The sequence below is a fragment of the Vicugna pacos genome, chromosome 16, assembly GCF_048564905.1.
Source record: "Vicugna pacos chromosome 16, VicPac4, whole genome shotgun sequence".
Classification (NCBI taxonomy): Eukaryota; Metazoa; Chordata; class Mammalia; order Artiodactyla; family Camelidae; genus Vicugna; species Vicugna pacos.
The window spans coordinates 27,568,268-27,712,446 of NC_133002.1; the positions used below are offsets into that span (position 1 = coordinate 27,568,268).

Here is a 144,179-nt window from a genome sequence, read left to right on the forward strand (position 1 = left end):
TTTCTTTTATCTGAAAAAGAAATACAAGGAAATGGTTTAAAAAAAACTCAAACAGAGCACAAAAATACACAAGTGAAAGAAGTTTTCCCTCATCCTCTGTTCTTTCAGCCCTCTCTGGAGATGCATCTGTTTACTATCCTTTGGGTGCTTTTCCAGATATGCTTTGCACATTCCCACCTATGTATGTAAATTCCTTTAAAATTTTAGTTATTTTTAACTTAAAGGGATTTAAATCCTCAAGTGGCTTCTGGCCGGGTAATATAACAGAACAAATCTGACTCCATATTAGATTTGTTCCTTTGAATTTAACCCTGTGCTCTGTCATCTAGGCTTCATCTTGCTTGTAAAACAATGTTGCCTAGAGCCTGAAATAAACAGGAGACCCTATTCTGAAGGCTCTGACCTTTAAGGATATTTAACACTTTTTCATTCATTAAAAGATAGCAAATTGCAGAATAGAAAATAACGTTTCTTTTGTTGGAGGTTTACAGGGATCTGACCCACGCAGATAGCTGCAAGAACAAAGGATTCTAACAAGAAGGAATTCCTACACTAAGAAGTTTGCACTAACCAAGCACATAGGAAAGGAGCCTGAATTGTGACTTGGGGAGATGGTTTTCCAGGACATTAGTTTGCCATCTAGGTCTACAGAAACTTGCTATTCCATGCCCCAACATCTGGTCTCCCAACTTATTGGCCTGTCCTGCACTGAGGAGAATGAATTTGGACTTGGTAACACTCCTATCTACCTAGAAAGCTGGGCACTGGAGCTGAGTGTTATGGAAACAGGCCAGCCAAGAAAAAAGCACCAATCGGAGTGCTGGAGTACTCAGAATTATTATGCCGGTGGGCTCAGAGGGGCTTCGGCTCCGAAGTTTTGAGTACCTCCAAGACGTGCACATGAGGTTTTAAAGGCTTAATTACAAGTAAGGGGGGATTAGCCAATAAGGCTCAAAGAACAAAAAGCAAGGAATAAGTACACTGGAGCTTATCAATTTGTAACAGATCACATTACTGACACTTGTTGAGCTTGGAATTACGAGTTAGGTTGTTAGGCCAATAAACTGACACTAAACTTCAGATTTACGAGATAGCCCAGCAGAATTTAGATCAGTAAACTGACACTTATCACACTTAGATTTGTGACTTAGCTTGTTAGCCCAGCTGGACTTTTCCTTCACATGACGACAGCTCTCCCACACCCAGGGAACTACTGTGAGCCCTTGATGTTTCCACTAGGGTGGGTATGGTTTACCCAGGAGGGATGGGGACTATGCACCAACACTCAGGCAGTCTGCTCTGTCTGGGGCTCTGATCTTGTACCATCCCGCTCCCCGCCAGCCCAACACCTGGGACAGTGGAGCTAAGGCAGAGATCCTGCCTGCCTGTTTCCCAGCGTGTAAAAGGGGAATATGTGCTCTTCCCAAGGTAGTTCTGAGCTACAACACCTGCGGGTGCTTGGTTCTCAGAGCAATAGAAAACCCAGCTCCGCGTGGGGGCAACGGGTGTGATCTCCCTAGGGTTTCTGCAGAAGCATCGGACGGAGGGTTGAATCACGGTGGTAAAATTGAGCTGCGGGGCTTGAAGGGTAACAGAAGGGTACAGAGGCAGGTCTGCCGCCTAGGGGTGCCCCAGAGGTAAAGCTTTTTTTCTCCAACTCCGCTAAGACCCTCCCTTCTCCAGAGCCCTTCCTTCTCTCTGCTCATCCTGTCCATCTGTATCCCTCCAATTTTCCCGTCCTCTCCACCCGCTCCCATCTTCTCCCTCCCTCGCTGTCCCACCTTCTCTCACAGAACCCAGAGAGGATCGCTGGCCCTCCTGCGCATGCGCAGTCAGTGCCAAGTGGTCCGCTGGTTGGGAGCTCCATATCCGAGCCGGGGATCGGGCCCAAAGGCTTCTCAACTACGTCTCCCGGTAGGCCTTTGGTTCCTGCCTGGGGCCGGGGCCTCTGACTGTGGAAGTGCAAGGTGGGGGGCTCCCAGGAAAGGGGTCAGGCGGCTGCGGGAGGGCGGTCCGCCTGTCACAGACCCCAAGGGCGCTAGTCAGCCCGTGTTCAGATGAATTGCTCAGGCCAGACCCCTCTGCCAGCGCCACCTGCCCCGGCGCCCCGGCCACAGTGTCCAGGGCCTGGTGTGCACCTGCCACCTCTCACCCAGCCGGGATCCCCTCAGTCCGCGGCTGGCGTCCCATTCCCCTCTCCCTCCCGCTAGTCCTCTCCTCCCGGGCTTCCTCTCCTCTTCCGCCGGCCCGTCCCCGCCCCTGGGCGGGCTGTGTCCCGGGCGGGCGGGGTCTGCGGACCCGGACGGGGGCGGGCGCCTGGGACTGGGGCTGGGGCTGTTCTCCGAGCGAGGCTGCAGCCCGCGTCCCCCTCCCCGCTTTCCCTGCCCCGCGACCCCGGGGCTGCCCTGCTCTCCCTTTCCCGCTCCCTGAGGACCATCTCTGTGGCGTGGGCGCTGCTACCTGGGCTGAAAGCCTCCGGCTCTAACGCCCAGCTTCTCCTGGTGGAGTTGGGAAAAGGGAGCGTCACTGCTAAGCGAGGTTCTGTCTCCACCCTCCATGTTTCTGCCGCAGGTAAGTACCTTGAACACTTTCAGGTGTTATGATGGAGGTGCTTGTTGATGTCACGTGTTTTTATAGTGAGAGGGATTGCAGTGGTGAAAGCAGGGCTTGGTTCTGTTCAAAATGTGCTGAAGGCATGAAGCTGTGACATCCTCCTTCCTTCCCTCTCCCAGGGTGAAAGGAGTGATCCTCGATTTTCAAAAGATAGTTACAGTCCCTAACTAGCCCAGCCCAGCTAGTGTGTGTTAAGAGGAACAGCACCACCAGAGGCCTTGGAGACCCAGGGATATTGCAGTCCTAAAGTGCTCCTGGCATAGTTTGGCTTGTTTAGGTTTTTTGTTTTTCTTAAATTGTGGGACAGACTAGTGTATAAACTGAAAAATAATTGTCAAGAAATAATTTTCATAGGACAGTTTTATTGTGATATAGTTCACACACCATGAATTCCATCCATTTAAATGGTACAATTCAGCAGCTTTTTGCATATTCACAGTGGTGCATCCATTATTATTCCAGAACGTTTTCATCACTTCAGAAAGAGCAGTGGAAATGAATGACCTATCCACCCCTCCCAAGTGGTGGTTCTAAAGAAATTTCTTGGCTATTCCTGACCATAAATTAACTTGTTATATTCCAAGAAAAATCTGGTAGGAATTCTAACCAGAATTGAAATGAATCTGTCTATCAAAACAGGAAGAATTTATACCTTTATGGCATAAACTTCTTCTACCCATGAATATATCTGGGACCCTATCTTTTCATCTGACCAGAGCCTGGCCCATGTGAAGTCCTCACTACTTTTTGGGCTTGTGAATGATGAGATTCTATACATCGTTAGTTGCAACTGTAGCCTTTCACAGAAGAGAAAAGTAACCTCAGTGAAGCAAGTGACTCTCTGATGGTCAGAAAGAGTGACAGCCAGTGCTGGAGTGATCCAGTGGACTTGGTGTTTGCAGCTAGATTTCTCGACCACCTACAGTTAAGGGGATTAGAGAGTTCATTTATTTTTTCTTAATGGCATTGCATTTATTTTTACTTATTTTTTAAAATTATTTTTTATTTAAGTGTAGTCAATTTACAATGTTAGTTTCAAGTGTACAGCAGAGATTCAGTTATAAACATATGCATATGTATATATATATGTTTTAGATTGTTTTTAGTATAAATCACTACAAGAAATTGAATATAGTTCCCTGTGTTATGTAGCAGGTCCTTGTCATTTATTTTATATTTACTAATTTGTATCTGTTAATCCCCCCTTTCCTGCCTGCTAAACACAGTTTGCTTTCTATGTCCATGAGTCCATTACTAGGAGCACCGTTTTTCCTAGTAATATATGCTCTTTTGCTGCTTTCAGTTTCAGTAATTCCATCTTATCTGTGGGCGCTTTTCTTCTGGTGGCCTTAATGTGGTTTGCACACGTGGTAATAGAGATCTGTATTTGGGAGAACCCCAGGCCTCGTGTAGTCCCTGGTAGAGAGTGCCCACTGAATTGATGCTTGAACTGGGAAAAAAGCACAGTAAATGTTGGAATTTCCACTATGGTTGAGAATTCTATAACCTCTTTTGACAAACTTAATATTGGCTGCACCCATTCTGGGTAATTTGGTGGAAATTCATGTTATGGTGGTGAAGAGACAGGGCCTTGTATGCTTCTTCTCTTTCTGTTTTCTAACACTCATTCTCCTGGGCCTTCCAGATCCTCCCCTAGAAGTGCCAGGTCTGGCTTGGTGCTGCGCTGAGGCAATATTTGTTAATAAGGCCCTTTCCTCATCTCTTCTGAGCCTCAGGTTCTTTCTCTGCACAATGAGGGCTTAGACTAGATAACTACTTTTCAGTTTCTTTTAAAGCCATGTTTCCTTTGAGAAACAGAAAATGCAAATCTCTCCTCTCAAACCAACCCTTTAGATTTTGAAAAATCCTCCAAGGAGTGACATAGCTCTTTGTGGAAAATGAATGTGATTGTGATTCCAGGTGACACAGAAAAGACTATTCAGAGATTGATTGCAGGGAGAGGGCAGGAAAGGGGCAGTATGTCACACTTTCTAGTGTGAGCACTGGAGCAGGGGCTTGGATTTAAATACGGTGTCTGACGTGGCCTCTCTCTAATCTTGTAGAATGTGATAAACTACTCTACCTCAGTTTCTTGATGTGTCAAGTTGGGGTGATAATATTTTAAGGCTTTTGTGAAACATTATGCACATAAGCCATTTGTGTATGGGTAGAAATAAGACCTGCTAGGGATTCAGGGATTTGTTTAAAAAAAAAAATCTTGTCCATAGCACTCTGTCTGTGTGTATTTAGTAGTTCCTGAAGGGTGAGGGTGAGTCTAAAGTCCATCGTGGGACAGGTGGCCCATGATTCTCTGTGCCCCTGAATGCCCCCTCCTCCCCAGTCCTCTTCCTCAGTCCAGGATGAAGTTCCCTAGTAGATTTACTCAGAGGTCTTGTGAAAATGGCTATTCATTTTATTGTTTCACCAAGAAGGGCTGCCATCATGATCTCTGTGGTCAGGTTTTGAAGGGCTGCCATCATGATATCTGGTAAGAATTCTATGGAATTGGGTGTTTCTATTTAATGAAAAGAAAAAAATTACAAATAGAAAATTAGAACAAGGATGGTCACATGGGCTCTTGGAAGTGGACACCATTAGAAGTTGGAGGGACTAGTGGGCTCAGTGGGAATGTTAACTGAGTGTATCTCATGGGCTGGGCATTGTCCTATTTGTACTGTGTGTTCCTTATTTGAGACAGTGAGCTCACCTAACCTCGAAAACCTCTTTAAAAAGTTAGACTTTTTATTTTGAGATGTAATGTAGATTCCCATGTGGTAGTAAGAGATAATATGGAGAGAGCCTATGGACTCTTTGCCCAGTTTTCCTTAATGGTTCCATCTTGCAATATTGGGGTACAATTCATTACTGACTCACTAACAATTTGAGGTTTGTGTTATTGCCCTCATTTATATCCACGATTAAATTGGGGCTTAGAGAAGCACACAGGCCTGCCCAGTTCACCCACATTGTTAGTGCAGAGTCTGGTGAACGTGGGCTTGGGATTTCCAGGAAGTACCATTATGATGGTCTTTGGCAGGGAGCAGCATTCACTTTGCTTGTTTATTCATTCATTCAAAAAACATTTATTGAGTAAATTCTGTGGGTCAGATGCTTTCTTAGGGTTATCTGATTCTTCAGCAGTACTGAGAACCAGGTAATGTTTATATTTTTTAAACTGAGAAAATTAGCTCTGAGAGGTTATAACTCCCCCAAAGGAAGAATAGCTCATAAAGGGGGGATAGTACATTTGTACAGTCACCACTTTTTATGCAGGTGGTACCCTAGGCATTTTACATTTGCAAACATCCGTAATCCAGATATATTCTTGCAAGGCAAGGATTTTTTTTTAATTGATGTATAGTCAAGTTTACAATGTTGTGTCAATTGCAAGGTGTTTTTTGACTTTTGAATTAAAAAATACTTTTTCAGGAGGGAAATTAGGTGTATTTATTTGTTTGATTTTTTAAAATGAGGTACTGGGGTTTGAACCCAGGACCTCGTACATGTTAAGCATGTGCTCCACCAATGAACAGTACCCTCTACCCCAAGGCAAGTTTTCTTATCCATTACTATGAAGCTAAGGGGTTCAAATCAATTGAATAGAATTCCAGATCTTTTGATCCTACTGTGGTCCTTTTCTTTATATTCTGCTGAAGGGGTTTGGGGAAAGCATATCCTTTGTTCATTTCTTTATTCAGCATTTTTGAGTAGTGACTTTATATCAGAGCCTTGCTAGGTGCTTGGAAATATAAAATAAGAAATGACACTTCTCTGCAGGGGCAGGAAGCCTAGACCAAAAACTGGGTAATGTGATCCGAGCTACAGTAGCCAGGTGCAGACTATGAGGACAAACTGTACCCCCGGATTTGCTTTGGCTTCCCTTGCCTTCTGTCTGGTACACACCAGGTCACCGCAACCCAGATGGGCCCATAGCACACAGCAGAGTATGTACCTCGATCTCCTCTCCTGTCTCGGCAGGGTCTGCAACATGAGCATCCCTGACTACGTGCAGTGTGCTGAGGACCACCAGACTCTTCCCGTTGTAGTCCAAACCATGGAGATCATCTCAGAGGAGAATTTCTTTTGCATCTATCAGCTACTCACCTCGGTGAGCCATATCAGCCCATGTGGCTCCCAGTGGAAACTCTGTATCCACTACAGGCACCGCTACATGCCCGAGAATGGGTGGAGCGTCTTCCAGAAACACTGCAAGGTCGTGGGCCTTGTCACCATTACCGACTGTCTCTCTGCCAAGGCCTTGGAGAAGCTCCACGTGCAGAGGAGCTGTATGGCACCTCGATAATGACTCTCAGCTCTTTGTCTTTGTACTGCATGTGGAGGAAGTCGAGCAGCCGCGCACCGACGTTGCCTTCAAATTTAGAGGACTGCAGGGTGGTGGAGAAGCGGATCGAGGACTTCACTGAGTCACTCTTCATCTTGCTGAAGTCCAAGTGGCTGGATGGTGGCCCCAAGAATTCTGGGGACAAGATTCCCCTCCTCTGCATCCTGTTTGAGAAGGAGGACTTCATGGGACTGGACACAGACAGCAGGTAAGTTTACCTGGAGGCCAGTCCACCCTGGCTTTGTGCCGGATTGCTTCCCTACATCCAGAAAGGGATCAGCAAGGAAGAAGCCTGTCTTGTAGCCAAGGGGGGATGGAGATGCAGCCCGCCGGTTTACAGACATTTCAAAGTGAATCCACCTTTGTTTCAGAGAGATCCTTTTAGGGTTAATGTGGACACTTACTCCCGCTTTACAGCCATGACCATGGTGGGACCCCTGGGGTTGCTGTCCAATAAAGTAGCCAAAGCCACTGATGCTAGGAGCACTGGGGAGGAGGCTGGACTGAGCTGAGATGTGCTGTAGGTCAAATGCACATCAGACACTGAGGCTTGTCTAGTAAAAGTATATAAACTATCTCTTTACTTCCTATATTGCTTACATGTCAAAATGATAGTATTTTACATACAGTAGATTAAGTAAGATCTGTTCTTAAAATCAGTTTCTAGTATTTGTTTTTTGTTTGTTGGTTTGTTTCTTTGTTTACCATTTTAAACGTGGCAAATGGGAAACGTTATTTACATGGCTCTCATTTCATTTCTGTTGGGCAGCCTGTCCTGGGACAGTCTCATCCCTTTGCTTATAGATGAGATGCTGAACCCCGAGAGGCGGAACGAGGAGCTGGTTGAGCTGGGGCTGGAGCCGGTGTCTCCTGCATCCCAGGCCCAGCACCTATTCTGCTCAGGCCCTCTCTTCTTGCCCGACAGCCTCCATGCCAAGTTAGGACAGCAGAAACACCGCCGGGGACTTCCGAATGAACTCCTTATGCAGGGAAAGGCGTATCACGTTGTATGGGACAGAGCAGGGAAATGTTCATTCTCACTTTTTCCCTGTGATTAAGTCAACGGCCCCACATTGCCTCGGAAGTACAGACGAGCTCTTCTGGGCTGCCTACCCCCCCAACTTCAGCTCTGTTTCCCGGTGTATCTGTTGTGCTGTCCCTCGGGCAGAAGAGGGTGAGATGCCTTTTCCGAGACGTGGAAACCTTTGCTGGGGAGAGTGAGGGAAGCTGTGTTCCCCCGGCCTACGGCCTCTGTCCTTGAGTCTGGAGAGGGCTCATGGTGGTCCCACAGGTGACGGTCGGAGAACCTGGCACATGTTTCTGGGCCCGCTGTGAAGGAAGTGCTCTGTGACTCTTGAACTTAGGTAAGATCAGATCCTACTCTCTGGTTGTTGGTAAGTTGGAGGAGAAGATGCTAGAGAATTGATAAAAAGAATGTCTAGACCAGCCCTGTGAGTGAGAAGCACAGGGGACACGAGTCCCACCTGCGAGAGACAATGTAGCGGGCTCTGGATGAATTTTCTGTTCCTCCCAGACATACCTCTATGACTTAAGGAAGGGGAGAGGCATGCTGTAGCCATGATCTGTACTTGTCCTCTCAGGGCCCTGTGATCTACATGCCCGCACTCCCCATCTGCTTCTTAAGATGAGCTGGCATGTATAGGAGCCTGGGCACTGCTGAGGGCATAGCTGCCAGAACCGTGCTACACCAAGGCTGGCTCCATTCACCTCTCCTGTCAACACCTGCTGAGGCCCCAGGCATTAGTCAAGGTAGGTGCATCGGTGCAACATAAGCAGGGACCACTTCTCCCCCTGGACAGACTGGTGAGTGAGCAGTGGAAGCCTGGAGCCCTGCCCCAGCCCCCACGCCAGTGCCTCCTCTTTTGTCATAGGAGGCACTGGTGATATTTTGCTCAACAAATGCTTGTCTCTGAGTCTGCAGCCCCACCAGAGAATGCCAGATTGTTTTTGTCTTTTGAAGTCTGCCCTTGGGACTTGGCGGAGTATCCGGATGTGTAATTAGCCCACAGTGGTTGACACTGTCCCCATTGTTTACCCAGAACCTCGTGTACCAGGCATGGCTCCCAGTATCAAAATACAGCAGCGCATTAAACCTCCCTCCTTTTGGGTCTGTCTGTTCTGGTACCATAAGGGTCAGCCAGCTTCTGAACGTCAGTGAGATAACGCGGCCAGTGAGCTCAGGTCAAGCACATTCTCCTCCAGTCACTTTTACCCCATTGTTGCTTTTAGTATTCCACAGTCATTAATTATTTAAACAATTCTTTGGTACAGGAGCAGAGACTAATTCTCTCCTGCTACTCTTGGTGGAAGTGAGTAAAACGGTCCAGACTGAAATGCGACCACAATTTGTAGCTCAAAAGCTGCCTTGAAGCTTGTAGGTGGAATTTTGGTTAGGGGCGCTGACCACGTAGGGGTCCCCCGGCAGTGCCGCTCCCCTCAGGTCCCTGCTTTCCCTGGAGCAGGGGGTGAGGGTGGGTCTCACCATCCCCTCGTCCCTGGCCTCACACACTCACGTAAATTCTTGTACATGCTGTCAAAATCATTTTTGTTCTTGTGTGTTTCTAATATTCTCTTGTTCCTCTTTTCCTTTTTCTTTACTCCTTTTTCACTTGTACTGCACAGTGAGCATGTTGTTGCATCTGAAAATGTGGGCTGTGCACATCCTGCATTGGAAATAGCCAGATTGCCCTCCATACTGTCTCCATCGCTTTAAAAAGCAAAATCTTAATATCTGTCTTGATCCATGTATTATCCTAGTCATTTTGTATTTTCTAATGTTTTGGAATATTTGCTTTGTTAGCACATTACCCACTGGTGTTAGATACCTGTTAAAATCCTTGCTTTGAGGGACCTGTTTGGTCCTCCTTTTATTTGGTGACAAATGCGCCCTTATTAAATTTGTTTGATTGTTTTGAAGAAGTAAGATGCGAATTGATTTAGTCGGCTGCTCAGGGATTCTTTTCATGGAGTATTTAAACTTGTAAGGTCAAACTCTGCAGCATTTTGCTCGATTCCTGCTTTTACACAAACGTGCTCGGCACGCGGTTCCTGGCTGTCGCTGTGTGACGTGCGTGACGGCGCTTCATGGCCGGCGGTCACTGGTGAGGAAGTGGCCGCCACGGAGGTGACAGCTGCAGGGGACGCTGTTGGAGGAAGCGGTCACCGTTTGGTTCTTTAAATTTTTTTTTTGCATTCAACTTCCCCGTGCCATTTACTTTACTTTGCCTTCATAAAGGGGCAGAATTGGGTCTAAAATCCATGACACTATTTGTTCCCTTTACGAGGCTGGTTTTTCTGGGTATCAGGACAACATGACCTTCTCCTAAGTAGCTGGCTCACCTGGATCTGTTGGACACAGGGACAGCTAAAAGGGCCGTAGCTTCCTCTCTGCTCCAGCCAGTGGGCATTCAGAGCTGGGTCTGTGGTTTGCCTCAGCAGCCGTGCAGACCTCCCTGCCCCGGCCTTTACTTTTAACCCATGTTGGCAGTAAAGAGTTGAATCCGTTTCTGTTGCAGCTGACATCCACCACTGACAGCCGTGTCGTTAGTTTGTGGTAGTCAGTCTCCAACACCCCAGACAACCGTGAAGGAAGATGATTTGGCCGACCTAGGACCCTGGATTCTCACCCTCACCATGGTTCATCTCACCCGGTGGAAGGGTTTGGCCACCACCATCATGCTGACCATGAGGCCTTGTTTCTCCTTTCATGCTCTGGTCCAAATGTGGACACTTCATTTTTCACTGAATTTGTCTCGCTTGAGACAGGCCAGAATATCTGAATGAGTCCATCACATTCTGGGTGGGGAACAGAACAGAAGTAATTGTCGCAAGTAGATGGAGTCTAGGCTGTCCGGGTTGGCAAATGCAGGCTGGGATCTGTGATGGCTGGGCTGTACACTGGACACAGGTCTTTCCCGTGGCTCCCGAGAGCCCAGGAGTTGGAGTGATAACAGCCTTGCGTGGGTTCCCCCATCCTCATCTGCTCACTGGCAAGTGTGTCTGCTAATTAGGAGCTCCCCCAGACCTCGGGCCCTTCAAAGCTCAGACCACGGGAAAATCTTGAGTCCCTTCTCCTGGGCCTCCTGTGTGAGAATCCACTGCCTTCTGAGGTGACCAGCGGCAGGAGATGCCTCCCCCTCCAGGGAGCACCCTACGGCGGACTGTTAGTGAACCATGCTGTGAGCTTGTGTGTTTCCGGCCATGGTCCCTGCAAAACCACACTTGAGATCAGCTTATTGGCGAAAATAACAGGACTGATTTCAGGGCAGGGCCTGGGGGAGGGAACAGTGGAAATTGAATGTGACCTGAGACAACTAGGTGGGTGCTGAGGCTGTTACTAAAATGGGGAGTCTGGGAGGTACCTGCCAGGAATCGAATTCCAGAGTAAATGGTGGACATGAGGCATTTTTAAGATGCCATTTTTCATCCAAGTTAGGACTTCAAAGAGGCACTCGGCTCTATGAGACTGGGGCTCAGGTGAAGGAGCTGGACTAGAGATACAAGTTGGGAGTCGTCATTCTTAGCTGGTGTTCACAGCCTTGCATGTGAATTAGATCATCTCGAGAGCTGCAGACTGAGGCTGAGGGAGGGGAGGGCTGTGCCTCGGTTGGAGGAAAGCCCAGACCATGCAGCTTTGGTGTGTCAGCAAACGGCGTTTGTCATTTTCAGAGCAATCCCATTTATCCTTAAGGGGCCTGGGGGTCAGCAGGGCCAGCCAGAAAGAAATCCAAAGGGAGAGTCTTGGCCACGTGTGCGTCTTAGGAAGGTGCAGAGGCTGCAGGATACGGAAGGTTAGAATCCTCAGAAGCTGGAGTTGGAGTGGGGAGAAGGTATTCACAGTCACCTGTGAGGGAGGGAGGGAGGCCTAGGGAGTCCCCACCCTACCGGACTCGCTTTCCCATGAACAGGAGGCAGTCAGACAGAGGATCTGAGGTAAGAAGGATGGGCACTGGGAGGGGAGCCAACCTGGAGAATGGTGCTTGGAAAGTTCTGGAGTAGTCTCCCTGAAAAATAGAGTTAAAAATACCCAGACTCTTAAGAATATTGTTAGTGACTTGGGAGGAGGCAGTTGTTTTTCTGGCCTCCTAAGTGTAAGTCATGTATCCAGGGATACACAGAAGATACGGGCAGTCTGTTCCGGGGACTTGATCCTTACCAGGGGGATCACTGCAAGTTTAAAGGGGCAGAAGGGCAGCGGAGGGAAACTAGCCAGGCCCCGTGTCAGGTAGCAGTCGGCCGCCCTACTTGCGAGTTTCATTCACATCCATGACTCCCAGGTGGGCGCTGACAGCCCCCTTTGGGGGATTGGGAAGCCTTCTCAGAGGGGTTAAGGAATTGGTTTGTTTAGCGGTTGATAAATGCTGTAGCAGGATTCAAGCAGAGCCTTGTCAGACTTCAAGGGCATGTTCTCTCTACTGTTTCCAGTACTTCCCTGTTATACCTGGAATGGTGAAGTGGGTCAGATTTGGAGCCTTTCAGAAAAAGTATGATTTAAGTGCCTCAGGACTGTTTCACAAAGCTCAGCGTTCTTTGATGGTTCTGAAGCATGCAGTGCTTTTCGCCCCACAGAGGTAACGTCTAACTCCATTGTGGATGATGTGGTTGCAAATGATATACAGGTGTAAAACCACACTTCGCAGCTTCTAAAGGGAAACTCTCCAATTCTCCCTTGGTCGGCTTTCTTCCACGGGGTGTAACTGTGCTGCAGCATAGGCCTGAGCTTCCGTATGGAGTGAGGATTTAATATCCGATGTTAGCATAAAATGGTCAGATGAAGAAAACCGACATTGACAATTTAATTTTGGGTTTCATTAGTCAAGATATACTATCAGTTAATGGCCCATATAGCAAATGAAATTCAGTATAGGACATTGCATTTCTTCCTTTCTATTTAGAGTTCTCTTACCGAATAAGGTTGCCTGCTTTGGAACATCAGTTTCACCACCACGGCACCTATCAGTGTGTTGGTGTGATTGCATTTACAGAGTGAATCTAATCTGGTCTTCCTCAGCCCCAAACACTCCAGTGCAGAATCACGGGCTGTAGCCATCTGTTAGTCACGCAAATACTTCTAAAATTATATGATGCCAGAAAAGAAAGAAGAGAGAGAGAGAGAGATTGCCTTTATCAAAGTTCCTTTCAGTTCTAACTGCAAACTGTTGTTGAGCAGCTCTGGTTTCCTTTGGATATGAATATATACATTTCTTTGCATGTAACCTAGGTTTTGGACTAGAACACCAAGTTCTTGCTGTCCCCAAGCCACAAAAATAGTAGCCAAATTGGACCCGTGTGAAATAGTTTATACTTTTTTCTGAGAAAGTATCCTTGAATTTGGGACTTGGACTGTGATTTCTGCTTTTTGCTTCCCTCAACCGTCTTGTAATCTCTCACTCCTTCCCACGTGGTTCCCAAGTGTTCGTGGTCTCAAAGGAGCGGGCAAACACCCAGTTGGTCACCATGTACTGCTGCTATAGATAGAGACCAGACAAGACCTAAAGGACATTATCGGAGAGGAATTCCTGGAAGAAATGGGCTCTACATTCAGTTGTGAGGACAGAGTAAGAGTCAGCCAGGAGAAGGAGTCAAGAATGTGTCTCAGATCGCAGGTGCAGCCCGGGCAGAGGCCTGGAGGCTTTTGGCGTGGGCACCCGTGGAGAGTGCCCTGTGCGGTCCAGGGTGGAGGGAGCCCCTGCTGGGGAGGACACTGTAGAGAGTCCGGGATGTAGGGCTTTGGAAGAAGTTGAGCTTTACTAGAACTGACACAGTAGGCAGTGAAGGGTGTCAACAGAAGTGACCCTCAGGAAAGGTACTTCTGGTTTTGCTTCTGATATTCTACAGACCGAAGGATCGGGACGGGCGAGAGCAGTTATGTCTGTCCCTTTGAGACCCAACCGGTCATTCATTTATACATTACACGTGCACTTCTGTGAGTCTAGGGGAGAGAGCGTGTAGCCACATTAGTAAGCAAAATGTATTTGCTTCTTGAGAGCTTAGCATTGTCAGAAGTTGACTTAGCCTAGAATGTTCTAGGAAGAGAGGAACAAATTGTGGAGGTTGGAGGGAGGGAAGGCTTCCTTGGGAAAGAGTCAAAATGAGACTGGAGCAAGTGGGAAGTAGGAGCAGGTCAGGGGCCCCTGTGGTCACTGGGGACCTGTGTACTTAGGTGAGGATTGGCGAGCAGGGTCTGGGGTGGGGCTAGAACTCTAACAGGGAGCCTCTAAAGGGTTTGAAGTGGGGGTTGATGTAATCAAATTTGTGATTTGGGAAGGCTGCCGTGGCTCTCTGTGTTTGTATAGCGGGGAAGAGGGGGTGGGTGCCACCAACTGGGGGATCATTAGAAGACTATTCACAGGCTGGGATATGGGCATCGGGGCTACTTGGGGATGGCAGGGGCAGTGTGGATGCCGGCTTTCCTTATTGGGGGACTTGTTAGCGGGCCGACCTAGAGGCATTTTGTGGCTGGAAGAAAACTGATGGAGGCCGCCAGGTGGATTTTCCTCTTCTCTCCTTCCCTGCCTAGTGTGATGATCTTAGCTCAGCCAACATTTGGAACAAAAGAGCTAATTTCCAGGGTTGCCCAGGACTTTGTAGAGCTCCTTCGAGTGAGATCTGATAGGATTTAGGTTTGTGTTCAGATCTGGATGTTCACTTAGCTAGAAACGTCCTGTCATTTCGATTTCCATAGGGGTTTTTTACTTCATAAAGATTGCTTTCTTGGTGAGAGGAAATTTAATACAGCTGTTGTCTTTTTCAAAAAAATCATATCATTTAAGAACTTTAATATTCAAAAGAATAGAAATATATAAAATATTTAAGGAAATTTTTGGTGTAGTTTCTTTGCTTTCTGAGCTAATGTGGAGTTAGAGCCTTTGCATTACTTAATAGCACATCCTTGTCAGTATTTAAAGAGCTGATAGTGGGCGCCCCAGGCCCCACCTCTCAAAGAATCGTTAAAGTTTTCTCTGAAATAGTGAGGTCATAAAGGTCTTGTTTTCAGAAATCAAACGGTTTATAATACGCAGCATAGCCACATTTATAAAATAATAATTAGTTCATAATTAAGAAAGTGGAGGATAATTGATTTTTTTAAAGCCTATACATAAACTTTCTTGTGCTAATGTTGCAACTGGAAATTTTGAAAAGAAAAATCCTACTGCAATATCATCTACATGGAATACATATATGAGTTTTACGCTTGAAAAGTAACTGCGCAGTGGTTTTCAAAGTCAGGAGCATTCCAGCTCAGATACTGGCAGTGATGGTTGCTGGTTTTCAATGAAAGAGCCTAAATTTGCCTTCTTAGCTTTTTTATTTTTGTATTGAGAGGGTTGATTAGTGCTTTGCGAGCATGATTTTGGGGCAAATTTAGGGCAGATGTCGTGTAAAAACAGTGAGATATTTCCATGCATTTTATTTTCTGGACATCACCAGGGCACATGTGGGGTTTGTGCCTGCAGGCTGGAATGCTGCAGGACTCCCTAATCCATCACCATTATGTCCTGGAGCTGCTCAGGTCATTGAATGCTTTTCTGTTGCTTGGAGGAAAGGTGGTCTGATGGAGATGATCAGATGTGCAGTTAAAGTGCTATTACTTGAAATAAGAGTAACCTAGAAACATTGCTCTAACAATACAGGATGAGGGAGGAGAATTGTCTGAGCTACTTGCAGTGGGGAGTCTTCTCATGTTTCTCCCACACCGTGACTCCTGCCAATATCCGCCACAGTCCTGCACGGTAGTCCTGCCGAAGCAAGCAAGCACTTTGCTCAGAAACGCACTGAATTTCCTTGTGCCTCTGTTTGTTGGCTTTTTTTTGAAAGCACATTTTGCCCTTTGCTTAAATGCCATCCATGCTAGTCAACTCTTACACTCATTTTTCTGGACCTCGTCCATACATAGCTGCTGAATGGATGAACAGAATGTAGTATCTCCATGTAGTGGAAGATTATTCACACGTAAGAGTGAATAAAAAAGAAAAAAAAAAGAGGAAAATGAAAAAGGCCACCTGTTCTTGGAAGTCCACCCTGACTGTTCAACCCACACTTTTCCCTTTGAAACCCAATCACTTATGCTCCACTCTACTCTTTTTGATAGTGCTTACCACCTTCTAATAATCTTTAACGTTTTCAAAAAAAAAAAAAAGAAAGAGATGCTGATACCACTTCAAAATATACAAGCCTTGATAACAGCTTGTTAATTGAAAGGAAGCAGACACAAACGGTCAAATATTGTTGATTTCAGTGATCTGAAATGCCCAGAAAAGGCACATGCAGAGGCAGAGAGCAGGTGATGGCTGGAAGGGGCTGGTTGGAGAGGGATTAGGGAGTGACTGCTAGTGATAGGCGGATTCTTTAGGGGTGATGAAGTGTTCTGGAAATAGAAGGTGATGGGTGCTACACAACCGTGATTGTGCAGAAGACTGCTGAGCGCTGTGTCTGGGAGTGCCTGTTGTTGGGGCATCTTTATTTTGTTCTCATCCTGCAATGTGAAGAGCCATCTTCTTCTGTGGCTGTTCTACTCCTGTGAGTGGTGAGGGTCAGAGACTTTGCAGAGTCATGTTTCTTTTTTCCCCCTGGGTGAGTGTAGCCAAAAAAAGATTTAAGCCTAAGAAAGTGCTCCATCTGCAGAAATGTCTTTTTGTTTTGCATGATGTAAAAACCTTGAGAGCTTTTAATCGTTGAGGCCAGTCTGTGGGAGGAAATAGCCCGTGAAGCCTGTTTGAGCCCGGGAAGCACCGTGCATCTCTCCCAGACACGGGTGGGGATTTCACCCCCGTTCAGGCAGTGAAGGGCCCAGACCCGTGAGCAGACTTGACAATCGTGAATATTTACGTGTATCCGCTGCTTCATCTTGGATATTAATTTCAAGCTGAGTCAGTTTGTGGCGGCAGCCTCATCCTACATCAGGAATTTATAGTATCTGCTCTTTGAGGTGAAGACCTGACAGACTTGATTATTTAACAGTCTGCCTTGAATTGATATCTCAGATTCCTTTGTCAAAAGCAAAACAGCAGAAATACAGACGTCCTTTAATTCCAATGTGACCTGGAACGGGATTAGTCTCTGTGCCTCAGTTGCCTTATCTGTGAGTGGGTAAGATGATAACAGTGCTTCCCTCAGAGGAGCTGGTGAGGGGAGAGTCAGAAGCACAAATGGAGGACTTACACGAGGTGCTCATGAATGACCTAGTTTAGTGCTGTCAGTCTGGTGAGGCCTCAGGGGCAGAGATGTCAGAACAGAGCAGTCCTAGCCGGAGCTCGATCCGTGATGGCAGCTGTTATGATCAGTATCACCACTGTTGATTATCAGGTAGTTTATGACTTGGTAATATGAATTCATGAATAATGTTAAAGAACTAGATATCTCAGATCCAGTTTACATAGTCCTCAAAATTTCCTCTGAGAAATAGATGGTATCTTCCCCATCTTAAATCTGAGATGAGTCTCTAAAAAAGTCTGTATTCCTCCATCTTTTTGCTTTAATTCCCCATTTCTTAAAAAACAAAGTTTTTAAATGGAGTTACTGGGGACTGAACTGAGTGCCTCATGCATGCTAAGCACATACTCTCCCACATGAGGTATAACCTCCTCCCTGATTTTTTTTTTAATTTACTTTCTTAATTTACGGAGTTTAGAGGCCTCTAATTCTTTTTCTGGAGACTTGTCCATGAACCTGTAAATCTATAATTAATGGACAAAATTTGGTTTATTAAAAAAATCAATAGAATATTGTGCAATCCATCCAAAAAGAAATGCTCATTGACTTAAAATGTTTCTCCTTTAAGGTGATTTCTCCTTTGTGGTCTAGCTTAATTTATTAACAGGCATCCTCATCATCATAATGACCAAACTCGCTGTCAGTGGACACCTACCTAAGGTTAAAATGCTTTCCTCATGTTTTAGTTCATAGCAGGTGTTTGATTGTAGGTATCAGTGTCTCCTTTTTTGCAGCTGAGGGATTGAGAGATGGAGCAGCTTGTCCCAAATTACACGCAGCAGGCTGTGGCTAGCTCGGTGCTGGAACCCAGGCTGCACAGGATGCTTTCTTAATTGCTCCTCTAATCAGCCTCCCGTTAAGTGGTTACCCAAACACCTGTGACTCCATAAATGGCCGAGTTTAGTGATCTCAGCTTGATGATGCCTTCAAAGGAGAGACACCATTGAGAAGGTGAGACAGAGTGGCAGAAATTACAATTGTTTATTTTCACAAATTTATAATTCTCAGGTAATTACTTAAAAAGTTAATTTTATATTTTAGTGCTCTGAAAGCACTAAAAACATAACATTAAAAATAATTATAGTGCAAAAGAGAAGTGGGCTCTGAAAGTCCAACCACTGCTATTGATGTTACTTGTTTTTCTCTAGTGGCCCTTATTGACAGAAATACTTACAAAGACTGAATTGGTTTTATGTAGTCTTAATATGGAAGAAAAGATTGTCAGTGAATATTGTAAGTAAAGTCTTTACTCTTTTCTTTCCTGTTGATGAATATGTACTTTATTTTCATGGCTTAAGTACATTTCCTCATTTGTGAAATTTTAGTAATATTGTTTAATTTGTCTGACTGTGAGAGTTAGACGCCTTGTATACAAAGAACACAAGAGGTGCTTAATAAAAGTGCTGTCACAATGAAAGATATTTTAGATTGATCAACTCTGAATACTAAAGAGTGTCGCTTATTTCTGATGCATATTTAATATGTATATGTATGATATATTTGAATATGGTTTAAAGTAACAAGGATTCATTTTTTTTTGGTGTAGTATGAAGTTTTAATGAAATCTGTATCATTCTAGTGAGACAGGGACTAGTTAAATTGCCTTAATCAGATGACCTTGAAGATTATTTACACAGAATATGTATTGTTACAAATCAGAATTTATGTTGCCGTGTAACCATCCACTCAGATATTTAAATTCGTGGGATTCTGACCAGATTAATTAAGTTTAGTAAAATCCACATTGATCATTTTCAGGGAATAAGCTCCTCTCTTTTGTGATTAAAGAAAATTTTGATTTTTTTCTACACTCTTAACAGGTTTAAAATATCAAAACATTGATTTGACACATTACTTTTTTAATAGAGAGAATAAAGCTCATGCTGTTTTATTATGTAAATAAATATTTTTGTATGTCGACAAACTTGTATGATATCCTGGATCTTTGAGAAGTATTTTGCAAGATATTAGATAACCTACTGTTGGAAAAATACAAACGTGACTTTTATGAACATAGGCGTAGTACAGATCTGTTGGTTTTTGCTACAGTGCAAGACATGAGGCCTAGGATGCCTTTGCTGCCGATTGCCAGGAGGACACATTCCATGTCTCAGTTTCCCCTCCTGTAAAATGAAGTGGCTGAACTGGATTCTTTCCTCTTCTAAGATGAGTTTCCATGAGCCTATGTCTTCTGTTTATATTCAGGAGTATTAGCAGTATCAAATTAAATACTGAATATCCCTCCCTTCCCCCGAATCAAAGTGCAGTATATGCTACATAAGCTTTTAGTTATCTGATTCTCCTTTCTGATCCTACAGGCAATTTTTGTGTTGCATCTTTCCCGGCAACCTGGAAGGTCATTTTAGCCATAGGTGGCACTGTTGCACCTTCTTACAGTCTTAACATTCCTGTTTGTAAAAGAAGGCTTAAATAACTTTATTTTATTTTGATTTCTTTACTTAATGCTTCAGAAGAGCCCAATGTCTTTTATGTGTGTCTACCTGGAAAAGTTATTCTGCTTATATCTTAGATTTATTCTGTCATCTCACTGTGAACATTTCAGACTTGCTGTGCAAGCAATGGGAAAATCGGGCTTTTCTTCTAGTGTTAGAAACCAGTGAGCCGGGATTTTATAAAACAGCTAGAAGCGGCATCTGGACGACCTTAAAGGTGAAAAGTGTATTGAGTTCCCTGAGTTTTGACCCCGCCGCTGTGTGTTAATTGATGGTAGGAGATTTGGTACATATACGAAGGGGTGTAGTTTTTTGACTTGGGTTTGGTTGCACGTGCTGCCACTGAGCCACGTGAGCCTGAGACAGTTCGTTTTGAGTTTTTCCCTCATCTGTGAGATGGGGACATTCATATATGAATTGTAGAATTGTGAGAATTAGAAATTATGTGCAGTGTTTACCACAGTGAGTATGTCAAGAGGGCTCTTAAACTTTAGCTGATGTTTTGTGTGAAGCCATCATTTGGGAGTCTTTGGCAATTACTAAGAAACAGGAAAATAAGAAGAGCTGTTTTTATGATGAAAGATATTTGAGGAGGTTCCATAGTTCCTATACCCATAATTTAGCATCAGCAGAGTCAGGACAGTTACACAGTCGCCCTGAACCAACGTTAAGCCACAGAATTATTTGTTGCTTCATATATTTTGGGGCTTAAGGAGATCCAATACTTATACACATGTTGTCTCCAGCAGCCAACTGAGGGATGACACAAAAGAGTAGACAGGCGATAAATGTCTTCTTTGTTACTGATGAAGCCACGTTCTTCATGAACTTCAAGGCTGTGGGAAAATGCGTGTCATGATACTGTGTCCCAGAAATACAGACTCACCCTGTCCCATGTAGCTCTGGGCCACAGCGAGCCTTCCCTTGAGAGGACCTGCCCCTTCATGCACAGGGCTTTCCTGCCATGGAGCTGAGCATCCCAGGTGCTTCCCAATGGTGACCAACACTGGAGTGAAAGGAAGGGTTTCACATGCCCCGCTTGTCTCCCCGGACTCACACCTCACTCTGTTAGTGTGATGAGTGCTAGCTGTGGGCCAGGGGCCAGGGGTGTGAAGGGAGAAGCACTCTCCATGGCCCAAAAGAGTGGTTAGGAGGCATCCCCTCCCTCAGTTTAAACAGGTGGTGGGGTGGAACATAAGGGTACTCCCCAATTGTTTATAAAAGGAGAAATAAGGATGTTCTTTGGGACTTAGGCTAGCCAGGAAACACATAAGATGATTAGAGGGGAGACTTGTAAATCACTTTGATATTAAGTTGACATTTGTTGAACACCCAAAATGTGCTACATTCTTTTCTGAGCATTTTACAGAAATGAATCCTTCAATCTTCTCAACAAGCGAGTAAGGAAGGTTTGATTGTTATCCCAGTTTTACAGTGTGGAAATTGAGGCACACAGAGGGTAATTAAGTTGGCAAAATCACAGAACTAGTAATTGGCAGAGCTGGTATTTAAACCCTGGCTGTCTGGTTTTGAGGTTCCCAGAGATGGGCTTTTTGTGTTTAGCGTTATCAGCATCCCTGAATCTTTGTACCTCTGTGCATCAGTTAGCCTATAAAGGACAGGGAAAGGAGAGTTACATGGGTGCTCATAGTCATGTCTTGCCGCTGTCCACGGAGAGTGCACCGTGATTGGCGTTAATTGTCTTCTGGGCAGTAGATGTGTTCGTATAATAGAAATTTAGTTCATTGAGTTAATCTAGAAACCCTTCCTGCTCCGTTTCTGTCCATGCTTGCCATGTGACTGCCTGCCCGTTATTGGGCAGTGGAGGAGAAAATGTACTCATGGTTGAACTCTGATATTTCAGTCTGGTTCATAGATTCACGTCTTCTGTTACATTAATAAGCTAAGTTTCTGGTTTTCTTGCATCAGTGTCTCATGACTTTGGTTAATGTGAAACCAGTCCATGGGAGCCCAGGGGTGATGACGGTATAATTTCTGAGCACGCTGTGGCACTTCTACCCATGCAGACGTGGCTGAAGGATGTCCACCTTCCTCACTGATTTCCCCCAACAGCAGGGTCCTCTCCCACCCCTGGATTTGAGGTTGGGAGCTCTCTGAGTAGGCCAGTCAGAGGCCCAGTTAACCAATCAGAAAATGATGAAGTACCTGGAAGTGGGTTTAATAGAAGAAAAGGGCTTCCAGGTAGTCAGATGGGCTGTTCGAGTCCATTTGGTGAAAAGCTGTCCACTGTCTGTGGTTTAGCTGCTTCTTTGCTATTGAAAAGTCTGGAGTAGATGAAGGGATTTTAAAAAGCAGAAAGGAATGATTTCAGGTGGTACGTCCACACTGGTGAGAAGTGATGGATGACCACCAGTGTGAGGCATAGACAGAGTCTTACAAACTTCATAAAACAGCATTAAAAGCTCTGCCATCTGAGTGCACTTCATATGGGGTCCAGATCATCACTGGTGACGCAGTGAGGGCAAGTAACTGATGATGGCAGAAAGAACATGGACGCATCAAAAAGGTCTCGTTCACGTTCCCTGTTTAAGGGATGCGGCACAGTGTAATATATTTGAGCTGGTTTTTCACTGAAAAATTTTTAGTGTTTTCTGGGACTCCCTAGTACCCCAAGGGTCCATGCAGCTGGGTGTCCCCTCAGTGCAGCACTGTCAGCGCTTGCCCTGGGCTGACGCGGTGTCACACGGAGTAGGACGGTCAGCGTCCCCGGCTCCTCTGAGCTCCGTCTCCTCATCCGCAGAGCCGAGTTTCTCATCCGTGTCTACTTAGTAGGGTTGTTGAGAATCACACGTGAAGCTTCAGGGGTGACTTGTGGTTGTCTCTGTGATTGGCATATAGTGAATATTTGATAGAAACACTTGTTTTTTAGTATAATTGTAGTACCTAGGTTGCAGTGGTTTTTAGTCTGCGTTTTTTTATAACTTTATTCTTATTTTTTTGTTTTGCAACTTTGTTTATTTATTTTTATTTTTATTTTTTAACATTTTTTATTGATTTATAATCATTTTACAGTGTTGTGTCAAATTCCAGTGTTCAGCACAATTTTTCAGTCATTCATGGAAATATACACACTCATTGTCACATTTTTTTCTCTGTGATTTATCATAACATTTTGTGTATATTTCCCTGTGTTTATTTTTTTTTTTACATTTTTTATTGATTCATAATCATTTTACAGTGCTGTGTCAAATTCCAGTGTTCAGCACAATTTTTCAGTCATTCATGGACATATACACACTCATTGTCACATTTTTTCTCTGTGATTTATCATAACATTTTGTGTATATTTCCCAGTGCTATACAGTGTAATCTTGTTTATTTATTCTACAATTTTGAAATCCCAGTCTATCCCTTCCCACCCTCTACCCCCCCCCCGGTAACCACAAGTCTGTATTCTCGGTCCATGAGTCTATTTCTGTCCTGTATTTATGCTTTGTTTTTGTTTGTTTTTGTTTTTTAGATTCCGCATATGAGCGATCTCATATGGTATTTTTATTTCTCTTTCTGGCTTACTTCACTTAGAATGACATTCTCTAGGAGCATCCATGTTGCTGCAAATGGCATTATGTTGTCGGTTTTTATGGCTGAGAAGTATTCCATTGTATAAATATACCACATCTTCTTTATCCAGTCACCTGTTGATGGACATTTAGGTAGTTTCCATGTTTTGGCTATTGTAAATAGTGCTGCTATGAACATTGGGGTGCAGGTGTCATCCTGAAGTAGTTTTCCTTCTGGGTACAAGCCCAGGAGTGGGATTCCTGGGTCATATGGTAAGTCTATTCCTAGTCTTTTGAGGAATCTCCACACTGTCTTCCATAGTGGCTGCACTATTCTTATTTTTAAATATGCACTTAGTTTATTTATTTTTTTGGAGGTACTGGGGACTGAAGCCAGGACATTGTGCATGCTATGCAGGTGCTCTACAACTGAGTAAAACACACCCTCCTTTTCTGCACTTGAATATAAATATTGCTATACACAAAATAGCTCTTAAACACCATCATGGGACCTAGTCACTGTATAGACAATTGAACACGTATGCTATTTCAATAGGAATAAATGTTGATGAGACATACATTTCTGAATCTGTTAATGTGCTTAAAAACAATCATAGGTAGTGATAAACACGAATCTTTGATCCAGTACTTCTTAGGGTCTGTTTTGCCATCAAGGGAAATTACATTCTACAGAGAAGGCTAATTGGGTCTCTTTGATATTTGGATGGTTTAGCAGATGATGAAGACTTTCAAAAGCTGAAAGTTTTGTATTTTAAATTAACTACAAAGTTATCTTCTACAAGTTGTAAGTACTAAGCTTGTGAAGTGCTCAGTAATCCAGGGGGTATGTGTCTGTGTCTGTGTGAACGTTTGTGTGTGTGATATCAGGAAGATAGAAAGAAGTTCCATATAGACTTCTGATAACTTTCTCCTCCATTTCAAGGTGTAGGCATATATTTACATATATAAATTGATATTCTTTTGTCATTTGGCATGTTGGGAATAAGACTTTCTCATACTTGTTTCAGAAGGGTTAGGGAGGTTGAGCTTAGGAAATGGGAGGAGATAGAGACAGGGAGGTTCTTTAAACTGTGCAGAATGAGAAATAGTAACTTTTCTCTTTTCTTCTAGAGCAAACTGGCACTGAATTGTAACATAATATTACTCAGAATTGCTTTTCTGATCAGATACAAGTACCTCAGATTTTTTAAGGCAACATGAAAGATGAAATATGTTTTAGCATTTATCTTTAAAAGAAGTTTTATTTTTCAAGTAAAAGGTTATAGCCTGTTCTTTCTTCCAGCGGTACAAGAAATTCTCATTGATCTATCTAAATGACCTCTGTGCTTAGATTCTTTGTGTTTTTTTTTTCTTTATGTGCTTGTTTCATTGTGGTTTGAATGAATGTTTAAAATTTCTGGATTTTGATCTTTAGAACATGCTGATTTATCAAAACTGTTAAAAACCTGATTGTTCTCTGCTCCTGGTTTGGTGGGACAACCTACTGATTTCTGTTGTCTGTTCAAGAGGGAAATTCTTCCTCTAGCCTGCAGATCATTAAGTGAATGGTTTGCAGTGTGCCTTTAAAATTATTTGTATGCATTGAGCATGTTTGTCCAGTGAAATTTAAATTGACTCATTGTAATGACTTTGCTTTGATTCTGTGGTTTTGATCCTCTCCACAAGAATTTGAATTCTCTGTTGCATTTTGTATACGTGTTCTTAACAGGGGAAGAAATTTTACATTTTTTACAGAGGTGGGTTTTCCTATCCCCTCTGAATGCCTTCTAAAATTGATACATTAAAAATCTGTTATTGCAGTGCATAATTATTTCATAAACTATTTTTTGGCATAATCAGAAACAATGACCAAGAATGATAATAAAAAATACGAAAATCTTCCTTCCTTTGAAGAATAGAAATCAGGTAGTCAGGCTCCCTCATGCTTTGTGCCTGACACAATTACTCTCATGTCATTGTGTATCATGATTCGGAGATGGAGTTGCTTCAGGTTTATAGATTTTTGTTTTAAAATTTGTGTTGAATACTTTCTCCAGACTGATGTTTCCTGTTGTGTTTGTGGAAAGAGTAGAAGGGAAAAAAATACTTTGTTTTGTTTTCAGGAGGCCTGAGTTGATGAGAAAAGTGTTGAGCGTGGGCTGAGGAAAAGAGTGACACTCCCTCTCCTCCTGGCTGAAAGTGATGAACAAAGAAATCAATTAAGTATATCGATATTTGACCAATAGAATTTAGCGAGCCCAAACTGGCTAGAAATGCACAACGGAAATTACTGAATTCAGCTGCAGAATGAGGTGCTTTACCAAGTAGAAGCAGCAGAGAGCAATCAGAAAAATCAGTAATATGATGAGATATAAAAGGAATATTATATCTTTTATTTCTGAAACTTTTCTACGGAAAGTTGTGTAGAGCTAAAATTAAGTTTCAAGCATCAGGATTTAAGAGAGTGGGTGGTTCCGTAGGATCGTTATTCTCGGATGTGCGTAGACCCTGCTAGAGTGGCTGAAGATGGCAGGATGAGACCCACATCCAGGATTAGTCATCCTAGGGTGTCCTCCATAATGGTTCCATGTGGGAGCCCATGATTGCGTTAACAAATTATAACACAGCACAGTCGCCTCTGAACTTTAAGAAGAAAAAATATGCTTTGGTACTGCTTTGCAAGCAAGTTCCTGTGCATCTTCACTCCAGTCTCCTTTCCTTAAAAAGCAGAGACAATGCTTTGCTTGTGTAGTTGAGGTTTTAGGTGGCACTCTGCTGGTTGCAAAGCAAGGACCGAGACACTCAGCTATAAACGCTGGGCTTGTGTGTTGTTAGTCTATTATCCCCAAAACAAAGACCTGGCTGGTCTGGTGGTGTGCTTTGTAATGAACATATCTAAAAGTGTATCTTGTTCCCCTCACCCCATGACTTCCCTAAACATACACTAATCCTTTGTACTCATTGTATATTCTACAATCTCTGCCTCATCCTCTCTTTCCCGAATTTCCTCCTTACTATCTCACAACTGTTAACGAATTTTTCCTTTGATTATACACAATAAATATGGGAACATTTGAGAGGCTCATGGAGATGGCTCCCTACTCCCTCTCGATTTCTTGACTTTTTCCACAGAGTCTTGAATAATCATTCCGTGTCGGTAAGACTTCTGCCAGCCAGAACCCACAGTTCCAGGTGAGAAGGATGCAGGCTTTATCTCTCCTACCGGAGGGAGAGACAGAAGAGAATTGAGATATGCTCCCCTGTGATCCCTTCCTGCCCCAGGTCTACTGCAGTTCACCTGCAGCCTTCTGGCCTCTGCTCACACTGCCTCTGTCCCAGGACTAAACTCATCCTTTTCTTCCCTTGTCAACATTTCCGGTACCTTTCAGAACTTGGTCTCTTCCCTGCAATTCAACCCTGGCAGATGTGATGGTGGTCAGCGTGCTGGTGGGCACTCCTTTGGGGACCCCCAGGAGCCATGCTGATTCTCCTGAGTCTATCAATCTGGGTTACAGAACAGTCGAGCACCGAAGGAAGCCCATTCATGTGATGTCAACACAGCATTTCATCACTTTCATTTTATTTTTAAATTTTCGGTGGAGAAAATATTTGTAGCAAACTCTTCCAGATATTCGCCGCCTGCTTTCCTCACCACCATTTCCTTGTTGGCTCTGGTGCTAGTTTTATGAATCAGGATTCTTCTCTGCTCATTTCTGGCAGCAGGGCTTGCCGAATCCTTGATCTGCATTTGAAGCAGAATGCTTCTTCGTGATGTCAAGGTGATTCTCCTATTTCTGAATATTTCGTGTACACTCAGCAACTGTTTCAAGTGAAATGCTCTTGTCCAATTTCGGTTAACTCACATTTGCTGATCTCCTGCTTTCATACTGAGGGCAGTTTCTTTTTCCTCTAATAAAAGTTAGCAATTTGCATTTACTCTGGAAGGTACTGCCCCGAGATGCTTTTGTTCTTAACAGTTTTAATACAATTCACCCATTAAAATGTACATCGGTTTTTACTCTATGCCCAGAATTGTGCATCCCATTCAATCTTAGAACATTTTCATCCCCCCAACAGGATGCCCCGTATGCATAAGCAGACATTCCCATCTTCCCCATCCTCCCCCAGCCCCAAGGAGCCACTTTTCTCTCTGTGGATTTGCCTGTGCTGGACATTTCATGTAAATCGAGTCACTTCATGTAAGTGGAACCGTCTATTGTGACCGACTACTTTCACACTGAGTAACGTTTTCAATGTTTGTCCATGTTGTGGCCTGAGTCACTATTCTATGCTTTGCTATTGCTGAATAACATTCCACTGTATGGCTGGGCCCCTCTGTTTACCCATTCACCAGGTGATAGGCATTTGGGTTGTTTCTGCTTTTTGGCTGTGATGAGTAATGTCGCCGTGGACACTCATGTGGGATTTTTTATGTGGATATCTGTCTTCACTTCTCTTTCTTGTGTGCCCAGAGAGCAGAATTGCTGGGTAAGTCAGAAACGAAATGTTCAACTCTCTGAGGCCCTGCCAGGCTGTTTTCCAAAGTGGCCACGCTGTGTTACGTCCTCACCAGCAAGGGCTGTGCGCTCCACTTCCTCTGTGTCCTCATTAGTGCTTGTTACCATTATTTTTATTATAACCTATTGTTGTGAGTGTGAAGCGGCTTCTCCTAGTGGTTTTCACTTGATTTTCCTTACAGCTAATGCTATTGAACATCATTTCATTGTGCTTATTGGACATTTCTATGTTTTTCTTGAAAAATACCTTTTCAGAACATTTATTAATTTTTTAATTGAGTTGCCTTTTTATTGTTGAGTTGTAGGGTTTTTTTTCTTCATTTGGAGATACAAATTCCTTATGAGATAAATGATTTGAAAAAATTTTCTCCTCTGTGTTGTTGTTTCACTTTCTGGATGGTGCCCTTTGAAGCAAAGTTTTAAATTTTGATGAACTCCAACTTATCTCTGTTTTCTTTGTTCCATGTGTTTTGGGGTATTATTTTAAATCTGAAGTATTTTATTTAAGCTTTTATGTATAAAATATCTAAATTTGTAGAAACAGTCTAGGAGATGGGTGCGGTTGTTTTCCCCCGTCTTTGGATAGGAGACTGAGGTGCAGAAAATTTCACTGAAATATCAGTGTCACAGCTACCCAGTGCTGTGGGAGTTCAGACCCCTCATGTTTTTCCCCAGAATATGTGATCTTCACCACCATGCTCCACTACTGCCTGGAATCATTAATGAAAACATCTTTCCTTTTTTGATTTCTTGTTAGTTTGTTTTCTCATTAGGGACCTCATCTCCTTATTTTCCTTTCGGATGTCAGTGTAGATTTATTATAGGGCTCATGTAGGCAGAAGCATTGCTATCAGTTAACTTCTATATTACTCACTCTCCAGTGATGATTGTTGCTAGTTGATCTAATCAAGTCATGCTTAAGTCTTTCCTGCTCATGACACTAAAAACAGTCATGACTTACAGAACGCTCAAAGAAGAAAGTACTTGATTGATTTTATTTTGCTACCCAATCAAACCAATCAAGTAAAAACCCTAGTGTTGACACAGACTATAAGCCCTCCAGAATAGGGTCACTGTCTTCCTTGTGTTTCATTTATTTGGTCACAGTGTCTGGATAGTGCTTTGCTGTCCAGCAGTTTTGTGAGGATACTGTGCTCGTGAATATTTGTAAGCACAGAATTTTGACAACAGACTGTGTTGTTCATTTCACAAGGGAAAAGATAATATAGAAATACTGCTCAGATCTATTTTAAAATTAAGCTTGGAAATTTGAGAAGAATTCAAGAAGCCATACAAAGCTCTTTTTCACTAATTTTAGATCTATCTTAGACACTTTATGGTTACATAGCAGAGTAACTTATCAAGTAGATTTGACAAGAGGAGTGTTATATTGATTATTTGATTTAGTTGAAATATTCTACCAGGGATAAAGTAATCAGTGCCCATAAATGAACAAATATGTTTGTATTTCTATGCAACATGGGAGCAGACTACATATGTTTCTATATAATATATATGACTGTGTGTTTTAATCTGCCTGTCAGTGTTTTTTATAGTTTTTCAGCAATGTTATAACTTCAGAATTCTTCTAAGTTATTCACTCCCGATATTACTGCAGTTTGTACTGTGTATTCTGTCTTATGGATGGGATTCCAATGTCCCCTCAGTGAGGAATTTCCTCTCCTATTTCGTTAGTAGCAGAGTTAAAGGAACTGTGATTTCTAGGCCTTTGCTTTCCATGTGTTTGCAGTTGACTGTAAATCACGAATTTCCCTTTATTGAGTTTTCATTTTTCAATAAGAATTTTTAAAATAATTGTTAATATGTTTCACCAGTCTCCCTAGAAACTTGATGTGTTTGTGCTTTTCAGTTTTCAATTTATGAAAATTGTAAATGCACACTTGTTTTTAAGTAGTCCTTTTTCACTAGATATTTGTTTACTTCTTTAGAGTTAAAATAATTTTTTCCCAATGAATGAATCGGTGTTCATGTTTTAAAAGATAACTTACTTTTTATTTTTCTTATTCTAACAGGTATATTTGTTGTACAGAATTTAGAAAATAAGGATAAACAAAATAATAACTTAAAAATGGCCTCTAATTTCACTTGGAGATACAGATGTAAGGTTTGAAATTGAGAATTACAAGTCCTCTCACGTTGTACTTCTCTTTCAAGTACGTTTTGGTTACTGAGACCCTCGAATTCCCATATGAATTATAGCAGCAGCTAGTCAGTTACTGCAGAGGAGCCCGCTGGGATTGTGATCGAGACCACGTTGTATGTATGCATCGCTCTGGAGAGCACTGCCATCCCAAGAATGCTGTCATCTGATCCAGGAATCTGCATGGTGTGTCTTTCCAGGTATTTAGGTATTCTTTAATTTTTTTCAGCAATGTGTATGGTTTACATAGTATTATTTTATTTATTTTTTGCCTTTATACTGAGGACAAGTGTGCAAGGTACCAGGATTAGAATTGTATTATAGCCCCGCAACTTGCTGCCACCATGGATGCTGCGGTCTCTCTTTGCCCTTTGTAAAATCTCGCACAAAATAGGACCTAAGTAACTCTCTCTTGAAAGAATGATTATATGATTGCTGGATGACGCTTGAGAGTCCTTGTGATGATGTCTTTTTCCCAGACTTTCCTCTCTTCTTAACTATGCCCTTTCCCTTCCTTTCTTCCAGCCTGGGTTTCAGCGTGCCTGTGGCATTGATTTTTCTTGTCTGTGGACTCATCCTTTCACTAGTTCATGATAATGTTACATGTGGGCTGTGGAAACTTGCTAGATGTCAAGAAAGAGCAAATCCATTGCATGCTAGATTTTTTAGAGTGTGTTATTGTATTATCGATTGAAATGAAATCAGGCTGACCCATTGAGCCATCCCCTGAGCTCTTTTCGCCTTCCTACAGGTGATACTGCTCTCGTTGCTGCATGTGCCCTTCCCCCAGACTTAGTTTTGGAGTTGAGTAAGTCACCATCACTGGAGCTCTCTCATTAAAAATGAAGAAAACCTTTGCTCCTTCTTCCTGGTTGTGGACTTGGATGAGATGAGGTAACAGATAAAGAATGGAGCCCCACCTCATTCTGACCACCGCTCTTTCCGTTCATTTCTCCAGGGGAAGGGTACAATTCAAAAATATAAAGATTGTGAGCTAATGAGATAGACAAGACAACCGATCATTTATTAAATATCCTTTCATGCCAGAAACAAATGTATTATACACACAAAAAGCACATAAATTACGGTAGTACTGTGGTTACAAACGTGGGTCCGAGTTCGATTCCTGCTCTGGAGTGACAAGTCCTGTGAGATGGAGAAATGGTAGATCGGCTTAGCCTCTCTTGGACTTGTTTTCTGTCCTGCAGAGATGGGGTTCGCTAGGCATCCCTACCCCGTAGAGGTGCTGTGGGGTGTAAATGACGTGAGTGGGCAGCCCGAGCACACCTGCTCGTTCCTCGTAAGTGCAGGATAGCACAGCTTTTGCGGTGATGCCTTTATGACCACACCGTGTAGACTCTCAGTGCTCCGAAGGGATGCCTTGTGGATTGGAGATGGGATTCTCACTTCTGTAAATACCCAAGAATTGGGTTATTGGGCCTTGCTGATTTGAATCTATTCTTTAGAAAGTACATAATGTAGATATATTTTTCAAACATGCATGCTTTTTATCTTTTATTATTTATACTTCTACCCTCTCATCTCTTGGAGTGACATTTCATGGAATCCAGGAAACAGTCCTAAGCACCTGCCTCTTCACACTTCTTTGTGGTGGTTTTCTTCCCTGACTAGAAGAGGGTTTTGCATAGGAAATTTTGTTTGCTCCCCTTCTCTTGGAGTCTCCCTGTTTGTCTGCCCATCTCTCACCTGTCCATCTGTCCATTTCTCTACCCACTCATTCTTCTGACTTGTTCCAAGAAGCACTTCAGGCAGCTTACAGAAGAACAGATACCAAATAAACAGGTGAGAAAATGGGGCTAATTTCAGACAGTGAGGCTTGCAGTTGAGCCTGTGTGAGATTTGCAGGCGTGAGACACACGCCTCTGCCTTGTGCCTTATAAGATAGACAGCATCAATATGCCTGAGGCTCCCAGCAGACACAGGGAAACAGGGTTTGTGGGAGATGCTTACTGTCTGTGAAATAAATAAGTGCCTTAGGAGAAGCCCAGACTTTCCAACTACTAAGGCTTAGGAGAATATATTGAGTGTCTTCCAAAATCAGATTATTGCATCTTTTCTTTTTCAGAGTTTTATGTATAGTTGGTTTACATTCTATACCTGGAAATTTCTCCAAAACTGCTGCCCACGTGAGTCCCATGACTCGGGAATGGGGTGGTTCTGCTCATTGACGGGTGTTGGCCAGAAACGGAAAATGACAGCCTCAAAGGAGCCTGGGATTAAGCAGTTATGTTTTGTCAGTGCTGTAGATTTCAGAAAATGCTTTTACCGTTTCTCTCCATCTGAGGAAGCAGCGTGCTCTCTTCCCAGCATCAGGAGTTCAGGGTCTCGTGATGGTGGGGGCTGACTGCACTGCCGTAAAGACAGCTGAGCTAGTCACTGCATGTGTGGTGCTTTCACGTAGTGCATTTCATGTTTTTTAAAAGGTTTCAACATGTAGTTAATTAACTGAGTTAATTAACATTTAATAAATATGAGGCTTTTTTGAAAAGACAGTTATAGGCAGAATATAAGTTGTGAACACTTTAAAAATGGCTTCATTACTGAAATTTCAGTAAGGAAGATTCACTTTATCTTATTTACGCCTCTCTTTAAAAGTAACAAAGAAACAAGACAGAAAAAGCAGAGGATTACTTCTGTTCTTCCTCTCGGCTTGCAGGTGCCCTCACCTCCAGTGGCATCCATCCAGACACCAGCACTGACACTGACCGTGCTCAGAAATGCCTCAGCCCTGAAGACACAACTGACAAATGGAAGGGAGCCGCGTCCTGTTACAGCGGGTGCTCTCACTTTGTGGGTCCTTATGTAACTGCGTGGTGTTATTCAGGATCACCCATTCTGCACTGTGTGACGGTGCTTCGGTGTCTCCTAGTTATTTATTTCTGTAAGTACTCATGTATTTTTTCCAATGTGTGTTACTAGACATCTAAAAATGCATTTTTCAGATGAAAAATAATGTGTATTTAATATAAAATTCTGAAAAAAGGGTCAAAAGGGTCTATCCTGTTCCCAGTATTCAGAGATAATAATTAACACTTTAAAATCTATTTTCTGTTCTTTTCATCAGTGTGTATTACCTCTGTCATAAAAACCAGCAAGCACTGTGTGCCTGTTTGCTGTGTGGAGACCTCCATTTTCCATTCAGCTTATGACAATTTTTTTTACAGTATTCTATCTCCGCTGGCATGATTTTTAATGACCATTATAGCATTCTGTCTTGTGGAGTCCTCGTCCATTTTACTTTGGACTTAAGTAAACTTTTATATTCCAAGTAAACTTAACTGGAATACTGAAAAGAGAACTGTGGTGGTACCGAAAGTCCCCTACTTCCCTTCCCCTTTTTTCCTGAGAGTAAAAACTGCTGACAATGTGGAGTATATATTTCATGACCTTTATGCCTATGTCATATATATATACACATACATAAACGTATATGAGAAATCTATGTATATGTGTGTGTATATATGCTTTATTGAAAAATAAGGCCATACTATATGTTTTCTGCAGCTCGGTTTATTCACTCAGGTATATATCACAGACGTCCTCTCCTTCCAGACTCACCCGGTCCTTTCAGATAGAGTAGAGTGGTCTCCTGATATGCAGGTTTGGTCTCTTGTGTAAGGACACCTTTCGTGGGAGAGAACTGTGGACAAGGCCTTGGACCACGCCGAAACACTGGAACTTTAGTGGCCACAGCTCACCGTGATTTACCGCATCATTGTCTTGATGGTGGACACTTAAGTTTTCTCCATTTTCCACTGTCAGAAAGGGTGTCTGACTGGCATCCTTCTTGTACAAACATTCCTGTGATCTTGTATAAGTATTCCTTTAGTTAAGGTTTCTGGAAATTTAGTCCTTGGATGTGACAACTACATAAATCACAGGCTCCTTTCAAGTGAATCTAGAAATTCCTTCTCCTGTGGGGAATGAAAAGATGTAGAATAACTTATGTAACCAATTCTCTATCCGTGGGTATGATTCCACTTCAGCTTTTCTTCCCACCAATGTAAACAGTGCTGTGTAAATTCTCTGATGAGTACATCTATTTGAACTGATTCTTTTTGTAAATGAAACGATTCCTAAAAGTGAAGTTCAGCCTGTGTGTACACACGTTTTCCAGGGTTTACATATCCATTGACATGTCGTCCTCCAAAAGATCGCTCACAGTTTGTTGTCTCAAAGATGGACACTAGCTAGAATATCTTTTAAAAATATTTGCCAATATGATGAGCAAAATGATTTTCATTGTTTTAGTTTGCACTTTATGACCAGTGTGCTATTGAGCATTTTTCACTCATTAGCCATCTGACTTTTAAAAAGTGAATGATCCCTTTTGTCCTTTGCAAATATTTAAGTGAGGGAGCTTCTTGTTGCTTTGTGACAGCTCTATGTATATTATGAACATTAGCCCCTTGTCTTCATCAACATGTATCACAGAGCTTTCCCTTGTCATTTTTTGCCTTTCATTTTGTTCAGTAGGTTCATTTTTGTTATGGCCCAAAATAAACTTTAGATAGTAAATGTCTTCTTTTTCGGTTTTATTCTTGATATTATTCTTAGAAATGCTTTCTTATAATGGTATAAATTTCTTCTGTAGGTTTTCTTAATCTCTAAGATGGAGATGATAATAGTGCTTGTCATAGTGAGGAGAAGCTGAATTGATATGAGCAAAGAGTTGTATTTGCTCTTATTAGTACTTTCTAATATTTACATCACTTTCTGTAATTTTTCTTGCGGTCATTTTGACCGGAATAGAATTTGTCTTTTCAAGGGGATTCTGTGATTGTCCCAAGACAATTATTGAATTCCTACTTTGCTCTTTAACTTGAAATCCCACCTGTAAAAATACTTATGTACACTAGAGTCTCTTTTTGAGCTCATGATTTATTTCTGTCAATCTTACTTTCCTACACTAGCACTATATCTTACATATTGTAAAAATTTATTTAATATCTGACAGTGCAAATTTTTTGATTTGCTTTTCGATCCCTATTTTTCTTTGCTAGTATTATGACTTCATTTTCCCTGAAGAATTCTAATATAATTTTTTCAAGTTAAAAAAAAACAGATAAGTGTTGTCATGGGATTTTTTAGTAATTTTGAATTATCTTTAGGAGAACGTACATCTTTACAAAACTGTTTTCCTCCATACAAAGGTTGATGTCCCTACTTTCACACTTCTTACTTTACCCCTCAGTACAGTCCTGTACTTCCTCCATATACAACATGGGCATTGTTTTTGAGTTTATTCCAGATTATTGTTGATGTTTTTGTTAATTTTTTAAGTGAGAAATTTTTGCTATTATATTTTTTAACTGTTAAAACTGACACCTAGGAAGGCAGATTCGGTTTGTAAATACTCACTTTGTAACTTCTCATTTAAAATTGTAAGTATTAAGTACTCGATACACAATCCTTTCTTTTCTGTTTTTAAAAATTTGTTTCCAAGATTCTCAAAATGGTCATAGCTAAGTAGTATAGGTGGGGAGAGAGATGGAGAGAGGTAGTGTGGCTCATGTACAAACTGTGAGCACTTTCATGGCTGCCTTTATGCTGGAAAAGCTGCTGAAGAGTCCAGGTTAGACCAGGGGTGGCTTTGTATGCACTTGAAAGCCAGCTTTCCTGCCTGTATGGTGAAGCCTGGTGGGCGTGGCAGGTAGATGATCAAGGTCGAATGGAGGTTATTGGCTGCACAGAGCGCTGTGTCTGAGAACTGGAGACCATCGCCATGGGAAATGCTTGGTGCCAGGAACAATGCAGAGGAGCTGGGGACCCTGTGTGTTAAGGATTTTCCAGCCCTCCGAGTGGGAAGTTCAGACTCTGCATTCAGATCTGAGTTTGAATTCATCCTCTTTAGTTTACTTGTCCTCTGACTTTGGTCAAGCTATATACCCTCTTTCACTTCCTGTTTCCTTGTCTCTCAAAGTAGGAGAATTACAGCCTGCTGCTAGAGTGTTTGATCAGGTTAAATAATTTGTGTCTATAAGATGTCACGTACAGTCACAAGCTCAGTGAGAAAAGGGCTGTTGCCTGTTCTTCTGCAACTCAGTGCTTGACAAGACATGGGGGAAAACCAGTCCGTAATTTGTGTGTGATGCAAGTAGGAACAAAAATAATGTCTTGCCTTTCCCTAGCAGTACTCTTACAGCTTTGCTTCATTTACATCTTTCCTCCTTTCCTTTCCTCTTTCCCATCCTCCACCAAAAGAGCCTGAGACTCTCTCAGAATAATAGATTCAAATTAATTTAAAGGTAGGCTCATTCTCACGAAATAATAGTAACATAAAAAAAAATCTGTGCACATCCCAGAATACGTTGTATTTGATTTACACACACACACGTGTGCACACACACACACACACACACACAATCAGGCTACCTCCCACTTGCAGAGGGAGAAGGACCACTTTTTCTGAGTTTTCACTCACTGAGCGTGAGAACAATGTCTCTTACACAGACTTTCACCAGGCTTCGTGCATGGTGTTTTTAATTGAATTTCGGCTTTGTAGCCATAGATATAGTCTCCTAATAGAAGAGAGAAAGTGGAGACATAGACATTCTGCTGAGATATTGGTGTTATCATATTTTAGTTGGAACGGACTTAAGACAGCATAGAGTCATAACATTTCATGGGTGAGAATCCATTATGTTGTCACTTGGACAAGAACCTGGATCTTCTGCCATCTTGTCCACGTGGGTGAAGAGGCAACTGTGCAGGGGATGGCAGGCATCCTTCTTGCTTGAGTTCCATGTTCTTGCTAGTTTTCATTGCTCAGCTGCCTTTAGTTTATGTACATGAGGCCTCACATGGGAAGGTCACTCTGTCCTGATAGAATGAGTTTCTTAACAGCAAAAAGCTCTGGACCCATTCATATTTCCCAGAGTTTTCTGATGATCTGCTGACACTTTATATAATTGAGACTTAAGAAAATACTGAATATAAAATCCTTATTGTTATTGTTTGCCCTCGAGTTCCATAGGAATGAGGTGCTGTCTCAGGCTGTCTAAAGTTAGATCTGAACAATGATAGGGTGATAGGTTGTGCTGCTTTACCTCCAAAGTCAAAGGGGATTTCCACCTTAGCTTTTAGAATCAGGCAGATTAGTTCAAATCTTGCCTTTACCAATTATTATCTTTGTGTCTTGGGGGAGAAACTGTACTTTTTTGTGTCCAAATTTGTTTATCTGTAAATAAGTTCAGTATTTATTTTAAGGTTTCTGTTTCAGAATTGAATGAGCTAATACTCTCATTTATACCTAAAATAGTGATTGCATGGTTCTATGCTGGTGCCTTGGTAGTTGATTACTAAGGGACTCCGCAGTGAGAATGGGGGTGGGGGACTCCGGGGTAATAGAGCTTATATTCCAGAATATGCTTGTAAAAGACTGGATGTGCAGTGGATTTTTAGTAAATATCTACTCCTTTCCTAATCTGCATTGATTGTGTATATATCTTTATACTAATATATGAACAATTTTTATTGCAATTTAAATATCTTTGTAGTACTTACAATATGTAGCTTTAAAAAATACGTGAAATAAAATGATTTGACTTTTATTTTCTTTTCAATAAGCATAACAAAGCAAAATAAAAAGAAGAAAATGTTTGAAGGAGTAGAAATAATTTTATTTCTTGGAATCAGTTCCGTATAATAGGTTTTTTGTTCGTGTTGTTAAACAGCATATAAAACTGATAAGTTGTGACATTCTGGAAATGAGGAAACAGTGGAGACATACTACCTCTAATGCAGTCACTCTGTTACCAAGTCCAAACTCGTTCTGCTTGCTGCATGACAGGCCAATAAATCGGGAGATGAGATGTTGGAGAAAGGAATAGTGACTTTATTTGAAAAGACGGCAGACCCAGAAAATGGCATATTGATATCCAGTAGAACTCTCTTCCCCAAGGCAGAATTCAGTCTCCTTTTATACTAAAAAGCGGCGGGGATGTGGCTGGTTGTTGCAAACTTCTTGCTGTACGAAATGTTTCTATTTGAAACCCTTTGTTCCTGCAGCTGTTCATGTGGGTCAAATTATGGTGCCCCCGTATAACCTCCAAAAAAAAGAATTTTTTTGCAACTTGCCATCTGTACATAAGTGTAGAAGAGCTAATATCCTTAAAGATCAGAGCCCGGAGAATAGGCCCTCCTGGGTATTTCAGGCTAAAGGCAACATTCTTTTACAAAAGGTGCAGAAACAGCAAGTCTGAGCCTAGAAAACAAGGTACAGGTTTAAAGTCAGACGAACACATCTAATATGGAGTGAAATTTGTTCTTTTCTATTAGAATTACTTTTTCTACCTCATAAATAATTTTAGTAAGAAACATGAGCAATTTTTTTATTTTTGCTTCTTAATAAAGGACTACAACTACACTTTAGTGAGCAGGGATGCTGTGCGTGCTTTGGGGTCACAGCAAACTCTTGTTGGGGGTGCTCGACCCTGCAACATGTCTGATGCCCCGTGAGTGTTGGTGAGGGTCCCCCTAACCAGGGGCTCTCTTCAGGAACCACCATATGGGCATTGACCTCTGGAGACCTCTTTTTCAGCTGCAGGAAATTTTTTCAGAATCTGTGATGGGAAAATCACTCCAGCTGGGGATAATCAGGGAATAAAGGAAGAGGAAAAGGGCTTGAATTAGAGTAGAAGAGAAAGAGAGAAGATCAGGGAGCCTGGGGGCTTGGCAGCGGGGCCTCGGGAGAGAGAGTAGCAGAGAAATGGAAGTGACCGTCTACGGAACCAGCTCCTGCACCTTTTCCCGCACCCAAGCCACACAGCTCTTAATTGGACCCAGGAATCTCTCCTGTCTGGATGTCACCCTGGGCAGAACCTTGAGAATCGAAGGTAAGGGGTGGGCAGCACTCACCTAGCGAGTCACTGAGGACTTTGATCAAGTCCACATTGACATTCCCAGCCATATGCCTTCACCTGTTCTTTATCTCAGGATCTGAGAAGCAGGAGCAAGGAACACAGGGAGAGATCCAGGAAGACATCTGACTGTGTTAAGAGACGACAGTCACAGCGACACTGGGAGTGAAAACACTTGTAGCAAAATAAAATAACTTCACAACTATTGCATCAGAGCTGCATGTGTGAGAGAGCCTAAGCCTGTCTCAGAGTGCAGGGGACAAGAGGAAAGGAATGGTAAAATTAACACTGATAATTGAAATTTTGTTAAATAGCCTGCTACAGTTAATTTTATCACTTCAATGTATGCAGGTTTATTTCTATGAGCATTTATAGGTTCACACAACCCCACCAGCCCGTCTTGCCCCCATCGGGGATGGGATTTCTCAAGCACAGTGCCCCTCCTGCTTGCGTGGACCACGCTGCGGGTCCTCGCCTGGGGCCGCACTGCTACAGGACACTGAGTCCCCGAGGCACGATCTGGGATACATGACAGGAACATCTGTGCTCTTGGCTGAGGGCCTCCGTTTCACCCTGCTGTGTAAGAATGCCGGTGACTCAGTTAGAAGCATGCATCCAAGCCGTCCTTCCGTGTCATCACCATGTAGAAGCAGTGTCTGAATCTTCTGAATTTCTGCAGAATGCGGTTTACAGTCACCTTCAACAAGTGAGTGTGTGTCCTCTTTCAAGTGGAGGAATTACTGCCGTTTTCCTGGAACTTACTCACCACTAGTCCATCTGATTTTTCTGTGCTAGGATTCAGTATGGCCTGCTAATAACTCTGCAGTCAGATCTTGAAACCCTGATGAAGAGGATTATTTATTTTCTTTCTTTAGATGATAGAATTTTATTTTCAAAATTGTGAGTTTTCTGTTCTTGGAGGAATTTTTTCGGGGGTTGGATAAACAACTTTGCTCTTACCATCTTTGTGACCTGTTGCTATATGCGTCTCACCTGTCTTCTGTCACTTGTGAGGCGGTTCCATTTGTGACCCTGTCCTGGTTGTTCATGTAATAAAACATAAAATCTGTAAAAGTACAGTCCCTTTTACTCCGAAGACATTCCACAAATACTCCTTTAATCTGTGTGTGGTTTTAACAAGACACAATCATTAGAACATATACTTGCAGGTTGCCAGTGCAAAATCCCCAAATCAATTGTCTAGCTCAACATCTAAAATCTTTCTAATCTACGTTGGATTTGTATGGATAAGTGAAGTTGTTTGCTAAGAACTCAAGACCAGGTTTATAATACAGGCTGATTTAGCTCAGCAGGTCCTCCCAAGCTGAAGCTCTGCCAGAGGGCGGGGCCAAGGGGAGAGGGCGGGTCCTGCCCTCCCTGAGCTGACAGTTTCATGGCAAAGACCTTCACCAGGTGAAGAAATTGAAGTTTCTTCTAAGAAAATTGGGTCTGAAGAGTCCAAAAAGCGCGGGAGTGACACAATCCCATTTGTCTAAAGTAGGGAAGAGTGGCTGTGGGGCCACTTGGGAGACTCATGAGTCCAGGTGCGCAGTGTTGGTGGCTTCCACTTGAGTGGTAGGACAGTCAGTGGGTAAAAGCGAACAGATTGAAGGCATGTTTTGATGGTTAAAATGAAAGGATCAATGCTGTCTGTGAAGGTAGGATGGAGTAAGGCCCAGGTTTCTGGGTGGATTAATGAGTTAAATAATGGTCCTGCTGTGTTCTGAGGACGGAAAGCTGCAGAGGGAGTTCTGGGGGAAAACTGATGAGTTCAGCTGTGGGTAAAGTGAAAAGGTATTAGATGTGTGATCTGGGAGCTCTGGTGAGAGCCAGTAGTGAGTAGGGGGCGGGGAGAGAGACTTTCAAATCATTTTGTCTTCTGAACATACATATAAGAATGAGTAATGACATAACCCCTCTATATTCTGGATTTAAAACCCAGTAACATTTTGCTATATAGGCTGCAGGGGTTCTCAATTTTTTAATAGAAATAAAATAAATTGAAACAAAACAGTGGAGTTAATGAACATCTTAGAGTTGATGTGTGTCCTTGTATGTATTTTGATTTCTCATCTGTTTATAAACATAATCTACAAAAAGTTAACTTGCTTAGCATAACTGTTAAATAGAGGGACGTGACACACTCTGTTGGTGGCTCAAGGTGATTTCTTGGGCAAATTATGTAGCCTCTCTGTGCCTTAGTTGCATCTTCTGTGACTGCCCCAGGGCCCCTCATCACAGCTGATTCCCTAGAATAGATGTTGGGAGGGAGGCTGCTGAAGGGAGTAAGAGGTGGCAACTGCTAGGGACACTGAAGAGAGAGACAAAAACAGATTAAAGCCAAGAAACTGAGTGCTAATACACTCAAAGGAGAAAGAATCCCGCAGTGTTTTGAGCCCCTTAGCATAAGGGAAACAAAATCACGTGGATCCAAACTCTTGAGCATATGAGTATTGTGGGTGGGAGGGTGTTATCAGAAAAGGGTTGAAAGAGGCCTTTTGGTTTCCCTTAACGTTTCCAGTAAGGATGGGGCACAGAAGCGAAAACCACCCGCTTCACAGTAGAAGGTGCTGTTTTGTGCAAAACTGACGAAGGTTGGAGACCAGTGATCAGTTGTGCTGGCAAATGAAGAGACTTCTGGATTGGGGCACTTGCTGTGACTTCCAGGTGACCTGCTGGCTGGGGGCTGTGAGGCGGGCAGTAGGTTTGCAGTGTGACCTGGGCATAATCCCTGGCTCTGAGGCCCCTGCAAGTTTCTGCAGCAGCTGCTCTTGCCCTGCGATGGGAGGGCATAAAAGGGCATTGTAGCACACGAGGGCAGGAAGGGGCTGCTTTAAAAGCAGACATGTAGCCTCCTGCAGCTGCAGACCTGCAGGCAGTTTGGTTCATTGTCGTGGAGTGGACTTTGGAGGCCTTAGTGTCGTCTTAAGACTTGTTTTCCCTTGGGGACCGGGTTTGCCTTTGCATATTAATATTGAAGGTTTGGGCTTCTGGCAAAGCTGTTTTCACAGATGGGTATATACGTAACATATCGTATAAAATAAAACGTTTTTATTTAATATGTGGGACTTTGCAGTTTTTGGGAACAGCTCTTTTGACCTGGTCTCCACGGAGGACACTAGCGGTCGGCAGAGCGTGCGGGAGGGCAGGCGGCCTGCAGTGCTGCTGCGGGGGGTTCTCCCCAGCATGGTGCTCTGCTGAGTTCACTCTTCTATGAGTTTGGTTGCCAGAGGAGCAGACAGCATAGTAATGAGTTCTTGTGGGATTGTATAATGACAGGAAGAAAGAGGGAGCCGTAGTTCTTCGGGACTACTACACACTTTTGGTTCCTGATCCAGTGTGTCCCATTACAGAATTGATGAGTTGTGTCTATTTTGGGACTTGATTGAAATAAACGTGCAGCCTGAATGTTAAGAGTTATGTTTTATTTGTCAGGAGGACTCGAGCCAGGATGACCGCCTCTCGGAACACTCTGAGGGACTGCTCCCAAGAGTAGGGGAGAAGCTAGGATTATATAGGAGCTTTCCAACAAAGACCAGGTAGTTAGAACAATAAAACATTGCTTGTTATCTAAAGAAAGCCAGGTATCTCACGTTCAAGAATTTAGTGCTTTTCAATATATGGGAGGAAGCCAACATTTGGGCTCACTGAATATATTCTTTAGACAAGCACCTAGCTATCTAGGGCCAGTAATCTGTCCTTTCTTATTCTGAGTCTGCTCAGAGGGCACCGTTGTGAGTGGCTGCAGGCCTGTTTTCACTGGGGTGCGGCAGCAGTCGCTGATGACTTATTTTCAGCATTCTTTGTTTAGTGACATGGTTGCAGTATTTTCATTCACATTGTAGTATTTTCGTTCACAGAAAATTATGATATTACCCTGATTATGGATAATCTGGAACCTTGGAAAGGAACCGAGATGGAATTACTGCAGGTAACTTCTACTTTAATAAGCCGTGTGCAAACATAAAAACGGAGGAAGCATACAAAAGGATTCGGTGGTGAATGGGAAGGGTTTCTGCACGTTACAGGAGAAGGCAAGGCAGAATTCCTCTTCTTTGTGGGCAGGGACGTGAGTCCAACTTTCCTTTCTGAAGTGCTTTCTGAGAACAGTTTATGGTAATTAAGGAACGTAGACAAACGGTGGCACACATTGCATTTAAGATCTGGCCGGTTTCAAACTTGGGTATTGGACAGGTGGATTTCATAGGCAAGTGGTCAGGTGGATGGGACAGAGATGGAGCCCAGGCCTGGGGCCATATTCACGTTGAAATCGCCATTACCTCACCATAGCACATTGGACTAAAATGTAACCACTCTTAACCTGTTGGTGAATCTGTGAAATGGGCATGATAATATTCGTTACTTTCTGGGATTGTTGTAAGTTCTAAAGGGTATTATAGCACACATGAAACACTTAACACACTGGCACTTAGCAGTTTACACTTTGTGCGGCCACCAAGCTTGGCGTGTGTCAGAGCCGTAAAGGCAGTATTTATCTGTTGAGGATGCACTGGTAGCCCCTTGGCTAGGTTGTGAATTTGGTGATTTCCTTTAATACTTGTAACTCTGTGTTCCATGGGCAGTTATTTTCATAGACAGATGAGGAATCTCAGGGTAAAAAAGACTGTAATTTGCCCAAAGTCAGACCATAATTTTGGGTGCAGGGGCCTCGGTTCAGCATGGGCCCCTGGGACTTGTGCCTTCTCCGTTCAGCACCAGAGCCAGATGTGGGCTCGGCTGTTTCCCTGCCCAAAATATCCGGCAGGCCGCAAGACACAACTGGCCCCGTGCTGCTTGAGCAAAATCTCCGGAGGAGAGGCAGTTACAAAAGGGATAAACATAAAAACAGACGACAGCAAACTGTGATCAGCTCTGAGAAGGAAAGGAACACGTCTCGCCGTGCAGAGCTGGGAGCTTTCCCGTCGGGCTGCTCTGGGGGCGTTCATCTCAGCTTAACAAACTCTGCTGCTGCACCAAGGCAGGAAGGCAGGGCGCGTGTGGCCAGGTAGACAGGGCCTCATTGATCGTACTCATTCCCCATTAAGCGACAGCTCTCACGGGCACTTAACTAATAAACAGATGTTGGCCATAATCGTCACGCATTTTGACTGGTAGCTTTATTGGCGCCAACTTTGAGAGGAGGTCATTGAAGCTGGGGAGTTTGCTGCATGCCCGTGATTACCATGGAAATATTCCCACTGGTCTTTCAACCTAGACTGGTGTGGCTGTCATGTCCCGGCCCTGTGAATGGCATCGTGTAGCTTCTCCCAATTGCCCCAAATAACTTACATTGATATGCTTAATTCGTAGGAAATGGTATGTGGTAATAAGGGAAAAAAGGCAGTAAGAAATTGTTTGGAAAACTAGAAAAATACCTATTCTTTCCCAGCTGGTGGAGCGTACCCTGTATCACCCACCCTAATCACTGCCTGTCACCTCCTTCCTGCCGACTCCATGTTCAGAAGCCACTCTGAGCCTTGGGAGAACATTTTGCCTCATGAAACTTTTGACTAGGACCCGTGACTTCTCTGTCCCTGGTTAACTCTCTCTTCAAAGCCATGTAAATTTTTTGCAGGCTCCTCCACTCAGATGTAAGAATAGCCTCTTTAAACTTCTTGATGCAGCTCCTTAATGAAGATCTTGCGATGGAAACCTAGCCAAAACCTGGGAGGTATGCACATATTGACTGCAACCACAGCACTTTGTGAGTTCAGAATCAGTGGGGTGGGTGACCCAGGAAAGGCTTTTTTAAGGTAATAAAGGGAAAGAGAAAGGACGCAGGCTATGTTGAAAGAAACATCTCGGTCACAGCCAGCAAGACACCTGTATTCAGGATGGGGTGTGGCGAGTGCAGAGTTCTCACAAAAAAAGAACTGATGTGAAGGGAGGGAGGACAGTTGGGTACTTTATTGGGGAGGAAAAAAGTGGGCTGAACATTTCCTGGTTGAACAAGAGGATTGTGACATGATGTGCTTGTATTTTGGAGAGAAGGGTTTTGTGGGGACAGGCCTAGGAGTACGCTGTCTGGCTGGGGAGTCAGCACAACAGGGAAACACAGAGAACCGGGCAGACCCCAAGACCCATGCTGGGGGAGAGGCTGCCTGCAAGCTGGAGCCCTGGAGGCTGCTTCTGTCCCTTAGCTGGGGTCTCAGACCTCCCTTCACAGACCAGTCCTGTTGATACAAGAATAAAAAACGTTGGGCATGAGAAGGGCTGTGTCCCAGGCTTTTGTTGAGTCCCTGGGATGTGCCCCACCAGATTTTGTTCCTTGACTTCATGCAGTAAAGAATTCAAGAGCAAGCCAGTGTTGAGTAAAGGTATATTTATTCAGAGAGATACATTGATAGGCAAGAGAAACTTCACGAGGTGTGGGGGTTTGATGCTCAGATTAGAAGTAGGTACACACTTCACAGACAGAGTGTGGGCCTTCACCAAAGAGGGAAAGAGTGGTGACCGCGAGGTGGCGCTGTGTTGCTTGTTTTCTTGGGCTTGGTGGTTTCATATGCTAATAAGTAGAAGGACCAGCCTTAGGGCAAGGGGCTGGGATTTCCAAGGAGTTGGCCATTTCCCACCCTTTGACCTTTTGTGGCTATCATTGGGACTGCCATGGTGCCTGGGGCATGTTATTCACCACGTTACTATTACAATGGGTGTTTACTGAATCTCAAGATCTGCTAGAAGTTAAATCTCTTCATCCTGAGCCTCAAGACCTATTGGGGTTTGAATCCTTCACCATTTCTATGTTAATTGCGGTGGCCTTCCTTGAATGGCTGTGCTCTTCCCCCTTCCATCCTGTCTTACTGTGATGACACTGAGACAGCAAAGGCCAGGCCCTACCTGTGCTCCTGCATTTAAAGGCTGCAGGTTTGGGGTGGGCTTATGATGACTCTGAGTGTTGAGAAGGATGTTTCAGATTTTCCCACGTGAGACATGGGGACCTGCCAGCAGCCACTGCAGATTTATCCCACGGGCATTATCCCTTGTGTTGTTATGGAAACAACAGGCCAGCCAAGAAACAAGAATCACTCAGAGGGTTGGAGTATTGAGATTTATTACGTTGGTGGGCTCTGAGGGGCTTCTTTTCCAAAGCTCTGAGCCCCTCCAAGATGTGCACATGATGTTTTATACGGTTAATTACAAGTATGGGACTATTAGCCAATAAGGCTCAAACAACAAAAAGCAAGGAATCAGTACACTGAAGCTTATCAATTTGGAACAGATCCCGTTACTGACAATTGTTCACCTTGGATTTTCGGGTTAGCTTTTTAGCCCAGTAAACTGACACTAAACTTCAGATTTACCAGGTATCCCAGCAAAACTTAGATCAGTAAACCGACACTTATCACACTTAGATTTGTGACTTAGCTTGTTAGACCAGCTGTGGTTTTCCTTCACAGTATCACTTATCTTTTCTATTTTTCTTTTTTGCTTTTTTTAAGTATTTAATCCAAATTTAATATCAGGGTTTTTTGGGAAAGAAATTTCTCTTTTTCTTTTCTTTGGTGATCTTTTATGGGGGCAGGTAATTAGACGTATTTATCTGTTAGTGGAAGCCCTGGGGCTTGAACCCAGGACCCCGTGCACGCTAAGCACACGCTCTACCACCCGCCCCATCATCTTTTCTTTTTGGTTTAGCTGCCAAGAATCCTACAGCTGAATTTCTAGTCAGCCTTTAACACTTGCTCTGACTTCATGGAATCCATTTTTATGAGTTTATCTCCCCCTGTTTTCATTTAAGTATTGAATCTCCATTTTCTCTTCATTCTCAGGTTTGCCTTTTTGTTGTTAAGGTTGTTAAGCTGTTTTTAAAAGAATTGTTTAAATTCTCTTTAGCAAGAGGCTGAATGTGAATAAATATGTAAACAAACAGCACAATTAAATGCTTTTATACATTCTAAACTATTTAGTAGTTACTTAAAAACCGAATTGAATATTAAAGTGATAACATTTTAGAAATATTTTTTAATTTTTTAGAAAGATATAGCTGATTTAAAATATGATATTAGTTTCAGGTGTACAATAGTTGCTCCATTTATAGTTACTGTAAAACATTGTCTGTATTCCCTGTGTTGTAAGGTACATCCCTCTAGCGTGTTTACATTACATGTTGCAGTTTGTGTAAGAAAGTTGGGTAATGCAGAGTCTGGGACGTGGCTGTGTCTGACCCAGGTTCACGCTCACCCTGCCTGTCAGAGCTCAGGCCTTCACTCCTTTCTGCAGGGGAGCGAGTGGAGGCAGCTCTCATCAGTGCTGTCACCACCCTCTGAGTGGCAGTGACAGCAGTCACTGTGTGTGGACGTGCAAAGTGTTTTTCCAAGAGCTTTATATGCGTTTCTGAATTTAATAATAAAAGCCCTCCTGTGAGGAAGCGTTTTAAGCTTTTAATGTATAATACATCTTATTTTGATATTGATAGATTTCAAACCACCAGAAAATTTAAAGGAGTAGTAAAATAAAACCTTAAATACAGTTCACCTTAAAGGGCACTATTTGACTTTTTGTGTCTGGCTTTTTAGCATAAAGTTTCAAGGTTCATCCATATTGTAGCCTGAATTAGTACTTTATTCTTTTTGTTTGATAATATCATTTTCCTTTTTTTCGTTTTTGGTCTATTTAAAAATATTTTCATTGAAGTCTAGTCAGTTTATAATTTTGTGTCAGTTTCTTGTGTGCAGCACAACATTTCAGTTAATTAGGAACATACCTGTATTCATTTTCATACTCTTTTTAAACACAAGATACTATGAGATATTAAATATATTCTCCTGTGCTATACAGTATAAACTTGCTGTTTATTTGTTACATACTCAGTATCTGCAAATCTTGAACTCCCAATTTATTCCTTCCCACACCCTCTCCCCTCTGGTAACCATAGTTTGGTTTCTATGACTCTGTGTCTGTTTCTGTTCTGTAGATAAGTTTATCTTTTTGTTTCTTTCTTTTTTTTTTAGATTCCACCTGTGAGCAATCTCATATGGTATTTTCCTTTCTCTTTATAGCTTACTTCACTTAGAATGACATTCTCCACGTCCATTGATGTTGCTACAAATTGCATTATTTTATTATTATTTTATGGCTGAATAGTAGTCTATTGGACAAATATGCTACAACCTTTTTATCCAGTCATCTCTCAGTGGACATTTCGGTTGTTTCCATGTCTTGCTATTGTAAATAGTGCTGCTGTGAACATTGGGGTGTAGGTGTCTTTTTGAATTAGGGTTCCTTCTGGATATATGCCCAGGAGTGGCATTGCTAGTTCATATGGGAGGTCAATTTTTTGTCTTTAGAGGAACATCTATACACTTTTCCACAATGGCTCCACCAAACTGAATTCCCTCCACAGTGTAGGAGTGTTCCCAATTCTCCGCAGCCTCTCCAGTATTTATTGTCAGTGAACTTCTGAATGATGCCTATTCTGACTGGTGAGAGGTGATACTTGATTGCAGTTTTGATTTGCATTTCTCTGATAATGATATTGAACATTTTTTCATGTGGCTACTGGCCATTTGTACGTCTTCATTGGAGAAATGTTTCTTTAGGACTTCTGCCAATTTTTGAATTGATTGTTTGTTTTTTTTCATATTAACTGTAAAAGCTGCTTACATATTCTGGGAATTAAGCCCCTAGCAGTTTCATTTATTGCAAATATTTTCTCCCATTCCATAGGTTGGTTGTCTTTTTGTTTTGCTTACTGTTTCCATAGCTGTGCAAAAGCTTGTAAGTTTAATTAGATCCCTCTTGTATATTTTTGGTTGTTTTTCTATTGCTTGAGTAGACTGATCTAGGAGAACATTGCTGAGATGTATGTCAGATGTTTTGCCTATGGTTGCTTCTAAGAGGTTTATAGTGTCTTGTTTACATGTTTAAGTCTTTAACAGATTTTAATTCTTTTTTGTGTATGCTGTGTGGCAGTAGTCTAGCTTCAATGATTAACATGCAGCTGTTCAGTTTTCCCTACACCATTTGCTGAAGAGGCTGTCTTTACTCCATTGTATGTTGTCACCTCCTTTGTCAAAGTTTCAATGACCAAAAGTTTGTGGGCCTATTCTTGGTAATTTTGTTTATCCGTTCATTGATGGATGGATATTGTTAGTAACTTTTGGCTACTCTGAATGATACTGCTATGAATATTGATGTGAAATTTTTTATGAGAATATGTTTTCATTCTTTTGGCTGTACATTTGGCCCGCCATATCTGTAGTTTCCACTACATGGATCTAGATGGCTGATTGTAAAGGGACTCGAACATCCTTGGATTATGGTATCCAGGGTGTGGGGTTCCTGAAACCAACCACCCAAGGGTATTGAGGGATGACTCTACATATAGGAGTGGAATTGCTGAGCCATACAACTCTAAGCTTTTGAGGAAATACCAGACTTCTCCAAAGAAGCTGCAGCATTGTCCCTTTCCCCTGGATGCATATGAGGTTTCTCTGCCTCCTGAATGACATTCGTTATTGTCCATGTTTTGGTTATAACCATCCTAGTGGGTGTAAAATGAGATCTCATTTTGTTCTTGATTTCGCTAGTGATGCTGAGCATCGTTTCATATGCTTATTGGCCATTTGTATATCTATTTAAATTCATGGTAAATTTAAAAATTGTGTCTATTTTCTTGTATTGCTCAGTTGAAAGCATTCATTATATATCCTGGATACTACTCTCTTATTAGATACATGCTTTGCAAAATTTTTCTTCTATTCTGCAAACTGTCTTTTCACTATATTTTTTTAAACATTAAAACAATTTCTTTACAGGGGAGGTAGATAGATGAAATGATTTATTTTATTTTTCTTACTAAGCACGCCCTCTCTGACTTGAGATAACCATTTCCCCTGTCATTTCACTTTCTTGATGATGTCCTTTGTAATAAAAAGATTTTAATTTTGGTGAAGTCCAGTTTATCTGCTTTTTTCTTCTATCACTTGTGCTCTTGGTTTTGTATCTAGGAAACCAAAGCCTATCCTAGGCCCACAAAGATTTATACTGTGTCTTCTTTTAGAAATTTTATAAGTTTAATTTTTACATTTCTGTCTGTGATCTATTTTGAATTAATTTTATTTGTTATATAAAATATGGGTGTTCAGATTCCAGATTGATTCTTTTGCCTGCAGATACCCAGCTGTCCCTGCACCATTTGTTGAATAGGCTATTCTTTCAATGGAGTGTTTTTGGCCCCCAGGTGGAAAACTGTCTGTAAATGAAAGTTTTCCCCGTGGGTTTTTATTGTGTCTCTTAAATTTATTTATCCAAACTTATGCCAGTTTCATACTGACTTAGTACTATAGCATTTTAGTACACTTTAAAGTGAGTCCTCCAACTTTACTCTTCTTTTTCAAGGTTGTTTTTGCTGTCCTGGGCCCCTTGCACGTCCATATGAATTTTGGGTTCAGTTTTTCAATTTTTGCAATGAAGTTGGCTGGAATTTTGATAGGGATTCCACTGAATATATAGATCACTTTGAGGAGTCTTAACATTTTTAATAATAATGTCAATCATTCCATGAAAATGGAATGTCTTCCATATATGTAGATCTTTTAAAATTTATTTTGTTGATACTTCAAAAAGTTCAATGTACAAATCTTGTAAATTTTTGTTAAATGTATCTCTCACTTTATTCTTAATGCTGTTGTAAAAGGAAAGGCTGAGTTTCTTATGGGTGGTACTATATATCAATCTTCTTATTTCTAGAATTCCTTCACAGCAAATACCCTAGGTATATATTTGCTACATAAATCTATCCACAAGTATTCCCCGCCCCGTGTTATAAGAAACCAAGACCCAAGGTAAGCTACTTGAAAACACCTATGTGGAAGTGAGAAATGAGACCCATGGTTGGGGCTTTGTGCAGATGATACTGAGAGCTTATTCAGAATGGCTTCTTCTTAATTACTTTTAAACAACCCTTTCAGTGTATTTAGTCAGATACATTAAGATTATGCCCTTTTGATGTGCGGAGTAGCTAAGACTATAAGTTTCAAATAAATTCTAGTGAGAGTGTTGTACTTGAAACCTAATTTGCATCAATCTTTGAAGAATTATGTTTCAGGGGATTTGACTAAAGAACACCTATCTTTATTCTATAACGAGGACTAAATGCTCAAGCAACATGTAAGAGTTTGAGCAAACTGCCCCCGCCCCGTAGTGCTGGGTGGCTGCAGATGTAACTGGAGTCAGTGCTTACCTCTCCCAGTACGCTAGTGCTGATCTGCTCAAAGTGGTTCATCCAACAGTTTGTCAGTAGCCTGTTGGACAAAGTCATAAAACATTGATTGAAGATTGCTAGAATGCAATATATTCTTACTAATATTAAGTAAGCACACATTGAGTGCTTACTGTATGATGGAATTGTCCCTCAGCCTCACATGAATATTATTTCTCTTAAAACCTCATATATTTCCTTGTTATTCTCACTTTACAGATAAGGAGACTGAGAATTAGGTCTTCTCTCTTTTGGGGGGAGCTCATTATCAATGATGGGAAGTTGTAAGGAAAAAGATACTGATTCATCATGAGAAAACATTTTTGTGAGAGTCAGCAATGAAGATGAACACTGAAGAATGTGATCATTGTTCGAGTGAGACAAGCCCTGGGTTGTGTGGAGTCAGCATCCCTGTCCTGGACACGGCACGTGTAGAGCTGCGTGCTGGGTGAGGCAGCGCGGCCACGCAGGGAACGCGGATGCTGGGGTCTTAGGCTGTGCTCAAGCCCAGTGGGGCTTTCTCCTAAGGGCAGTGCACCATCATTGACAGATTTTAAGTAGGAGAATAGGCTGCTCTCGTAGTTCACATTTGTCTTGTAGAATGCTTGGAAAAGTTTAGAAGGCTTGGCAGGAGGCGATGTGCTGAGTCAGAGTAGGGTGGCTGCGAGGTGTAGCAGTGTTCAATTTTCAAGTGGTTTTCAGGCCCAGGCTTGTGGCTTAGTAGCCGTGTCAGTTTGAATGACACACACAAGGAATTGAAACAATTTATCTAATCAATTGAAGCAGTGATGTACCCAATTCCCAGGACTGTTGTGGAGATCCAGTGAGATACACTGTGCAGTGTGCAGCGTGGTCTCCAGCACAGAGTCAGTGCTGAGTGAGTGCCAGTGAGTATCTGGTAGGTCAGTTGAGGGTGGTGGTACTCTGTGACTGAGGATATCTGGTCCCTGAAGGAGGGGTCCATTCACATCTGTGAGTAATGGGCCTGAGTTGGGAGACTCAGGGAGACCTTACCCTCCGACCAGGAGCCCTGGGCAGGACGGCTATGGGAGGAGCACCGTGAAGTCAGCTCTTTGCAGGTTGAGTTGCGAGTGCCCTTGAGATATCTACGCAGAGTCACGAGCTTAAAGAGGAGGTCTGGGCCCAGGCTGTGCATTTTCCTAAAATCTCAACTCCTGAGGACACCGATGTATTGATCACTGAAAGTGCAGTCATACTTTAAAGGACAAATGAATAGTAGTATCATCACTGTCAACAAAGCTCACGTCTATTTATTCATCACTCACTTTGCTAATTGGGTACTTACAGAGCTCACTTCACCGTCCTCCCGTGGGCTCCGGCTCCACAGAGAAGAGCTTGTGTGTCTCCTTCTTTTCCAGAAGAAGACACATTTAGCTTGTAGCCTTCTGTACCTTGCCAGACTTAGGATATTAGTTTGTTGGTTTAATTGTATTTTCTGTTGGCCATGTCCTGACAGGAGAGAAATTTTACCTCATGGTCATGTTTCAATTAGCTGTTACTGAGAATTGCTGATCTGATACATAGTGTATGTATTATATTAACTTTGTAGAGTAGTTATCATTTTTCTGTCTTTGCCCTTTAATTTTGTTTGCCCCTTCAGTGTTCTATCCTTTTTGGGGCCTTATTTTTTTTTAATTAAATAATGTCTGTTAGCAGTTAAGAAAACAAAAGCAAAGAAAAAATGCACATGAGAGCTAAATTTAGAAAATGTCTAGTGTGTTTTCTGTCTCGGCAATGGAGGGTTGTATAACCTCTTGGAAACCTTCATTAGACAAGTTTCTTAAAATGCTCATTGAGAAATAAAATCTTCCTTCCTCATCTTTCAAGCTGCACAACTCATTGTCAAGAAAGGGGAAATCCTCAGAAGCCAAGACAAACGAGAAAACAGGGATTCTGGGAGATAAGTGAGCGTTAGAATCCGTGGTGTGCTGGTTGGCTCCTGAACTGATTTTCAGTTGCCTTGACAGGAGGGCAGGAGTTTAGCCCCAGGCCTCTCACACTAGGAGTTGGATGGGTGATCATATAATGGGCCTTGCCCATCCTGAGAATCTTGGTTTACTAAAGGGTGAAAGAGGAAAAAGAAAATTCCTCAAGACAAGAAAGTAAGGAAAGTCAATTTTTTGGAAGAGGGGGAAAATAACAAATCCAAAGTAAGGATATAGTTTAAAGCTGTTCTGGCATGAGAGTGACCACAAACTCCTGGCAGAAAAGCACAGCTACTCCTTGATTGATAAGTTGTGTTTTGAACGAATCAGTGAACAGCTATTCCGAAAAAGGCCTCCAGAGTCTTGTGGATCAAGATACTGGACAGCAAACACCTCTCTTCCAAGGTCTCATTCAAATAACCAGAAAGGTTTTAAAGGAAAGTAGCAATAATCTGAGTTCTATTTATTGACATTACTATATGCTAAGAATTCAGAGGTGACTATGGAGTTGTCTCCTCTTTTATGGACCTTACTTTCTCTTTGGGGAGACAAAATGACATAGTTGGGTATCTTGGTGGAGGGAGGTGTTAGTCTGTTGCAATTAGCCAGGAGAGGAGATTAAGAAAACAGTGAAGGGTGGGTGAACTTTTTAGCTGAGGACAGTCTTGTTCACTTGGCTTTTAATTGCAGGCTCAATGAGCTGTCACTGGAGGGAATAGATCTTACGGAGGATGGGCTTAGCTCAGGCCTCTTTGGAATGGACAAGTGAACCTGGAGAAAGACAGTCAAATCTGTGCAGACATTAAAGTTCACTTGAACGTGTTCCATCCCTGAGCCAAAGATAGGACAAATATGGAGCACTTCTTGAGGGCAGAGGAGTGGTTTTTAAGGTTCTTCAAGAATGAATCCCAGGGAACCGAGATGGCCAGTTGTCAAATTGAGACTTTGTTCTTTGGACGGTGTACCCAGCAAGGGTATTGGCCTTTTATATGTTTCCATTTGTCTTTAATACATGTCTTTTGATGAGGACGTGGGCACAAGTGTTTGACACCTTGTCGAGGCGATTTTGGATACCTGCCTAGAAGCACGGGCACAGTTGCGGCTGCGTCATACATCTTGCAGCCCATCCCTTTCTCCGGCTCTGTAATCACGGCAGAGTGGTTCCTTGTTGACCTGTCCATCTCCTCTGTCACATCATAACCCATGAAAAGACCGGAGCATATTAACTTGGCTTTGTTAAAGTCAAAGGTACAGATCAAATATGGAGTCAGATTTGTTCTTTCCTATTTCAGTAGTGCCATGGAGAAGGCAGTTTGGGCAGCTTTTTGTAGTGTCCTGGAGGCTTTCTCTCTCAGCTTCTGGGCGCCTCTGTTGAAAACCCTTCATAGCTGTCTGGCCTGCTGGAAAAGCACTCTGCCTGTTTTACCCTGAAGATGTGTTCTGTTTATAAACTCATCTCTACTCCTTGGAAAACAACTCAAGAAAAACTCAGTTGGTTTTTCACCAGCCATGGGCAGGGGTGAGATAAACCATGTTATTATTTCATAAAATAATAGTAATAATAGTAATATTAATAGTAGTAGCAGTAGTAGTAGTAGTAATAATAATAATAGTAATAATTATATTAAAAGAATTCTTAAAACACGACTGCACATTGGAGAGAGTCAATAAATGCTTTCTGGCTTAAATCAAAAGTGATGACTCAGTGATTCCATGGCTGCTGTATTTGCTATGCTAGTTACTCCTTTGTTCCATTACACAGTTTTTTTAACTGAAAAAGAAATACAAGCAAATGGTTAAAAAAAAAAAACTCAAACAGAGCACAAAAATACACAAGTGAAAGAAGTTTTCCCTCATCTTCTGTTCTTTCAGCCCTCTCTGGAGATGCCACTGTTTGCTATCCTTTGGGTGCTGTTCCAGATATGCTTTGCACATTCCCACCTATGTATGTAAATTCCTTTAAAATTTTAGTTATTTTTAACTTAAACGGATTTAAATCCTCAAGTGGCTTCTGACCGGGTAATAGAACAGAACAAATCTGACTCCATATTAGATCTGTTCCTTTGAATTGAACCCTATGCTCTGTCTCCTAGGCTTCATCTTGCTTGTAATCAATGTCGCCTGGAGCCTGAAATATACAGGAGAGCCTATTCTGAAGCCTCTGACCTTTAAGGATATTTAACACTTTTTCATTCATTTAAAGATAGCAAATTGCAGAATAGAAAATAACGTTTGTTTTGTTGGAGGTTTGCAGGGATCTGACCCACGCAGATAGCTGCAAGAAGAAAGGATTCTAACAAGAAGGAATTCCTACACTAAGAAGTTTGCAACAACCAAGCACATAGGAAAGGATCCTGAATTGTGACTTGGGGAGATGGTTTTCCAGGACATTAGTTTGCCATCTAGGTCTACAGAAACTTGCTATTCCATGCCCCAACATCTGGTCTCCCAACTTATTGTCCTGTCCTGCACTGAGGAGAAAGAATTTCGACTTGGTAACACTCCTATCTACCTAGAAAGCTGGGCACTGGAGCTGAGTGTTATGGAAACAGGCCAGCCTAGAAAAGCACCAATCGGGGTGTTGGTGTACTCAGAAGTATTATGCCGGTGGGCTCAGTGGGGCTCCTGCTCTGAAGTTCTGAGCACCTCCAAGACGTGCACATGAGGTTTTAAAGGCTTAATTACAAGTAAGGGGGAATTAGCCAATAAGGCTCAAAGAACAAAAAGCAAGGAATCAGTACACTGGAGCTTATCAATTTGTAGCAGATCACATTACTGACACTTGTTGAGCTTGGAATTACGAGTTAGGTTGTTAGCCCAATAAACTGACACTAAACTTCAGATATATGAGATAGCCCAGCAGAATTTAGATCATTAAACTGACACTTATCACACTTAGATTTGTGACTTAGCTTGTTAGCCCAGCTGGACTTTTCCTTCACATGAGGACAGCTCTCCCACACCCAGGGAACTACTGTGAGCCCTTGATGTTTCCACTAGGGTTGGGTATGGTTTACCCAGGAGGGATGGGGACTATGCACCAACACTCAGGCAGTCTGCTCTGTCTGGGGCTCTGATCTTGTACCATCCCGCTCCCCACCAGCCCAACACCTGGGACAGTGGAGCTAAGGCAGTGATCCTGCCTGCCTGTTTCCCAGCGTGTAAAAGGGGATTATGTACCTTTCCAAGTTAGTTCTGAGCGACAACACCTGCGGGTGCTTGGTTCTCAGAGCAAGAGAAAACCCAGGTCCGCGTGGGGGCAATGGGTGTGATCCCCATAGAGTTTCTGCAGAAGCATCCCATGGAGGGCTGGATCAGGGAGGTAAAATTTGAGCTGCGGAACTTGAAGGGTTACAGAAGGGTACAGAGGCAGGTCTGCCGCCTAGGGGTGCCCCAGAGGTAAAGCTTTTTCTCTCCAACTCCGCTAAGACCCTCCCCTCTCCAGATCCCTCCCTACTCTATGCTCATCGTGTCCATCTGTATCCCTCCAATTTTCCCGTCCTCTCCACCCGCTCCCATCTTCTCCCTCCCTCCCTCCCTGTCCCACCTTCTCTCACAGAACCCAGAGAGGATCGCTGGCCCTCCTGCGCATGCGCAGTCAGTGCCAAGTGGTCCGCTGGTTGGAAGCTCTATATCCTAACCGGGGATCGGGCCCAAAGGTTTCTCAACTCTGTCGCCCGGTAGGACTTTGGTTCCTGTCTGGGGCCGGGGCCTCTGGCTGTGGAAGTGCAAGGTGGGGGGCTCCCGGGAAAGTGGTCAGGCGGTTGCGGGAGGGCGGTCCGCCTGTCACAGTCCCCAAGGGCGCCAGGCAGCCCGTGTTCAGATGAATTGCTCAGGCCAGACCCCTCTACCCGCGCCACCTGCCCCGGCGCCCCGGCCACAGCTGCCAAGGGCCAGGTGTGCCCCTGCCACCTCTCACGCAGCCGGGATCCCCTCAGTCCGCGGCTGGCGTCCCCTTCCCCTCTCCCGCCCGCGAGTCCTCTCCTCCCTGGCTTCCTCTCCTTGGCCGCCGGCCCGTTCACGCCCCTGGGAGGGCTGTGTCCGGTCGGGCGGGGACTGCGGACCCGGACGGGGCCGGGGGCTGGGGCTGGGGCTGGGGCTGACCTCCGAGCAGGGCTGCAGCCCGCGTCCCTCCCCTTTCCCTCCCCCCCGGGGCAGCCCTCCTCTCCCTTTCCCGCTCCCGGAGGACCAGCTCAGTGGCCTGGGCACTGCTCCCTGGGCTGAGAACCTCCGGCTGTAACGCCCTGCTTCTCCAGTTGGAGTCGGAAAAAGGGAGCCTCAGTGCTGAGCGAGCTTCTGTCTCCTCCCTCAGTTTTTCTGCTGCAGGTAAGTACTTTTAACACTTTCAGGTGTTATCATGGCTGTGCTTGTTGATGTCACGTGTTTTTATAGTGAGAGTGATTACAGTGGTGAAAGCAGGGCTTGGTTCTGTTAAAAATGAGCTGAAGGCATGAGGCTGTGACATCCTCCTTCCTTCCCTCTCCCAGGGTGAAAGGAGTGATCCTCGATTTTCAAAAGATAGTTACAGTCCCTAACTAGCACAGCCCAGCTAGTGTGTGTTAAGAGGAACAGCACCACCAGAGGCCTTGGAGACCCAGGGATATTGCAGTCCCAAAGAGCTCCTGGCACAGTTTGGTTTGTTTTGGTTTTTTGTTTTTCTTAAATTGTGTGATAGACTAGTGGTATAAACAGAAAAATAATTGTCAAGAAATATTTCTTCATGTAACAGTGTTATTGTGATATAGTTCACACACCATGAATTCCATCCATTTAAATGGTACAATTCAGCAGCTTTTAGCATATTCACAGTTGTGCAACCATTATTATTCCAGAACGTTTTCATCACTTCAGAAAGAGCAGTGGAAATGAATGACCTATCCACCCCTCCGAAGTGGTGGTTCTAAAGAAATTTCTTGGCTATTCCTGATCATAAATTAACTTGTTACATTCCAAGAAAAATCTGGTAGGAATTCTAATCAGAATTGCAATGAATCTGTCTATCAAAACTGGAAGAATTAATGTCTTTATGGCATAAACTTCTTCTACCCATGAATATATCTGGGACCCTATCTTTTCATCTGTCCAGTGACTGGCCCATGGGAAGTCCTCACTACTTGTTGTACTTGTGAATGATGAGATTCTATACATTGTTAGTTGCAACTGTAGCCTTTCACAGAAGAGAAAAGTAACCTCAGTGAAGCAAGTGACTCTCTGATGGTCAGAAAGAGTGACAGCCAGTGCTGGAGTGATCCAGTGGACTTGGTGCTTGCAACCAGAATTCTCCACCACATACAGTTAAGGGGATTAGAGTGTTCTTCTTTTTTTCTTAATGGCGTTGCTTTTATTTTTACTTATTTTTTTAAATTCTTTTTTATTTAAGTTTAGTCAATTTACAATGTTAGTTTCAGGTGTACAGAAGAGATTCAGTTATAAACATATGCATATGTATATATATGTTTTAGATTGTTTTTAGTATAACTCATTACAAGAAATTGAATATAGTTCCCTGTGTTATACAGCAGGTCCTTGTCATTTATTTTATATTTACTAATTTGTATCTGTTAATCCCCCCTTCCCTGCCTGCTAAACACAGTTTACTTTCTATGTTCATGAGTCCATTTATAGGAGCACCGTTTTTCCTAGTAATATATGCTCTTTGGCTGCTTTCAGTTTCAGTAATTTCATCTTATCTGTGGGTGCTTTTATTCTGGTGGCCTTTATGTGGTTTGCACACGTGGTAATAGAGATCTGTATTTGGGACAAATTCAGGCCTCTGTAGTCCCTGGTACAGAGTGCCCACTGAATTGATGCTTGAACTGGGAAAAAGGCACAGTAAATTTTGGAATTTCAACTATGGTTGAGAATTCCAGGGTTCTATAACCTGTTTAGACAACCTTAATATTGGCTGCACCCATACTGGGTAATTTGGTGGAAATTCATGGTATGGTGGTGTAGAGACAGGGAATTGTATGCTTCTTCTCTTTCTGTTTTATTACACTCATTCTCCTGGGCCTCCCAGATCCTCCCCCAGAAGGGCCCAGGGCTGGCTTGGTGCTGCGCTGAGGCAATATTTGTTAATAAGGCCCTTTCCTCTACTCATCTGAGCCTCCGGTTCTTTCTCTGCACAATGAGGGCTTAGACTTGATAAGTACTTTTCAGTTTCTTTTAAAGCCATGTTTCCTTTGAGAAACAGAAAATGCAAATCTCTCCTCTCAGCCCAACCCTTTAGATTTTGATAAGTCCTCCAAGGAGTGACATAGCTCTTTGTGGAAAATGAATGTGATTGTGATCCCAGGTGAAACAGAAAAGACTCTTCAGAGATTGATTGCAGGGAGAGGGCAGGAAAGGGGCAGTATGTCACACTTTCTAGTGTGAGCACTGGAGCAGGGGCTTGGATTTAACTATGGTGACTGACGTGGCCTCTCTCTAATCTTGTAGAATGTGATAAACTTCTCTACCTCAGTTTCTTGATGTGTCAAGTTGGGGTGATAATATTTTAAGGCTTTTGTGAAACATTATACACATAAGCCATTTGTGTCTCGGTAGAAACAAGACCTGCTAGGGATTCAGGGATTTGTTTAAAAAAAATCTTGTCCATAGCAGACTGTCTGTGTGTATTTTAAGTTCCTGGAGGGTGAGGGTGAGTCTGAAGCCCATTGTGGGACAGGTGGGCCATAGTTCTCTGTGCCCCAGTTTACCCCCTCCTCCCCAGTCCTCTTCCTCAGTCCAGGATGAAGTTCCCTTGTAGATTTTCTCAGAGGTCTTGTGGAAATAGCTTTTCATTTTATTGTTTCACCAAGAAGTTCTGCCATCATGATCTCTTTGGTCAGGCTTTGAAGGGCTGCCATCATGATATCTGGTAAGAATTCTATGGAATTGGGAGTTTCTATTTAATGAAAAGGAATAAAAATTACAAATAGAAAATTAGAACAAGGGTGGTTTCAGGGGCTCTTTGAAATGGACACCATTAGCTTTGTTAGCTTCAGGTGCTGTGGCCTGTTGCCACGAGGACCCATTCTCTTGCTTTGAAGTTGGAGGTACCAGTGGGTCCAGTGGGAATGATAACTGAGTGTATCTCATGGGCTGGGCATTGACCTATTTGTACTGTGTGTTCCTAATTTGAGACAGTGAGCTCACCTAACCTCAATAACCTCTTTAAAAAATTAGACTTTTTATTTTCAGATGTAATGTTGATTCCCATGTGGTAGTAAGAGATTATATGGAGAGGGCTTATGGATCCTTTTGCCCAGTTTTCCTTCATGGTTCCATCTTGCAATGGTGAGGTACAATTCATTACTGACTCACTAACAATTTGAGGTTTGTGTTATTGCCCTCATTTCTATTCATGATTAAACTGGGGCTTAGAGAAGCACACAGGCCTACCCAGGTCACCCACTTTGTTAGTGCAGAGTCAGGTGAACGTGGGCTTGGGATTTCCAGGCAGTACCATTATAATGGTCTGTGGCAGGGAGCAGCATTCACTTGCTTGTTTATTCATTCATTCAACAAACATTTATTGAGTAAACTCTGTGGGTCAGATGCTTTCATAGAGATATCTGATTATTCATCACTACTGAGAATCAGGCAATGTTTATATTTTTTAATCTGAGAAAATTAGCTCTGAGAGGTTATAACCCTCCGAAAGGAAGTATAGCTCATTAAGGAGGGATAGTACATTTGTACAGTCACCTCTTTTTATGCAGGTGGTACCCTAGACATTTTACATTTGCAAACATCCGTAATTCAGATATATTCTTGTAAGGCAAGGATTTTTTTTTAATTGAAGTATAGTCAAGTTTACAATGTTGTGTCAATTGCAAGGTGTTTTTTGACTTTTGAATTAAAAAATACTTTTTCAGGAGGGTAATTACGTGTATTTATTTGTTTCATTTTTTAAAATGAGTTACTGGGTTTTGAACCCAGGACCTCGTACATGGTAAAAATGTGCTGTACCACTGAACTGTATCCTCTTCCCCTAGGCAAGTTTTCTTATCCATTATTATGAAGCTTAGGGGATCAAATAATTTGGATACAAATCCAGATCTTTTAATCCTACTGTGGTCCTTTTCTTTATATTCTGATGAAGGGGTTTGGGGAAAGCATTTTCTTTGTTCATTTTTTATTCAGCATTTTTGAGCAGTGACTTTGCATCAGGGCCTTGCTAGGTGCTTGGAAATAGAAAATAAGAAATGACCCTTCTCTGCAGAGGCAGGAAGCCTAGACCAAAAGCTGGGTAATATGATCCGAGATAAATTAGCCATGTGCAGACTCTGAGGACAAACTGTACCCCCGGATTTGCTTTGGCTTCCCTTGCCTTCTGGCTGGTACACACCAGGTCACAGCAACCCAGATGGGCCCGTAGCACACAGCAGAGTATGTACCTCGATCTCCTCCCCCCTCTCGGCAGGGCCAGCAACATGAGCATCCCTGACTACGTGCAGTGTGCTGAGGACCACCAGACTCGTCCCGTTGTGGTCCAACCAATGGAGATCATCTCAGAGGAGAATTTCTTTTGCATCTATCAGCTACTCACCTCGGTGTGCCATATCAGCCCATGCGGCTCCCAGTGGACATTCTGTATCCACTACAGGCACCACTATGTGCCCGAGAATGGGTGGAGCGTCTTCCAGACACACCGCAAAGTCGTGGGCCTTGTCACCAATACCAACTGTCTCTCTGCCAAGGCCTTGGAGAAGCTGCACGTGCAGAGGGGCTGTATGGCACCGCGCTTAATGGCTCTCAGCTCTTTGTCTTTGTGTTGCATGGGGAGGTAGCCGAGCAGCCGTTCACCGACGTGTCCTTCAATCTACGAGGACTGCAGGGTGGTGGAGAAGAGGATCGAGGACTTCACTGAGTCACTCTTCATCTTGCTCAAGTCCAAGTGGCTGGATGGTGGCCCCAAGAATTCTGGGGACAAGATCACCCTCCCCTGCATCCCGTTTGAGAAGGAGGACTTCATGGGACTGGACACAGACAGCAGGTAAGTTTACCTGGAGGCCAGCCCACCCTGGCTTTGTGCCGGATTGCTTCCCTACATCCAGAAAGGGATCAGCAAGGAAGAAGTCTGTCTTGTAGCCAAGGGGGGAGGGAGGAGCAGCCCGCTGGTTTACAGACATTTCAAAGTGAATCCGCCTTTGTTTCAGAGAGATCCTTTTAGGGTTAGTGTGGACACTTACTCCCGCTTTACAGCCAGGACCATGGTGGGAACCCTGGAGTTGCTGTCCAATAAATTAGCCAAAGCCACTGATGCTAGGAGCACTGGGGAGGAGGCTGGACTGAGCTGAGATATGCTGTAGGTCAAATGCACATCAGACGCTGAGGCTTGTCTAGCAAATGTATATAAACTATCTCTTTACTTCCTACATTGATTACATGTCAAAATGATAGTATTTTACATACAGTTGATTAAGTAAGATCTGTTGTTAAAATCAGTTTCTAGTATTTGTTTTTTGTTTGTTGGTTTGTTTTTTTGTTTACTATTTTATACGTGGCAACTGGGAAACTTTCTTTACATGGCTCTCATTTCATTTCTGTTGGGCAGCCTGTCCTGGGACAGTCTCATTCCTTTGCTTTTGGATGAGATGCTTAACCCCGAGAGGCGGAACGGGGCACTGGTTGAGCTGGGGCTGGAGCCGGTGTCTCCTGCCTCTCAGGCCCAGCACCTGTTCGGCTCAGGCCCTCTCTTCTTGCCCGACAGCCACCATGCCAAGTTAGGACATCAGAAACACCGCCAGGGACTCCCGAATGAACTCTTTATGCAGGGAAAGGCGTATCACGGTGTATGGGACAGAGCAGGGAAATGTTCATTCTCAGTTTGTCCCTGTGATTAAGTCAAAGTCCCCACTTTGCCTCGGAAGTACAGACGAGCTCTTTTGGGCTGCCTACACCCCCACCTTCTGCTCTGTTTCCCGGTGTATCTATCGTGCTGTCCCTCGGGCAGAAGAGGGTGAGATGTCTTTGCCGAGAAGTGGTCCCCCTTTGCTGGGGAGAGTAAGGGAAGCTGTGTCCCCCCGTCCTATGGCCTCTGTCCTTGTGTCTGGAGAGGGCTCATGGTGGTCCCACAGGTGACGGTCCGAGAACCTGGCACATGCTGCTGGGCCCGCCGTGAAGGCAGTGCTCTGTGATTCTTGAACTTACCTAAGATCAGATCCTACTTTCTGGTTGTTGGTAAGTTGGAGGAGAAGATGCTAGAGAATTGATAAAAAGAATATCTAGACCAGCCCTGTGAGTGAGAAGAGAAGTGGACCCGAGTCCCACCTGCGAGAGCCCACCTAGCGGTCTCTGGATGAATTTTCTGTTCCTCCCAGATATACCTGTATGGCTTAAGGAAGGGGAGAGGCTTGTCGTGGCCATGATCTGTGCTTGTCCTCACAGGGCCCTGTGATCTACATGCCCGCACTCCCCTTCTGCTTCTTGGGGATATGCTGGTATGTTTAGGAGCCTGGGCACTGCTGAGGGAATAGCTCCCAGCACCGTGCTACACCGAGTCTGGCTCTGTTCACCTCACCTGTCAACACCTGCTGAGGCCCCAGGCATTAGTCAAGGTAGGTGCATCGGTGCAACATAAGCAGGGACCACCTTCTCCCCCTGGACAGACTGGTGAGTGAGCAGTTGAAGCCTTGAGCCCTGCCCCAGCCCCCACGCCAGTGCCTCCTCTTTTGCCATAGGAGTCACTGGTGACATTTTTACTCAACAAATGCTTGTCTCTGAGTCTGCAGAGCCACCAAAGAATGCCAGCTTGTTTTTGTCTTTTGAAGTCTGCCCTTGGGACTTGGCGGAGTAGCCGAATGTGTACTTAGCCCACAGTGTTTGACACTGTCACCATTGATTACCCAGAACCTCATGTACCAGGCATGGCTCCCGGCATCAAAATACAGCAGCGCATTAAATCTCCCTCCTTGTGGGTCTGTCTGTCCTGGTACCATAAGAGCTCAGCCAGCTTCTGAACGTCAGTGAGATAACGCGGCCAGTGAGCTCAGGTCAAGCACATTCTCCTCCAGTCACTTTTACCACATTGTTGCTTTTAGTATTCCACAGTCATTAGTTTTTTAAACAATGCTTTGGTGAAGGAGCAGAGCCTAATTCTCTCCTGCTACTCTTGGTGGAAGTGAGTAAAACGGTCCAGAATGAAATGCGACCACAATTTGTAGCTCAAAATCTGCCTAGACGCTTGTAGGTGGAATTTGGGTTAGGGGCGCTGACCACGTTGGGGTCGTCCGGCAGCACCGCTCCCCTCAGGCCCCTGCTTTCCCTGGAGCAAGAGGTGAGGGTGGGTTTCACCATCCCCGCGTCCCTGGCCTCACACACTCACGTAAATTCTTGTACATGCTGTCAAAATCATTTTTGTTCTTGTGTGTTTCTAATTTTCTCGTCTTCATCTTTTCCTTTTTCTTTATTCCTTTTTCACTTGTACTGCCCAGTGAGCATGTTGTTGCATCTGAAAATGTGGGCTGTGCACATCCTGCATTGGAAATAGCCAGATTGCCATCCGTGCTGTCTCAATCATTTTAAAAAGCAAAAACTTAACAGCTGTCTTGATCCATGTATTATCCTCGTCATTTTGTATTTTCTTAATTTTTGGAATATTTACTTTGTTTGCACATTACCCACTGGTTTTTGATACCTGTTAAAATCCTTGCTTTGAGGAACCTGTTTGGTCCTCTTTTTATTTGGTGACAAATGCGCCCTTATTAAATTTGTTTCATTGTTTTGAAGAAGTGAGATGCGAATTGATTTAGGCGGCTGCTGAGGGATTCTTTTCATGGAGTATTTAAACTTGTAAAGTCAAATTCTGCGGCAACTTGCACGATTCCTGCTTTTATACAAACGTGCTCGGCACGAGGTTCCTGGCTGTCGCTGTGTGACGTGCGTGACGGCGCTTCCTGGCCGGTGGTCCCTGGTGAGGAAGTGGCCGGCTCGGGGGTGAGCATCTGCAGGGGACGCTGTTGGAGGAAGCAGTCACCGTTTGGTTCTTTAATGTTTTTTTTTTTTTGCATTCAACTTCCCCGTGCCATTTACTTTACTTTGCCTTCATAAAGGGGCCAAATTGGGTCTAAAATCCATGCCACTATTTTGTTCCCTTTACGAGGCTGGTTTTTCTGAGTATCAGGACAACATGGCCTTCTCCTAAGTAGCTGGCTCACCTGGTCTGTTGGACACAGGGACAGCTAAAAGGGCCATAGCTTCCTCTCTGCTTCAGCCAGTGGGCATTCAGAGCTGGGTCTGTGGTTTGCCTCAGCAGCCGTGCAGACCTTCCTACCCAGGGATTTACTTTTAACCCATGTTGGTAGTAAATAGCTGAATCCGTTTCTGTTGCAGCTGACGTTCACCACTGACGGCTGTGTCATTAGTTTGTGGTAGTCAGTCTCCAACACCCCAGACAACCATGAAGGAAGATGATTTGGCCGACCTAGGACCTTGGATTCTCACCCTCACCATGGTTCATCTCACCCGGTGGAAGGGTGTGGCCACCACCATCATGCTGACCATGAGGCCTTGTTTCTCCTTTCATGCTCTGGTCCAAATGTGGACACTTCATTTTTCACTGAATTTGTCTCACTTGAGACAGGCCAGAATATCTGAATGAGTCCATCACATTCTGGGTGGGGAACAGAACAGAAGTAAGTGTCGCAAGTAGATGGAGTCTAGGCTGTCCGGGTTGGCAATTGCAGGCTGGGATCTGTGATGGCCGGGCTGTACCCTGGACACAGGCCTTTCCCGTGGCTCCCATGAGCCCAGGAGTTGGAGTGAGAACAGCCTTGCCTGGGTTCCCACATCCTCATCTGCTCACTTTCAAGTGTGTCTGCTAATTAGGAGCTCCCCCAGACCTCGGGCCCTTCAAAGCTCAGACCACGGGAGAACCTTGAGTCCCTTCTCCTGGGCCTCCTGTGTGAGAATCCAGTGCCTTCTGAGGTGTCCAGTGGCAGGAGATGCCTCCCCCGCCGGGGAGCACCCTACGGAGGACTGTTATTCAGTGCACCATGCTGTGAGCTTGTGGGGTTCCGACCATGGTCCCTGCAGAACCACACTTGAGATGGACTTATTGTCATAAATAACAGGACTGATTCCAGGGCAGGGCCTGGGGGAGGGAAGAGTGGAAATTGAATGTGACCTCAGACAACTAGGTGGGTGCTGGGGCTGTTACTAAAATGGGGAGTCTGGGAGATACCTGCCAGGAATCGAATTCCAGAGTAAATGGTGGACATGAGGCATTTTTAAGATGCCATTTTTCATCCAAGTTAGGACTTCAAAGAGGCACTCGGTTCGATGAGCCTGGGGCTCAAGTGAAGGAGCCGGACTAGAGATACACGTTGGGAGTCGTCATTCTTAGCTGGTGTTCACAGCCTTGCATGTGAATTAGATCTTCTCGAGGGCTGCAGACTGAGGCTGAGGGGTGGCAGGGCTGTGCCTGGGTTGGAGGAAAGCCCAGACCATGCAGCTTTGGTGTGTCAGTTAGCTGCATTTGCCATTTTCAGAGCAATGCTATTTATCCTTAAGGGGCCAGGGGGTGGGCAGGGCCAACCAGGAAGAAATCTGCAGGGAGGGTCGTGGCCACATGTGCGTCTTGGGAAGGTGCAGAGGCTGCAGGGTCTGGGAGGGTAGAGTCCTCAGAAGCTGAAGTTGGAGTGGGGAGTGGGGAGAATGTAGTCACAGTCACCTGTGAGGGAGGGGGGGAGGCCTAGGGAGTCCCCACCTTACCGGACTCTATTTCCCATGAACAGAAGGCAGTAAGACAGAGGATCTGAGGTGAGAAGGGATGGGCAAAGGGAGGGGAGCCAACCTGGAGAATGGTGCTTGGAAAGTTCTGGAGTAGTCTCCCTGAAAAATAGAGTTAAATATACCCAGACTCTTAAGAACATTGTTAGTGACTTGGGAGGAGGCAGTTGTTTTTCTGGCCTCCTAAGGGTAAGGCATGTATCCAGGGATACACAGAAGATACGGGCAGTCTGTTCCGGGGGCTTGATCATTACCGGGGGAACAGTGCAAGTTTAAAGGGGCAGAAGGGCAGCGGAGGGAAACTAGCCAGGCCCCGTGTCAGGTACCAGTCGGCCGCCCTACTTGCGTGTTGCATTCACATCCATGCCTCCCAGGTGGGCAGTGGCAGCCCCCTTTTGCAGATTGGGAAGCCTTCTCAGAGGGGTTAAGGAATTGGTCTGTTTAGCGGCTAGTAAGTGCTGTAGCAGGATTCAAGCAGGGCCTTGTCAGACTTCAAGGGCATGTTCTCTCTACTGTTTCCAGTACTTCCCTGTTATACCTGGAATGGTGAAGTGGGTCAGTTTTGGAGCCTTTCAGAAAAAGTATGATTTAAGTGCCTCAGGACTGTTTCACAAAGCTCAGCGTTCTTTGATGGTTCTGAAGCATGCAGTGCTTTTCGCCCCACAGAGGTAACGTCTAACTCCTTTGAAGATGACATGGTTGCAAATGATGTACAGGTGCAAAACCAGACTCTGCAGCTTCTGAACGGAAACTCTCCAGTTCTCCCTTGGTCAGCTTTCTTCCGCGGGATGTAACTGTGCTGCAGTGTAAACCTGAGCTTTCCGTATGGAGTGAGTGTTTAATATCCAAAGTTAGCATCAAACGGTCAGATGAAGAAAACCGACGTTGACAATTTATTTTTGGGTTCCATTAGTCAAGATATACTATCAATTAATGACCCATATAGCAAATGAAATTCAGTATAGGACATTGCATTTCTTGCTTTCTATTTAGAGTTCTCTTACAGAATAAGGTTGCCTGCTTTGGAACATCAGCTTCACCACCACGGCACCTATCAGTGTGTTGGTGTGATTGCATTTACAGAGTGAATCTAATCTGGGCTTCCTAAGCCCCAAACACTCCTGTGCAAAATCACGGGCTGTAGCCATCTGTTAGTCATGCAAATACTTCTAAAATTATATGATTCCAGAAAAGAAAGAAGAGAGAGAGAGAGATTGCCTTTATCAAATTTCCTTTCAGTTCTAACTGCAAACTGTTGTTGAGCAGCTCTTGTTTCCTTTGGATATGAATATATACATTTCTTTGCATGTAACCTAGGTTTTGGACTAGAACACCAAGTTCTTGCTGTCCCCAAGCCACAAAAATAGTAGCCAAATTGGACCCGTGTGAAATAGTTTATACTTTTTTCTGAGAAAGTATCCTTGAATTTGGGACTTGGGCTGTGATTTTTGCTTTTTGATTCCCCCACCCGTCTTGTAATCTCTCACTCCTTCCCACGTGGCCCCCAAGGGTTCGTGGTCTTATTAGGAGCAGGCACCCAGTTGGTCTCCATATATTGCCGCTATAGATAGAGCCCAGACAAGACTTAAGGACATTATCAGAGAGGACTTCCTGGAAGAAATGGGCTCTAAATTCAGTTGTGAGGACAGAGTAAGAGTCAGCCAGGAGAAGGAGTCAAGAATGTGGCTCAGGTCGCAGGTGCAGCCCGGGCAGAGGCCTGGAGGCTTTTGGCGTGGGGACCCGGGGAGAGTGCCCTGTGCAGTCCAGGGTGGAGGGAGCCCCTGCTCGGGAGGACACTGGAGACAGTCCGTGGTGTAGGGCTTTGGAAGAAGTTGAGTTTTACTAGAACTGACACAGTAGGCAGTGAAGGGTGTCAACAGAAGTGACCCTCAGGAAAGGTACTTCTGGTTTTGCTTCTGATATTCTACAGACCGAAGGATCGGGACGGGCGAGAGCAGGTATGTCTGTCCCTTTGAGATCCAACCTGTCATTCATTTATTCATAACACGTGCACTTCTGTGAGTATAGGGGAGAGAGGGTGTAGCCACGATAATAAGCAAAATGTATTTGCTTCTTGAGAGCTTAGCATTGTCAGAAGTTGACTTAGCCTAGAAAGCTCTAGGAAGAGAGGAACAAATTGTGGAGGTTGGAGAGAGGGAAGGCTTCCTTGGGAAACAGTCAAAATGAGCCTGGAGGCAAGTGAGAGTTAGGAGCATGTCAGGGGACCCCTGAGGTCACTGGGAACCTGTGTACTGAGGTGAGGCTGGGCAAGCAGGGTCTGTGGTGGGGCTAGAACTCTAACAGGGAGCCTCTGAAGCATTCGAAGTGGGGTTGATGTAATCAAATTTGTGATTTGGGAAGGATGCCGTGGCTCTGTGTGTGTAGCGGGGATGAGGGGGTGGGTGCCACCAACTGGGGGATCATAAGAATACCATTCACAGGCTGGAATATGGGCATCGGGGCTACTTGGGGACGGCAGGGGCAGTGTGGATGCCGGCTTTCTTTATGGGGGGCTTGTTAGCGGGGCCGCCCTTGAGGCACCTTGTGGCTGTAAGAAAATTGATGGAGGCTGCCAGGTGGACTTTCGTCTTCTCTCTTTCCCTTCCTTGTTTGATGATCTTAGCTCAGCCAACATTTGGAACAAAAGAGCTAATTTCCAGGGTTGCCCAGGACTTTGTTGAGCTCGTTCGAGTGAGATCTGATTGGATTAAGGTTTGTGTTCAGATCTGGATGTTCACTTAGCTAGAAACGTCCTGTCATTTCGATTTCCATAGGGGTTTTTATTCTTGATAAAGATTGCTTTCTTGGTGAGAGGAAATTTAAAACAACTGTTGTCTTTTTCAAAAAATCCTCTTTTAAGAATTTTAATATTCAAAAGAATACGAATATATAAAATATTTAAGGAAGTCTTTGGTGTGGTTCTTTGCTTTCTGAGCTAATGTGAAGTTAGAGCCTTTGCATTACTTAATAGCACATCCTTGTCAGTATTTAAAGAGCTGTTAGTGAGCGCCCCAGGTCCCACCTCTCAAAGAATCGTTAAAGTTTGCTCTGAAATAGTGAGGTCATAAAGGTCTTGTTTTCAGAAATCAAACGGTTTATAATACACAGCATAATTCCATTTATAAAATAATAATAAGTTCAAAACTAAGAAAGTGGAGGATAAATGATTTTTTTAAAGCCTAAACATAAATTTTCTTGTGCTAATGTTGCAAGTGGAAATTTTGAAAAGAAAAATCCTACTGCAATATCATCTATTTGGAATACATATATGAGTTTCACGTTTGAAAAGTATCTGCGCAGTGGTTTTCGAAGTCAGGAGCATTCCTGCTCATATAGTGGCAGTGATGGTTGCTGGTTTTCAATGGAAGAGCCTAAATTTGCCTTCTTAGCTTTTTGGTTTTTTTATAGTGAGAGGGTTGAGTAGTGCTTTGCCAGCATGATTTTGGGGCAATTTGAGGGCAGATGTCGTGTGCCAGCAGTGAGAAATTTCCATGCATTTTATTTTCTGGACATCACCAGGGCACATGTGGGGTTTGTGCCTGCAGGCTGGAATGCTGCAGGACTCCCTGATCATTCACCTTTATGTCCTGGAGCTGCTCCGGTCAGTGAATGATTTTCTGTGGCTTGGAGATAATGTGGTCTGATGGAGATGATCAGATGTGCAGTTAAAATGCTATTACTTGAAATAAGAGTAACCTAGAAACATTTCTCTAACAATACAGGATGAGGGAGGAGGATTGGCTGAGCTGCTTGCAGTGGGGAGTATTAGTTGACTCCCTCACCGTGACCCCTGCCAATATCCACCCCAGCCCTGCACGGTAGTCCTGCCGAAGCAAGCAAGCACTTTGCTCAGAAACAGACTGAATTTCCTTGTGCCTCTCTTTGTTGGATTTTTTTGAAAGCACATTTTGCCCTTTGCTTCAATGCCATACATGCTAGTCACCTCTTACACTCATTTTTCTGGCCTCGTCCATAAATACCTGCTGAATGGATGAACAGAATGTAGTATCTCCATATAGTGGAACATTATTCACACGTAAGAGTGAATAAAAAAGACAAAAAAGAAGAGGAAAATGAAAAATGCCACCTGTTTTGGGAAGTCCACTTTGACTGTTCAACCCACACTTTTCCCTTTGAAACCCAATCACTTATGCTCCACTCTACTCTTTTTGATAGTACTTATCACCTTCTAATAATCTTTAACGTTTTCAAAAAAAAAAAAAGAAAGAGATGCTGATACCACTTCAAAATGTACAAGACTTGATAACAGCATGTTAATTGAAAGGAAGCAGACACAAATGCCCACATATTGTTGATTTCAGTGATATGAAAAGCCCAGAATAGGCACATGCAGAGGCAGAGAGCAGGTGATGGTTGGAAGGAGCTGGTTGGAGGGGGATTAGGGAGTGACTGCTAGTGACAGGGGGATTCTTTTGGGGTGATGAAGTGTTCTGGAAATAGAAGGTGATGAGGGCTGCACAACCGTGAGTGTGCAGAAGACTGCTGAGCACTGTCTCTGGGAGTGCCTGTTGTCGGGGAATCTTTATTTTTTTCTCATCCTGCAATGTGAAGAATCATCTTCTGCTCTGGCCATTCTACTCCTGTGAGTGGTGCGGGTCAGAGACTTTGTAGAGTCATGTTTCTTTTTTCCCCCTGGCTGAGTGTAGGCAAAAAAGATTTAAGCCTGAGAAAGTGCTCCATCTGCAGAAATGTCTTTTAGATTTGCATGGTGTAAAAATCTTGAGATCTTTTAATCATTGAGGCCAGTCTGTGGGGGGAAATACCCCGTGAAGCCTGGGTGAGCCGGGGAAGAGCCGCGCTTCTCTCCCAGACACGGGTGGGGATTGCACCCCCGTTCAGGCAGTGAAGGGCCCAGACCCGTGAGCAGACTTGACAATCGTGAATATTTACGTGTATCCGCTGCTTCATCTTGGATATTAATTTCAAGCTGAGTCAGTTTGTGGCGGCAGCCTCATCCTACATCAGGAATTTATAGTATCTGCTCTTTGAGGTGAAGACCTGACAGACTTGATTATTTAACAGTCTGCCTTGAATTGATATCTCAGATTCCTTTGTCAAAAGCAAACAGCAGAAATACAGAATTCCTTTAATGCCAATGTGACCTGGAACGAGTTTAGTCTCTGTGCCTCCGTGGCCTTATCTGTGAGTGGGAAAGATGATAACAGTGCTTCCCTCAGAGGAGCTGGTGAGGGGAGAGTCAGAAGCACAAATGGAGGACTTACAAAAGATGCTCTTGAATGACCGAATTTAGTGCTCTCAGCCTGGTGAGGCCTGAGGGGCAGAGATGTCAGAACAGAGCAGTCCTAGCCGGAGCTCGATCCGTGATGGAAGCTGTTATGATCAGTATCACCACTGTGCGTTATCAGGTAATTTTAAGACTTGGTAATATGAATTCTTGAATAATGTTAAAGGACTAGACATCTCAGATCCAGTTTACATAGTCCTCAAGATTTCTTCTGAGAAATGGATGGTTTCTTCCCCATCTTAAATCTGAGATGAGTCTCTAAAAAATTCTGTATTCCTCCATCTTTTTGCTTTAATTTTCCATTTCCTAAAAAACCATGTTTTTAAATGGAGTTAATGGGGACTGAACTGAGTGCCTCATGCATGTTAAGCACTAACTCTCCCAAATGAGGTATAATCTCCTCCGTGATTTTTGTTAAAATTTACTTTCTTAGTTTACAGAGGTAAGAGGCCTCTAATTCTTTTTCTGGAGACTTGTCCATGAACCTGTAAATCTATAATTAATGGACAAAATTTGGTTTATTAAAAAATCATTAGAATATTCTGCAATTCATCCAAAAAGAAATGCTCATTGACTTAAAATGTTTCTCCTTTAAGGGGATTTCTCCTGTTTGATCTAGCTTAATTTGTTAACAGCCATCCTCATCATCATAATGACCAAACTCACTGTGAGTGGACACCTACCTAAGGCTAAAATGTTTTCCTCATGTTTTAATTCATAGCAGGTGTTTGATTGTAGGTATCAGTGTCTCCTTTTTTGCAGCTGAGGGACTGAGAGATGGAGCAGCTTGTCCCAAATTACACGCAGCAGGCTGTGGCTAGCTCGGTGCTGGAACCCAGGCTGCACAGAATGCATTCTTAATTGCTCCTCTTATCAGCCTCCCGTTAAGTGGTTACCCGAACACCTGTGACTCCATAAACGGCCGAGTTTAGTGATCTCAGACTGATGAGGCCTTGAAAGGAGAGACACCATTGAGAAGTTGAGACAGAGTGGCAGAAATTAAAATTGTTCATTTTCACAAATTGTTAATTCTCAGGTAATTACATAAAAAGTTATTTTTTTATTTTAGTGTTCTGTAAGCACTAAAAACAAAACATTAAAAATAATTACAGTGCAAAAGAGAAGTGAGCTCTTAAAGTCCAACCACTGCTAATGATGTTGCTTGTTTTTCTCTTGTGGCCCTTTTTGACAGAAATACTTACAAAGACTGAATTGGTTTTATGTAGTTTTAATATGGAAGAAAAGATTGTCAGTGAATATTGTAAGAAAAGTCTTTACTCTTTTCTTTCCTGTTGATGAATATGTACTTTATTTTCATGGCTTAAGTACATTTCCTCATTTGTGAAATTTGAGTAATATCGTTTAATTTGTCTGACTGTGAGAGGTAGATGCCTTGTATACAAAGAACCCAAGAGGTGCTTAATAAAAGTGTGCTGTCACAATGACAGATATTTTACAAGGATCAACTCTGAATACTAAAGAGTGTCGCTTATTTCTGATACATATTCAATATGTATTTGTATGATATATTTGAATATGGTTTAAAGTAACAAGGATTCATTTTTTTTTTTTGGTGTAGTATGAAGTTTTAATGAAATCTGTATCATTCTAGTGAGACAGGGACTAGTTAAATTGCCTTAATTAGATGACCTTGAAGATTATTTACACAGAATATGTATTGTTACAAATCAGAATTTATGTTGCCGTGTAACCATCCACTCAGACATTTAAATTCGTGGGATTCTGACCAGATCCGTTAAGTTTAGTAAAATCCATATTGATCATTTTCAGGGAATAAGCTCCTCTATTTTGTGATTAAAGAAAATTTTGATTTTTTTCTACATTCTTAACAGGTTTAAAATATCAAAACATTGATTTGACATGTCACTTTTTTAATAGAGAGAATAAAGCTCATGCTGTTTTATTATGTAAATAAATGTTTTTGTATGGCAACAAAATTGTATGATATCCTGGCTCTTTTAGTATTTTGCAAGATACTTAGATAACCTACTGTTGGAAAAATACAAACGTGAATTTTATGAATATAGGCCTAGTACAGATCTGTTGGTTTTTGCTACAGTGCAAGACATGAGGCCTAGGATGCCTTTGCTGCTGATTGCCAGGAGGACAGATCCCATGTCTCAGTTTCCCCTCCTGTGAAATGAAGTGGCTGAACTGGATTCTTTCCTCTTCTAAGATGAGTTTCCATGAGCCTATATCTTCTGTTTATATTCAGGAGTATTAGCAATATCAGATTAAATACTGAATATCCCTCCTTTCCCCCGAATCAAAGTGCAGCATGTGCTATATAAGTTTTATTTATCTGATTCTCGTTACTGATCCTACAGGCAATTTTTGTGTTGCATCTTTCCTGGTAACCTGGAAGGTCATTTTACCCATAGGTGGCACTGTTGCACCTACTTACAGTCTTAACTTTCCTGTTTGTAAAAGGAGGCTTAAACAACGTTATTTTATTTTGATTACTTTACTTAATGCTTCAGAATAGCCCAATGTCCATTATGTCTGTCTAACTGGAAAAGTTATTCTGCTTATATCTTAGATTTATTCTGTCATCTCACTGTGAACATTTCAGACTTGCTGTGCAAACAATAGCAAAATCGGGCTTTTCTTCTAGTGTTAGAAACCAGTGAGCCGGGATTTTATAAAACAGCTAGAAGCGGCATCTGGACGACCTTAAAGGTGAAAAGTGTATTGAGTTCCCTGAGTTTTAACCCCGCCGCTGTGTGTTAATTGGTGGTAGGAGATTTGGTACATCTACGAAGGGGTGTAGTTTTTGATATGGTTTGCCTGCACGCGCTGCCACTGAGCCACTTGAGCCTGAGTCAGTTCGTTTTGAGTTTTTCCCTCGTCTATGAGATGGGGACATTCGTATCTGATTTGTAGAATTGTGAGAATTAGAAATTATGTGCAGTGTTTACCACAGTGTGTATGTCAAGAGGGCTCTTAAACTTTAGCTGCTGTTTTGTGTGAAGCCATCATTTGAGAGTCTTTGGCAATTACTAAGAAACAGGAAAATAAGAAGAGATGGTTTTATGATGAAAGATATTTGAGGAGGTTCCATAGTTCCTATACCCATAATTTAGCATCAGCAGAGTCAGAACTGTTACACAGTCGCCCTAAACCAACGTTAAGCCACAGAATTATTTGTTACTTCATATATTTTGGGGTTTAAGGAGATCCAATACTTATACATATGTTGTCTCCAGCAGCCTACTGAGAGATGACACAAAAGAGTATACAGGCAATAAATGTCTTCTTTGTTACTGATGAAGCCACGTTCTCCATGAACTTCAAGGCTGTGGGAAAATGCGTGTCATGATACTGTGTCCCAGAAATACAGACTCACCCTGTCCCATGTAGCTCTGGGCCACAGCGAGCCTTCCCTTGAGAAGACCTGCCCTTTCATGCACAGGGCTTTCCTGACATGGAGCTGAGCATCCCGCGTGCTTCCCAATGGTGACCAACACTGGAGTGAAAGGAAGGGTTTCACATGCCCTGCTTGTCTCCCCGGACTCACACCTCACTCTGTTAGTGTAATGAGTGCTAGCTGTGGGCCAGGGGCCAGGGGTGTGAAGGGAGAAGAACCCTCCATGGCCCAGAGGAGTGGTTAGGGGACATCCACTCCCTCAGTTTAAACAGGTGGTTGGATGGAACATAAGGGTGCTCCCCAAGAGTGTGTAAAAGGAGAAATAAGGATTTTATTTGGGACTTAGGCTAGCCAGGAAACAGATAAGATGATTAGAGGGGAGACTTGTAAAACAATTTGATATTAAGTTGACATTTGTTGAACACCCAAAATGTGCTACATTCTTTTCTGAGCATTTTACAGAAATGAATCCTTCAATCTTCTCAACAAGCGAGTAAGGAAGGTTTGATTGTTATCCCAGTTTTACAGTGTGGAAATTGAGGCACACAGAGGGTAATTAAGTTGGCAAAATCACAGAACTAGTAATTGGCAGAGCTGGTATTTAAACCCTGGCTGTCTGGTTTTGATGTTCCCAGAGATGGGCTTTGGGTGTTTAGCATTATCGACATCCCTGAATCTTTATACCTCTGTGCATCAGTTAGCCTAGAAAGGACAGGGAAAGGAGTGTTACACAGGAGCTCATAGTCATGTCTTGCCGCTGTCCACGGAGAGTGCACCGTGATTGGCGTTAATTGACTTCTGGGCAGTAGATCTGTTCGTATAATAGAAATATAGTCCATTGAATTAATCTAGAAACCCTTCCTGCTCCGTTTCTGTCCATGCTTGCCATGTGACTGCCTGCCCGTGATTGGGCCGTGGAGGAGAAAATGTACTCATGGTTGAACTCTGATATTTCAGTCTGGTTCATAGATTCACGTCTTCTGTTACATTAAACATTTAAGTTTCTGGTTTTCTTGCATCAGTGTCTCATCAGCTTGGTTAATGTGAAACCAGTCCATGGGAGCCCAGGGATGATGACGGTATAATTTCTGAGCACGTTGAGGCACTTCTACCCGTGCAGACGTGGCTGGAGGATGTCCAGCTTCCTCACTGATTTCCCCCAACAGCAGGGTCCTCTCCCACCCCTGGATGTGAGTTTGGGAGCTCTCTGAGTAGGCCAGTCAGAGGCCGAGTCCACCAATCAGAAAATGATGAAGTACCTGGAAGTGGGTTTAATAGAAGACAAAGGCTTCCAGGTTGTCAGATGGGCTGTTCGAGTCCATTTGGTGAAAAGCTGTCCACTGTCTGTGTGGTTGAGCTACTTCTTTGCTGTTGAAAAGTCTGGAGTAGATGAAGGGATTTTAAAAAGCAGAAAGGAGTGATTTCAGGTGGTACGTCCACACCGGTGAGAAGTGATGAATGACCGCCTTTGTGAGTCATAGACAGTCTTACAAACTTCATAAACCAGCTTTAAAAGCTCTTCCATCTGAGTGCACTTCATATGGGGTCCAGATCATCACTGGTCGCACTGTGAGGGCAAGTAACTGATAATGGCAGAAAGGACACGGAGGCATCAAAAAGGTCTCAGTCACTTTCCCTGTTTAAAGGATGCAGCACAGTGTAATATATTTTAGCTGGTTTTTCACTGAAAAGTTTTTAGTGTTTTCTGGGACTCCCCAGTGCCCCAAGGTTCCATGCAGCTGGGTGTCCCCTCAGTGCAGCTCTGTCAGCGCTTGCCCTGGGCTGACGCGGTGTCACGGGGAGCAGGACAGTCAGCGTCCCCGGCTCCTCCGAGCTCCGTCTCCTCATCTGCAGAGCCGGGTTTCTCATCCGTGTCTACTTAGTAGGGTTGCTGAGAATCACACGTGATGCTTCAGGTGTGACTTTTGGTTGTCTCTGTGATTGGCATATAGTTAATATTTGATAGAAACACTTGTTTTTTTAGTATAATTTTAGCACCTAGATTGCAGTGGTTTTTAGTCTGCATTTTTTATAACTTTATTCTTATTTTTAAATATGCACTTATTTTTATTTATTTTTTTTGGAGGTACTGGGGACTGAAGCCAGGACATTGTGCATGCTAAGCAGGTGCTCTACAACTGAGTAATACACACCCTCCTTTTCTGCACTTGAAGGTAAATATTGCTATACACAAAATAGCTCTTAAACACCATCATGGGACCTAGTCACTGTATAGACAATTGAACACGTATACTATTTCAATAGGAATAAATGTTTTTGAGACATACATTTCTGAATCTGTTAATGTGCTTAAAAACGATCATAGGTAGTGATAAACACGAATCTTTGATCCAGTACTTCTTAGAGACTGTTTTGCCATCAAGGGAAATTACATTCTACAGAGAAGGCTAATTGGGTCTCTTTGATATTTAGATGGTTTAGCAGATGATGAAGGCTTTCAAAAGCTGACAGTTTTGTATTTTAAAGTAACTACAAAGTTACCTTCTACAAGTTGTAAGTACTAAGCTTGTGAAGTGCCCAGTAATCCAGGGGGTATGTGTCTGTGTCTGTGTCTGTGTCTGTGTGAACGTTGGTGTGTGTGATTTCAGGAAGGTAGGAAGAAATTCCATATAGACTTCTGATACCTTTCTCCTCCATTTCAAGTTGTTGGCATATATTTACACTAATAAATTGATATTCAGTTGTCATTTGGCATATTGGGAATAAGACTTTCTCATACTTGTTTCAGAAGGATTAGGGAGCATGAGCTTAGGAAATGGGAGGAGATAGAGGCAGGGAGGTTCTTTAAACTTTGTGCAGAATTAGAAACAGTAACTTTTCTCTTTTCTTCTAAAGCAAACTGGCACTGAATTGTAACATACTATTACTCAAAATTGCTTTTCTGATCAGATACATGCACCTCAGATTTTTAAATGCAACATGAATGATGAAATGTGTTTTAGCAGTTATTTTTAAAAGTAGTCTCTTTTCAAGTAAAAGGCTATATCCTGTTCTTTCTTCTAGCGGTACAAGAAATTCTCATTGTTCTATTGCAATGATCTATGTGCTTACTTTCTTTTTTTTTTTTCTTTAAGTGCTTTTTTCATTGTGGTTTGAATGAATGTTTAAAATTTCTGGATTTTGATCTTTAGAATATGCTGATTTCTCAGAACTTTTAAAAACCTGATTGTTCACTGCTCCTTGTTTGGTGGGGCACCCTATTGATTTCTGTTGTCTGTTAAAGAGTGAAATTCTTCCTCTAGCCTGCAGATCATTAAGTGAATGGTTTGCAGTGTGCCTTTAAAATTATTTGTATGCATTGAGCATGTTTGTCCAGTGAATTTTAAATTGACTCATTGTAATGACTTTGATTTGATTCTGTGTCTTTTGCTCCTCTCCACAAGAATTTGAATTCTCTGTTGCATTTTGTATACGTGTTCTTAACAGGGGAAGAAATTTTGCATTTTTTACAGAGGTGGGTTTTCCTATCCCCTCTGAATGCCTTCTAAAATTGATACAATAAAAATCAGTTATTGCAGTGCATAAATATTTCATAAATTATTTTTTGGCATAATCAGAAACAATGACCAAGAATGATAATAAAAAATATGAAAACCTTCCTTCCTTTGAAGAATAGAAATCAGGTAGTCAGGCTCCCTCATGCTTTGTGCCTGACACACTTAATCTCATGTCATTGTGTATCATGATTCGGAGATGGTATTGTTTCAGGTTAATAGATTTTTGTTTTAACATTTGTGTTGAATTCTTTCTCCAGGCTGATGTTTCCTGTTGGGTTTGTGGAAAGAGTAGAAGGGAAAAAAATACTTTGTTTTGTTTTCAGGAGGCCTGAGTTGATGGGAAAAGAGTTGAGGGTGGGCTGAGGAAAAGAGTGACACTCCCTCTCCTCCTGGTTGAAATTGATAAACAAAGAAATCAATTAAGTATATCGATATTTGACCAAAAGAAGTTAGCGAGCCCAAACTGGTTAGAAATGCACAATGGAAATTACTGAATTCAGCTTCAGAATGAGGTGCTTTACCAAGTAGAAGCAGCTTAGAGCAATCAGAAAATCAGTAATATGATGAGATATAAATGGAATATTATATCTTTTATTGCTGAAACTTTTCTACGTTAAGTTGTGTAGAGCTAAAATTAAGTTTCAATCACCAGGAGTTAAGAGAGTGAGTGGTACTGTAGGATCGTTATTCACGGATGTGCCTAGACCCTGATAGAGTGGCTGAAGATGGCAGGAAAAGACCCACATCCAGGATTTTCATCCTAGGGTGTCCTCCATAATGGTTCCATGTGGAAGCAGATGATTGGGTTAACAAATTGTAACACACCCCAGTCGCCTCTGAATTTTAAGAAGAAAAAATATGCTTTGATACTGCTTTACAAGCAAGTTCCTGTGCATCCTCACTCCAGACTCCTTGCCTTAAAAAGCAGAGACAATGCTTTGCTTGTGTAGTTGAGGTTTTAGATAGCACTCTGCTGGTTGTAAAGCAAGGACCGAGACCCTCAGCTATAAACGCTGGGCTTGTGTGTTGTTAGATAATGTATTATTCCGAAAACAAGGACCTGGCTGGTCTGGTGGTCTGCTTTTTAATGAACATATCTAAAAATGTATCTTGTTCCCCTCACCCCATGACTTCCCTAAAGATACACTAATCCTTTGTACTCATTGTGTATTCTACAATCTCTGCCTCATCCTGTCTTTCCCGAATTTCCTCCTTACTATCTCACAACTGTTAACGAAGTTTTCCTTTGATTATACCCTATAAATATGGGAGCATTTGAGAGGCTCATGGAGATGGCTCCCTAATCCCTCTCGATTTCTTGACTTTTTCCACAGAGCCTTGAATAATCATTCCTTGTCGGTAAGACTTCTTCCAGCCAGAACCCACAGTTCCAGGTGAGAAGGATGCAGGCTTTATCTCTCCTACCGGAGGCAGAGACAAAAGAGAATTGAGATATGCTCCCCCGTGATCCCTTCCTGCCCCAGGTCTACTGCAGTTCACCTGCAGCCTTCTGGCCTCTGCTCAGAGGGCCTCTGTCCCAGGACTGACCTCAGCGTTTTCTTCCCTTGTCAATATTTCCTGTGCCTTTCAGAACTTGGTCTCTTCTCTGCAATTCAAACCTGGCAGATGTGATGGTGGTCAGCGTGCTGGTGGGCAGTCCTTTGGGGACCCCCAGGAGCCATGCTGATTCTCCTTAGTCTCTCAATCGGGGTTACAGAACAGTCGAGCACCGAAGGAAGCCCATTCTCGAGATGTCAACAGAGCATTTCATCACTTTCATTTTATTTTTCAATTTTTGGTGGAGAAATTATTTGTAGTGAACTGTTCCAGATATTTGCCGCCTGCTTTCCTCATCACCATTCCTTGTTGTCTCTGGTGCTAGTTTTATAAACCAGGTTTCTTCTCTGGTCATTTCTGGCAGCTGGGCTTGCCGAATCCTTGATCTGTATTTGAAACAGAATGCTTCCTCGTGATGTCAAGGTGATTTTCCTATTTCTGAATATTTCGTGTACACTCAGCAACTGTTTCAAGTGAAATGCTCTTGTCCAATTTCGGTTAACTCACATTTGCTGATCTCCTGCTTTCATGCTGAGAGCAGTTTCTTTTTCCTCTAATAAAAGTTAGCAATTTGCATTTACTATGGAAGATACTGGCCCAAGGTCCTTTTGTTCTTAAGATTTTTAATACAATTCACCCATTAAAATGTACATCGGTTTTTACTCTATGCCCAGAATTGTGCATCCCTTTCAATCTTAGAACATTTTCATCCCCCCAACAGGATGCCCCGTACGCATAAGCAGACATTCCCATCTTCCCCATCCTCCCCCAGCCCCAAGGAGCCACTTTTCTCTCTGTGGATTTGCCTGTGCTGGACATTTCATGTAAATCGAGTCACTTCATATAAGTGGAAACGTCTATTGTGACTGACTTCTTTCACACTGAGTAACGTTTTCAATATTTGCTCATGTTGTGGCCTTAGTCACTATTCTATGCTATGTTATTGCTGAATAACATTCCACTCTATGGCTGGGCCCCACTGTTTACCCATTCATCAGGTGATACGCATTTGGGTTGTTTCTGTTTTTGGCTGTGATGAGTAATGTCGCCGTGAACACTCATGTGGTATTATTTATGTGGATATTTGTTTTCAGTTCTCTTACGTGTGTGCCCAGAGAGCAGAATTGCTGGGTAAGTCAGAAACGAAATGTTCAACTCTCTGAGGCCCTGCCAGGCTGTTTTCCAAAGTGGCCACGCTGTGTTACATCCTCACCAGCAAGGGCTGCGTGCTCCGCTTCCTCTGTGTCCTCTTTAGTGCTTGTTACGCTTTTTTTTTTATTATACCCTATTGTAGTGAGTGTGAAGCGGTTTCTCCTAGTGGTTTTGACTTGATTTCCCTTACAGCTAATGCTATTGAACATCATTACATTGTGCTTTACGGACATTTGTATATTTTCCTTGAAAAATACCTTTTCAGATACTTTATTAACCTTTTAATTGAGTTGCCTTTTTATTGTTGAGTTGTAGGGTTTTTTTTTCTTCATTTTGAGATACAAATTCCTTACCAGATAAGTGATTTGAAAAAATTTTCTCCTCTGTGTTGTTGTTTCACTTTCTGGATGGTGCCCTTTGAAGCAAAGTTTTAAATTTTGATGAACTGCAATTTGTCTCTGTTTTCTTTGTTTCTTGTGCTTTTGGGGTATTATTTAAACTCTGAGGTATTTTATTTAAGCTTTTATATATAAAATAACTTAATTCTTAGGACCGTTATAGGAGGTGGGTGCAGTTGTTGTTCCCAGTCTATGGATAGGAGACTGAGATGCAGAAAATTTCACTGAAATGTCAGTGTCACATCTACCTAGTGCTGTGGGATTTCAGACCCTCATGTTTGTCCCCAGCATTTGTGATCTTCACCACCATGCTCCACTACTGCCTGGAATCATTAATGAAAATGACTTTCATTTTTTGATTTCTTGTTAGTTTGTTTTCTCATTGGGGACCTCATCTCCTTATTTTCCTTTCGGATATCAGTGTAGATTTATTTTAGGTCTCATGTAGGCAGAAGCATTGCTATCAGTTAACTTCTTTATTACTCACTCTCCAGTGATGATTGTTGCTAGTTGACCTAACCAAGTCATGCTTAAGTCTTTCCTGCTAATGACACTAAAAACAGTCATGACTTATAGAATGCTCAAAGAAAGTACTTGATTGATTTTATTTTGCTACCCAATCAAACCAATCAAGTAAAAACCCCAGTGTTGACACAGACTATAAGCCCTCCAGAATAGGATCACTGTCTTCCTTCTGTTTCATTTATTTGGTCACAGTGTCTGGATAGTGACTTGCTGTCCAGCAGTTTTGTGAGGATATGGTGCTCGTGAATCATTGTAAGCACAGAATTTTGACAGCAGACTGTGTTGTTCATTTCACAAGGGAAAAGATAATATAGAAATACTGCTCAGATCTATTTTAAAATTAAGCTTGGAATTTTGAGAAGAATTCAAGAAACCATACAAAGCTCTTTTTCACTAATTTTAGATCTATCTTAGACACATATGGTTACATAGCAGAGTAAGTTATCAAGTACATTTGACAATAGGAGTGTAATATTGATTATTTGTTTTAGTTGAAATATTCTACCTGGGATAAAGTAATCAGTGCCCATAAATGAACAAATATGTTTGTATTTCTATGCAACATGGGAGCAGAGTTCATGTTTCTATATAATATGTATGACTGTGTGTTTTAATCTGTCTGTCAGTGTTTTTATAGTTTTTCAGCAATGTTGTAACTTCAGAATTCTTCTAACATATTCAATCCCGATACTACTGCAGTTTGTACTGTGTATCCTATCTTATGCATGGGATTCCACTGTCCCCTCAGTGAGGAATTTCCTCTCCTATTGAGCTAGTAGCAGAGTTAAAGGAACAGTGATTTCAAGGCCTTTGCTCTCCACGTGTTCGCAGTTTCCTGTCAATCACGATTTTCTCTTTCTTGTGTTTTCATTGTGCAATTAGAATTTTTGAAAATAATTATTAATATGTTTCACCAGTCTCCCTAGAAATTTGATGTGTTTGTGCTTTTCAGTTTTCAATTTATGAAAATTGTAAATGCAGACTTGTTTTTAAGTAGTCCTTTTTCACTAGATATTTGTTTACCTCTTTATAGTTAAAATAATTTTCCCCAATGAATGAATCGGTGTGCATGTTTTAAAAGATACTTTAGTTTTTATTTTTCTTATTCTAACAGGTATATTCGTTGTACAGAATTTAGAAAATAAGGATAAACACAATAATACCTTAAAAATGGCCTCTAAGCTCACTTGTAGATACAGTTGTAATGTTTGAAATTGAGAATTACAAGTCCTCTCACTTTGTTCTACTCTTTCAGGTACGTTTTGGTTACTGAGACCCTCGAATTCCCATATGAATTGTAGCAGAAGCTAGTCAGTTATTGCTGAGGAGCCCGCTGGGATTGTGATCAAGACCACATTGTATGTGTGCTTCATTCTGGGGAGCACTGCCATCCCAAGAATATTGTCATGTGATCCAGGAATTTGCGTGGTTTGTCTTTCCAGGTATTTAGGTCTTCTTTAATTTATTTCAGCAATGTGTATGGTTTACATAGTATTATTTTACTTTAATTTTTGCCTTTATACTGAGGACAATTGTGCAAGGTACCAAGATTAGAATTGTACTATAGCCCCGTAACTTGCTGCCACCATGGACGCTGTGGTCTCTCTTTGCCCTTTGTAAAATCTCGCACAAAATAGGACCTAAGTAAGTCTCTCTTGAAAGAATGATTATATGATTGCTGGATGACGCTTGAGAGTCCTTGTGATGATGTCTTTTTCCCAGACTTTCCCCTCTTCTTAAATATGCCCTTTCTCTTCCTTTCCTCCAGCCTGGGTTTCAGCCTGCCTGTGGCATTGATTTTCCTTGTCTGTGGACTCTTCTTTTCACTAGTTCATGATAATGTTACATGTGGGCTGTGGAAACTTGCTAGATGTCAAGAAAGAGCAAATCCATTGCATGCTAGTATTTTTAGAGTGTGTTATTGAATTATCAATTGAAATTAAATCAGGCTGACCCATTGAGCCATCCCCTGAGCTCTTTTCGCCTTCCTACAGGTGATACTGCTCTCGTTGCTGCATGTGCCCTTCCCCCAGACTTAGTTTTGGAGTTGAGTAAATCACCATCACTGGAGCCCTCTCTTTAAAAGATGAAGAGAACATTTGCTCCTTCTCCCTGCTTGGGGACTTGGATGAGATGAGGTAACAGATAAAGAATGAAGCCCCACCTCATTCTGACCACTGCTCTTTCCGTTCATTTCTCCAGGGGAAGAGTACAATTCAAAAATATAAAGATTGTGAGCTAATGAAATATACAAGACAACCGATCATTTATTAAATACACTTTCATGCCAGAAATAAATGTATTATACACACAAAAAGCACATAAATTACGGTAGTACTGTGGTTACAAACGTGGGCCGAGTTCGAGTCCTGCTCTGGAGTGACAAGTCCTGTGAAATGGAGAACTTGTATGTCGGCTTAGCCTCTCCCGGACTTTTTTCTTTCCTGCAGAGACAGGGCTCGCTAGTCATCCCTCCCCCGTAGAGGTGCTGTGGGTTGTAAACGACGTGCGTGGGCAGGCCAAGCACAGCTGCTCGTTCCTCGTAAGTGCAGGATAGCACAGCTTTTGCGGTTACGGCTTTATGATCGCACCGTGTAGACCCTCAGTGCTCCGAAGGGATGTCTTGCGGATTGGAGATGGGATTCTCACTTCTGTAAATACCCAAAGATTGTGTTATTGAGCCTTGCTGATATAAATCTATTCTTTAGAAAGTACATAATGTAGATATATTTTTCAAACATGCATGCTTTTTTTCTTTTATTATTTATACTTCTACCCTCTCATCACGTGGTGTGACTTTTGATGGAATCCAGGAAACAGTCCTAAGCCACCTGCCTCTTCACACTTCTTCGTGATGGTTTTCTTCCTTGACTAGAAGAGGGTTTTGCATAGGAAATTTTGTTTGCTCCCCTTCTCTTGGAGTCTCCCTGTTTGTCTGCCCATCTCTCACCTGTCCATCTGTCCATTTCTCTACCCACTCATTCTTCTGACTTGTTCCAAGAAGCACTTCAGGCAGCTTACAGAAGAACAGATACCAAATAAACAGGTGAGAAAATGGGGCCAAGTTCACAAATTGAGGCTCGGAGTTGAGCCTGTGTGAGAGTTGCAGGCGTGAGACACACGCCTCTGCCTTGTGACTTATAAGATAGACAGCATCAATGTGCCTGAGGCTCCCAGCACACACAGGGAAGCAGGGTTTGTGGGAGATGCTCACTGGCTGTGAAATAAATAAGTGGCTTAGGAGAAGCCCAGCCTTTCCAAATACTAAGACTTAGGAGAATATTTTGAGTGTCTTCCAAAATCTGAGTATTGCATCTTTTCTTTTTCAGAGTTTTATGTATAGTTGGTTAACATTCTATACCTGGAAATTTCTCCAAAACTGCTGCCCACGTGAGTCCCATGACTCGGGAATGGGGTGGTTCTGCTCATTGACGGGTGTTGGCCAGAAACGGAAAATGACAGCCTCAAAGGAGCCTGGGATTAAGCAGTTATGTTTTGTCAGTGCTGTAGATTTCAGAAAATGCTTTTACCGTTTCTCTCCATCTGAGGAAGCAGCGTGCTCTCTTCCCAGCATCAGGAGTTCAGGGTCTCGGGATGGTGGGGGCTGACTGCACTGCCGTAAAGACAACTGAGCTAGTCACTGCATGTGTGGTGCTTTCACGTAGTGCATTTCATGTTTTTTTAAAGGTTTCAACATGTAGTTAATTAACTGAGTTAATTAACATTTAATAAATATGAGGCTTTTTTGAAAAGACAGTTATAGGCAGAATATAAGTTGTGAACACTTTAAAAATGGCTTCATTACTGAAATTTCAGTAAGGAAGATTCAGTTTATCTTATTTACGCCTCTCTTTAAAAGTAACAAAGAAACAAGACAGAAAAAGCAGAGGATTACTTCTGTTCTTCCTCTCGGCTTGCAGGTGCCCTCACCTCCAGTGGCATCCATCCAGACACCAGCACTGACACTGGCCGTGCTCAGAAATGCCTCAGCCCTGAAGACACAACTGACAAATGGAAGGGAGCCGCGTCCTGTTACAGCGGGTGCTCTCACTTTGTGGGTCCTTATGTAACTGTGTGGTGTTATTCAGGATCGCCCTTTCTACACTGTGTGACGGTGCTGCGGTGTCTCCTAGTTATTTGTTTCTGTAACTACTCATGTATTTTTTCCAATGTGTGTTACTAGACATCTAAAAATGCATTTTTCAGATGAAAAATAATGTGTATTTAATATAAAAGTCTGAAAAAAGAGTCAAAAGGGTCTATCCTGGTCCCAGTACTCAAAGATAATAATTAACACTTTAACATCTATTTTCTGTTCTTTTCATCAGTGTGTATCAGCTCTGTCATAAAAACCAGCGAGCACTGTGTGCCTGTTTACTGTGTGGAGACCTCCATTTTCCATTCGGCTTATTACACATTTTTCTACAATATTCTATCTCCCCTGGCATGATTTTTAATGACTAGTATAGCATTCTGTCTTGTGGAGTCCTCGTCCATTTTACTTTGGACTTAAATAAACTTTTAAATTCCAAGTATACTTAACTGAAATTCTGAAAAGAGATCTGTTGTGGTACCGAAAGTCCCCTACATCCCTTCCCCTTTTTTCCTGAGAGTAAAAACTGCTGACAATGTGGAGTATATATTTCATGACCTTTATGCCTTTGTCATATATATATACACACATACATACACGTATATGAGAAATCTATGTATATGTGTGTGTATATATGCTTTATTGAAAAATAAGGCCATACTATATGTTTTCTGTAGCTCGGTTTATTCACTAACGTATATATCATAGACCTCCTCCCACTCCAGACTCACCCGGTCCTTTCAGATAGAGTAAAGGGGTCTCCTGATGTGCAGGTTTGGTCTCTTGTGTAACGACACCTTTCGTGGGAGAGTACTGTGGACAAGGCCTTGGACCACGCTGAAACGCTGCAACTTTAGTGCCCACAGCTCTCCGTGATTTACCGCATCATTGTCTTGATGGTGAACACTTAAGTTTTCTCCATTTTCCACTGTCAGAAAGGGTGTTTGACTGGCATCCTTCTTGTACAAACATTCCTGTGATCTTGTATGAGTATTCCTTTAGCTAAGGTTTCTGGAAATTTAGTCCTTGGATGTGACAACTTCATATATCACAGGATGCTTTCAAGTGAATCTTGAAATTCTTTCTCCTGTGGGGAATGAAAAGATGTAGAATAACTTATGTAACCAATTCTCTATCGCTGGATATGACTTCACTTCAGCATTTCTTCCCACCATTGTAAACAGTGCTGTGCAAATGTTCTGATGAGTACATCTTTTTGAACTGATTTTTTCTAAATGTAACGATTCCTAAAAGTGGAGTTCAGCCTGTGTGCACACACGTTTTTCAGAGTTTACATATCCATTGACATGTCATCCTCCAAAAGATCGCTCACAGTTTGTTGTCTCAAAGATGGACACTAGCTATAATATCTTTTAAACATATTTGCCAATATGACGAGCAAAATGATTTTCATTATTTTAGTTTGCACTTGATGACCAGTGAGGTTTTGAGCATTTTTCACTCATTAGCCATCTGACTTTTAAAAAGTGAATGATCCCTTTTGTCCTTTGCAAACATTTAAGTGGGGGAGCTTCTTGCTGCTTTGTGACAGCTCAATGTGTATTATGAACATTAACCCCTTGTCTTCATCAACATGTATCAGAGAGCTTTTACTTGTCATTTCTTGCCTTTCATTTTGTTCAGTAGGTTCATTATTGTTGTGGCCCAAAATAATCTTAAGATAGTAAATGTCTTCTTTTTGGGTTTTATTCTTAGAAATGCTTTCTTATAATGGTATAAATTTCTTCTGTAGTTTTTTTTAATCTCTAAGATGGAGATGATAATGGTACTTGTTACAGTGAGGAGAAGCTGAATTGATATGAGCAAAGAGTTGTATTTGCTCTTATTAGTACTTTCTAATATTTACATCATTTTCTGTAATTTTTCTTGTGGTCATTTTGACGGGAATAGAATTTGTTTTTTCCAGGTATTCTCTGATTGTAACAAGACAATTATTAAATTCATACTTTGCTTTTTAATTTGAAATCCCACCTGTAAAAAATACTTATGTATACTAGAGTCTCTTTTTGAGCTCATGATTTATTTCTGTCAATCTTACTTTCTTACTTTAGCACTATATCTTACATACTGTAAAAATTTATTTAATATATTACAGTGCGAATTTTTTGATTCTTTTTTCGATCCCTAAATTTCTTGGCTTGTATTATGACTTTATTATTCCTGAAGAATTCTAATATAATTTTTTCAAGTTAAAAAAAAACAGATAAGTGTTGTCATGGGATTTTTTAGTAATTTTGAATTATCTTTAGGAGAACGTACATCTTTAAAACTGCTTTCCTCCATACAAAAGGTTGATGTCTCTACTTTCACACTTTTACTTTACCCCTCAGTACAGTCCTGTACTTTCTCCATGTACAACATGGGCATTGTTTTTGAGTTTATTCCAGATTATTGTTGATGTTTTTGTTAATTTTTTAAGTGAGAAATTTTTGCTATTATATTTTTTAACTGTTAAAACTGACACCTAGGAAGGCAGATTCGGTTTGTAAATACTCACTTTGTAACTTCTCATTTAAAATTGTAAGTATTAAGTACTTGTTACAGAATCCTTTCTTTTCTGTTTTTAAAAATTTGTTTCCAAGATTCTCAAAATGGTCATAGCTAAGTAGTATAGGTGGGGAGAGAGATGGAGAGAGGTAGTGTGGCTCATGTACAAACTGTGAGCACTTTCATGGCTGCCTTTATGCTGGAAAAGCTGATAAACAGTCCAGCTTAAACCAGGGTGGCTTTGTATGCACTTGAAATCCAGCTTTCCTGCCTGTATGGTGAAGCCTGGTAGGCGTGGCAGGTAGATGATCAAGGTCGAATGGAGGTTATTGGCTGCACAGAGCACTGTGTCTGAGAATTGGAGACCATCGCCATGGGAAATGCTTGGTGCCAGGAACAATGCAGAGGAGCTGGGGAACCTTGTGTTAAGGATTTTCCAGCCCTGGGAGTGGGAATATCAGACTCTGCATTCAGATCTGAGTTTGAATTCATCCTCTTTAGTTTTCTTGTCCTCTGACTTTTGTCAAGCTATATACCGTCTTTCACTTCCTGTTTTCTTGTCTCTCAAATTAGGAGAATTACATCCTGCTGCTAGAGTGTTTGATCAGGTTAAATAATTTGTGTCTATAAGATGTCACATACAGTCACAAGCTCAGTGAGAAATGGGCTGTCGCCTGTTCTTCTGCAGCTCAGTGCTTGACAAGACATGGGGGAAAGCCAGTCCCTAATTTGTGTGTGATGCAAGTAGGAACAAAATTAATGTCTTGCCTTTCCCTAGCAGTATTCTTACAGCTTTGCTTCATTTACTTCTTTCCTCCTTTCCTTTCCCCTTTCCCATCCTCCACCAAAAGAGCCTCTCAGAAAAATAGATTCAAATTACTTTAAAGGTTGGCTCATCCTCATGAAATGATAGTATCATAAAAAAAACTGTGCAAATCCCAGAATATATTTTATATGATTTACACACACACATGTGCGTGCAAACACACACACACACAAAATCAGTCTACCTCCCACTTACAGAGGGAGAAGGTCCACTTTTTCTGAGTTTTCATTCACAGAGAGTGAGAACAATGTCTCTTACACAGACTTTCACCAGGCTTCGTGCATGGTGTTTTTAATTGAATTTCTGTTTGTGGCCATAGATATAGTCTCCTAATAGAAGAGAGAAAGTGGAGACATAGACATTCCGCTGAGATATTGGTGTCATCATATTTTAGTTGTAAAGGACTTAAGACAGCATAGAGTCGCAACATTTTATGGGTGAGAATCCATGATGTTGTAACTTAGACAAGAACCTGGGTCTTCTGCCATCTTGTCCACGCGGGTGAAGAGGCAACTGGGCAGGGGATAGTAGGGATCCTTCCTGCTTCACTTCCATGTTCTTGCTAGTTTTCATTTCAGCTGCCTTTAGTTTATGTTCATGAGGCCACTCATGGGAAGGTCACTCTGTCCTGATAGATTGAGTTTCTTATCAGCAAAAAGCTCTGGACCCACTCATATTTCCCAGAGTTTTCTGCTGACCTGCTGACACTTTATATAATTGAGACCTAAGAAACTACTGAATATAAAATCCTTATTGTTATCGTTTCCCCTCGAGTTCCATAGGAATGGGGTGCTGTCTCAGGCTGTCTAAAGCCAGATCTGAACAAAGATAGGGTGATGGGCTGTGCTGCTGGACCTACACAGTCGAAGGGGATTTCCACCTTAGCTTTAGAATCAGGCAGATTAGTTCAAATCTTGCCTTTACCAATTATTATCTTTGTGTCTTGGGGGAGAAACTGTACTTTTTTGTGTCCAAATTTGTTTATCTGTAAATAAGTTCAGTATTTATTTTAAGGTTTCTGTTTTAGAATTGAATGAGCTAATTCATTCATTTATACCTAAAATAGCGATCGCATGGTTCTATGCTGGTGCCTTGGTAGTTGATTACTAAGGGAATCGGCAGTGAGAATGGGGGTGGGGGACCCCTGGATAATAGAGCTTATATTCCAGGATATGCTTGTAAAAGACTGGATGTGCAGTAGATTTTTAGTAAATATCTACTCCTTTCCTAATCTGCATTGATTGTTTATATATCTTTATACAAATATATTAACAATTTTTATTGCAATTTAAATATTTTTGTAGTATTTACATTATGTAGCTATAAAAATACATGAAATAAAATGATTTGACTTTTCTTTTCAATAAGCAAAACAAAATAAAATAGAAAAGAAAAAAGTCTTGAGGGAGTAGAAATAATTTTATTTCTGTGGAATCAATTCCGTATAATAGGTCTTTGTCATGTTGTTAAACAGCATATAAAATTGATAGGTTGTGACATACTGGAAATGAGGAAACAGTGGAGACATACTACCTCTAATGCAGTCATTTTGTTACCAAGTCCAAACTCGTTCTGCTTGCTGCATGACAGGCCAATAAATGGGGAGATGAGATGTTGGAGTAAGGAATAGTGACTTCATTTGAAAATCTGGCAGACCCAGAAAATGGCATATTGATATCCAGTAGAACTCTCTTCCCCAAAGCAGAATTCAGTCTCCTTTTATACTAAAAAGCGGCGGGGATGTGGTTGGTTGTTGCAAACTTCTCGCTGTACGAATTGTTTGTCCTTGGAATCCTTTGTTCCTGCAGCTGTCCATGGTGGGTCAAATTAAGGTGCCCCCATAAAACCTCCAAATAAAAGAAAGGTTATTATCTATTTTGCAACTTGCCATCTGTACATAAGTGTAGAAGAGCTAATATCCTTAAAGATCAGAGCCCGGAGAATAGGCTGTCCTGGATATTTCAGGCTAAAGGCAACTTTTTTTTACAAAAGGTGCAGAGATAGCAAGTCGGAGCCTAGAAAACAAGGTACAGGTTTAAAGCCAAACGAACACATCTAACATGGAGTCAAATTTGTTCTTTTCTTTTACAATTTCTTTTTCTAACTCATAAATAATTTTAGTAAGAAACATGAGAAATTTTTTTTATTTTTGCTTCTTAATAACGGATTACAACTACACTTTAGTGAGCAGGGATGCTGTGCGTGCCTTGGGGTCACAGCAAACTCTTGTTGGGGGTGGTCGACCCTGTAACATACCTGATGTCCCGTGAGTGTTGGTGAGGGTCCCCCTAACCAGGAGCTCTCTTCAGGAACCACCATATGGGCATTGACCTCTGGAGACCTCTTTTTCAGCTGCAGGAAATTTTTTCAGATTTTGTGATGGAAAAATCTCTCCAGCTGCAGATAATCAGGGAATAAAGGAAGAGGAAAAGGGCTTGAAGTAGAGTAGAAGAGAAGGACAGAATATCAGGGAGCGTGGGGGCTTGGCAGCGGGGCCTCGGGAGAGAGAGGAGCAGAGGTGTGGAGGGTCCCGGCTACGGAACTAGCTCCTGCACCTTTCCCCGCACCCAAGCCACACAGCTTTTAATTGGGCCCAGGACTCCCTCCTGTCTGGATGTCACCCTGGGCAGAACTTTGAGAATCGAAGCTAAGGGGTGGTCAACACTCACCTAGGGGGTCACTGAGGACTTTGGTCAAGTTCACATTGACTTTTCCAGTCATGTGCCTTCACCTGTTCTTTATCTCAGGATCTGAGAAGCAGGAGCAAGGAACTCATGGAGAGATCCAGGAAGATATCTGACTGTGTTAAGAGACGACAGTCACAGTGACACGTGGAGCGAAGACACTTGCAGTAAAGTAAAATAACTTCACAACTATTGCATCAGAGCTGCAAGTGTGAGAGAACCTAAGCCTGTCTCAGAGTGCAGGGGACAAGAGAAAAGGAATGGTAAAATTACCACTGACATTTGAAATTTTGTTAAAAAGAATGCTACTGTTAATTGTATCACTTGAATGTATGCAGGTGTTTTTCTATGAGCATTCATAGGTTCACAAAACCCCACCAGCCACTCTTGCTCCCATCTGGTGTGGGCTTTCTCAAGCACAGTGCCCTTCCTGCTTCGGTGGGCCACGCTACTGGTCCTCGCCTGGGGCCGGACTGCTACAGGACACTGAGTCCCCGAGGCACGACCTGGGATACATGACAGGAACATCTCTGCTCTTGGCTGAGGGCCTCCGTTTCCCCATGCAGTGTAAGAATGCCGGTGACTCAGTTAGAAGCATGCATCCAAGCCATCCTTCCGTGTCATCACCATCTAGAAGCGGTGCCTGAATATTCTGAATTTCTGCAGAATGTTGTTTATAATCACCTTGAACAAGTGAGTGTGTGTCCTCTTTCAATTGGAGGAATTACTGCCGTTTTCCTGGAACTTACTCACCAGTAGTCCATCTGATTTTTCTGTGCTAGGATTCAGTATAGCCTGCTAATAACTCTGCAGTCAGATCTTGAAACCCTGATGAAGAGGATTATTTATTTTCTTTCCTTATATGATAGTATTTTACTTTCAAAATTCTGAGTTTTCTGTTCTTGGAGGAATTTTTTTGGGGTTTGGAGAAACAACTTTGCTCTTACCATCTTTGTGACCTGTTGCTATATGCGTCTCACCTGTCTTCTGTCACTTGTGAGGCGGTTCCATTTGTGACCCTGTCCGGGTTATTCATGTTATAAAACATAAAATCTGTAAAAGTACAGAACCCTTTTACTCCGAAGACATTCCACAAATACTCCTTTAATCTGGGTGTGGTTTTAACAAGACACAAACATTAGAACATATACTTGCAGGTTGCCAGTGCAAAATCCCCAAATGAATAGTCTAGCTCAACATCTAAAATCTTTCTTATCTACCTTGGATATGTATGGATAAGTGAAGCAGTTTGCTAAGAACCCAAGACCAGGTTTAGGATACAGACTGATGTAGCTCAGCGGGTCCTCCCAAGCTGATGCTCTGCCAGAGAGTGGGGTTGAGGGGAGAGGGCGTGCCCTGCCCTCCATGAGCTGACAGTTTCATGGCAAACACCTTCACAAGGTGAAGAAATTGGAGTTTCTTCTATGAACAGTGGGTCTGAAAAGAGCCCAAAAAGCATGGGAGTGACACAATCCCATTTGTCTCAAGTAGGGGAGAGTGGCTGTGGGGCCACTTGGGAGACTCGTGAGTCCAGGTGGGCAGTGTTGGTGGCTTCCACTTGAGCGGTAGGATAGTGGGTAAAAGTGAACAGATTGAAGGCATGTTTAGATGGTAAAAAGAAAGATTTAAAGCTGTCTGTGAAGGTAGGATGGAGTAAGGCCCAGGTTTCTGGGTGGATTAATGAGTTAAATGATGGTCCTGCTGTGTTCTGAGGAGGGAAAGCTGCAGAGGGATTTCTGGGGGAAAACTGATGAGTTCAGCTGTGGGTAAAGTGAAAGGTTGTTAGATGTGTGGTCTGGGATCTCAGGTGAGAGCCAGTAGTGAGTAGGGAGAGGGGAGAGAGACTTTCAAATAATTTTATCTTGTGAACATACATATAAGGATGAGTAATGACACACTTAACCCCTCTATATTCTGTATTTAAAACCCAGTAACATTTTGCTATATTGGTTGCAGGGGTTCTTAATTTTTTAATACAAATAAAATAAATAGAAACAAAATAGTGGAGTTAATGAATATCTTAGAGTTGATGTGTGTCCTTGTATGTATTTTGATTTCTCATCTTTATAAACATAATCTACAAAAAGTTAACTTGCTTAGAATAAGAGTTAAACACAGGGACATGACACACTCTGTTGGGGGTTGAAGGTGATATCTTTGGCAAATTATATAGCCTCTCTTTGCCTTTGTTGCATCTTCTGTGAATGCCCCCGTGCCCCTCATCACAGCTGATTTCCTAGACTAGAAGTTGGGAGGGAGGCTGCTGAAGGGAGTAAGAGGTGGCAACTGCTAGGAACAAAGAAGACAAAGACAAAAACAGATTAAAGCCGAGAAACTGAGTCCTAATACCCTCAAAGGAAAAATAATCCCGCAGTGTTTTGAGCCACTTATCGTAAGGGAAACAAAATCACGTGGATCCAAATCTCTTGAGCATATGTGTATTGTGGGTGGGAGGGTATCATCAGAAAAGGGTTGAGAAGAGGCTTTTTGGTTTCCCTTAACGTTTTCAGTAAGAATGGGGTGCAGAAGCAAAAACCACCCGCTACACAGTAGAAGGTGTTGTTTTGTGTGAAACTGACCAAAGTTTGGAAACCAGTCATCAGTGGTGCTGGGAAATGAAGAGGCTTCTGGATTGGGTGGGGCACTTGCTGTGACTACCAGGTGACCTGCTGGCTGGGGTCTGTGAGGCGGGCAGTAGGTTTGCAGTGTGACCTGGGCATAATCCCTGGCTCTGAGGCTGCTGGTCTGACTAGCAGACCTGGGCAGATGCAGTCCTATTGGGGCATCTCGCGATGTGGCCTGGGACACCTGCCATGCTGAGGGCGAGAGGAGGGATCCCCTAAGGGGGTGTCCCTGTGAAGAGTAGAAACGTCCTCCTGCAGGGGAGGAAGAGCCTCTGAGCAGCGGGCCGGATGCACAGGCAAGAGCAGCCTGAGCACGGAGATTTCGGGGACCTGGAAGTCATAAAGTGGCCCGAACAGCCTTGTTCCTGAGAAACTGGAGGGAAAAGATGCTGCAAATGCAGGCTAATTTCAGACCCTGTGGTGGGTCATGAGTGATAGGAAAGAACTGGTCAGGCAGGCACAAAAGAACCCTGTGGTTGTCCCAGTTGGGGCGTCACACCAGAGGGAGGAGCAGAGTTATAGACTTTGTCACTTTTTATCTGTGTGACTTTGAACAATAACACCCCACCTCTCTCTATATATATCTTCATCTGTAAAGTGACAGAGTGACAACTCGTGTCATCAGAAGGCTTAGTTTAGCTCTGATCCTCATTGTCCAGTCCTGTCAGTGCTGCCCTGCAAGGTTCTGCAGTGGGTGCTCTTACCCTGAGATGGGAGGGCGTAGAAGGGCATTGTAGCACCCGAGGGCAGGAAGGGGTTGCTTTAAAAGCAGACATGTAGCCTCCTGCAGCTGCAGACCTACAGGCAGTTTGGTTTATGGTCGTGGAGAGGACTTTGGAGGTCTTAGCATCGTCTTAAGACTTGTTTTCCCTTGGGGACCTGATTTGCCTTTGCAGATTAATGTTGAAGATTTGGGCTTCTGGCAAAGCTGTTTTCAGAGATGGGTATATATGTAACATATAGTATAAAATGAAAGGTTTTATTTAATATTTGGGACTTTGTAGCTGTAGGGAACAGCTCTGTTGGCCTGGTTTCCACGGAGGACACTAGCAGTCGTCAGAGCGTGCGGGAGGGCAGGCAGCCTGCAGTGCTGCTGCGGGGGTTCTCCCCAGCAGGACGCTCTGCTGAGTTGACTCTTCTCTGAGTTTGGTTGCCAGAGGAGCAGACAGCAAAGTAATGAGTTCTGGTGGGATTGTATAATGACAGGAAGAAAGAGGGAGCCGTAGTTCTTAGGGACTACTACACTCTTTTGGTTCCTGATCCAGTGTGTCCCATTACACAATTGATGAGTTGTGTCTATTCTGGGACTTGATTGAAATAAACGTGCAGCCTGAATATTAAGAGTTATGTTTTATTTGTCAGAAGGACTCGAGCCAGGATGACCGCCTCTCAGAACACTCTGAGGGACTGCTCGCAAGAGTAGGGGAGAAGCTAGGATTATATAGGAGCTTTACAACAAAGACCAGGTAGTCAGAACAATAAAACATTGCTTGTTATCTAAAGAAAGCCAGGTATCTCAAGTTCATGAATTTAATGCTTTTCAATATATGGGAGGAAGCCAACATTTGGGCTGACTGAATATATACTTTAGACAAGCACCTAGCTATCTAGGGCCAGTAAACTTCCTTTCTTATTCTGAGTCTGCTCAGAGGGCACCATTGTGAATGGCTGCAGGCCTGTCTTCACTGGGGGGTGGCGGCAGCCGCTGATGACTTGTTTTCAGCATTCTTTGTTTAGTGACATGGTTGCAATATTTTCATTCAATTTGTAGTGTTTTCATTCACAGAAAATTATGGTATTACCCTGATTATGGATAATCTGGAAGCTTGGAATGGAACCGAGATGGAATTACTGCAGGTAACTTCTACTTTAATAAGCCATGTGTAAACATGAACACGGAGGAAGCATACAAAAGGATTCGGTGGTGAATGGGAAGGGTTTCTGCACGTTACAGGAGAAGGCAAGGCAGAATTCTTCTTCTTTGTGGGCAGGTATGTGAGTCCAACTTTCCTTTCTGAAGTGCTTTCTGAGAACTTTTTATGGTAATGAACCAACATTGACAAACGGTGACACACATTGCATTTAAGAGCTGGCTGGCTTCAACTTGGGTATTGGACAGGTGGAATTCATAGGCAGTGGTCAGGTGGATGGGACAGAGATGGAGCCCAGGCCTGGGCCCATATTCAGGTTGAAATTGCCATTTACTCACCATAGCGCCTTGGACTTGAATGTAACCTCTCTTAAACTGATGGTGAATCTGTGAAATGGGCATGATAATATTCGTTACTTCCTGGGATTGTTGTAAGTTCTGAAGATTATTATAGCACACATGAAGCACTTAACACACTGACACTTAGCAGTGTACACTTTGTTCCACCACCACGCTTGGTGTGTGTCAGAGCCTTAAAGGCAGCATGTGTCTGTTTAGGATGCACTGGTAGCCCCTTGGCTAGTTTGTGAATTTGGTGATTTCCTTTAATACTTGTAACTCTGTGTGCCATGGGCAGTTATTTTTATGGACAGATGAGGAATCTCAGGGTAAAAAAGACTGTGTAATTTGCCCAAAGTCAGACCATAATTTTGTGTGCAGGGGCCTCGGTTCAGCATGGGCTCCTGGGCCTTCTGCTCTCTCCGTTCAGCACCAGAGCCAGATGTGGGCTCGGCTGTTTCCCAGCCCAGAATATCCGGCAGGCCACAAGACACACCTGGTCCTGTGCTGCTTGAGCAAAATCTCCGGAGGAGAGGCAGTTACAAAAGGGATAAACATAAAAACAGAACACAGCAAATTGTGATCAGCTCTGAGAAGGAAAGGAACACGTCTGGCCGTGCAGAGCTGGGAGCTTTCCCATCGGGGCTGCTCTGGGGGCGCTCATCTCAGCTAAACAAGCTCTGCTGCTGCACCAAGGCAGGAAGGCAGGGCGCGTGTGGCCAGGTAGACAGGGCCTCGTTGATCGTACTCATTCCCTATTAAGTGGCAGGTGTCACAGGCACTTAACTAATAAACAGATGTTGGCCATAATCATCACGCATTTTGCTTGGTAGTTTTATTGGCGCCAACTTTGAGAGGAGGTCTTTGAATCTGGGGAGTTTGCCGCATGCCCGTGATTACCATGGATATACCCCCACTGGTCTTTCAACCTAGACTGGTGTGGCTGTCATTTCCCAGCCTTGTGAATGGCATCGTGTAGCTTCTCCCAAGTGGCCCAAATGGCTGACATTGATATGCTTAATTCGTAGGAAATGGTATGTGACAATAAGAGAAAAAGTTAGTAAGAAATTGCAAAACTAGAAAATAACCAATTCTTCCCCTGCTGGGGGACCGTACCCTGTGTCACTCACCCCACTCACTGCCTGTCACCTCCTCCCTGAGGACTCCGTGTTCAGAAGCCACTCTGAGCCTTTGAAGGACATTTTGCCTCATGACACTGTTGACTAGGACCTGCGACCTCTCTGTCCCTGGTTAACTCTCTCTTCAAAGCCATTTAAATTTCTTGCAGGCTCCTCCACTCAAATGTAAGAATAGCCCCTTTAAACTTCTTGATGCAGCTCCTTAATGAAGATCTTGGGAAGGAAACCTAGCCAAAACCTGGGAGGTATTCACATAGTGAATGTAACCTGAGCATTTATTGACGTTCAGAATCAGAGCGGTGGGAGACACAGGAAGGCCTTTTTAAGTTAGAAAGTGGAAAGAGAAAGGACTCAGGATGTTTGAGACTGAAACATCTCAGTCCCAGCCAGCAAGGCACCGGCGTTCAGGATGGTGTGTGGGGAGTGCAGAGTTCTCAAAAAGAAAGAAGTGGTGGGATGGCAGGGAGGACATTTAGGTACTTAACTGGGGAAGGAAAAAGTTGGCTGAACAATTCATGGTTGAACAAGAGGATTGTGACATGATGTGCTTGTATTTTGGAGAGAAGGGTTTTGTGGAGCCAGGCCTAAGGAGAAATCTCTCTGACTGGGGAGTCAGCAAAACAAAAAAACACAGAGAACTGGGCAGACCCCATGGCCCCTGATTGGGGAGAGGCTGCCCACCAATTGGAGACCTGGAGGCTGCTTCTGTCCCTTAGCTGGGGCCTCAGACCTCACTTCACATCCCAGTCCTGTTGATACAAGAAAAAATATGTGGGGCATGAGAAGGGCTGTGTCCCAGGCTTCCGTTGAGCCCCTGGGATGTGCCCCACCAGATTTTGTTCCTTGACTTCATGCAGTAAAGAATTCAAGAACAAGCCAGTGTTGAGTAAAGGTAGATTTATTCAGAGAGATACATTGACAGGCATGAGAAACGTCACGAAGTATGGGGGTTTGATGCTCAGATTAAAAGTAGGCACACACTCCACAGAAATAGTGTGGGCCTTCTCCGAAGAGGTAGAGAGAGGGGTTCCTGGGAGGTGGCTCTGTGTTGCTCCTTTTCTTGGGCTTCGTGGTTTCATATGCTAATAAGTAGAAGGACCAGCCTTAGGGCAAGGGGCTGGGATTCCAGGGAGTTGGCCATTTCCCACCCTTTGACCTTTTGTGGCTAGCCTTGTGACTGCCATGGTGCCTGGGGCCGTGTTATTCACCATGTTACTATTACAATGGGTGTATAATGAAGCTCAAGATCTGCTAGAAGTTAAATCTCTTCATCCTGAGCCTCAAGACCTATTGGGGGTTGAATTCTTCACCATTTTGATGTTAATTGCTGTGGTCTTTCTTGAATGGCTTGCTCTGCCCCCTTCCATCCTGTCTCACTGTGATGACACAGAGAGAGCAAAGGCCGGGCCCTGCGTGTGCTCCTGCATTTAACAGCAGGAGATGTGGGGTGGGCTGAGGATGACTCTGAGTGGTGAAAAATATGTTTCAGATATTCCCACATGAGACATGGGGACCTGCCAGCAGCCATCGCAGATTTATCTCATGGGCATTATCACTTGTGTTGTTACGGAAACAACAGGCCAGCCAAGAAATAAGCACCACTCAGAGGGTGGGAGTACTGAGATTTATTATGCCAGCGGGCTCAGAGGGGCTTCTGTTCCCAAGCCCTGAGCACCTCCAAGATGTGCACATGAGGTTTTATAGGGTTAATTACAAGTATGGGGCTTTTAGCCAATAAGGCTCAAACAACAAAAAGCAAGGAATCAGTACACTGAAGCTTATCAATTTGGAACAGATCATGTTACTGACAATTGTTGACCTTGGATTTACGAGTTAGCTTGTTAGCCCAGTAAACTGACACTGAACTTCAGATTTACGAGTTAGCCCAGCAAAACTTAGATCAGTAAACCGACACTTATCACACTTAGATTTGTGACTTAGCTTGTTAGCCCAGCTGGGGTTTTTGTTCACAGTGTCACTCATCTTTTCTATTTTTCTTTTTTTTTTTAAAGTATTTAATCCAAATTTAATATCAGGATTTTTTTGGAAAGAAATTTCTCTTTTTCTTTTCTTTGGGGCTCTTTTGGGGGGTAGGTAATTAGGTATATTTATCTGTTAGTGGAGGCCCTGGGGCTTGAACCCAGGACCCCGTGCACACTAAGCACATGCTCTACCACCTGCCCCATCATCTTTTTCTTTTTGCTTTAGCTGCCAAGAATCTTACAGCTGAATTTCTAGTCGGCCTTTAACACTTGCCCTGACTTCATGGAATCCATTTTTATGAGTTTACCTCCCCCTGGTTTCATTTAAGTATTGAATCTCCATTTTCTCTTCACTCTCAGTTTTGCCTTTTTGTTGTTATGGTTGTTAAGCTGTGTTTAAAAAATTGTTTAATTTCTCTTTTAGCAGGAGGCTGAAGTAAATAAATTTGTAAACAAACATCACACTTAAATGCTTTTATATATTCTAAGCTGTTTAGTAGTTAATTAAAAACCAAATTGAATACAAAAGGGATAACATTTTAAAATTATTTTTTAATTTTTTATAAAGACATAGCTGATTTAAAATATATGTTTCAGGTGTACAATAGATGCTCCATTTATAGTTACTGTAAAACATTGTCTGTATTCCCTGTGTTGTAAGATACATCCCTCTAGAGTATTTACATTACATGTTGCAGTTTGTATAAGAAATTTGGGTAACGCAGAGTCTGGGACGTGGCTGTGGCTGACCCAGGTTCACGCAAACCCTGCCTGTCAAAGCTCAGGCCTTCACTCCTGTCTGCAGGGGAGCGAGTGGAGGCAGCTCTCATCAGCGCTGGCACCACACTCTGAGTGGCAGTGACAGCAGTGACTGTGTGTGGACGTGAAAATTGTTGTTCCAAGAGTTTTACATGCTTTTCTGCATTTAATAATTAAAGCCCTCCTGTAAGGAAGCGTTTTAAGTTTTTAATGAATAATACATTTTATTTTGATACTGATAGACTTCAAAACTCCGGAAAATTTACAGGAGTAGTACAATAAATGCTTAGATACAGTTCACCTTAAAGGGCACTATTTGCCCTTTTGTGACGGGCTTATTTTAGCATAAATTTTCAAAGTTCATTCATATTGTAGCCTGAATCAGTACTTTATTCTTTTTGTTTGATAATATCCTTTTCCTTTTTTTTGTTTTGGTCTATTTAAAAATATTTTCATTGAAGTCTAGTCAATTTATAGTGTTGTGTCAGTTTCTTGTGTACAGCACAAAACTTCAGCTAAATAGGAACATACCTGTATTCATTTTCATATTCTTTTTAAACATAAGTTACTATAAGTTATTAAATATATTCTCGGGTGCTATACAGTATAAACTTGCTGTTTATTGTATACATACTCAGCATCTGCAAATCTTGAACTCCCAATTTATTCCTTCCACACCCTCTCCCCTCTGGTAACCATAGTTTGGTTTCTATGTCTCTGTGTCTGTTTCTGTTCTGTAGATAAGTTTATCTTTTTGTTTCTTTGTTTTTGTTTTTTTTTGTTTGTTTGTTTTAGATTCCACATGTGAGCGATCTCATATGGTATTTTTCTTTCTCTTTCTGGCTTATTTCACTTAGAATGACATTCTCCTGGTCCATTCATATTGCTGCAAATGGCATTATTTTATTATTATTTTATTGCTGAATAGTAGTCTATTGGACATATATACTACAACCTCTTTATCCAGTCATCTGTCAGTGGACATTTAGGTTGTTTCCATGTCTTCATATTGTAAATAGTGCTGCTGTGAACATTGGGGTGAAAGTGTCTATTTGAATTACGGTTCCTTACGAATATATGCCCTGGAGTGGGATTACTGTGTCATCTGGGCCCCCAAGGTTTTGTCTTTTGAGGAACCTCTATACAGTTTTCCACAATGGCTCCACCAAACTGCATTCCCACCACAGTGTAGGAGTGTTCCCAATTCTCCACAGCCTCTCCAGCATTTAGTGTCTATGAACTTCTGAATGATGGCTATTCTGACTGGTGAAAGGTGATACTTGTTTGCAGTTTTGATTTGCATTTCTCTGATAATGATATTGAGCATTTTTTCATGTGCCTATTGGCCATTTGTATGTCTTCATTGGAGAAATGTTTCTTTAGGTCTTCTGCCCATTTTTGGATTGAATTGTTTGTTTTTCTTTTTTATCAAGTGTAAAAGCTGTTTACATATTCTGGGAATTAAGCCCTTGTCACTTTCATTTAATGCAATTATTTTCTCCCACTCCATAGGTTGTCTTTTTGCTTTAATTTTTGTTTTCTTTTCTGTGCAAAAGCTTGTAAGTTTAATTAGAACCCACTTGTATATTTTTGCTTGTATTTCTATTGCTTGAGTAGACTGCTCTTGGAAAATATTGTTGAGATATATGTCAGATGTTTTGCCTATGTCTTCTTCTAAGAGGTTTATAGTGTCTTGTCTACAATTTTAAGTCTTTAAGCCATTTTGAATTCATTTTTTTGTATGTTGTGAGGGGGTAGTCTAACTTCATTGATTTACATGCAGCTGTGCAGTTTTCCCTGCACCATTTGCTGAAGAGGCTGTCTTTACTCTATTGTATGTTCTCACCTCCTTTGTCAAAGATTCAATTACCAAAAGTTTGTGGGACTATTCTTGGTAATTTTGTTTATCCATTCATTGATGGATGGATATTTTTAGTGACTTTTAGCTACTCTGAATGATACTGCTATGAATATTGATGTGCAAGTTTTTGTGAGAATACATTTCCATTCTGTTGGCTGTACAGTTGGCCCACCATATCTGTAGTTTCCACTTCATGGATCCAGATGGCTGATTGCAAAAGGACTTGATCATCCTTGGATTATGGTATCCAGGGTGAGGGGTTCCTGAAACCAACCCCCCGAGGACACTGAAGGATGACTCTACATGTAGGAGTGGAATTGCTCAGCCACATAACTCTAACCTTTTGAGGAAACATCGGGCTTTTCCAAAGAAGCTGCCCCATTGCCCCTTTCCAACGGCTGCATATTGAGGGTATCCATTTCTCTGCCTCCTGACTGACACTTGTTATTGTCCATGTTTTGATTATAACCATCCTAGTGAGTTTAAAATGAGATCTCATTTTGATTTTGATTTCGCTAGTGATGCTGAGCATCTTTTCAGATGCTTATTGGCCAATTGTGTATCTATTTAAATCCTTGGCAAATTAAAAAATTGGGTCGATTTTCTTTGTATTGTTCAGTTGTAAGCATTTGTTTTATATCCTGGATACTAGTCTCTTATTAGATATATGCTTTGCAAGATTTTTCTCCTATTCTGCAGATTGTCATTTCACTTTAATTTTTTTAAACATTAAAACAATTTCTTTATAGGGGAGGTAATTAGATTTATTCATTTTGTTTTTCTTCCTTAGCACGCACTCTATCATTTGAGCTACCCCTTTCCCCTTTCATTTCACCCTCTTGATGATGTCCTTTGTAACAAATGATTTTAATTTGATGAAGTCCATTTTATCTATTTTGTTTTATCACTTGTGCTCTTGGTATTGTATCTAGGAAGCCATAGCCTATCCTATGACCACAAAGATTCATACTATGTCTTCTTTTAGAAAGTTCATACATTTAGTTTTTACGTTTCTGTCTGTGATCCATTTTGAATTAATATTTGTTATATAAAATACGGGGTCCAGATTCCAGATACACTCTTTTGCCTTCAGATACCCAGGTGTCTCTGCTCCATTTGTTGAATAGACTATACTTTCAATGGAGTTTTGTTGGCACATTTCTGGAAAACTGACTGTAAATGTAAGTTTCCCCCCAGGATTTTTTATTGTGTCTCATAGATTTCTGCATCCAAACTTATGACAGAAGCATAATGACTTGAGTGCTATAGATTTGCTGTAACCTTTGAGTGAGTCCTCCAAATTTGCTCTTCTTTTTCAAGATTGTTTTGGCTGACCTGGGTCCCTTGCTTTCAATATGAATTTTGGGATCAGTTTTTCAATTTTTGCAAAGAAGTCAGCTGGAATTTTGATAGGGATTCCATTAAATATGTAGATTACTTTGGGAAGTCGTAACATTTTTAACAATATTTTCTACCATTGCATGATCATGGGATGCCTTCCATATATGAAGATATTTTAAATTTTTTTGGTGATACTTCAAAATATTCAATGTACAAATCTTGTAAACTTTTGTTAAATGTATCTCTCATTTTATTTTTTATGCTGTTGTAAATGGAAAGGCTTAGCTTCATAAGGGTGGGACTATATATATCAATTTATTTATTCCTAGGATTCCTACATAGCAAATACACTAGGTTTATATTTGCTACATTGATCTATCCACAATTCTTCCCACCCCCGTGTCATAAGAAACCAAGACCCAGCTTAAGCCATCTGAACACCTATGTGGAAGTGAGAAATGAGACCTTTGGGTGGGGTTTGTGTAGATGATACTGAGATCTTATTCAGGATGGCTTCATCTTAATTTCTTTTAAACAATCCTTTCAGAGTATATAGTCAGATACATTAGGAAAATGCTCTTTTGATGTGCAGAGGAGCTAAGACTATAATTTTCAAGTAATTTCTAGTGAGAGTGTTGTACTTGAAACATAATTTGCATCAATCTTTGAAGATTTATGTTTCAGGAGCTTTGAGTAAATAATACCTGTCTTTATTCAATAACTACAACTAAATGCTCAAGCAACATGTAAGAGTTTGAGCAAACTGCTCCCGCCCCGTAGTGCTGGTTGGTTGCAGCTGTAACTGGAGTCAGTGCTTACCTCGCCCAGTACACTTGTGCTGATCTGCTCAAAACAGTTCGTCCAACAGTTTGTCGGTAGTCTTTTAGACAAAGCCATAAAGCATTGATTTAAGGTTGCTGGAATGTAATCTATTCTTATTAATATTAAGTAAGCACATATTGAGTACTTACTGTATGTTGGGAATTGTCCCTCAGCCTCACATGAATATTACTTCTAATAAAACCTCTCATATTTCCCTGTTATTTGCACTTTACAGATAAGGAGACTGAGGATTAGGTCTTCTCTCTTTTGGGGGGAGCTCATTATCAATGATGGGAAGTTGTAAGGAAAAAGATATTGATTCATCCAGAGAAAATATTTTTCTGAGATTCAGTATTGAAGAAGGTAACCACTGAAGAGGGTGATCATTGTTTGAGTGAGACGAGCCCCGGGTTGTACGGAGTCAGCATCCCTGTCCTGGATGCTTCACGTGTAGAGCTGCGTGGTGGGTGAGGCGGCACGGCCGCGCAGGGAAAGCGGATGCCGGGCCGTTGGGCTGTGCTCAGGCCCTGTGGGGCTTTCTCCTAAGAGCAGTGGACCGTCATTGACAGATTTTAAGTAGGCTAGTGCGGTGCTCTCGTAGATCACTTTTGTCTTGTAGAATGCTTAGAAACATTTAGAAGGCTTGGCAGGAGGTGATGTGATGAGTCAGAGTAGGGTGGCTGCGAGGTGTAGCAGTGTTCAATTTTCAAGTGATTTTCAGTCCCAGGTTTGTGGCTCAGTGGCCGTGTCACTTTGGATGACACACCCAAGGAAGTGAAACAATTTATCTAATCAATAGAAGCAGTGATGTACCGAACTCCCAGGACTGCTGTGTAGATCCAGTGAGATAACGTGTGCACAGTGTGCAGCATGGTCCCCAGCACAGAGTCAGTGCTGATGGAGTGCCAGTGAGTACCTGGTAGGACAGGTGTGGGTGGTGGTTCTCGTTGACTGAGGAAATTTGTCCCTGAAGGAGGGGTCTTGTCACATCTGTGAGTGATTGGCCTGAGCTGGGAGAGGCAGGGAGACCTTGTCCCCGACCATGGGCCCTGGGCAGGATGGCTATGGGAGGAACACCGTGAAGTTAGCTCTTTGCAGGTAGAGTTGGAGGTGCCCTTGAGACATCTAAGTGCAGTGTCACAATCACAGAAGTGGTCTGGTCCCGGGCTGTGCATTTTCCTGCCGAGATATTGATCTCTGAACGTGAAGACATACTTTACAGGACAAGTGAATAGTAGTATCATCTCTCATCAAAGCTCACATCTCTTTATTCATCACTCACTTTGCTAATTGGGTACTTACAGAACACACTTCACTGTCCTCCCCTGGGCTCAGGCTCCACAGAAAAGAGCTGGTGAGTCTCCCTCTTTTCCAGAAGAAGACACATTTATCTGGTAGACTTCTATACCTCGCCAGACTTAGAATTTTAGGTTGTTGATTTAATTCTATTTTCTGTTGGTCATCTCCTGACAGGAGAGACGTTTTACCTCATGGTCAGGTTTCAATTAGCTGTTACTGAGAATTGCTGGTCTGATCCATAGTGTATTTATTCTATTAACTTTGTAGAGTACTTATCATTTTTCTGTCTTTGCTCTTTAATTTTGTTTGCCCCTTCAATTTTCTATCTTATTTGGGACCTTATTTTATTTTTTAATTAAAAAATGTCTATTAGCAGTTAAGAAAACAAAAGCAAAGAAAAAATGCACATGATAGCTAAATTTAGAAAATATCTTGTGTGTTTTCTGTCTCAGCCATGGAGGGTTCTAGAAACTCGTGAAAAGCTTCATTACATAAGTTCCTTTAAATTCTGATTAAGAAATAAAACCTTCCTTCCTCATCTTTCAAGCTGCACAGCTAATTGTCAAGAAAGTGAGGGGAAATTCTCAGAAGCCAAGACAAACCAGAAAGCAGGGATTCTGGGAGATATGTGAGCCTTAGAAGCCCTGGGGTGCCGGTTGGCTCCTGAACTGAGTTTCAGTTGCCCTGGCAGGAGGGCAGGAGGTGAGCCTGTGGCCTCTCACACTGGGAGTTGGACGGCTGTTCTTATGTAAGGCCAAGCACATCCTGAGAATCCTGCTTTATAAAAGGTTGAATTAGAAAGAAAAGAATAAAAGCATTCCTCAAGGCAAGGAAGTAAGGAAAGTAAAATTTTTTGGAAGCGGGAAAAAATAACATATCCAAAGTAAGGATTTAGTTTAAAGCTGTTCTGGCATGAGAGTGACCACAAACCCATGGCAGAAAATCACAGCTCCTCCCGGAAAGAGAAGGTGTGTTTTGAATGAATCAGTGGACAGCCATTCTGAAAAAGGCCTCCAGAGTCTTCTGGATCAAGATACTGGACTCAAACACCTCCCTTCCATGGTCTCATTTAAATAACCAGAAAGGTTTTAAAGGAAAGAAGCCATAATCATATTTCTATTTATTGACATTACTTTATGCTAGGAATTCAAAGGTGACTATGGAGTTGTCTCCTCTTTATGGACCTTACTTTCTATTTGACATAGTTGGGGAACTTGGTGGAGGGTGGTGTTAGTATGTTGCAATTAACCAGGAGAGGAGTTTAAGAAAGCAGTGAAGGGTTGGTGACATTCTTCGCTGAGGACAGTCCTGTTCAGTTGGCTTGTAATTACAGGCTCGTTGAGTTGTCACTGGAGGGAATTAATCTTAAGGAATTTGGACTTAACTCAGGCCTCTTCAGAATGGACAAGTGAACCTGGAGAAAGACAGTCAAATCTGTGCAGACATTGAAGTTCACTTCAACATGCGGTATCCATGAGCCAAAGATAGGACTAGTAGGCAGCACTTCTTGAGGACAGAGGAGTGGTTTTTAAGTTTCTTCAAGAATGAATCCCAAGGTACCGGGATGGCCAGTTGTCAAACTGTGACTTTGCTCTTTGGACAGTGTATCCACCAAGGGTATTGGCCGTTTATAAGTTTCCATTTCTCTTTAATACATGTCAGGTTATGAGGACGTGGGCATAAACGTTTCACACCTTGTCAAGGTGACTTTGGGTACCTGCCTAGAAGCATGGGCACAGTTGCGGCTGCGTCATACATCTTGCCGCACATCCCGCTCCCCGGCTCCGTGATCACGGCAGAGTGGTTCCTTATTGAGCTGTCCATCTCCTCTGTGACATCGTAACCAAACAAAAGACTGGAGAGTATTAGCTTGGCTTTTTTCTTTTCTAACATTCCCTTCAAATTATGATGCCTGATAGTGGACCCAGTTACGTTTGCAGATGATTTACAAGTAGGGCTGTCAGTACAAACCTTGTAATCCCCGCTGTGTGATCTAGAGAAGAAAGTTACACTCTTTCCAAATTGTTTTGATGCACTTATGTGGGAAAATGATGTATGTTTGAATATGTATTTCCTCTCTTAATCATCATGGCTAGAGATGAATATTTGTAGACATGGAATGAGTACTCTGTATTTGAACTGTATGGTCCCCTAAATTCTCCCCAGCTTTTTAAAGTCATCACTGGAGTGCTACCTCCAGAGTGCCGCAAAGCATCCAACACTGCCTGCTCTTCGGACACTGTAAGTTTCCAAGTTGGAGAAGGCTGCTGGCTGGTGAGGCATTCTCTCGCACATCTCTGGTTGGGTGATGTGAGCTGAGAACACAAGAATTGGCAGACAGTAACTAACCACGATCACGTCCATTTCTGGAACACTCATGGAGGATTTTACACCTATGCTAGTGGAATACATTATTTCATTTAGTTTTCCCAACAATCATAATTAGATTTTATCACCTGTATTAAAAAGGAAACTGTCAAAGCGAGTGATGTGCAGACTTTGGACTGGAACACGGGTCTTTCTGATCCCTGTCTCTGTTCCCTCCCCGGCCTATCCTTGCAAGTGACCAGGAGACTCTTCCTCAGTCTTGAGTTTCCCTCTGATGTTACCGCTCTCTTTGTTTCTAAGAGAGGAAAACAAGTCTAAACTTACTTTCCAGTTGGAAATGGAATGGAGAGTTAACGTTGGAAGCCGGGAGAATCTGTCCTGTGATGAAGTGGTCTCCGAGCCACTTCCACTGGGATGTCACATCACTGTCTGGGCCCCTTGCTCAGCCTGTGCATAGGTGACAGCGCAGTTGTGCCGAGCAGTCCTCCCGGACAGGGCAGTGGGTTGGAAATGAGTTTGATGATTTGGTTTCATTACACAAGTTCCTGAGGGCCTTGACCTGGCACTTCGAGTGGGAGCATTCCCTGTCCCACAGACTGTGCTCTGGGCCCGTGCAGACCTGACGTGGCCTCAGCGTGAGTCTCAGGGCCCGTGGTGATGAGGAGCATTTTAGCCCAGGGTCTGCCGGAGGCTCTGAGACTACTGGGCTGTGGGACTTTGTCCAGGATGATAATAATCCCTCCCCGAGTTTCAGATTTCCTTGCCTGTGAGCCGGGGTAGTAGTTGTTTCTGAGATGATTGTAATGACTCAGTAACGGGCGCAGCATGTGCTGACAGGTAGCTGGGTGCTTTAGGAGCAGAAGTCGCAATCACTCTGTCAGCCTCTCCCTGTGCGCTCTGTGCTTTGAGAAGTTGTGTGTTTGGTGAAAGTCCCGCCCAGACCCTAGGGTCTAGATGAACTGTTGTTCCTTTACTTTCCCTTCCTTTTCCTCTTTCCCTTCTCTGTGTCCCATGTTTAGGTAGCAGATTCCTCTATTTCAGGGAATACGGGCTTTTCTAGTAAAGGGACAGGTGGAATGCGGAGAGGTGGGGCCCAGAGGGGGTCTGGAGTGTCTGTACAGTGCTGCTTCCCTGCGTTTCTGCATCCGGTCCCATCAGTGCACTAAGTCAGCCTTCCTCTTCCTTCCTGTGTCATCGGGTCTCTGTTTTAAGGGAAAACCATTTTTATGGGTCTTTTTTCACTTACGTGTTTCATTCAGATGCTTGTTGCTTTTCTCCCTGTGCTTCAGCGTTCCGAGGAGAGAATTCAGCCGTGCAGCATCCTCTCCGAGCTCTACGAGTTGATCGGCTTCCACTGCAAGTCCACCTTCTTCAAGCGGGTGGCCCCCGTGCGGCACGCGGCCCCCGGCATCCCAGAGCCTGGCGGGAAGGCCTGCTCCCGACTCCTCCTGCAGACGCTTCCTGGCTACAGTCTGTCGCTGGACCTGCAGGACTTCAGCAAATGTGTTGGAACTAAAACATTGCTTCAGCCCCATTAACCATGCCTGGTTTGGGCCCTGCTGTCCTGCCTCATCAGGGTGAATTTTGATTCATTTAGAACAGGGCTCAGCAGACTTTTCCTTTCAAGGGCTTGGGGGTAAATATTTCAGGGTCTGAAAACCTCCTGATCTCTGGTGCAGCTGCTCAGCTCTGCTGTTTAGATGCCAGAACAGCCAGACAGTCCACACACCCATAGAGCTTTATTAACAGCGGTGGCTGGGGCTGGATTGGGTGTATGAACTGCAGTTTGTCCCCACAGCCTCCTCAATATTGACACCTGCACCAGAGTGTACATTTGTGACAATGGGTGAACCTACACTGACACGTCATCATCACCCATAGCCCATAGTTGACACTAGGATTTACACATTGTGTTGTGCACTCTGTGGGTTTGGACAGATGTACAATGACATGTATCCACCATCACAGCATCATACAGAGTCGTCTGTCTTAGTGACCTTAAAATGCTCCGTGCTGCACCTCATTCATTGCTCTTTCCCCTCTAGCCTCTGGCAGCCACTGATCTTTCAGTCTCTGTGTTTTTCCCTTTCCCAGAACACCATACAGTTGGAATCAGACAGTTGCTGAAACTTCCCAGATTGGCTTCTTTCACTTGGTAATATGCATTTAAGGTTCCTCCATGTCTTTCCATTCCTTGATAACTCATTTCATTTTAGCACCAAATAATAGTCCATTTTCTGGCGGAACCACAGTTTATTTATCCATTCACCTACTGAAGAAGAGCTTAGTTGCTTCTGAATTCTGTTGAGTATGAATAAAGCTGCTATTAACATCTGTATGCAGATTTGTGTGTGAACATATGTTTCCATTTCATCGAGTAAACACCAAGGAGCACAGTTGCCAGATCAGATGTTAGAATTACGTCTAGCTCTGTAAAAAATTGCCAGAACATCTTCCAAAGTACCTGGGCCATTTTTCATTCCCACCAACAATGCATTAAAATTTCTGGTGCTCCACATCCTCACCAGCATTCGGTGCTGTCAGTGTTCTGCATTTTGGCAGTTCTGACAGGTGTGCAGTGGTATCTCGCTGTTTCAGTCTGCATCCCCTTGATGACAGGTGCTGTGGAGCATCTTTCCAAAGGCTTCTTTGGCATCTAGATTTCTTCTTTGATGAGGTGTGTGTTCAGGCATTTTGCTCATTTTTTAATCAGGTTATTCATCCTTCTTGTTGAGTGTAAAGAAATTTTGGTATATTCTGGATTTCAGCCCTTTATCAGTGTGTCCCTGCCCTTCACCTGCAGTGCCAGAGTTGTCCTTTGGGTCTCAGTGGAGTGTTAGATCTTCAAAGAGATTCACTGTCTTCCCTCAGCCTAAATACTGTCCTTGTATTTTTCACTTTCATTGACTCATTTTGTTCTTTTTAAATAGCATTTCCCACAATTTGTAAGTACATAAAAGAGAAAAGGGCAATGATTGAACACCGCCTGCCCCACCAGGCTGTGTGCCCTGTGAGAGCAGAGGCCCTGTCCCCACTCACCTTTTCCCATGACAGCACATGGCACATGTCCATGTAAAAGTGTGTAACGTGGGGCCAAACCTGATGAGCAGCTATGACGACATGTGTTGTCTAACATTTATTGAGTAGACTTTGTTTCTGATCTTAATTATTAAATCATATGAATGAAACTTGGTTATTTTGAAAAATAAAACAACAAAGCACACCTCAATGTGATTGGTAATTTCTACTTAGATTTCTGACCCAGGAGGGGATGTTCACCATCATTTTGTGGAGGAGGTTGGGGAGGTAAAGTAAGAGAGTGAGATCAAATAAAGTAAAAATGATAACTGTCAGTTGGCTTTATTTTCACTGACATAAAAGGTACTTTAAACCCTATCTCAGCTGTTGTTCTGTGGTTTTAAATATTTCTCATAGAATTAAATGGAAGCCCACTAAACCCTGAAAGGGAAATTGTGTGATCAGGTCCTGAAAAATGTTTGTCTATTTCTTGAGATGCACATTTCCCTGCTGGTTAAAGAAATTAGAGGCGGGAACACAACAGTGCACTGTGTGTGTCTGCCGGGTTCACAGGCTGCTCAGTGTCATTTTCATTTTCTTGTGTAGCAGTTTATGACGGTTTTCCATGAGATATATTGCTCAGCATTTTCCTGAATGAAGGATTGAATTTTCCACAGGAAATCTAATGACAGAGAGTGACAAGGCACATGGGTTTCACATAAAGGAATAGTTGATGTAATAAACTCGCACTATGGTGAACAATTTTAATAAAAGCCAGTTGAAAATTTTATCACTAGGTCATATGGCACAAATTCGTCTTAAGAAAAAAAGATTCAAATTTCATAGAAGAAGCAGTTTGAATGAAGTAGAAATTATGAATTGTACATTATTAGTTGTTAGAACTTATACTCAGTCTTATCATAATAGTCTGTGGTAGGAACAGGATAATTATTTATTTATTTAAAAAAATACACTAGATGCAATTTGCCCCATTATTGATGAGGCAGTGCTGTGCTTAGTTAAGTTGGGCCATTTAGGAATCTTAGCTAGGTTTTCCGGACATTGATTTCAGCATCTATATCTATTCAACATCTCTTATTTTGTGTCGGCCTATGGTCCATACATATATATGGGGAGGTACAAGCTCCAACAGAGTTTTACAGTAAAAAAGGCAGGCACTTCAAACCGGTACTACGAAACAGACTGAGAAAACAGAGTAACTGTTTCTCCTGCAACCCGTTCCCTTGGTGCTGGATGAACGAACGTTTCTCCACATGATCAGTTCTGAAAGATAAGTGTGTGTGAAAGCCGTCCTTCATCTAGCTTGAAGTGAACACAAAGTTTCTTTTCAGTTGCAAATTCCACTCCATACATATATATGGGGAGGTATAAGCTCCAACACGGATTAACAGTGAAAACGGAAGGCACTTCAAACTAGCACTAGAAAACACACTGAGAATCCAGAGTAAGTGTTTCTCCTACAACCCGTTTCTTTGTGCTGGATGAATGAACGTCTCTCCACATGCTAAGTTCTGAGAGATAAGTGTGTGTGAAAGCCGTCCTTCACCTAGTTTGAAGGGAACACAAAGTTTCTTTTCAGTTGCCAAAATCAATCCATACATACATATGGGGAGGTACAAGCTCCAACTCGGTTTTACAGGGAAAACGGAAGGCACTTCAAACCGGCACTAGGAAACAGACTGAGAAACCAGAGTAAGTGTTTCTCCTGCAAACCGCTCCCTTTGTGCTGGATGAAAGAACGTCTCTACACATGCTCCGTTCTGAGAGACAAGTGTGTGTGAAAACCTCCCTTGACCTAGCTTGAAGGGAACACAAAGTCTCTTTTCAGTTGCAAACTCCACTCCATACATATATATGAGGAGGTACAAGCTCCAACTCGGATTTACAGTGAAAACAGTAGGCACTTCAAACCGGCACTAGGAAACAGACTGAGAAACCAGAGTCAGGGTATCTCCTGCAACCCGTTCCCTTTGTGCTGGATGAACGAAAGTCTCTCCACATGCTCAGTTCTGAGAGATAAATGTGTGTGAAAGCCGTCCTTCACCTAGCTTGAAGGAAACACAAAGTTTCTTTTCAGTTGCCAACTCCACTCCATACATATATATGGGGAAGTACAAGCTCCAAATCGGTTTTACAGTGAAAACGGCAGGCACTTCAAACCGGCACTAGGAAACAGACTGAGAAACCAGAGTCAGGGTTTCTCCTGCAACCCGTTCCATTTGTGCTGGATGAACGAACGTCTATCCACATGCTCAGTTCTGAGAGATAAGTGTGTGTGAAAGCCGTCCTTCACCTAGCTTGAAGGGAACACAAAGTTTCTTTTCAGTTGCAAACTCCACTCTATACATATATATGGGGAGGTACAAGCTCCAACTCGGTTTTACAGTGAAAACGGCAGGCACTTCAAACCGGCACTAGGAAACAGACTGAGAAACCAGAGTCAGGGTTTCTCCTGCAAACCGTTCCCTTTGTGCTGGATGAACGAACGTCTCTCCACATGCTCAGTTCTGAGAGATAAGTGTGTGTGAAAGCCGTCCTTCACCTAGCTTGAAGGGAACACAAAGTTTCTTTTCAGTTGCCAACTCCACTCCATACATATATATGGGGGGTTACAAGCTCCAACTCGGTGTTACAGTGAAAACGGCAGGCACTTCAAACCGGCACTAGGAAACAGACTGAGAAACCAGAGTCAGGGTTTCTCCTGCAACCCGTTCCCTTTGTGCTGGATGAACGAACGTCTCTCCACATGCTCAGTTCTGAGAGATAAGTGTGTGTCAAAGCCGTGCTTCACCTAGCTTGAAGGGAACACAAAGTTTCTTTTCAGTTGCCAACTCCACTCCATACATATATATGGGGAGGTACAAGCTCCAACTCGGTTTTACAGTGAAAACGGCAGGCACTTCAAACCGGCACTAGGAAACAGACTGAGAAACCAGAGTCAGGGTTACTCCTTCAAACCGTTCCCTTTGTGCTGGATGAAAGAACGTCTCTCCACATGCTCAGTTCTGAGAGATAAGTGTGTGTGAAAGCCGTACTTCAGCTAGCTTGAAGGGAACACAAAGTTTCTTTTCAGTTGCCAACTCCACTCCATACATATATATGGGGAGGTACAAGCTCCAACTCGGATTTACAGTGAAAACGGCAGGCACTTCAAACCGGCACTAGGAAACAGACTGAGAAACCAGAGTCAGGGTTTCTCCTGCAACCCGTTCCCTTTGTGCTGGATGAACGAACGTCTCTCCACATGCTCAGTTCTGAGAGATAAGTGAGTGTGAAAGCCGTCCTTCACCTAGCTTGAAGGGAACACAAAGTTTCTTTTCAGTTGCCAACTCCACTCCATACATATATATGGGGAAGTACAAGCTCCAAATCGGTTTTACAGTGAAAACGGCAGGCACTTCAAACCGGCACTAGGAAACAGACTGAGAAACCAGAGTCAGGGTTTCTCCTGCAACCCGTTCCATTTGTGCTGGATGAACGAACGTCTATCCACATGCTCAGTTCTGAGAGATAAGTGTGTGTGAAAGCCGTCCTTCACCTAGCTTGAAGGGAACACAAAGTTTCTTTTCAGTTGCAAACTCCACTCTATACATATATATGGGGAGGTACAAGCTCCAACTCGGTTTTACAGTGAAAACGGCAGGCACTTCAAACCGGCACTAGGAAACAGACTGAGAAACCAGAGTCAGGGTTTCTCCTGCAAACCGTTCCCTTTGTGCTGGATGAACGAACGTCTCTCCACATGCTCAGTTCTGAGAGATAAGTGTGTGTGAAAGCCGTCCTTCACCTAGCTTGAAGGGAACACAAAGTTTCTTTTCAGTTGCCAACTCCACTCCATACATATATATGGGGGGTTACAAGCTCCAACTCGGTGTTACAGTGAAAACGGCAGGCACTTCAAACCGGCACTAGGAAACAGACTGAGAAACCAGAGTCAGGGTTTCTCCTGCAACCCGTTCCCTTTGTGCTGGATGAACGAACGTCTCTCCACATGCTCAGTTCTGAGAGATATGTGTGTGTCAAAGCCGTGCTTCACCTAGCTTGAAGGGAACACAAAGTTTCTTTTCAGTTGCCAACTCCACTCCATACATATATATGGGGAGGTACAAGCTCCAACTCGGTTTTACAGTGAAAACGGCAGGCACTTCAAACCGGCACTAGGAAACAGACTGAGAAACCAGAGTCAGGGTTACTCCTTCAAACCGTTCCCTTTGTGCTGGATGAAAGAACGTCTCTCCACATGCTCAGTTCTGAGAGATAAGTGTGTGTGAAAGCCGTACTTCAGCTAGCTTGAAGGGAACACAAAGTTTCTTTTCAGTTGCCAACTCCACTCCATACATATATATGGGGAGGTACAAGCTCCAACTCGGATTTACAGTGAAAACGGCAGGCACTTCAAACCGGCACTAGGAAACAGACTGAGAAACCAGAGTCAGGGTTTCTCCTGCAACCCGTTCCCTTTGTGCTGGATGAACGAACGTCTCTCCACATGCTCAGTTCTGAGAGATAAGTGAGTGTGAAAGCCGTCCTTCACCTAGCTTGAAGGGAACACAAAGTTTCTTTTCAGTTGCCAACTCCACTCCATACATATATATGGGGAGGTACAAGCTCCAACTCGGATTTACAGTGAAAACGGCAGGCACTTCAAACCGGCACTAGGAAACAGACTGAGAAACAAGAGTCAGGGTTTCTCCTGCAACCCGTTCCCTTTGTGCTGGATGAACGAACGTCTCTCCACATGCTCAGTTCTGAGAGATAAGTGAGTGTGAAAGCCGTCCTTCACCTAGCTTGAAGGGAACACAAAGTTTCTTTTCAGTTGCCAACACCACTCCATACATATATATGGGGTGGTACAAGCTCCAACTCGGTTTTACAGTGAAAACGGCAGGCACTTCAAACCGGCACTAGTAAACAGACTGAGAAACCAGAGTCAGGGTTTCTCCTGCAACCCGTTCCCTTTGTGCTGGATGAACGAACGTCTCTCCACATGCTCAGTTCTGAGAGATAATTGTGTGTGAAAGCCGACCTTCACCTAGCTTGAAGGGAACACAAAGTTTCTTTTCAGTTGCCAACTCCACTCCATACATATATATGGGGAGGTACAAGCTCCAACTCGGTTTTACAGCGAAAACGGCAGGCAATTCAAACCGGCACTAGGAAACAGACTGAGAAACCAGAGTCAGGGTTTCTCCTGCAACCCGTTCCCTTTGTGCTGGATGAACGAACGTCTCTCCACATGCTCAGTCCTGAGAGATAAGTGTGTGTGAAAGCCGTCCTTCACCTAGCTTGAAGGGAACACAAAGTTTCTTTTCAGTTGCCAACTGCACTCCATACATATATATGGGGAGGTACAAGGTACAACTCGGTTTTACAGTGAAAGCGGCATGCACTTCAAACCGGCACTAGGAAACAGACTGAGAAACCAGAGTCAGGGTTTCTCCTGCAACCCGTTCCCTTTGTGGTGGATGAACGAACGTCTCTCCACATGCTCAGTTCTGAGAGATAAGTGTGTGTGAAAGCCGTCCTTCACCTAGCTTGAAGGGAACACAAAGTTTCTTTTCAGTTGCCAACTCCACTCCATACATATATATGGGGGGCTACAAGCTCCAACTCTGTTTTACAGTCAAAACGGCAGGCACTTCAAACCGGCACTAGGAAACAGACTGAGAAACCAGAGTCAGGGTTTCTCCTGCAACCCGTTCCCTTTGTGCTGGATGAACGAACGTCTCTCCACATGCTCAGTTCTGAGAGATAAGTGTGTGTCAAAGCCGTGCTTCACCTAGCTTGAAGGGAACACAAAGTTTCTTTTCAGTTGCCAACTCCACTCCATACATATATATGGGGAGGTACAAGCTCCAACACGGTTTTACAGTGAAAACGGCAGGCACTTCAAACCGGCACTAGGAAACAGACTGAGAAACCAGAGTCAGGGTTACTCCTTCAAACCGTTCCCTTTGTGCTGGATGAAAGAACGTCTCTCCACATGCTCAGTTCTGAGAGATAAGTGTGTGTGAAAGCCGTACTTCAGCTAGCTTGAAGGGAACACAAAGTTTCTTTTCAGTTGCCAACTCCACTCCATACATATATATGGGGAGGTACAAGCTCCAACTCGGATTTACAGTGAAAACGGCAGGCACTTCAAACCGGCACTAGGAAACAGACTGAGAAACCAGAGTCAGGGTTTCTCCTGCAACCCGTTCCCTTTGTGCTGGATGAACGAACGTCTCTCCACATGCTCAGTTCTGAGAGATAAGTGAGTGTGAAAGCCGTCCTTCACCTAGCTTGAAGGGAACACAAAGTTTCTTTTCAGTTGCCAACTCCACTCCATACATATATATGGGGAGGTACAAGCTCCAACTCGGATTTACAGTGAAAACGGCAGGCACTTCAAACCGGCACTAGGAAACAGACTGAGAAACCAGAGTCAGGGTTTCTCCTGCAACCCGTTCCCTTTGTGCTGGATGAACGAACGTCTCTCCACATGCTCAGTTCTGAGAGATAAGTGAGTGTGAAAGCCGTCCTTCACCTAGCTTGAAGGGAACACAAAGTTTCTTTTCAGTTGCCAACTCCACTCCATACATATATATGGGGTGGTACAAGCTCCAACTCGGTTTTACAGTGAAAACGGCAGGCACTTCAAACCGGCACTAGTAAACAGACTGAGAAACCAGAGTCAGGGTTTCTCCTGCAACCCGTTCCCTTTGTGCTGGATGAACGAACGTCTCTCCACATGCTCAGTTCTGAGAGATAATTGTGTGTGAAAGCCGACCTTCACCTAGCTTGAAGGGAACACAAAGTTTCTTTTCAGTTGCCAACTCCACTCCATACATATATATGGGGAGGTACAAGCTCCAACTCGGTTTTACAGCGAAAACGGCAGGCAATTCAAACCGGCACTAGGAAACAGACTGAGAAACCAGAGTCAGGGTTTCTCCTGCAACCCGTTCCCTTTGTGCTGGATGAACGAACGTCTCTCCACATGCTCAGTCCTGAGAGATAAGTGTGTGTGAAAGCCGTCCTTCACCTAGCTTGAAGGGAACACAAAGTTTCTTTTCAGTTGCCAACTGCACTCCATACATATATATGGGGAGGTACAAGGTACAACTCGGTTTTACAGTGAAAGCGGCAGGCACTTCAAACCGGCACTAGGAAACAGACTGAGAAACCAGAGTCAGGGTTTCTCCTGCAACCCGTTCCCTTTGTGGTGGATGAACGAACGTCTCTCCACATGCTCAGTTCTGAGAGATAAGTGTGTGTGAAAGCCGTCCTTCACCTAGCTTGAAGGGAACACAAAGTTTCTTTTCAGTTGCCAACTCCACTCCATACATATATATGGGGGGTTACAAGCTCCAACTCTGTTTTACAGTCAAAACGGCAGGCACTTCAAACCGGCACTAGGAAACAGACTGAGAAACCAGAGTCAGGGTTTCTCCTGCAACCCGTTCCCTTTGTGCTGGATGAACGAACGTCTCTCCACATGCTCAGTTCTGAGAGATAAGTGTGTGTCAAAGCCGTGCTTCACCTAGCTTGAAGGGAACACAAAGTTTCTTTTCAGTTGCCAACTCCACTCCATACATATATATGGGGAGGTACAAGCTCCAACACGGTTTTACAGTGAAAACGGCAGGCACTTCAAACCGGCACTAGGAAACAGACTGAGAAACCAGAGTCAGGGTTACTCCTTCAAACCGTTCCCTTTGTGCTGGATGAAAGAACGTCTCTCCACATGCTCTGTTCTGAGAGATAAGTGTGTGTGAAAGCCGTACTTCAGCTAGCTTGAAGGGAACACAAAGTTTCTTTTCAGTTGCCAACTCCACTCCATACATATATATGGGGAGGTACAAGCTCCAACTCGGATTTACAGTGAAAACGGCAGGCACTTCAAACCGGCACTAGGAAACAGACTGAGTAACCAGAGTCAGGGTTTCTCCTGCAACCCGTTCCCTTTGTGCTGGATGAACGAACGTCTCTCCACATGCTCAGTTCTGAGAGATAAGTGAGTGTGAAAGCCGTCCTTCACCTAGCTTGAAGGGAACACAAAGTTTCTTTTCAGTTGCCAACTCCACTCCATACATATATATGGGGAGGTACAAGCTCCAACTCGGATTTACAGTGAAAACGGCAGGCACTTCAAACCGGCACTAGGAAACAGACTGAGAAACCAGAGTCAGGGTTTCTCCTGCAACCCGTTCCCTTTGTGCTGGATGAACGAACGTCTCTCCACATGCTCAGTTCTGAGAGATAAGTGAGTGTGAAAGCCGTCCTTCACCTAGCTTGAAGGGAACACAAAGTTTCTTTTCAGTTGCCAACTCCACTCCATACATATATATGGGGTGGTACAAGCTCCAACTCGGTTTTACAGTGAAAACGGCAGGCACTTCAAACCGGCACTAGTAAACAGACTGAGAAACCAGAGTCAGGGTTTCTCCTGCAACCCGTTCCCTTTGTGCTGGATGAACGAACGTCTCTCCACATGCTCAGTTCTGAGAGATAATTGTGTGTGAAAGCCGACCTTCACCTAGCTTGAAGGGAACACAAAGTTTCTTTTCAGTTGCCAACTCCACTCCATACATATATATGGGGAGGTACAAGCTCCAACTCGGTTTTATAGCGAAAACGGCAGGCAATTCAAACCGGCACTAGGAAACAGACTGAGAAACCAGAGTCAGGGTTTCTCCTGCAACCCGTTCCCTTTGTGCTGGATGAACGAACGTCTCTCCACATGCTCAGTCCTGAGAGATAAGTGTGTGTGAAAGCCGTCCTTCACCTAGCTTGAAGGGAACACAAAGTTTCTTTTCAGTTGCCAACTGCACTCCATACATATATATGGGGAGGTACAAGGTACAACTCGGTTTTACAGTGAAAGCGGCATGCACTTCAAACCGGCACTAGGAAACAGACTGAGAAACCAGAGTCAGGGTTTCTCCTGCAACCCGTTCCCTTTGTGGTGGATGAACGAACGTCTCTCCACATGCTCAGTTCTGAGAGATAAGTGTGTGTGAAAGCCGTCCTTCACCTAGCTTGAAGGGAACACAAAGTTTCTTTTCAGTTGCCAACTCCACTCCATACATATATATGGGGGGCTACAAGCTCCAACTCTGTTTTACAGTCAAAACGGCAGGCACTTCAAACCGGCACTAGGAAACAGACTGAGAAACCAGAGTCAGGGTTTCTCCTGCAACCCGTTCCCTTTGTGCTGGATGAACGAACGTCTCTCCACATGCTCAGTTCTGAGAGATAAGTGTGTGTCAAAGCCGTGCTTCACCTAGCTTGAAGGGAACACAAAGTTTCTTTTCAGTTGCCAACTCCACTCCATACATATATATGGGGAGGTACAAGCTCCAACACGGTTTTACAGTGAAAACGGCAGGCACTTCAAACCGGCACTAGGAAACAGACTGAGAAACCAGAGTCAGGGTTACTCCTTCAAACCGTTCCCTTTGTGCTGGATGAAAGAACGTCTCTCCACATGCTCAGTTCTGAGAGATAAGTGTGTGTGAAAGCCGTACTTCAGCTAGCTTGAAGGGAACACAAAGTTTCTTTTCAGTTGCCAACTCCACTCCATACATATATATGGGGAGGTACAAGCTCCAACTCGGATTTACAGTGAAAACGGCAGGCACTTCAAACCGGCACTAGGAAACAGACTGAGAAACCAGAGTCAGGGTTTCTCCTGCAACCCGTTCCCTTTGTGCTGGATGAACGAACGTCTCTCCACATGCTCAGTTCTGAGAGATAAGTGAGTGTGAAAGCCGTCCTTCACCTAGCTTGAAGGGAACACAAAGTTTCTTTTCAGTTGCCAACTCCACTCCATACATATATATGGGGAGGTACAAGCTCCAACTCGGATTTACAGTGAAAACGGCAGGCACTTCAAACCGGCACTAGGAAACAGACTGAGAAACCAGAGTCAGGGTTTCTCCTGCAACCCGTTCCCTTTGTGCTGGATGAACGAACGTCTCTCCACATGCTCAGTTCTGAGAGATAAGTGTGTGTGAAAGCCGTACTTCAGCTAGCTTGAAGGGAACACAAAGTTTCTTTTCAGTTGCCAACTCCACTCCATACATATATATGGGGAGGTACAAGCTCCAACTCGGATTTACAGTGAAAACGGCAGGCACTTCAAACCGGCACTAGGAAACAGACTGAGTAACCAGAGTCAGGGTTTCTCCTGCAACCCGTTCCCTTTGTGCTGGATGAACGAACGTCTCTCCACATGCTCAGTTCTGAGAGATAAGTGAGTGTGAAAGCCGTCCTTCACCTAGCTTGAAGGGAACACAAAGTTTCTTTTCAGTTGCCAACTCCACTCCATACATATATATGGGGAGGTACAAGCTCCAACTCGGATTTACAGTGAAAACGGCAGGCACTTCAAACCGGCACTAGGAAACAGACTGAGAAACCAGAGTCAGGGTTTCTCCTGCAACCCGTTCCCTTTGTGCTGGATGAACGAACGTCTCTCCACATGCTCAGTTCTGAGAGATAAGTGAGTGTGAAAGCCGTCCTTCACCTAGCTTGAAGGGAACACAAAGTTTCTTTTCAGTTGCCAACTCCACTCCATACATATATATGGGGTGGTACAAGCTCCAACTCGGTTTTACAGTGAAAACGGCAGGCACTTCAAACCGGCACTAGTAAACAGACTGAGAAACCAGAGTCAGGGTTTCTCCTGCAACCCGTTCCCTTTGTGCTGGATGAACGAACGTCTCTCCACATGCTCAGTTCTGAGAGATAATTGTGTGTGAAAGCCGACCTTCACCTAGCTTGAAGGGAACACAAAGTTTCTTTTCAGTTGCCAACTCCACTCCATACATATATATGGGGAGGTACAAGCTCCAACTCGGTTTTATAGCGAAAACGGCAGGCAATTCAAACCGGCACTAGGAAACAGACTGAGAAACCAGAGTCAGGGTTTCTCCTGCAACCCGTTCCCTTTGTGCTGGATGAACGAACGTCTCTCCACATGCTCAGTCCTGAGAGATAAGTGTGTGTGAAAGCCGTCCTTCACCTAGCTTGAAGGGAACACAAAGTTTCTTTTCAGTTGCCAACTGCACTCCATACATATATATGGGGAGGTACAAGGTACAACTCGGTTTTACAGTGAAAGCGGCAGGCACTTCAAACCGGCACTAGGAAACAGACTGAGAAACCAGAGTCAGGGTTTCTCCTGCAACCCGTTCCCTTTGTGCTGGATGAACGAACGTCTCTCCACATGCTCAGTTCTGAGAGATAAGTGTGTGTGAAAGCCGTCCTTCACCTAGCTTGAAGGGAACACAAAGTTTCTTTTCAGTTGACAAGTCCACTCCATACATATATATGGGGGGAACAAGCTCCAACTCAGTTTTACAGTGAAAACGGCAGGTACTTCAAACCGGCACTAGGAAACAGACTGAGAAATCAGAGTCAGGGTTTCTCCTGCAACCCGTTCCCTTTGTGTTGGATGAACGAACGTCTCTCCACATGCTCAGTTCTGAGAGATAAGTGTGTGTGAAAGCCGTCCTTCACCTAGCTTGAAGGGAACACAAAGTTTCTTTTCAGTTGCCAACCCCACTCCATACATATATATGGGGAGGTACAAGCTCCAACTCGGTTTTACAGTGAAAACGGCAGGCACTTCAAACCGCCACTAGGAAACAGACTAAGAAACCAGAGTCAGGGTTTCTCCTGCAACCTGTTCCCTTTGTGCTGGATGAACGAACGTCTCTCCACATGCTCAGTTCTGAGAGATAAGTGAGTGTGAAAGCCGTCCTTCACCTAGCTTGAAGGGAACACAAAGTTTCTTTTCAGTTGCCAACTCCACTCCATACATATATATGGGGAGGTACAAGCTCCAACTCGGATTTACAGTGAAAACGGCAGGCACTTCAAACCGGCACTAGGAAACAGACTGAGAAACCAGAGTCAGGGTTTCTCCTGCAACCCGTTCCCTTTGTGCTGGATGAACGAACGTCTCTCCACATGCTCAGTTCTGAGAGATAAGTGAGTGTGAAAGCCGTCCTTCACCTAGCTTGAAGGGAACACAAAGTTTCTTTTCAGTTGCCAACTCCACTCCATACATATATATGGGGTGGTACAAGCTCCAACTCGGTTTTACAGTGAAAACGGCAGGCACTTCAAACCGGCACTAGTAAACAGACTGAGAAACCAGAGTCAGGGTTTCTCCTGCAACCCGTTCCCTTTGTGCTGGATGAACGAACGTCTCTCCACATGCTCAGTTCTGAGAGATAATTGTGTGTGAAAGCCGACCTTCACCTAGCTTGAAGGGAACACAAAGTTTCTTTTCAGTTGCCAACTCCACTCCATACATATATATGGGGAGGTACAAGCTCCAACTCGGTTTTATAGCGAAAACGGCAGGCAATTCAAACCGGCACTAGGAAACAGACTGAGAAACCAGAGTCAGGGTTTCTCCTGCAACCCGTTCCCTTTGTGCTGGATGAACGAACGTCTCTCCACATGCTCAGTCCTGAGAGATAAGTGTGTGTGAAAGCCGTCCTTCACCTAGCTTGAAGGGAACACAAAGTTTCTTTTCAGTTGCCAACTGCACTCCATACATATATATGGGGAGGTACAAGGTACAACTCGGTTTTACAGTGAAAGCGGCAGGCACTTCAAACCGGCACTAGGAAACAGACTGAGAAACCAGAGTCAGGGTTTCTCCTGCAACCCGTTCCCTTTGTGCTGGATGAACGAACGTCTCTCCACATGCTCAGTTCTGAGAGATAAGTGTGTGTGAAAGCCGTCCTTCACCTAGCTTGAAGGGAACACAAAGTTTCTTTTCAGTTGACAAGTCCACTCCATACATATATATGGGGGGAACAAGCTCCAACTCAGTTTTACAGTGAAAACGGCAGGTACTTCAAACCGGCACTAGGAAACAGACTGAGAAATCAGAGTCAGGGTTTCTCCTGCAACCCGTTCCCTTTGTGTTGGATGAACGAACGTCTCTCCACATGCTCAGTTCTGAGAGATAAGTGTGTGTGAAAGCCGTCCTTCACCTAGCTTGAAGGGAACACAAAGTTTCTTTTCAGTTGCCAACCCCACTCCATACATATATATGGGGAGGTACAAGCTCCAACTCGGTTTTACAGTGAAAACGGCAGGCACTTCAAACCGCCACTAGGAAACAGACTAAGAAACCAGAGTCAGGGTTTCTCCTGCAACCCGTTCCCTTTGTGCTGGATGAACGAACGTCTCTCCACATGCTCAGTTCTGAGAGATAAGTGTGTGTGAAAGCCGTCCTTCACCTAGCTTGAAGGGAACACAAAGTTTCTTTTCAGTTTCCAACTGCACTCCATACATATATATGGGGAGGTACAAGCTCCAACTCGGTTTTACAGTGAAAACTGCAGGCACTTCAAACCGGCACTAGGAAACAGACTGAGAATCCAGAGTCAGGGTTTCTCCTGCAAACCGTTTCCTTTGTGCTGGATGAACGAACGTCTCTCCACATGCTCAGTTCTGAGAGATAAGTATGTGTGAAAGCCGTCCTTCACCTAGCTTGAAGGGAACACAAAGTTTCTTTTCAGTTGCCAACTCCACTCCATACATATATATAGGGAGGTACAATCTCCAACTCACTTTTACAGTGAAAACGGCAAGCACTTCAAACCGGCACTAGGAAACAGACTGAGAAACCAGAGTCAGGGTTTCTCCTGCAACCCGTTCCCTTTGTGCTGGATGAACGAACGTCTCTCCACATGCTCAGTTCTGAGAGATAAGTGTGTGTGAAAGCCGTCCTTCACCTAGCTTGAAGGGAACACAAAGTTTCTTTTCAGTTGCCAACTCCACTCCATACATATATATGGGGAGGTACAAGCTCCAACTCGGTTTTACAGTGAAAACGGCAGGCACTTCAAACCGGTACTAGGAAACAGACTGAGAAACCAGAGTCAGGGTTTCTCCTGCAACCCGTTCCCCTTGTGCTGGATGAACGAACGTCTCTCCACATGCTCAGTTCTGAGAGATAAGTGTGTGTGAAAGCCGTCCTTCACCTAGCTTGAAGGGAACACAAAGTTTCTTTTCAGTTGCCACCTCCACTCCATACATATATATGGGGTGGTACAAGCTCCAACTCGGTTTTACAGTGAAAACGGCAGGCACTTCAAACCGGCACTAGGAAACAGACTGAGAAACCAGAGTCAGGGTTTCTCCTGCAACCCGTTCCCTTTGTGCTGGATGAAAGAACGTCTCTCCACATGCTCAGTTCTGAGAGATAAGTGTGTGTGAAAGCCGTCCTTCACCTAGCTTGAAGGGAACACAAAGTTTCTTTTCAGTTGCCAACTCCACTCCATACATATATATGGGGAGGTACAAGCTCCAACTCGGTTGTACAGTGAAAACGGCAGGCACTTCAAACCGGCACTAGGAAACACACTGAGAAACCAGAGTCAGGGTTTCTCCTGCAACCCGTTCCCTTTGTGCTGGATGAACGAACGTCTCTCCACATGCTCAGTTCTGAGAGATAAGTGTGTGTGAAAGCCGTCCTTCACCTAGCTTGAAGGGAACACAAAGTTCCTTTGCATTTGCCAACTCCACTCCATTCATATATATGGGTAGGTACAAGTTCCAACTCGGATTTACAGTGAAAACGGCAGGCACTTCAAACCGGCACTAGGAAACAGACTGAGAAACCAGAGTCAGGGTTTCTCCTGCAACCCGTTCCCTTTGTGCTGGATGAACGAACGTCTCTCCACATGCTCAGTTCTGAGAGATAAGTGTGTGTGAAAGCCGTCCTTCACCTAGCTTGAAGGGAACACAAAGTTTCTTTTCAGTTGCCAACTCCACTCCATACATATATATGGGGAGGTACAAGCTCAAACTCGGTTTTACAGTAAAAACGGCAGGCACTTCAAACCGGCACTAGGAAACAGACTGAGAAACCAGAGTCAGGGTTTCTCCTGCAACCCGTTCCCTTTGTGCTGGATGAACGAACGTCTCTCCACATGCTCAGTTCTGAGAGATAAGTGTGTGTGAAAGCCGTCCTTCACCTAGATTGAAGGGAACACAAAGTTTCTTTTCAGTTGCCACTCCACTCCACACATATATATGTGGAGGTACAAGCTCCAACTCAGTTTTACAGTGAAAACGGCAGGTACTTCAAAACGGCACTAGGAAACAGACTGAGAAACCAGAGTCAGGGTTTCTCCTGCAACCCGTTCCCTTTGTGCTGGATGAACGAACGTCTCTCCACATGCTCAGTTCTGAGAGATAAGTGTGTGTGAAAGCCGTCCTTCACCTAGCTTGAAGGGAACACAAAGTTTCTTTTAAGTTGCCAACTCAACTCCATACATATATATGGGGAGGTACAAGCTCCAACTCGGTGTTACTGTGAAAACGGCAGGCACTTCAAACCGGCACTAGGAAACAGACTGAGAAACCAGAGTCAGGGTTTCTCCTGCAAACCGTTCCCTTTGTGCTGGATGAACGAACGTCTCTCCACATGCTCAGTTCTGAGAGATAAGTGTGTGTGAAAGCCATCCTTCACCTAGCTTGAAGGGAACACAAAGTTTCTTTTCAGTTGCCAACTCCACTCCATACATATATATGGGGAGGTACAAGCTCCAACTCGGTTTTACAGTGAAAACGGCAGGCACTTCAAACCGGCACTAGGAAACAGACTGAGAAACCAGAGTCAGGGTTTCTCCTGCAACCCGTTCCCTTTGTGCTGGATGAACGAACGTCTCTCCACATGCTCAGTTCTGAGAGATAAGTGTGTGTGAAAGCCGTCCTTCACCAAGCTTGAAGGGAACACAAAGTTCCTTTTCAGTTGCCAACTCCACTCCATACATATATATGGGGAGGTACAAGCTCCAACTCGGTTTTACAGTGAAAACGGCAGGCACTTCAAACCGGCACTAGGAAACAGACTGAGAAACCAGAGTCAGGGTTTCTCCTGCAACCCGTTCCCTTTGTGCTGGATGAACGAACGTCTCTCCACATGCTCAGTTCTGAGAGATAAGTGTGTGTGAAAGCCGTCCTTCACCTAGCTTGAAGGGAACACAAAGTTCCTTTTCAGTTGCCAACTCCACTCCATACATATATATGGGGAGGTAAAAGCTCCAACTCGGTTTTACAGTGAAAACGGGAGGCACTTCAAACCGGCACTAGGAAACAGACTGAGAAACCAGAGTCAGGGTTTCTCCTGCAACCCGTTTCCTTTGTGCTGGATGAACGAACGTCTCTCCACATGCTCAGTTCTGAGAGATAAGTGTGTGTGAAAGCCGTCCTTCACCTAGCTTGAAGGGAAAACAAAGTTTCTTTTCAGTTGCCAACTCCACTCCATACATATATAAGGGGAGGCACAAGATCCAACTCACTTTTACAGTGAAAACGGCAAGCACTTCAAACCGGCACTAGGAAACAGACTGAGAAACCAGAGTCAGGGTTTCTCCTGCAACCCGTTCCCTTTGTGCTGGATGAACGAAAGTCTCTCCACATGCTCAGTTCTGAGAGATAAGTGTGTGTGAAAGCCGTCCTTCACCTAGCTTGAAGGGAACACAAAGTTTCTTTTCAGTTGCCAACTCCACTCCATACATATATATGGGGAGGTACAAGCTCCAACTCGGTTTTACAGTGAAAACGGCAGGCACTTCAAACCGGCACTAGGAAACAAACTGAGGAACCAGAGTCAGGGTTTCCCCTGCAACCCGTTCCCTTTGTGCTGGATGAACGAAAGTCTCTCCACATGCTCAGTTCTGAGAGATAAGTGTGTGTGAAAGCCGTCCTTAACCTAGCTTGAAGGGAACACTAAGTTCCTTTTCAGTTGCAAACTCCACTCCATACATATATATGGGGAGGTACAAGCTCCAACTCTGTTTTACAGTCAAAAAGGCAGGCACTTCAAACAGGCACTAGGAAACAGACTGAGAAACCAGAGTCAGGGTTTCTCCTGCAACCCGTTCCCTTTGTGCTGGATGAACGAACGTCTCTCCACATGCTCAGTTCTGAGAGATAAGTGTGTGTGAAAGCCGTCCTTCACCTAGCTTGAAGAGAACACAAAGTTTCTTTTCAGTTGCCAACTCCACTCCATACATATATATGGGGAGGTACAAGCTCCAACTCGGATTTACAGTGAAAACGGCAGGCACTTCAAACCGGCACTAGGAAACAGACTGAGAAACCAGAGTCAGGGTTTCTCCTGCAACCCGTTAACTTTGTACTGGATGAAAGAACGTCTCTCCACATGCTCAGTTCTGAGAGATAAGTGTGTGTGAAAGCCGTCCTTCACCTAGCTTGAAGGGAACACAAAGTTTCTTTTCAGTTGCCAACCCCACTCCATACATATATATGGGGAGGTACAAGCTCCAACTCGGTTGTACAGTGAAAACGGCAGGCACTTCAAACCGGTACTAGGAAACACACTGAGAAACCAGAGTCAGGGTTTCTCCTGCAACCCGTTCCCTTTGTGCTGGATGAACGAACGTCTCTCCAGATGCTCAGTTCTGAGAGATAAGTGTGTGTGAAATCCGTCCTTCACCTAGATTGAATGGAACACAAAGTTCCTTTTCAGTTGCAAACTCCACTCCATACATATATATGGGGAGGTACAAGCTCCAACTCGGTTTTACAGTGAAAACGGCAGGCACTTCAAACCGGCACTAGGAAACAGACTGAGAAACCAGAGACAGGGTTTCTCCTGCAACCCGTTCCCTTTGTGCTGGATGAACGAACGTCTCTCCACATGCTCAGTTCTGAGAGATAAGTGTGTGTGAAAGCCGCCCTTCACCTAGCTTGAAGGGAACACAAAGTTTCTTTTAAGTTACCAACTCCACTCCATACATATATATGGGGAGGTACAAGCTCCAACTCGGTTTTACAGTGAAAACGGCAGGCACTTCAAACCGGCACTAGGAAACAGACTGAGAAACCAGAGTCAGGGTTTCTCCTGCAACCCGTTCCATTTGTGCTGGATGAACGAACGTCTCTCCATATGCTAAGTACTGAGAGATAAGTGTGTGTGAAAGCCGTCCTTCAACTAGCTTGAAGGGAACACAAAGTTCCTTTTCAGATACAAACTCCACTCCATACATACATATGGGGTGGTACAAGCTCCAACTCGGTTTTACAGTGAAAACGGCAGGCACTTCAAACCGGCACTAGGAAACAGACTGAGAAAGCAGAGTCAGGGTTTCTCCTGCAAACCGTTCCCTTTGTGCTGGATGAACGAACGTCTCTCCACATGCTCAGTTCTGAGAGATAAGTGTGTGTGAAAGCGGTCCTTCACCTAGCTTGAAGGGAACACAAAGTTTCTTTTCAGTTGCCAACTCCACTCCATACATATATATGGGGAGGTACAAGATCCAACTCACTTTTACGGTGAAAACGGCAAGCACTTCAAACCGGCACTAGGAAACAGACTGAGAAACCAGAGTCAGGGTTTCTCCTGCAACCTGTTCCCTTTGTGCTGGATGAACGAACGTCTCTCCACATGCTCAGTTCTGAGAGATAAGTGTGTGTGAAAGCCGTCCTTCACCTAGCTTGAAGGGAACACAAAGTTCCTTTTCAGTTGCCAACTCCAATCCATACATATATATGGGGAGGTACAAGCTCCAACTCGGTTTTACAGTGAAAACGGCAGGCACTTCAAACCGGCACTAGGAAACAGACTGAGAAACCAGAGTCAGGGTTTCTCCTGCAACCCGTTCCCTTTGTGCTGGATGAACGAACGTCTCTCCACATGCTCAGTTCTGAGAGATAAGTGTGTGTGAAAGCCGTCCTTCACCTAGCTTGAAGGGAACACAAAGTTCCTTTTCAGTTGCAAACTCCACTCCATACATATATATGGGGAGGTACAAGTTCCAACTCACTTTTACAGTGAAAACGGCAGGCACTTCAAACCGGCACTAGGAAACAGACTGAGAAACCAGAGTCAGGGTTTCTCCTGCAACCCGTTCCCTTTGTGCTGGATGAACGAACGTCTCTCCACATGCTCAGTTCTGAGAGATAAGTGTGTGTGAAAGCCGTCCTTCACCTAGCTTGAAGGGAACACAAAGTTTCTTTTCAGTTGCCAACTCCACTCCATACATATATATGGGGAGGTACAAGCTCCAACTCACTTTTACAGTGAAAACGGCAGGCACTTCAAACCGGCACTAGGAAACAGACTGAGAAACCAGAGTCAGGGTTTCTCCTGCAACCCGTTCCCTTTGGGCTGGATGAACGAACGTCTCTCCACATGCTCAGTTCTGAGAGATAAGTGTGTGTGAAAGCCGTCCTTCACCTAGCTTGAAGGGAACACAAAGTTCCTTTTCAGTTGCAAACTCCACTCCATACATATATATGGGGAGGTACAAGTTCCAACTCGGTTTTACAGAGAAAACGGCAGGCACTTCAAACCGGCTCTAGGAAACAGACTGAGAAACCAGAGACAGGGTTTCTCCTGCAAACCGTTCCCTTTGTGCTGGATGAACGAACGTCTCTCCACATGCTCAGTTCTGAGAGATAAGTGTGTGTGAAAGCCGTCCTTCAACTATCTTGAAGAGAACACAAAGTTTCTTTTAAATTGCCAACTCCACTCCATACATATATATGGGGAGGTACAAGCTCCAACTCGGTTTTACAGTAAAAACGGCAGGCACTTCAAACCGGCACTAGGAAACAGACTGAGAAACCAGAGTCAGGGTTTCTCCTGCAACCCGTTCCCTTTGTGCTGGATGAACGAACGTCTCTCCACATGCTCAGTTCTGAGAGATAAGTGTGTGTGAAAGCCGTCCTTCACCCAGCTTGAAGGGAACACAAAGTTCCTTTTCAGTTGCCAACTCCACTCCATACATATATATGGGGAGGTACAAGCTCCAACTCGGTTTTACAGTGAAAACGGGAGGCACTTCAAACCGGCACTAGGAAACAGACTGAGAAACCAGAGTCAGGGTTTCTCCTGCAACCCGTTTCCTTTGTGCTGGATGAACGAACGTCTCTCCACATGCTCAGTTCTGAGAGATAAGTGTGTGTGAAAGCCGTCCTTCACCTAGCTTGAAGGGAAAACAAAGTTTCTTTTCAGTTGCCAACTCCACTCCATACATATATAAGGGGAGGCACAAGATCCAACTCACTTTTACAGTGAAAACGGCAAGCACTTCAAACCGGCACTAGGAAACAGACTGAGAAACCAGAGTCAGGGTTTCTCCTGCAAACCGTTCCCTTTGTGCTGGATGAACGAACGTCTCTCCACATGCTCAGTTCTGAGAGATAAGTGTGTGTGAAAGCCGTCCTTCACCTAGCTTGAAGGGAACAGAAAGTTTCTTTTCAGTTGCCAACTCCACTCCATAAATATATATGGGGAGGTACAAGCTCCAACTCGGTTTTACAGTGAAAACTGCAGGCACTTCAAACCGGCACTAGGAAACAGACTGAGAAACCAGAGTCAGGGTTTCTTCTGCAACCCGTTCCCTTTGTGCTGGATGAACGAACGTCTCTCCACATGCTCAGTTCTGAGAGATAAGTGTGTGTGAAAGCCGTACTTCACCTAGCTTGAAGGGAACAAAAAGTTCCTTTCCAGTTGCCAACTCCACTCCATACATATATATGGGGAGGTACAAGCTCCAACTCGGTTTTACAGTGAAAACAGCAGGCACTTCAAACCGGCACTAGGAAACAGACTGAGAAACCAGAGTCAGGGTTTCTCCTGCAACCCGTTCCCTTTGTGCTGGATGAAAGAACGTCTCTCCTCATGCTCAGTTCTGAGAAAAAAGTGTGTGTGAAAGCCGTCCTTCAACTATCTTGAAGAGAACACAAAGTTTCTTTTAAATTGCCAACTCCACTCCATACATATATATGGGGAGGTACAAGCTCCAACTCGGTTTTACAGTAAAAACGGCAGGCACTTCAAACCGGCACTAGGAAACAGACTGAGAAACCAGAGTCAGGGTTTCTCCTGCAACCCGTTCCCTTTGTGCTGGATGAACGAACGTCTCTCCACATGCTCAGTTCTGAGAGATAAGTGTGTGTGAAAGCCGTCCTTCACCCAGCTTGAAGGGAACACAAAGTTCCTTTTCAGTTGCCAACTCCACTCCATACATATATATGGGGAGGTACAAGCTCCAACTCGGTTTTACAGTGAAAACGGGAGGCACTTCAAACCGGCACTAGGAAACAGACTGAGAAACCAGAGTCAGGGTTTCTCCTGCAACCCGTTTCCTTTGTGCTGGATGAACGAACGTCTCTCCACATGCTCAGTTCTGAGAGATAAGTGTGTGTGAAAGCCGTCCTTCACCTAGCTTGAAGGGAAAACAAAGTTTCTTTTCAGTTGCCAACTCCACTCCATACATATATAAGGGGAGGCACAAGATCCAACTCACTTTTACAGTGAAAACGGCAAGCACTTCAAACCGGCACTAGGAAACAGACTGAGAAACCAGAGTCAGGGTTTCTCCTGCAAACCGTTCCCTTTGTGCTGGATGAACGAACGTCTCTCCACATGCTCAGTTCTGAGAGATAAGTGTGTGTGAAAGCCGTCCTTCACCTAGCTTGAAGGGAACAGAAAGTTTCTTTTCAGTTGCCAACTCCACTCCATAAATATATATGGGGAGGTACAAGCTCCAACTCGGTTTTACAGTGAAAACTGCAGGCACTTCAAACCGGCACTAGGAAACAGACTGAGAAACCAGAGTCAGGGTTTCTTCTGCAACCCGTTCCCTTTGTGCTGGATGAACGAACGTCTCTCCACATGCTCAGTTCTGAGAGATAAGTGTGTGTGAAAGCCGTACTTCACCTAGCTTGAAGGGAACAAAAAGTTCCTTTCCAGTTGCCAACTCCACTCCATACATATATATGGGGAGGTACAAGCTCCAACTCGGTTTTACAGTGAAAACAGCAGGCACTTCAAACCGGCACTAGGAAACAGACTGAGAAACCAGAGTCAGGGTTTCTCCTGCAACCCGTTCCCTTTGTGCTGGATGAAAGAACGTCTCTCCTCATGCTCAGTTCTGAGAAAAAAGTGTGTGTGAAAGCCGTCCTTCAGCTAGCTTGAAGGGAACACAAAGTTTCTTTTCAGTTGCCAACTCCACTCCATACATATATATGGGGAGGTATAAGCTCCAACTCGGTTTTACAGTGAAAACGGCAGGCACTTCAAACCGGCACTAGGAAACAAACTGAGGAACCAGAGTCATGGTTTCCCCTGCAACCCGTTCCCTTTGTGCTGGATGAACGAAAGTCTCTCCACATGCTCAGTTCTGAGAGATAAGTGTGTGTGAAAGCCGTCCTTAACCTAGCTTGAAGGGAACACTAAGTTCCTTTTCAGTTGCAAACTCCAATCCATACATATATATGGGGAGGTACAATCTCCAAATCTGATTTACAGTCAAAACTGCAGGCATTTCAAACCGGCACTAGGAAACAGACTGAGAAACCAGAGTCAGGGTTTCTCCTGCAACCCGTTCCCTTTGTGCTGGATGAACGAACGTCTCTCCACATGCTCAGTTCTGAGAGATAAGTGTGTGTGAAAGCCGTCCTTCACCTAGCTTGAAGAGAACACAAAGTTTCTTTTCAGTTGCCAACTCCACTCCATACATATATATGGGGAGGTACAAGCTCCAACTCGGATTTACAGTGAAAACGGCAGGCACTTCAAACCGGCACTAGGAAACAGACTGAGAAACCAGAGTCAGGGTTTCTCCTGCAACCCGTTAACTTTGTGCTGGATGAACGAACGTCTCTCCACATGCTCAGTTCTGAGAGATAAGTGTGTGTGAAAGCCGTCCTTCACCTAGCTTGAAGGGAACACAAAGTTTCTTTTCAGTTGCCAACTCCACTCCATACATATATATGGGGAGGTACAAGCTCCAACTCGGTTTTACAGTGAAAACGGCAGGCACTTCAAACCGGCACTAGGAAACAGGCTGAGAAACCAGAGTCAGGGTTTCTCCTGCAAACCGTTCCCTTTGTGCTGGATGAACGAACGTCTCTCCACATGCTCAGTTCTGAGACATAAGTGTGTGTGAAAGCCGTCCTTCAACTAGCTTGAAGAGAACACATAGTTCCTTTTCAGTTGCCAACTCCACTCCATACATATATATGGGGAGGTACAAGCTCCAACTCGGTTTTACAGTGAAAACGGCAGGCAGTTCAAACCGGCACTAGGAAACAGACTGAGAAACCAGAGTCAGGGTTTCTCCTGCAACCCGTTCCCTTTTTGCTGGATGAACGAACGTCTCTCCACATGCTCAGTTCTGAGAGATAAGTGTGTCTGAAATCCGTCCTTCACCTAGATTGAATGGAACACAAAGTTCCTTTTCAGTTGAAAACTCCACTCCATACATATATATGGGGAGGTACAAGCTCCAACTCGGTTTTACAGTGAAAACGGCAGGCACTTCAAACCGGCACTAGGAAACAGACTGAGAAACCAGAGACAGGGTTTCTCCTGCAACCCGTTCCCTTTGTGCTGGATGAACGAACGTCTCTCCACATGCTCAGTTCTGAGAGATAAGTGTGTGTGAAAGCCGCCCTTCACCTAGCTTGAAGGGAACACAAAGTTTCTTTTAAGTTACCAACTCCACTCCATACATATATATGGGGAGGTACAAGCTCCAACTCGGTTTTACAGTGAAAACGGCAGGCACTTCAAACCGGCACTAGGAAACAGACTGAGAAACCAGAGTCAGGGTTTCTCCTGCAACCCGTTCCCTTTGTGCTGGATGAACGAACGTCTCTCCACATGCTCAGTTCTGAGAGATAAGTGTGTGTGAAAGCCGTCCTTCACCTAGCTTGAAGGGAACACAAAGTTTCTTTTCAGTTGCAAACTCCACTCCATACATATATATGGGGAGGTACAAGTTCCAACTCACTTTTACAGTGAAAACGGCAGACACTTCAAACCGGCACTAGGAAACAGACTGAGAAACCAGAGTCAGGGTTTCTCCTGCAACCCGTTCCCTTTGTGCTGGATGAACGAACGTCTCTCCACATGCTCAGTTCTGAGAGATAAGTGTGTGTGAAAGCCGTCCTTCAGCTAGCTTGAAGGGAACACAAAGTTTCTTTTCAGTTGCCAACTCCACTCCATACATATATATGGGGAGGTACAAGTTCCAATTCGGTTTTAAAGTGAAAACGGCAGGCACTTCAAACCGGCACTAGGAAACAGACTGAGAAACCAGAGTCAGGGTTTCTCCTGCAACCCGTTCCATTTGTGCTGGATGAACGAACGTCTCTCCACATGCTCAGTTCTGAGAGATAAGTGTGTGTGAATGCCGTCCTTCAGCTAGCTTGAAGGGAACACAAAGTTTCTTTTCAGTTGCCAACTCCACTCCATACATATATATGGGGAGGTACAAGCTCCAACTCACTTTTACAGTGAAAACGGCAGGCACTTCAAACCGGCACTAGGAAACAGACTGAGAAACCAGAGTCAGGGTTTCTCCTGCAACCCGTTCCCTTTGTGCTGGATGAACGAACGTCTCTCCACATGCTCAGTTCTGAGAGATAAGTGTGTGTGAAAGCCGTCCTTCACCTAGATTGAATTGGAACACAAAGTTCCTTTTCAGTTGCAAACTCCACTCCATACATATATATGGGGAGGTACAAGCTCCAACTCGGTTTTACAGTGAAAACGGCAGGCACTTCAAACCGGCACTAGGAAACAGACTGAGAAACCAGAGTCAGGGTTTCTCCTGCAACCCGTTCCCTTTGTGCTGGATAAACGAAAGTCTCTCCACATGCTCAGTTCTGAGAGATAAGTGTGTGTGAAAGCCGTCCTTCAGCTATCTTGAAGGGAACACAAAGTTTCTTTTCAGTTGCCAACTCCACTCCATACATATATATGGGGAGGTACAAGCTCCAACTCGGTTTTACAGTGAAAACGGCAGGCACTTCAAACCGGCACTAGGAAACAGACTGAGAAACGAGAGTCAGGGTTTCTCCTGCAACCCGTTCCCTTTGTGCTGGATGAACGAACGTCTCTCCACATGCTCAGTTCTGAGAGATAAGTGTGTGTGAAAGCCGTCCTTCACCTAGCTTGAAGGGAACACAAAGTTTCTTTTCAGTTGCCAACTCCACTCCATACATATATATGGGGAGGTACAAGCTCCAACTCGGTTTTACAGTGAAAACGGCAGTCACTTTAAACCGGCACTAGGAAACAGACTGAGAAACCAGAGTCAGGGTTTCTCCTGCAACCCGTTCCCTTTGTGCTGGATGAACGAACGTCTCTCCACATGCTCAGTTCTGAGAGATAAGTGTGTGTGAAAGCCGTCCTTCACCTAGCTTAAAGGGAACAAAAAGTTCCTTTTCATTTGCCAACTCCACTCCATACATATATATGGGGAGGTACAAGCTCCAACTCGGTTTTACAGTGAAAACGGCAGGCACTTCAAACCGGCACTAGGAAACAGACTGAGAAACCAGAGTCAGGGTTTCTCCTGCAACCCGTTCCCTTTGTGCTGGATGAACGAACGTCTCTCCACATGCTCAGTTCTGAGAGATAAGTGTGTGTGAAAGCCGTCCTTCACCTAGCATGAAGGGAACACAAAGTTCCTTTTCAGTTGCAAACTCCACTCCATACATATATATGGGGAGGTACAAGCTCCAACTCGGTTTTACAGTGAAAACGTCAGGCACTTCAAACCGGCACTAGGAAACAGACTGAGAAACCAGAGGCAGGGTTTCTCCTGCAAACCGTTCCCTTTGTGCTGGATGAACGAACTTCTCTCCACATGCTCAGTTCTGAGAGATAAGTGTGTGTGAAAGCCGTCCTTCAGCTAGCTTGAAGGGAACACAAAGTTTCTTTTCAGTTGCCAACTCCACTCCATACATATATATGGGGAAGTACAAGCCCCAATTCGGTTTTAAAGTGAAAACGGCAGGCACTTCAAACCGGAACTAGGAAACAGACTGAGAAACCAGAGTCAGGGTTTCTCCTGCAACCCGTTCCCTTTGTGCTGGATGAACTAACGTCTCTCCACATGCTCAGTTCTGAGAGATAAGTGTGTGTGAAAGCCGTCCTTCAGCTAGCTTGAAGGGAACACAAAGTTCCTTTTCAGATACAAACTCCACTCCATACATATATATGGGGAGGTACAAGACCCAACTCACTTTTACAGTGAAAACGGCAAGCACTTCAAACAGGCACTAGGAAACAGACTGAGAAACCAGAGTCAGGGTTTCTCCTGCAACCTGTTCCCTTTGTGCTGGATGAACGAACGTCTCTCCACATGCTCAGTTCTGAGAGATAAGTGTGTGTGAAAGCCGTCTTTTACATAGCTTGAAGGGAACACAAAGTTTCTTTTCAGTTGCCAACTCCACTCCATACATATATATGGGGAGGTGCAAGCTCCAACTCACTTTTACAGTGAAAACGGCAGGGACTTCAAACCGGCACTAGGAAACAGACTGAGAAACCAGAGTCAGGGTTTCTGCTGCAACCCGTTCCCTTTGTGCTGGATGAAAGAACGTCTATCCACATGCTCTGTTCTGAGAGATAAGTGTGTGTGAAAGCCGTCCTTCAGCTAGCTTGAAGGGAACACATAGTTTCTTTTCAGTTGCCAACTCCACTCCACACAGATATATGGGGAAGTACAAGCTCCAATTCGGTTTTAAAGTGAAAACGGCAGGCACTTCAAACCGGCACTAGGAAACAGACTGAGAAACCAGAGTCAGGGTTTCTCCTGCAAACCGTTCCCTTTGTGCTGGATGAACTAACGTCTCTCCACATGCTCAGTTCTTAGAGATAAGTGTGTGTGAAAGCCGTCCTTCACCTAGCTTGAAGGGAACACAAAGTTTCTTTTCAGTTGCCAACTCCACTCCATACATATATATTGGGAGGTACAAGCTCCAACTCGGTTTTACAGTGAAAACGGCAGTCACTTCAAACCGGCACTAGGAAACAGACTGAGAAACCAGAGTCAGGGTTTCTCCTGCAACCCGTTCCCTTTGTGATGGATGAAAGAACGTCTCTCCACATGCTCAGTTCTGAGAGATAAGTGTGTGTGAAAGCCGTCCTTCAGCTAGCTTGAAGGGAACACAAAGTTTCTTTTCAGTTGCCAACTCCACTCCATACATATATATGGGGAAGTACAAGCTCCAATTCGGTTTTAAAGTGAAAACGGCAGGCACTTCAAACCGGCACTAGGAAACAGACTGAGAAACCAGAGTCAGGGTTTCTCCTGCAAACCGTTCCCTTTGTGCTGGATGAACGAACGTCTCTCCACATGCTCAGTTCTGAGAGATAAGTGTGTGTGAAAGCCGTCCTTCACCTAGCTTGAAGGGAACACAAAGTTTCTTTTCAGTTGCCAACTCCACTCCATACATATATATGGGGAGGTACAAGCTCCAACTCGGTTTTACAGTGAAATCGGCAGTCACTTCAAACCGGCACTAGGAAACAGACTGAGAAACCAGAGTCAGGGTTTCTCCTGCAACCCGTTCCCTTTGTGCTGGATGAAAGAACGTCTCTCCACATGCTCAGTTCTGAGAGATAAGTGTGTGTGAAAGCCGTCCTTCAGCTAGCTTGAAGGGAACACAAAGTTTCTTTTCAGTTGCCAACTCCACTCCATACATATATATGGGGAAGTACAAGCTCCAATTCGGTTTTAAAGTGAAAACGGCAGGCACTTCAAACCGGCACTAGGAAACAGACTGAGAAACCAGAGTCAGGGTTTCTCCTGCAAATCGTTCCCTTTGTGCTGGATGAACGAACGTCTCTCCACATGCTCAGTTCTTAGAGATAAGTGTGTGTGAAAGCCGTCCTTCACCTAGCTTGAAGGGAACACAAAGTTTCTTTTCAGTTGCCAACTCCACTCCATACATATATATGGGGAGGTACAAGCTCCAACTCGGTTTTACAGTGAAAACGGCAGTCACTTCAAACCGGCACTAGGAAACAGACTGAGAAACCAGAGTCAGGGTTTCTCCTGCAACCCGTTCCCTTTGTGATGGATGAAAGAACGTCTCTCCACATGCTCAGTTCTGAGAGATAAGTGTGTGTGAAAGCCGTCCTTCAGCTAGCTTGAAGGGAACACAAAGTTTCTTTTCAGTTGCCAACTCCACTCCATACATATATATGGGGAAGTACAAGCTCCAATTCGGTTTTAAAGTGAAAACGGCAGGCACTTCAGACCGGCACTAGGAAACAGACTGAGAAACCAGAGTCAGGGTTTCTCCTGCAAACCGTTCCCTTTGTGCTGGATGAACGAACGTCTCTCCACATGCTCAGTTCTTAGAGATAAGTGTGTGTGAAAGCCGTCCTTCACCTAGCTTGAAGGGAACACAAAGTTTCTTTTCAGTTGCCAACTCCACTCCTTACATATATATGGGGAGGTACAAGCTCCAACTCGGTTTTACAGTGAAAACGGCAGGCACTTCAAACCGGCACTAGGAAACAGACTGAGAAAACAGAGTCAGGGTTTCTCCTGCAACCCGTTCCCTTTGTGCTGGATGAACGAACGTCTCTCCACATGCTCAGTTCTGAGATATAAGTGTGTGTGAAAGCCGTCCTTCACCTAGCATGAAGGGAACACAAAGTTCCTTTTCAGTTGCAAACTCCACTCCATACATATATATGGGGAGGTACAAGCTCCAACTCGGTTTTACAGTGAAAACTTCAGGCACTTCAAACCGGCACTAGGAAACAGACTGAGAAACCAGAGTCAGGGTTTCTCCTGCAAACCGTTCCCTTTGTGCTGGATGAACGAACTTCTCTCCACATGCTCAGTTCTGAGAGATAAGTGTGTGTGAAAGCCGTCCTTCAGCTAGCTTGAAGGGAACACAAAGTTTCTTTTTAGTTGCCAACTCCACTCCATACATATATATGGGGAAGTACAAGCCCCAATTCGGTTTTAAAGTGAAAACGGCAGGCACTTCAAACCGGAACTAGGAAACAGACTGAGAAACCAGAGTCAGGGTTTCTCCTGCAACCCGTTCCCTTTGTGCTGGATGAACTAACGTCTCTCCACATGCTCAGTTCTGAGAGATAAGTGTGTGTGAAAGCCGTCCTTCAGCTAGCTTGAAGGGAACACAAAGTTCCTTTTCAGATACAAACTCCACTCCATACATATATATGGGGAGGTACAAGACCCAACTCACTTTTACAGTGAAAACGGCAAGCACTTCAAACAGGCACTAGGAAACAGACTGAGAAACCAGAGTCAGGGTTTCTCCTGCAACCTGTTCCCTTTGTGCTGGATGAACGAACGTCTCTCCACATGCTCAGTTCTGAGAGATAAGTGTGTGTGAAAGCCGTCCTTCGCCTAGCTTGAAGGGAACACAAAGTTTCTTTTCAGTTGCCAACTCCACTCCATACATATATATGGGGAGGTACAAGCTCCAACTCGGTTTTACAGTGAAAACGGCAGTCACTTCAAATCGGCACTAGGAAACAGACTGAGAAACCAGAGCAAGGGTTTCTCCTGCAACCAGTTCCCTTTGTGCTGAATGAACGAACGTCTCTCCACATGCTCAGTTCTGAGAGATAAGTGTGTGTGAAAGCCGTCTTTTACATAGCTTGAAGGGAACACAAAGTTTCTTTTCAGTTGCCAACTCCACTCCATACATATATATGGGGAGGTGCAAGCTCCAACTCACTTTTACAGTGAAAACGGCAGGCACTTCAAACCGGCACTAGGAAACAGACTGAGAAACCAGAGTCAGGGTTTCTGCTGCAACCCGTTCCCTTTGTGCTGGATGAAAGAACGTCTATCCACATGCTCTGTTCTGAGAGATAAGTGTGTGTGAAAGCCGTCCTTCAGCTAGCTTGAAGGGAACACATAGTTTCTTTTCAGTTGCCAACTCCACTCCACACAGATATATGGGGAAGTACAAGCTCCAATTCGGTTTTAAAGTGAAAACGGCAGGCACTTCAAACCGGCACTAGGAAACAGACTGAGAAACCAGAGTCAGGGTTTCTCCTGCAAACCGTTCCCTTTGTGCTGGATGAACTAACGTCTCTCCACATGCTCAGTTCTTAGAGATAAGTGTGTGTGAAAGCCGTCCTTCACCTAGCTTGAAGGGAACACAAAGTTTCTTTTCAGTTGCCAACTCCACTCCATACATATATATTGGGAGGTACAAGATCCAACTCGGTTTTACAGTGAAAACGGCAGTCACTTCAAACCGGCACTAGGAAACAGACTGAGAAACCAGAGTCAGGGTTTCTCCTGCAACCCGTTCCCTTTGTGCTGGATGAACGAACGTCTCTCCACATGCTCAGTTCTGAGATATAAGTGTGTGTGAAAGCCGTCCTTCACCTAGCATGAAGGGAACACAAAGTTCCTTTTCAGTTGCAAACTCCACTCCATACATATATATGGGGAGGTACAAGCTCCAACTCGGTTTTACAGTGAAAACTTCAGGCACTTCAAACCGGCACTAGGAAACAGACTGAGAAACCAGAGTCAGGGTTTCTCCTGCAAACCGTTCCCTTTGTGCTGGATGAACGAACTTCTCTCCACATGCTCAGTTCTGAGAGATAAGTGTGTGTGAAAGCCGTCCTTCAGCTAGCTTGAAGGGAACACAAAGTTTCTTTTTAGTTGCCAACTCCACTCCATACATATATATGGGGAAGTACAAGCCCCAATTCGGTTTTAAAGTGAAAACGGCAGGCACTTCAAACCGGAACTAGGAAACAGACTGAGAAACCAGAGTCAGGGTTTCTCCTGCAACCCGTTCCCTTTGTGCTGGATGAACTAACGTCTCTCCACATGCTCAGTTCTGAGAGATAAGTGTGTGTGAAAGCCGTCCTTCAGCTAGCTTGAAGGGAACACAAAGTTCCTTTTCAGATACAAACTCCACTCCATACATATATATGGGGAGGTACAAGACCCAACTCACTTTTACAGTGAAAACGGCAAGCACTTCAAACAGGCACTAGGAAACAGACTGAGAAACCAGAGTCAGGGTTTCTCCTGCAACCTGTTCCCTTTGTGCTGGATGAACGAACGTCTCTCCACATGCTCAGTTCTGAGAGATAAGTGTGTGTGAAAGCCGTCCTTCGCCTAGCTTGAAGGGAACACAAAGTTTCTTTTCAGTTGCCAACTCCACTCCATACATATATATGGGGAGGTACAAGCTCCAACTCGGTTTTACAGTGAAAACGGCAGTCACTTCAAATCGGCACTAGGAAACAGACTGAGAAACCAGAGCAAGGGTTTCTCCTGCAACCAGTTCCCTTTGTGCTGAATGAACGAACGTCTCTCCACATGCTCAGTTCTGAGAGATAAGTGTGTGTGAAAGCCGTCTTTTACATAGCTTGAAGGGAACACAAAGTTTCTTTTCAGTTGCCAACTCCACTCCATACATATATATGGGGAGGTGCAAGCTCCAACTCACTTTTACAGTGAAAACGGCAGGCACTTCAAACCGGCACTAGGAAACAGACTGAGAAACCAGAGTCAGGGTTTCTGCTGCAACCCGTTCCCTTTGTGCTGGATGAAAGAACGTCTATCCACATGCTCTGTTCTGAGAGATAAGTGTGTGTGAAAGCCGTCCTTCAGCTAGCTTGAAGGGAACACATAGTTTCTTTTCAGTTGCCAACTCCACTCCACACAGATATATGGGGAAGTACAAGCTCCAATTCGGTTTTAAAGTGAAAACGGCAGGCACTTCAAACCGGCACTAGGAAACAGACTGAGAAACCAGAGTCAGGGTTTCTCCTGCAAACCGTTCCCTTTGTGCTGGATGAACTAACGTCTCTCCACATGCTCAGTTCTTAGAGATAAGTGTGTGTGAAAGCCGTCCTTCACCTAGCTTGAAGGGAACACAAAGTTTCTTTTCAGTTGCCAACTCCACTCCATACATATATATTGGGAGGTACAAGATCCAACTCGGTTTTACAGTGAAAACGGCAGTCACTTCAAACCGGCACTAGGAAACAGACTGAGAAACCAGAGTCAGGGTTTCTCCTGCAACCCGTTCCCTTTGTGATGGATGATAGAACGTCTCTCCACATGCTCAGTTCTGAGAGATAAGTGTGTGTGAAAGCCGTCCTTCAGCTAGCTTGAAGGGAACACAAAGTTTCTTTTCAGTTGCCAACTCCACTCCATACATATATATGGGGAAGTACAAGCTCCAATTCGGTTTTAAAGTGAAAACGGCAGGCACTTCAAACCGGCACTAGGAAACAGACTGAGAAACCAGAGTCAGGGTTTCTCCTGCAAACCGTTCCCTTTGTGCTGGATGAACGAACGTCTCTCCACATGCTCAGTTCTTAGAGATAAGTGTGTGTGAAAGCCGTCCTTCACCTAGCTTGAAGGGAACACAAAGTTTCTTTTCAGTTGCCAACTCCACTCCATACATATATATGGGGAGGTACAAGCTCCAACTCGGTTTTACAGTGAAAACGGCA

The 144,179-nt window shown here is 43.6% G+C and overlaps 1 protein-coding gene across 6 annotated transcripts; it reads left to right on the forward strand.

Annotated features, from left to right (window-relative positions):
• Window positions 1-6,770: 6,770 nt before the first annotated feature.
• On the forward strand, window positions 6,771-110,677 carry LOC140686253 (trafficking protein particle complex subunit 9-like). Of its 6 annotated transcripts, XM_072939969.1 has the most exons (5): window positions 6,771-7,163; window positions 84,385-84,528; window positions 85,720-85,780; window positions 86,311-86,444; window positions 92,565-92,744. In XM_072939969.1, exons 1-2 carry the CDS (start codon window positions 6,916-6,918, stop codon window positions 84,386-84,388), a joined length of 252 nt encoding a protein of 83 aa, XP_072796070.1. In that variant the 5' UTR covers window positions 6,771-6,915; the 3' UTR covers window positions 84,389-84,528; window positions 85,720-85,780; window positions 86,311-86,444; window positions 92,565-92,744. The 6 variants fall into 6 exon arrangements, with proteins under 6 accessions (XP_072796070.1, XP_072796072.1, XP_072796071.1 ...); XM_072939971.1 differs by lacking the exons at window positions 84,385-84,528; window positions 85,720-85,780; window positions 86,311-86,444; window positions 92,565-92,744 and adding exons at window positions 17,923-18,139; window positions 29,900-30,040; XM_072939970.1 differs by lacking the exons at window positions 84,385-84,528; window positions 85,720-85,780; window positions 86,311-86,444; window positions 92,565-92,744 and adding exons at window positions 17,923-18,139; window positions 18,337-18,421.
• Window positions 110,678-144,179: the final 33,502 nt, after the last annotated feature.

Bases quoted from the DNA above. Each gene is read 5' to 3' on its own strand.
- LOC140686253 (XM_072939967.1), top strand. From the start codon at position 96,935: ATGGATAATCTGGAAGCTTGGAATGGAACCGAGATGGAATTACTGCAG. The intron at 96,983-110,154 runs GTAACTTCTACT...CCTGTGCTTCAG, and splicing joins CCGAGATGGAATTACTGCAG to CGTTCCGAGGAGAGAATTCA.